Here is a 141,190-nt window from a genome sequence, read left to right as displayed (position 1 = left end):
TTTTGACAATTGTAGTATAGATGTAAGTAGGGTATCGTTCTAGGCCGGGGATTAGGAGGGATTGCTAATCTATTCTAAATTAACTTAAAAATATTAAACAAGACTCAAGGACTCAAAACTAGGCTAAAAACTCTAATAACTCGAAACACACTTAAAATGACTCAAAATAATGAAAACAATCACATTAGACACTAGGAATTGAAATGGACGGAAATTGAATTAAAAGACTAAAAACAATGAAAATTAACTAAATAATATAATTTAATAATGGGGGGGTTTGGTTTTGATGAAAAGTAAATTAAACTTAATTAAATTACAGAATTGACAAAAACATAAAATTAAGGTAAAATGATAAATGACGGACTAGCTAGAGGGTTCTTCTCCACACATGACACATATGCAACCTAAATTGATTTTCAGTTGTTCTTTCAATAAATTGTGAATCTCAATACTCCAGATTAACCGTGAACAGCACTTTTTTAATCTTCAAGTTTTCCTTAAGTTATTGAATTGGACGGAAAAACGCATACAACAATTCAAAACATTCTTCAAAAGTCCCCTACGTGAAAAGCACAATAGAGATACAATCAAAGATCATTAAACTTTGTGAAAACTATAAGCATTGACGAGGCATTCGTAACTATGAAAAGCATGATACTCTTGCCAAGAATTTACTTAACGTGATTGTGACTAGCAACCTTTACTACTTGTGAAAATAAGTTCATAACGATTAGGTGAAATTCACTTATATTCTAGCATCAAATTCATGCATGTAAATTAAGCGTGCACTCTCAACCAACATACACAAATCAGTTTTTATACGAACGGATAAGTAAATTGAAATCACAACTTATGAAATCACAACCGAAGGTAATCAATTCATATTACAAATATATTCATGGTTTCGAATTAACCTCTAGCCAAAATAAAATTAATTACACATTATTAAAACAAAAATAAAATAGGAGTTTGGAAAGATTAAACCGAAAGAAAGGATCTGCTGCTTGGACTCTGAACTGCATGGACTCTGAACTGCATTTTCATGCTGACCTCCTGTCCTCCTCGCCACTGACTTCCCTTCCTCAAGCTGCCCAATGGCAGCACTCTCCTCTCGGTCCTCTTCCTGCGTCTCTGCGAGCTGCCCAAAGGGCAGCTCCATTCTCTCGCTCCCCAGACCGCCTTATCTTTCCGTCTCCCCCCTTAACCTCCCGAGGCTCCCTTTCTCTTTATTCCTAGCGCCCTCATGCGCCCTGCGTCAGCCCCTTCTATTCTATTATTTCTTTCTGTTTCTGCGCCAGCCTGCACCACCTTCTTTCTTTCTTTATTCTTAGTGTCTCTCCCACTCGGTTTCTCCTGCTTTTGTGCTTCTTCCAATCAGTTTTATTTTATTTTCTTTTCTTTCACACTTCTGCTCGTTTCTGCCTTCTCTCTATCCCTTTTCACACGCTGCCCACATGCAGCTCCCTTCGTTTGTCTAGCTGTCTCTCTCCCATGCTGCTTTCAAGCTGCCCAAAGGCAGCCCTATCTCCTTTTGCCAATCCCGTATATCCTATTTTTCCTCCTGTCCTTGGATTCAGCCTTTTTCGCTGCTAACCTCTCACGTCCTGCCCTTTCTCTTCATGCTTTGCCAGCTGCCAAAGCAGCTGCTCTCTTATTTTATTATATCTCTTCCATGCTTCACACTCCCCGCATCTTCTCCTCCTTTGGCTGTGGATTCTTTTGTTGTCTAATTGAAAAGCCATGCTTGGTAAACAGATATTGGAAAAATCAATACCGTGATGCATATATACATTCTGCATAGATTTAAGGACAGAGATTTAGTTCAATTATAATCGCAATGAATAAACTAAATTAATTGATCTAAAAAAAATCATAATGTTCGAAGTAACTATTCTGTTTATTATTTAAAACTCATTTTTGCCATTTTTATTTTCTTTGCATAACAAATCCTATAAACACAAAAATAACGTAAATAGCTCAAAATATAAAGAACTAACTAAGAAAAGACGAGTGAATTTGAAGTAAAAATATATATAAATATGATCCGATCAGCGACTCGCCGGAGAAGATGACGGCATATTCCGTCAGTTTGGACGGAATATGCTGACGCCGTTAGTCAGTTTTAACAGAATCTGTTAGATTTTAACGGAATATTCCTTAACGGCAGTTAGGGAATCCGTCAGTGCGCTTGCGCGTGGGCCGTGCATGAGGCCTTGCCTTCCCCGGCGCTTGAGGGCGCGTGAGCCATAGAAAAATTATTTTAAAAATATCACAATGTTCGTGAGGTTGTGTAGGTCACGTTGGTATATTCAAATACCAAAATTGAACAATGTATGAGAAGTTATTAGCTAGTTTTACCTATGTACTTTAAAATAACATTTTTATAGTTAATTCGCATATAGGTGAGACTTATCCCGAGGGCGAGCGTATCCACGGGCGACTCGGGGGTTACAACCCATCAACATACCAGTGAGTGGGCTTTTGTTTTCAGTGTATATTTATATACTTGATATATTTCTCAGAAATGCATTTTTAAGGAAAGTATGCTTTGAAATGATATGCCAAATACTTTTATATTCTGAATATGCATTTCATGGTTGCATATATATATATATAAATGTGGTGCTATGGACGCACAGGTAAGTTCAGGTAAGTTATGTTCGGTTATGTGAATCATCGATGATGTGATATGTGATTGAATAATGTTGAGCTCATAAAACTGCACTTAGGGTGATTGTGATTTAGCCAGAGATATGAAGTACATGCATGTTTATTTATGTCACCTCCCGCACTATATGCTTATATTAGATCAAACTTAAGTGCACAGTCTTGTCGTACATACCTTATTTATGGTTCCGACTTGTAGGTGACTAGCAATTTATCGCCCGGCTATTATGAGAGAGTAAAATTGAGCATAACTATATTACGCCCAATCTTGTCATACAAACCTTTTTAGTGGTTCCGACTTATGTGCAGTATATTGTCGTACAGGTCATTGTAGTGACTCCAGCTAGATTGACTTTGAGCTATGAATTCAGCTGTACAGACTACCACAGGGGTTCCGGCTAACATATCATATTTCTATGAATTTATTCTTACCTGAATTGTTTACTCTATTATATATTGGCATGGCATATATTTGAATATGATTATGTGAAGCATGAGTTGAATTGATATGATTTCATATATATCTATATTATGTATATGCTTATTTTTTTATTTTGGGAAAATTATACATGTTTTACAGCGAAGGGTTAGATATGTTGATAAAGAAAATGATTTGTAAAACATTTGTTTTTGCCCACTCACGTTTTTTGTTTTGCGCCCATCCAGGTTTTAAGTAAGCTTGATGTTGGTGGCTTGAGGACGTCGGCGGTTTTGACCTATCTAAATAATAGTAGGACATTCCTGGTACTGTATAATTAGTACTTGTCATACTGGACTGCACCTAGACTTAATATGCATTGATTAAGAGTGTTTACTGTTGTAACTAACTCCTATCACTTCCTGTTTAGTAGTGCACTCTAGTATTTCGGTTTTTAATTATTCGTATAATTCTTATCTTTATTGCTTCTGCACTGTGTACATGGCTACGTCATTCTCACGTGACGGCCAGCATGTCTCGACTCCGGTCGGGGTGTCAATTTCTATATTTTTATGAACCATTCTAAATTCTTATACCAAATGTAGTTTAAACCTTTTTAACTGTCAAAAAAACATTTTCAACTCTTCCAAAAACAATCCAAACATGCCCCCATCATAGTGCTCAGTTTCTGTACTAATGTAATTGTATACAATAAGAACATGAAAGTTCAATAAGGTATTATCATATACAAATTTTTAGGGTAAATTACATTTTACCTCTTAGGTTTGGGGTCGATTTCAATTTCTTATAACATCTTTAAAACATTTCAATTTTATACATTTACTTATCATTTTATTTCAATTTCATACAACAGTTAAAAAATCTATTAAGTTAATCGTTAAGTGATGACGTGGCAAATATGGGGTTCCCATTTGTGCAGACGTGGCTCCACATTTGTGCCACATGGCTAAACACTTAATAAAAAAATTTAAAAATTTAAAATAATTAATTAAAGAAAAGTATATTAAAAAAAAGAGTTAATCTCAGTTTACTACCCTGAAGTTTTGTGGTTTTCAACATTTGGTACATGAAGTTTTTTCATCCCAGAGTCATAGCTTAAGTCTTAATTTTGGAACAGTTTCGTACATCCGTTAAGTTGGTTGTTAAGTCAACAGTTAATTGATGATGTGGTGCCCATATGGACAATGATTGGGCGCCACGGGTCAATATGGGCCCATGTAAATATTAAAAAATTAAAAAAATTAAAAAAAAAAAACTTTTCTTAGCATCATGGCCCACCCTTTCCGACCCCCTTTCTCATTCTCCTTCCCTTATTCTCTTCCCTGCACCCATCTCCTCGCTGAAGCCCCAACCAAGTAGCACCTCCGGGTCCCACTCCGCTCACTACTCTTTCTAAAAACCGACCTCGACTCACGACGCCGCCGCTTCTTCGCGTTAGAAAATTAAAAAAATTAACTTTTCTGGCATGTCCCCTACCTCAACCCCCAACCCCTTCCTTCATTTCTCTCTTCTGCACACCCTATCCGCACATCCACCCTCAATTCCCTCTCCCAAACCCTCCAAGTAAGCTGAAGAACCCGATCCTCCATCTCCTACATAAAGCTTAAACCCTAAAAACTGAAATCCTCATTCCAATGTCACACAAATCCTTGGATTCACATCACTATGTCGATTCCTACGCATTCCAACTTCATGGTTGGAGACCTAGCATACCTCTACGCATACCTCCAAAACCCTAGACTCCTTTGATCCCAAATCCAATGGCCTTCTCGTCCATACAAAGCACCCATGCCTCTCCAACAAGATGACTTCTTTTTCTATCGATGCCATCGACATGTCCCGGTTGACCTTAGTCGACGACGACAGGACGATCTCTGGTGGACACCATACTAGGAATGAGAGCTTTCAGTTCATCGCAAAGAAGCGGCGGCGTCGTGGGTTGAGGTCGGTTTCCAGCAAAAGTAGTGAGCGGGGTGGGACCCAGAGGTGTTGCTCGATTGGGACTTCGGCGGGGAGGTGGGTGCAGAGAAGAGAAGGGAGAGAGAATGAGAAAGGGGGTCGGAAAGGGTGGGGTGCCCAGAAATGTTAATTTTTTAATTTTTTTTAAACTTTAAGTTTTAATTTTAAATTGTTTTTTAATATCTATGTCGGCCCATATTGACATGTGGCGTCCAGTCATTGTCCACATGGACGCCACATCATTAATTAACGGCTGACTTAACAGCCAACTTAACGGATGTACGAAACTGTCCCAAAATTAAAACTTGAGGTATGACTTTGGGATGAAAAAAACTTCATGTACCAAATGTTGAAAACCACGAAACTTCAGGGTAGTAAACTAAGATTAACCCTAAAAAAAAAAAAAAAAAAAACACCCAGAACCCTCTTCATCTTCCCCACCAACATGTCTCCATCTCCTCCACCCCCTTTGTCTTATCCACCCAAGCACCCCCTTTTGACACACCCCGACCGAGATCAAGGCATGCTGGCCGTTACGTGAGAGTGACGTAGCCATGTGCACAGTGTGGAAGCAATAAAGATAAGAATGATACGAATAATTAAAAACCGGATTACTAGAGTGCACTACAAAACAAGAAGTTATAGGAGTTAGTTACAACAGTAAACACTCATAATCAGAGCATAATAAGTCTAGGTGTAGTCCAGTAGGACAAGTACTAGTTATATAGTACCAGGAATGCCCTACTATTATTTAGATAGATCAGAACCGCCGACGTCCTCAAGCCACCAACAACAAGCTTACTTAAAACCTGAGAGGGCGCAAAACAGAAAACGTGAGTGGGCAAAAACAAATGTTTTACAAAACCATTTCATTTATCAACATATCTAACCCCTCGCTGTAAAACGTGTATAATTTTTCCCAGAATCAGAATATAAGCATATACATAATATATATATGAAATCATATCAATTCAATTCATGCTTCACATAATCATATTCAAATATATGCCATGCCAATATATAACAGAGTAAGCAATTCAGGTAAGAATAAATTCATAGAAATATGATATGTTAGCCAGAACCCCTATGGTAGTCTGTACGGTTGAATTCATAGCTCTAAGTCAATCTAGCCAGAGTCACTACAATGACCTGTACGGAAATATACTACACATAAGTTAGAACCACTAATAGCCGGACGATAAATCGCTAGTCACATACGAGTCGGAACCATAATTAAGGTATGTACAACAAGACTGTGCACATAAGTTGGATCCAATACGAGCATATAGTGCGGGAGGTGACATAAATAAACAGGCTTGTACTTCATATCTCTGGCTAAATCACAATCACCGTAGGTGCATTTTTATGAGCTCAACATCAATCCATCACATACCACATCATCGATGATTCACATAGCCAAACATAACTTACCTGTGCCTCCACAACACCACATATATATATATATATATATATATATATATATATGTAACCATGAAATGCGTATTCAGAATATAAAAGCATTTGGCATATTATTTCAAAGCATACTTTCCTTAAAAAAATGCATTTCTGGGAAATATATCAAGTATATAAATATATACTGAAAACAAAAGCCCACTCACTGGTATGTCAACGGATCATAACCCCCGAGTCGTCCGTGTATACGCTCGTCCTTAGGATAAGTCTCACCTATATGCGAATTAACTATAAAAACGTTATTTTAAAGCACATAGACAAAACTAGCTAATAACTTCTCATACATTGCTCAAAATTGGTATATGAATACACCATAGTGACCTACACAACCTCAGGATCATCCCCAAATTTTTAGATAAATTTTTCGAGCTCCCACGCGCCGGCAAGGGCACAGTAAAACGCGCCCCCCACGCGCGGCCATATGCCAGACACATGTAATGGAAATGGAACGGAGTTAGGAATATTCCGTTAAAACCCAACAGTAACCGTCCAAACTAACTGACGGTGTTAGCATATTCCGTGAAAATTGACGGGAGATTCCCTTGTCTTCTCCGGCGAGTCGTCGGTCGCCGATGACTTCGTCGGTTTCTGGAAAAATATTAAAATCGTCCTAACTTCTTCATTTTTGCACCATTTTTCATGAAATTTGAACCAATGGAAAGCTAACAACATGTAGAATCATGTTATACTATTTTTAAGCCTTGAAATCCACTAGAATTTACTTGAGAAAGCTCGATAATCCGGTCAACTTCGAAACTAGCTATCATGACGTCTAAATTTATCCAACGAACCACCCCGAGCCTCCTTAGGACCTCCTAAAGCTCTCTATGAGCTTGAAATTCCTTGAAACCAACATATTTACGTCCACATGAATAGTGACCAAAATCGGGGCTAGGGTTTCCACGTGAAATCGAAGGTTTCCTTACCTAAAATTGATACCTTTGAACTCGTAAGGTCCTCACGAACACAAGGAGAGAGAGAGTGAAACCGAGAGAGAGAGTACGAGAGAGAAAAGAGAGAGGGTAGGGATGTATGTGTGGTCCCAAAATGTACACCAATCATAACTAAGAGAACACTTAGTTCTAATTAGATCCAATAAAAGAGGAATATAATTAATTGGTCCAAAATCTTAAGTTTAAACCACCACATCCCATAATAATTCACAACATCCAAGGATATTTAGGTAATTTCACACCGTCGATAACATAATTAATGTACATCTCCGGGACGGGCTGTGACACCTTCTTTCATCCTCTATAACCCACCATTTACCCACCCGAGCCACCCTTTATTTGATCCACTCCTCCCTCTTCAATTCCCAATAACACTAGATTGTTCCTCTTTTAGAACACCTCAATCTGCAACCCAATGGCCTCCTGGTACCGCGAGAAAGCTGATGATGCCGTAGAGAACGGCTTATCAAACACCTTCTTAGCCTTGAAATTCGACGGCTTGAAAGAGAAAACCCTTATGTCCAGGCCCATAGCCAGCCCGAAGTAATTTCCAACCCCGCCTCCGGGGATTGGTTTCGGGTGATAGGGAAATTGGGGAGAATGCCCATTGTTGGAGTCGTAACTCCTCCTTATGGAGACATAGATGAGGGTTTTGAGATTTGGCTGCGGTGAAATCTTAGCAGGCCTTGGAAGATCAGAGACGAGGGTTTTGACATTTGAATTTTGTGGGTTTGTGTGATTTGGGGTTCGATTAGGGATTCGAAATCAGCTTAAACAAACGCACAGACTTCACTCGGATTTCAATTTGCGAAATTTAACAGCTTTTTTCACCTGCCCACATTTCCCACCATTAAAAATTGGTAATTTCAGGGGATGGAGGGGTGGAGCCATGGAGGGGATGCAGGGGTGTCGGGTAGGGAAAACGAAGAAGGTTCTGGGTTTTTTTTTAAAATTTTTTAATATACTTTTCTTTAATTAATTATTTTAATTATTTTAAATTTTTATTAAGTATTTAGCCATGTGGCAGCTGCGTCAGCACCAAATGGGGATCCTATATTGCCACATCATCACTTAACGGTTAACTTAACATATTTTTTAACAGTTGTATGAAATTGAAATAAAATGATAAGTAAATGTATGAAATTGAAATGTTTTAAAGATGTTGTAAGAAATTGAAATCGACTCTAGACCTGAGGGGGTAAAATGTAATTTACCCAAAATTTTATCACAAAAATCATGTTCTCTTGTTTGAGTTTAACGTCAATCAATCAAAGAATCCACAATGATGTATATATTACTACTGGCGGAGTTAGGATTTGTGGGGTCATGCTTTTGACCAAAAAAAAACTTCATTGGACCATTTCGTCGAACACTTTAGGAACATGTCGATTCTTGCCAAAATCTGCCGAAGGCTTATGTTAATATACGTCAACAACTACTATAATATATAGAGACTTGTCAAGTGTGGCTATAGGAAACTATAGAGTAATGTTGAATACTGCCAAGACTTTTTAATTATTAAAGCATTTCGTCGAGCATTTAGTGTGCACAACAGAGTCACACAAGAAAAAAAGAAAAGGAAGACATAGATGATAAAAAAGTTAGAAAAAGAAGTAGGAGGAATAAATTGTAATTTAGTTTGCCCTGGTTGTTTACAGGGTCAAATACAATATACATATAAATATATATAGGGTTTTTTAAGTTGTTGGGATTTACAGACAAATAATGACCCCATGTTAACTCCGTCATTGAGTTTAACGTCGATGATCCAAGAATCCACAGTGATGAATATATATGCCTTAAACCTAGCATTTTTCCCAGCTAGCTAGCCTGCATATATTTTGTAACGATAAGGGCAAAGTCTAGTGATTAACAGTGATCCAGCCATCCACAGATTTAACCTATTAAGGGTATATAAATTGGACTTATATCTAATTTCCTCTACTTAGAATAATATAAAGATAAATCTATTAAGGATGCAGAGGACCTGGATATGGAGAAGTCTCAGGTTTTATACTTGTGACCCGTGGAAGAGATCTCATGCTATCATAGATTAACAATTTAACTAGATAACAACATTTTACAACCAAAGTTCATGCACACAGCTTACTTATATTGGCTTTCTTGATATGGCTAGTAGCTACCATATACATATATTGACCTAATTATTTAAAAATTTGAAACGAATGTCGGTATAAAGAGTTGAAAGTGAAAATGAAAATGTGAGGTAGCATTAGCCAGGCTTCATCACATCAAATCAAATTGCATCGCATATGGAAAAATGTTTGTGTGGATTCAGAACATCGTTACATGGTATTATAATTACACTTGTTAAATTTTATTAAATGAAATAGTAATATCACGTGACAATATTCTAGGTAAAAAAAAAAAAAAAAAAAAAAAAAAAAACTCATCGTGTATGACCACGAATGCCAAAAAACTAGAGTTACTCTTTATCTGAAGCAACTTTAAACCTATTGGCATAAGAAAATGGCGGATAATAAAGTTCTAGGTTTTGGTGCAGAGAGATTAGAGAGTGAAAGTGTGAGAAAGTAGGTTGGGGATGAGAGAACATCGGGGCGACTTGCGAGCCTTAAATTACGGGTCAAACAAGATTGTAAGATGGTGCCATTTTCTTACAATCTAAGCAATGCAGATATATAAATTTCACATTTCACAATTCACAATTCACAATAAATTAAAATATTAATCCCCTGCAATTCTTTATTAATTCCCTTCTCTTCGAAATTATTCTTTCTTTTTCGTTCCCTCCCTTTCACCACCCACCTTGACATAACACTCCTCACTCCTCAAATTCACAACTAAGAATTTGCCCCATCTACTACGGACCACATATATATTAATACTATTCCTCATTCCCCTTGTCTTAGTAATTAGGTCATTGGAAATTTGGCTTAAGTATTTGTCTAATCTTCTCATTTGTTGTTTAATCCAACGATTTTAATTAGATTGCACTACTGTTGTAGTTACATGCAGCTTTCATATATATATATATATATATATATATATATATATAGAGAGAGAGAGAGAGAGAGAGAGAGAGAGAGAGAGAGAGAGAGAGAGAGAGAGCTAGTCAATCGAGAAACTATTTCAACATTTTTGCAAGATTTCATAGAGGGGTTTAAACGGTTCAATATTAATGGATCAAGCACCAATATTATTTTTAGCTTAACCACATGCTAGTAGGTATGCAATTTTATTACAAAAAACTTCGATACAATTAAAAATAATACCACTGAATACAAGTTATATATATTTTTTTGTCAAGTTTATGACGTGAGATTTTTTTACATTCTTCTTCAATGCAATTCTCCAAGCATGAGTGTGCCCATGTTATAATGGCACGCAACTCGAAATTAAGGCATTGGATTTCTTCTTAAGCTAACTATTAATCGAATGAAAGAAAGAAAAAAACTCTGATGGCCGCCGGCTTAGCCAGACGAGTCATTGAACAAAGTATACAATCATTGAAGCTGTTGACAGCACTAGTTAAAATATGGACAACGCAGCATTTGGATAGCTGAAATAGACAACTAGGTTAGATTAATCACAATGCATTCCTTAGATGAAAATGTAGGTAAACTCCGATAGATACGTCGCAATATATAACTTATCTTGAAGGGTGCCTAGTCTTTTTCTGTGGACATCACTGATGTGTTGAGTAATCTTATAGAGTTAGAGAGCTCCTTGAAGTAGGAGTTTGGGATATGACTGACAAGGGGAAGGAAAAAATAACTTTCGAGATGAATTAGTTCTTCGTCCCAACAATCAAACCCCATTTGTCCTATATTCATTTATATATGACTTCTAATGTATATACTTTTGATTTATCCCAATTTTATTGTTGTATATGTGATTCTTTTGCTTGTAAATATGACTCACTAAATTAGACAAGGAATGTATATAACTCACTTCGATTAATTAATCCATCTAGCTGGATATGCCTGAAGGGGAAAGAAAAAGGGAGTGCTTGAACTAATTTGCTGTTGATCCATATGTATTAGCTAGTTGTAAAGAATGGGAAAATCAATGTTTGACAGATTATAGTTCTGACTAAATCATATGGGTCTAAAGTTGGTCTTAGCCATCTTCAAGTACAAATTGCGGTTTTCACACGGTGATGCCGATATAAAATTTCGTTTTCGAAACAAGATCCCAGATACAGGCTTTTTAATCAAAGGTGCGTTCTTGATTTTGACAAGGAGCTAACATGCCTATTACAACTTAATAATGAGATATATCTCCTCAATTATAAAACGTGAAAGAGAAAAAAAAGTTTGGTACCGAAACATACTGATATAGTTCCTGATACATTAACATTGTTGTTATACATATATTAAAGAATAATAAAATAGAGAGGAGATATTTTATTTCTCAAAATAACTTTTAAGAGGAAATTAAGTTTCCTTACCCTTATGTATTTAGGCCTGCTTGTTCAATTAGGATTGATTTATTTCTTGTTTGAAATTAGTTTTCTATCTTGTTTCTTATAAATACTTTATGGAGAAGAATAACGAATTATGAGTGTGTGTTTTTTTTTTGGTCAAAGTGAGTGTGTTTAGCTATACATTATATTATAAATATATGTACTGTAGATTGATATTCGGTATCAACAAATAACAGTTGTACTCTCTAATTCTAAACACTCATGTGGAGCTAGCTAATTTACATTTTCAATAATAGTTTGTCTTAGGTTATTAATTAAAAACATGTGTGTTATAAGATAATTTGTGTTCAACTCTCAAAGAAAAAAGAGGGGGGAAAAAACTAGTTAGGTCTTTCCTGAGAATGAAGCAAGAACCACATGCAGGCATGAAATCAAATGGTTGATTCAAAAAGTCAAAACACATTTAAGGAACCACACGTGAGCGCGAGAGGGCTAGCGGTCACAGAGTTGGCTTTTATGCTTTTCTTCCCTCCCCCTCTCACTATTCTCTCTCCATTGATGCTTTTATCTCAGACTGAGAGTGCTCTATTGCATTCTGGAGAACTATAATTTCTGGAATCCTCGTACATCAACCAAAGAAATACTTATCAGCACCAACAAACAAAAGTTCCTCAGCTTTCTGCTCCCCTTCTTATAATCTGAGTCAGTAGTTTAAACTCTATTAACACTCCAACCCCTTTTGTCTCTTAATTTGTTTTATAAAACCATATTAACAGTAGACCACTTTTTATATAGTGTACCTTGCCTTTGAAGTTCACTCATTAATTTGTACCCCCCTATATTATACTTCCTTCTTCAACCCTTCCTCTCTTTCTCCTTTAGCAACTCCACCACCCTGAGAGAGCATGCCTGAATGTCCAGAGAAAGGTAATAATTATTTTTTCCTATAATTGCAACGTTTTCTATGGGAACTGACTTCCACGCAAATTTTTCTCTCCTTACACACCTGTTTTTTCCTAGCCTTCGAAATGAAGAAATCAAAAGAATATATAGGAACGGAAATAAATAGGAATGCGCAAAAGGAGAAAAGAGTTTGCGGAATCAATTCTCTTTCTATATTTGTATTATATGTGTCATCACAATTTTGTTTATGCGTTAATTTTCTGCTTCTAGGGAGAGAGTTGATGAGTTAGGCAAGAAGTTTAAGAGAGAAACTGATGCTTCTTCCCATTATCAAATGGGAAGAAGACACATGTTGGGCCCTCCTGGAACCCTAAACACCATCACTCCTTGTGCTGCCTGTAAACTCCTCAGACGAAGGTGTGCACAGGAATGCCCCTTCTCTCCTTACTTCTCTCCCCACGAACCCCAGAAGTTTGCTTCGGTTCATAAGGTCTTTGGTGCCAGCAACGTCTCGAAGATGCTCATGGTAATTAAACTATAAGTCCTAATTCTTATTAAGTCATCATTATGCATTCATCATGTACTTTCAATTTCGGAGAAAAGTGTTTGATACTGGTGCCAAGCTTCATCTTTCCATATTTTGTTAATATTTGGTTTTTATGAAATAAATCCTAATCCTTCAATTCCCTCACTATTTTCGTTAAAAAGAATAATTGGTTTTTATCGATAATATATATCTTTTAGATTTCTCATCCTGGATTTTTATTTCTTGGTTCTTAATTACCTTATGTGTCGTGCACATAATTATTTAATCAGGAGGTGCCGGAGACTCAAAGAGCAGATGCAGCAAATAGTCTTGTTTATGAAGCAAATGTGAGGCTACGAGATCCGGTGTATGGATGCATGGGTGCAATTTCGGCTTTGCAACAACAAGTTCAATCTTTACAAGCCGAGCTCAACGCAGTAAGGGATGAGATACTTAAATACAAATACAGGGAAGCCAATCTCCTTCCATCTAATTCTCATCATATGGCTTTGTTCTCTACTTCCGGGGCTGTTTCTGCTGCTTCCTTGCCCCAGACCCCACAGCCACCCCCACCGCCGCCACTGCCACCTCCTATGCCTCCTACTTCATCTTCTTCTTCTATGTACACTAATCAACAAACCAGTGCCGCGGATTATAGCTCCCTTTCAAGTGAAAATGTTTCCTTCTTTGGTTAAACTTTAATTTTTAGACTGAAATTAAGACATCGATCCCATTTAATTTTCTTATTATGATGATTCTTCAAGTGGAATAAAATGATGATAAAATATAGCATGCTACTTATTAACTTTAATTTCTACCAATTTTTATAGTTGATATACGATTTCCTGGGAGGTTTTTAGTTTCTTAGTTAATGTCAATCCATTTTAGGTCCTTATTTTGTCGCCAGATATTGTTGGTTGTTATGTTCCTTTCCGCATGCTACTTATTAACTTTAATTTCTACCAATTTTTGTTCTTCTCCGTAGATATTGGACGAAATATAGCAAGTATCCAATTTAAAACTCGTCCTCTAGCCACTAAAGTCAAACGTGTTAGTTTGTTCTGTTGTTGCACATTATTCATGGTATTATATGTTGAACATGCAGAAGTACCTCTCTGCCATGTACCATGTTTTTGAATTTACTATTTGATCCTTGTATATCTTAGTAAGAACGCGATTTTAATGAAATCCTACTACATGATATATAAAATATGCTTTATTACATGTTGTATACCTCTCTGCCAACCAAGGATCATGAATTATTGTTAATTTGAAGAAATTAATATTGAAGTTGGGGGAGGAGACAATTAAATTAAGGCTTATGAATTGAAATCCTCAACATGTCACATTAGAAACTCTAATGCGAATCTTGTATATGTATCCAATTTCTACCAATGGTGCCGTTATTTAATATTTACTACCCTTCTATTATAATGGGTATGAGGGTTAGTCTTGGCGAAACGGAAATGTTGCTCCTTAATTTGTCACTGAAAGGTCACGGATTTGAGTTGTGGAAACGGTTTCTTTGCAAATAGCAAGGGTAAGGCTACATACGATAGATGTTCCCCTGACCCTCACAAAGCAGAAAGCCTTGTTGGCTTGGGGTCGCCCTTTTATATGGGTACTGGAATACTTGGAATAGTAGTAGTGGAAGCTTCATTGTTCTTCCTTATTCTTGGATAATTTGTGCATTATGCTAGTTGATCACTAATTTGTTAAAAACATAATAAAGAGTTTGCATAGTAATTGGGGTACAGATCATATTTCATCCGACAATTCTGGATAAATTATGGTTTCTATTTTCTGAGTAAGATTTTAAGGGCCAAGGTGGTAACCCTGACCCAGCATGATGAGAAACTGAATAATTAAGTATTAGATAACTCATTAATTTTGGGTAGAATCACCACCAACCGATGGCATGGCATGAATGGTAGCATTTGGGACACCGCTAAAATGGAACTTTTGTACTGGAAACGCTGTGAAACAATTTCATAGCTCTCACAAATTAGTTTAATTTTGATTTTATTAACAGTCATCTGGTTGATGGAGTAGTGGTATATAAAAAAATAGGGTTCCTGCTCAAAAACTAAAGATTCTTTGATTTATTGCACAATGATAAAATTGAAGGTTGTGGGATTTGCTACAATAATGAATCCTACAAATATTTGAAGCCTCATTGCTCCGTGAAATTATCATAAAATCGAAATTAAATTAATTCCTGAAATTATATTGTTATAAGGAGATCAAATTTTCTGCACCCAAAATGAGTGTGGTCTCTCTTTGACTTCGATCATTGACTGACACGTGTTTATAAACTTAACTTTGTTGTAAAAATTTAATATGCGTCAGCCAATAATTGGGATCATAGAGATGCCACACTCATTTTAGGTGTAGAAGATTTGATCTCCATTATAAGACGCTACTTCAAACAGTCAAGGTTATTTTGATCAAAATTAAAAGAATTGAAAATGGGGTTGTCATTTTATTTTTTTTCAATAGGAATAAGGTGCTTTATTGAATCACCATTAGATATTACATGAACAGTGCAATAGATAACCATAGAATATTCAAAGCCAAACACTAAACCCCAAGGACATGTTTACTTAACAGAAATGAAAAAAAAAAAAAGAAGGAATCAAAGATCTTAGAAGTAGGAGAAGTAAAGAAAGGGAATCATATCAACTATTCCCTATTATCGAAAGGGAAGTTTTGTAAAATGAAATGATCAGTACTATAATCACACAACGCGTACACATATATTGCTATTTAGTAAAGTTACAGCATTTTGTCAAGTAGATGTATGTATTTGTTGGATGGTCAATGGTCTTGCCAGCTATATTAATTTCTCAAAGCAGTTTTGTTTCCTTGGCGTGTGGATTTCAACCCAAGTGGAAAGTAGGCGAGGAACCTGAATCACATAAGCAAGATTTTCATTAACAATTTTTATTAAAGACAAATATATACACTTGTACTGAATTAGCTAGGTATCCCTCCTTCAAGATTATAGAACCAATTAGATGTGATGGAATTTGGTCTTATGTCATGGTTGCTTACAATAATGGCATCTTACTTTGTCTTCATACAACTCCCTTTGATTCTCTCCATTGAAAACTGTCGAAATAACTGTCATGATCATCTCTTCTTCCCTTCGTTCCCCAAATGTCATCCATGCCCTCCTTTAATTATATAGCATGGATGATGTCAACGGGCATTATCAATTGTTTTATGTACTAATTGATTAGAAGTTCACTATTGAGTAAAGGTGTATTATTACATTATGTTTGGATGAAAAAATTTAAGATTACTAAGGAATTTTAAAATGACGGAAATTTAAATGATGGAATTTTATTCTATAGAATTTGTGAATTTTCTTGTTTGGGTAACCTAAAAGAACAATGGAATTGAATACGGAATTTGTTGTTTTTAAACCCTCAATCTTAGAAATTGGAAAATAAGACCTATTTACATGGAATTTAAACTTGAGAATTGGAGGTCCCAAATTCCAAGTTTTGTTTCAATGCGGAAATTCTAAATTTCTATATTTATGAATCCAAACACGGGAATTGATGCATGTCAATTTATAAATTTTGTCTTTAATCCAAATTTCAAGTTTATTTCTCTCATTCAAACATAGTGTTAGGGTTTGTTTGTATTTCCCTAATATACATATATATACACGAGGCTCATAAGAGAAGGGATCTCCATTTTTTTTTAAATGGGGATTAGTTGTGGGGCTCACACCATATCGAATTTCAAATATCCGAACTGTTTATTTTTTATGTTATACCTCTTAGACCATCCTTGCAAAATAGTAGCCAAATCGAAAATATTTGTGACATGTAATTGAGTATAAAGAAATTAACGAACACTTTGTTCTATAAGAAAAATAAAATTTCTTTGTGATAATTAAAGAGGCAAATGGTTTTGGATTGAATTAAATTCCTACAAGGATGATCTATGAATTGAGACTTATAAAATAGACAAATTTTCTACTCATTTTCTTTAATATTTATTTTTTATTGTTTTTGTTTCATTAGAATTTTATTCCACTTGATTGTAATTGATTCTTATTCAATCGGCAGGAACAAAATTAGGGACGAATAAGCATAATAAGGTGTATAAACAGAACTTCTGTTTATACACCTTATTTTGCTTATTCAGACGGACCAACTAGACTAATTACGACATCACATTGATAGCCTCTACTCATGTCCTAGCTCGTCTGAGAGCTAAATTTGCTTCAATTGTTTGTCTCTTGCCTTCAGCTTTCCTCAAATTAGCTTCCGCTGTTTCAAGAGTTTGTTAAGCTTCTTGTGGATGGATCGTTGAAGTTCGATGTAGAGTGAGTCCCGCTTAATCTTATTTTTATAAAAAAAAATGAGGATCTCTTCCCTTAAAGGCCTCCTACACACACACACACAATACAAGCCCTTTAAGGAAAGGGATTCCCATTTTTTGAGAAATTTGGGATTAGTTGTGGGGCCTCACCACATCGAGCTTTAACGATCTGAACCGTCTATTTTTCAAGTTGTATCTCATAGATCATTCTTGCAAAATATTAGCCAAATCAGAAATATTTGAGACATCTAATTAAATTCAAAAAAATTGACGAACACTTTATTATAAAAAAAAACATTAAAATTTCCCGTAATAATTAAATAAGTTTCTCGAATCTGTCAATATGATGTGATGTGAGTACAGGATTCCCAAGGTCTAAGATCTATAAATTTGCTTCATAATCTATACATAATCTCTCATGAAGTCACTAATTGGGTCTTTAAAGTCACAGTTATTTGACCATATATGTTGGAAGAAGTAAAGGATGATTATGGCTTATGGTCATTGGTAACAAAGTTTCGATCAAAATTTAATTGGTTCCTAAATCAAATATTTGACCAATGTTTCCTCTCTCTCACAGAGTAGCACATGTTGGCTCTCAAATCTCGAGGGTAAACCTAAAGCAAATACTATCCGGCTGTAGCCATGCATTAAGGAATAATCCGTACAAATGTTTAATTATTGAGCTAAAAGAAATTAAGATAACAAAATTATGAAACTCCACTTGTAAAAATTGAAAACTAATTAGAATACACAGTTTTGACAGCTTGTATTTTAATTTTTAACATGTTGGAGTACCTCCTATGCTGAATTTTAAACAAGTGCACACATGACTTTGGGAAGTTAAAGAATATGATTATATTTTTTTGGACTCCCATGGCATTTATGTGGGTTGACAATGGGACTAAATTAAGCAAAATTGTTTAATGCGATGCTTACTAAACAGCACCATACAATTCCACAATTACAAACTTATTCTTCAGCCCCTAAGGACTGTAAGTCTTAATCCCAACACTCTAGTCACGATGACTAAATTAACTTTGCAAATTGAAGAACTAAGGGGACCATGAGGAAAAGATTGCCCCACCCTCCGATGATTTTATAATTGTCAATAAAGAAGCTTTGCTATGAGTCACCTCTAACAAACGTGGAGCATCCTCCTTATAATTCTTTGCCAACCTCTCAAATCACAAAAACATCATCTCAGATCTAAACAACATATGCTAAAGTCATGACCACAACTACAAACATGAAAACTCTCTCCTCGACAAATCGAGAGAACAGCCACAACCACAAAAACTTTCATTGACAAAGCTAGAGTGACCACAACTGGAAGCAAAGAAAGAAAGAGATAGAAGAGATAGAAAATGATTCCCGAACCAAAGACAAGGCGGCTAGAGATTTTGTTCGCGAATCGGATTTTTCTTTTAGTTTTGAATTGTTTAACCGAAGTTGTTTGATACTTTTAACCCTACAAAAAATAAAAACTGCCACATTAATGCTTATAAAATGAACGTGATGGTGCATAAAACTTTCGTTTGGAAAATTGTAAAACGTTGTTAATGACAAATTTCCAGATGATATTAGATCATTCAATTAAAAATGTGACATGCATATGCATGTTTGTGCAATCTTAGCAGACTCGTATGTTGGCTACAAATTGCTAAGTAAAATTTGGTGCAGTCGCGTGCTAAGAAAAGTTGGATAAAGTCAACTATACAAGAATGTTATCTCTGAAACCAGTACTTAATTAGGATGATTATTAGTTATTAACAAACTATCATTGATGGACTTTATTGTTAGCAAAAAATCTATTGTATTTGGATAGATTGGTAGTATCATTAGTCATCTTTTGGTTACAGGCTAACATCATTATTCATTGCTAATTAAATTGCTTCTGAATTTATTAAACATGTATAACTAGTATTAGTATCTCAATATGTGAAGGGCCAAAAATGAAAACCCAACCCAATTGTGGATCCAACCAGATGACCGTAGCTCTAATATTAAAGCCCACAAGTGAGAGCCCATTTTGTTTGACGCTCTTTTTCCTATCCCGAAGTTGTTACACATGGTTTCTCCCTTCTTTAAAAAAGGGGACTAGCTAGTAGTGTTGCCATGGTAGTCCATCTTTTCGAGGGTCAGAAAGACCTACAGAAGCATTTCAACCTTTCCTGGTTACCATCATCCGATTCATCAGTGGCAGGAATCGAACCAGAACATGCCTTGTGAAATACGGGTCTGGAATTCATCCTTTTTTCAGAAAGCTTGTTTTTTTTTCTTTTTTTTTTTCTAGGTCAGCATGTTTGTTATGTTAATTTTTTTTATTTATTCCCCACGACAAATCTTATTTCGAATAAAGATGCAACTTTTGTTTCATGATTTTCACTCTTGAATTTCGAACCGTCTCATGCTTGTCCTGTGTATTCCTTAGAATGGAAATCCATCTTACTCCTAAGACATAATTCAATTTGGGTGAATCACGTTATAGCTTACGCATTGTCTGCGCATAATAGCGTGGTTTTACTGATTTTGCTCAATTTTTTGCATCTAAATTTTCCTATGTTAACTTCATAATCTAATCAACCAATATTACTGATGTCAAACAAAAGCGAAATTCTAACTACTATTTTTCTAAGGTAAGAAGATCTCCTGAAAACATAATTAATCGATTGTAAAGCCATGCGTGCAACCATTCTAATCAAACGATGGGGTTAATCCTCCTGCAATTCAATCTAATCTCGCCAGCCGGTCCAATGAGGGGGTTGATGGTTCCCATCTTGATCATTGCTGACACAAAGTCGTTAAAGAAGGATTCCTGGTGTTCACTATACTCACGTACGATGGAGTCAGTTTTGCCTCCACTGAACAACTGCTGATCGGAATGGAGGAGTCCTTTTTTCTGGACAAGGTTTTTGTAGTGGCTGTTGTCGAACACTATCGGGGTTTGAGCATCAATCGGAGCCAAATGATGATCCCCTGAGCCTTTGGCTTTAGGGCATTTTGATCTTCTTTGTTGTGCTAGATCTGTGTCTATGTTGGTTTCATTGTATATCCGCTTTCTGAAGTTGTGGCATTGTGCTTGCCCAAGTGTATGAGCTCCTGCATTTTACGTAAAGTAATTAGTTTTCATCACATTCAGGTCGAACCGGCTATATGGTTTTGAAAAATATGCGAATGTGTCGATCTAATGAAGCAACTACCAGATAGAGCAACCAAGTCCCTCTTGTTGAGTGCAATACCACTGAATCTAAGGATGAGCTCCTTTAGGTTAGCCCTTGCGGTGGGTATGCTGACATTAGTAACAACTGGGTTTGTAGCCCTAGCGTCTTTTCTTCCCAGTTGAATGCCCCAACTTGGCCCGCCAAGCTGCAATGTACGCATAGTATGCTCATACAACTAGATACATGAATGGAAATTATGACCATGACGCTTTGAAAACAGAAGTAATATTAGATCAAGAACTATTTGGTATGTAACTTACCATGACAACAGAGTCTCTAGCAACAGTGGCCACTATGTCAGCACATGATACGGTGCCGGGGCACACTTTCTCTACTGCAGACTTGACTTCATCAATGACTTCAAATCCCCTTGAAGAATTCTTATTAGGAGGTACATTTTTCTCTCCAATAAAGTTAGGCGCATCATCCAGGAGCACCGACCCATCACATCCCTGCACACCAATAATATTTATTTCTAAGACAAACCAAATTAAGAAAACAAGGAATAATTACCACGTTAGTAATAATAATGCTATAATCTGTGACCAGTTTGTAAATTGCTCAATGCATGATACCGTTCAAAGTTTATGCACAAGGATGACGGAGAAGATTTACATTAACAAAACAGTCATGGAAGAAGAGGCGGAGGAGAGAGGCTCCCATTCGAGCCTCTTTTCTTATTGCGGATTCGACTATGGATTTCACAGTAGGGAAGAACTTTGGGCAAGATGATGCATAATAAGTTGTTGAGAGTCCATCACTTTTCACTACGTCAACGTGCACGATTAGGAAAGACAAGGTCACAATGGCCATGAAGGAGTAAGAGGAAGCCATTGATCTCATATATATCTGTTCTTAATTTGGTTAATCACGGAAGGGTTTGGAATTGGCCCAAGCACTCTCTTGTGCTTAGCTATGTCGGATAGGTGAATCTTCAACTGGGGCAGTTGATTAAATCAAATAAAAAAGTAAAAGAAAATAAGAGTAGTTTTTGCTTCTAGTGAAATCAGCTTCCAGAAGACAAGTGTATATATATGATTGATAAATTCAGCAGATATGCATGGATTTTACTTTCGTAATATCTGCTTAATTAGTTACTTATAGACTCAGTGTAAGTGTACCAACTCAAAGTCATCCTACAAAAGAGCAATTTACTAAACAGTCTTACTATGCATCTGGTAGTCCACTTATTACTTACAAAATAGAGTACTTCTGCACACATATTGGCTTCAACAGGGGACACGTGGTTTTTTAACATAACAACCTTCCGACTGAAAAGTTTGACCAATTTATGTTTAAAATCTCTTCGTTGGTGATTTGTGAAATTTTTCTAGTCTTTTTTCTTTTAACTGATAGAGAGTTGGGTTCTGTCTTGAGTTTCTTTTCCACCCATTCCAATCTTGAATTCCGAGGTAGGTACATCATGAAAGTTTTTCTTTTGCACACAATAAATCTGTAGAAATATAAGTTCAGAGAAAGAACACAGTAAACATAAAACTATAATATTGATGGAAGTCACTATTTCTTCATTGCTCATAATCGAGTATAAATATACAAGTCTGCTAGGTTAACAGAGAGTCCTAAAGGGACTGTATAACTCCTAATACCTAATACAAGTCCTAACGTGATTACAAAGCTCCAAGATAAGGTGATAATACACAGGAGATAATTATGCAAATTATGACAAGGTTGTAGACGTAGAGGACTCTTCAATAAAAAAATCCACTACACTTACATTTTCTCTTGCCGGTTTAAAATGTTCTCTATGAAGAGTTATAAACTTTTCTCTCTTCTGAAATTTAATTATTTCATGTTTTTCCAGAAGCTAGATGTGTTAATCGTTGTAGTCTGTCAACTTTGTATGGGGATAAATACGGTTCAAATTCTGTTACCTATTTGGGTTAGATTAGGCTTACTTCTCCTAGTTGTATTTCTATCTTGCATGCCAAGTAAACTAGCTAGCTTGCACTCAAAGTCACTGACTTGGACATGTATTTGTACCTTGAGGGATCATCATTCAGTTCTCTAAATTCTACGTAGTATATTAGAGCTAAAGGCGTACCTTTTATACATAGCCTTATTGTTTTCAGTAATTTCTTATGAATAAGTACAAATATTATTGCGTAAGTTAGTATGTAGAAAGGGAATGTAAATATGTGTCCTTTATTGTTTTCCTTATGTAACAAAGATTGTATGTATTTATATTGAGAATTATGGAATACATGAGAATTAAACCGTAAAATTCTATTAATATATGATTGAAAGCAACTTATCTTGGAAGGCTAGACACTTGACATGAATATTTGCTTATCAACAGTGAAGAATATTTATAGTGGACCTTAACAAGATGATAAGGTCATTAGTTATACTTTTTAAGTAAAATCTCCCCAAAACAATTTTATTCTTAAGACATATGCCTGTAGGCTGAAGTCAGGCTTAAGTACCCACGTACTAAGCTTAATTAGGTTTCCTATAATTCTTCCTAATCTCCCCATGAGATCCAGTGAGGGGTTTGATATCTCCCATCTTGATCATGGCTCTCGCAATCAGAACTGAAGGTATCGTAGCTTTTGCTGTAGGCGCGCACTGTGGCATTGGTGGAACCACCATCGAAGAGCTGCTCATCAGACTGGAGGAGACCTTTGTTCTTGATTAGGGTTTTGTAGTAGTGGTTGTCAAAAAACTGTAGGGCTTTGAAGATCAAGTGGAGCCAAATTATTGTTTCCTGAGCCATAGGTTTCCAGAAATCCAGGTATGATGAGTGACTGTTTATCAATTGGCTGTCAACCCGTCAGATTTGTTGTGAGCTTTGAAACTCTATTTTCTCTTGCTCAGATCAGCATGCTTTCTTCATTGAAGTTGTTCCTCAGCTTGTGAACTACAACATATCCAAATTTGAGATCCCTCGGAGCAGTATAACTCCAGAAATCCAGGTATGAGGAATGACTGGTTATTATTTTTCTGTCAACCCGTCAGATTTGTTGTGAGCTTCGAAACTCCATTTTCTCTTGTTCATATCGGTATGCTTTCTTCATTGAAGTTGTTCCTCAGCTCGTGAACTACAACATATCCAAATTTGAGATCCCTCGGAGCAGTATAACTCCAGAAATCCAGGTATGATGAATGATTGGTTATTATTTTTCTGTCAACCCGTCAGATTTGTTGTGAGCTTCGAAACTCCATTTTCTCTTGTTCAGATCGGTATGCTTTCTTCATTGAAGTTGTTCCTCATCGACTCTTTCATAACATATCAAAAATTCAGGATGAACTAACGGTTAAATATTTCCAGATCTTCGAAACATCACAACAGCTTCGAAATCTGCAAGAAGCCGACTATCATGTTTGGAGCTTCAACACTTTAATTTCCGTCGTTCAAACAGAAATGGTTCCTTCTTGAAAGTTGTTCATATGCTCAAGAACTATAGGGTGTCCAAAATTCAGCTCCATTGGAGAAGAGCAGAGGTTGCAGAAATTTGATAGATGAAAGGAGGCGGAAGAGGGAGAGAGAGAAAAAGTCTCTTGGGTTGGATTTCTATTTTGGGGCAGATTCCAATTTTTGTAGCACCTTCATTATTGATGAATTGCTTGTACTTTTGTCCATTATGAAACTTGGGACTTTGGCTTGTTGTTGGATCTATTATAATATGTTTGGGAACATATATAAGTGAATAAATAAGAAGGAAAATTTTGGGCCCTTGTGGGTGTAAAACAAAAAATGTTTATGTTTACCCAAGTGTTTTTGTACAAGTTCAAGGGCATCTTGGGTTTTGTGAACAAAATTTGTTTATTTGGAGCAAGGTTTTGTGTTGAAGCTTTGTAGGTGAAGCTTTGGTGTTGAAGCTTTCTAGGTGAAGCTTTGATGGTGAAGCTTTGTAGATGAAGCTTTGTAGATGAAGCTTTCTAGGTGAAGCTTTGATGGTGAAGCTTTGTAGATGAAGCTTTCTAGGTGAAGCTTTGATGGTGAAGCTTTGATGGTGAAAGTATGTAGAGGGAGCTTTCTAGGTGAAGATTTTTTAGGTGAAGCTTTGTAGGTGAAGCTTTTTTAAGTGAAGCTTTTCAGGTGAAGTTTTTTTTTTTTTGGGTGAAGCTTTGTGGGTGAAGCTTTTTAGGTGAAGCTTTGTGGGTGAAGCTTTGGAGGTGAAGCTTTTCGGGTGAAGCTTGTTGGGTGAAGCTTTTTAGGTGAAGCTTTGTGGGTGAAGCTTTTTAGGTGAAGCTTTGTGGGTGAAGCTTTGGAGGTGAAGCTTTTCGGGTGAAGCTTTTTGGGTGAAGCTTTTTAGGTGAAGCTTTTTGGATGAAGCTGTTTTTTTTTTTTTTTTTTTTTTTTTGGCGCTTGACACGGTCTTCATTTGCTTGTTTTGTAGTGACTGTGGAAGACGGATTGCTTTCTGATTGAGAAGGGTTCTGGCATCGCTTGCTATGAATGTAAAAGAGTGAGGGCTGAGTTGGCTAAATTACCTCTTTATTGAATTCATTGCCAAATGGCCTTCATTACATAGGATGCCGAACGGCTATAGCTCAACACTTGTACATCGTGAGTCTATTTGTAGTAGTACTTCAAGTGATCAGCGTTCCATGGATGGCCAAGGGTCTTGCCATCAGAGCTTCTAAGTGTGTAAGAGCCAGGGCGACTGATGCCAATGACTTCATACGGTCCATCCCAGTTTGGACTAAGTGTGCCTTCACTCGGGACTCTGTCGCAGAGTAATCTTTTCTTTAAGACCCAGTCTCCTATTTTGAAAGAACGAGGCTTGACCCTAGAGTCATAATAGTTGGAGATGCGCTGCTTGTAGGCGACATTCCTCAAGTGAGCTTGGTTTCTGTGTTCCTCGACTAAATCCAAGTTGAGGGTGAGTTGTTTGTCATTTTCACTTTGAATGTAGTTCTGGACTCGGAATGTTGCTTGCTCGAGCTCAACAGGGACAACCGCCTCTGTGCCAAAGGCAAGTGAGAATGGAGTTTCTCCTGTTGAAGTCCGATATGAAGTGCGATATGACCAAAGAACTTGGGGTACAAATTCTGGCCAACAGCCTTTAGCTTTGTCCAAGCTGGTTTTCAAAGTGCGCTTGATTATTTTGTTGATGGCCTCAACTTGTCCATTAGACTGGGGATGAGCTGGAGAGGCAAAGCATAAGTTGATGTTGAACTTAGAGCAGAACAACTTGAACTTCTTGTTGTCAAACTGTCGCCCATTGTCAGTGACTATCGCATTGGGAATGTCGAATCTACAAAGGATGTTCTTCCACACGAAGTCTTCTATCTTTGCCTCAGTAATGGTTGCCAAGGGTTCTACTTCGGCCCACTTTGTGAAGTAGTCCACTGCAACGACTGCGTAACAGACTTTGCCCTTCCCTGCCGGCATTGGGCCGATCAAATCAAGTCCCCACTGGGCGAAGGGCCAAGGGCTGATCATAGGAGTAAGAGGCTCTGGAGGGGAATGAGGAATAGTTGCATATCGTTGACATTTGTCACATGAGTGGGATACTTTGATGGCATCCTGGTGGAGTGTTGGCCAGTAATATCCTTGGCGAAAAGTCTTGTGTGCTAGGGACCGAGATCCAGCATGATCTCCACAGACTCCCTCATGTATTTCCCGAAGGACGATTTCCGCCTCGGCAGGCGTAAGACACCTTAAGTATGGCAGGCTAAAACCTCGCTATTGTGGCGATACCCTTGACGCGGGTTTGACCCACTGCATTGACTGCCTGGGGGCGAGCGCTATTGTGGCGATACCCTTGGTTATCGGGATAGTGTCCCTTACTCTTTTTACTGAAAGGAGAGTGGTGAGGATGGAAATCCTTCCTCTTGCCTTGAAATTGATATGTCTGTTGATTCGGTGAAGCATTATGCAAGGCATGGGGAGGTGCCACTGCTGTTTGGAAAGTCGAGGTCTTATCATTTAGGTGAGTCTGGCTTCCACCTCCCACTTGTTGATAAATGATGGTTGTAGGGGGTTTCTCCTGATATGTCTTTGCCTCGGCGGAGGCATGGTTATAAGCCTGCGCCATCACCTCAGAGTAAGTCTTCCAAGTATTGGCATTGATCATGTATTTAAAGAAACAATCACGTAGGCCTGCCGTGAAGGCTTTGAGGGCAGTCTTGTCGTCTGCCTCGGCACACCGGGAGTATTCATGGCTGAAGCGGCCAACATACATACGTAATGACTCGTCTGGCTTCTGGCGGATAGTGTACAAGTCATCTGCAGAGTGCAAGCGATCGGTTTGGAAAATGTGTTGGGAAACAAATAGTTTCCTCAATTCCTCAAATGAGTCTACCGTCTCAGGTGTAAGACGACAATACCAATTTAGAGCTCCACTAGAGAGGGTGGAGGGGAAGAGAAGACATCGCTCTTCGTCGGTGTGCATCCGGTATGCCATGGTGGACTCAAAGAGGTTAAGGTGCTCAATCGGGTCCTCTTTTCCAGTATAAAGTTGCAAGCCAAGCTTTTGCTTTGTCTTTGCTTGAAGGGGGGTGTTGAGGATCCTCCTTGTAAGAGGGCCAGGCCTGGGTTGGTTCCAGTCAGGTATTTCAGCCTGACGTTCAGCCTTCAACTTGTTTACTTCCTCAAGAAGTTGTAGGACAAGGGGGTCCTGAGCGGAGTTATGTGCCACTGGAGCTTTCCTTCGTAAATCTCCATCTCCTCTTGGAATTAGGAAGGTTTGATCAAGGGCATGTGATTTTTCCCTGGACTCGCTGTACTGGCTTCCAGGGTATGTCTGTCGGAACACCTCTGAGTCCCCTGTACCCTCATGTCTCTCTAGGACTTGTTGCCCCTTCCCCAAATTGGTGGCCGGCTCGGGCCGTGGCAGGGGACCGAGTCTCTCAGAAATCCTTGGGTCATTGATCTTTGAGCTTATATGGATGGAATTCTCTCGACGTTGCTTCAGGAAATCCCGACAATCGCGAAAGACGGCTTTCGATCCTTCTGCCCCTTCAGCAAAGAGGTGTCTCCCTCCACTTCTCATGGTTCGGGTCGAAGCAACTGGGTTAAGAGAAGCCTCATGTTGATTATCAAGTCGAGGGGTAATCTGTTCCCTATCAGGGATATCTATGTCGAATGCATGTGACCCTCCATGTTGGAGGGCACCCAGTTGATGGTTGACTTCCACGGGGGCAACAAGCTCGCGTGTCTGAGCTTGCCTAGCTTCGTGGAGTGTCTCGAAGAGCTTCTCATATTGCTCCTGGAAGACCTCATTCCTCATTGCTATCTTGTTGTTCTGAGCTTCCAACTCATCGACTTTAGCTTGAAGAAGAACTCGTTTTCCTTCCTTATTTCGTTGTTTCGCACTATGTGCAAGGGGGGTGTCATTCTGTGTGCTGTGGCTTCCTTCGCTTCCCATGCTGGAGAGGGATGCCTGATCAAAAGAAAGTGTACGAATGATAGAAACCAGCTTGACACAGCTGAAGAGAGTAGGAATAAGTGTCGTTTCCCACAGACGGCGCCAAATGTTGATGCACAAAATCAGCGAAGACTTTGGTACAACAGAAAGTGTCAGGTTTTGTGACCTTCGCTTGGTTGCTTCGGTCACTAGTGAGGATAAGTACGTAAATGAATAGAGACAGAGAAGCAAACACAGGATGTACGTGGTTCACCCAGATTGGCTACGTCCACGGAGTAGAGGAGTTCTTATTAGTAGTGAAGGGCTTACACAAGTACAAAGGATCAAGCTCTCAATTTAGTGAGTTCTTGTGAATGATTTAACACAAAATGGCATTAGGCAATATTGTGGGGGAATGACCCCTATTTATAGAAAAACTTGTAGCTTTGTCACATTGACATGTGTCATGTTATGATTGGTTCTTGATGTCGACACGTGCTGCGCTCTGATTGGCTTCTAATCTTGACACGTGTCGAGTAGTGATTGGTCTCCTGGTCGGAGGGGAACTCTTCTGGGTCCTTGACAGTATAGCGTTGGCCGGTGCTCGGTAGTTTCGGGATTGGTCAAGTATGGTACAAACAAATAAGTACAAATATTATTGCGTAAGTTAGTATGTAGAAAGGGAATGTAAATATGTGTCCTTTATTGTTTTCCTTATGTAACAAAGATTGTATGTATTTATATTGAGAATTATGGAATACATGAGAATTAAACCGTAAAATTCTATTAATATATGATTGAAAGCAACTTATCTTGGAAGGCTAGACACTTGACATGAATATTTGCTTATCAACAGTGAAGAATATTTATAGTGGACCTTAACAAGATGATAAGGTCATTAGTTATACTTTTTAAGTAAAATCTCCCCAAAACAATTTTATTCTTAAGACATATGCCTGTAGGCTGAAGTCAGGCTTAAGTACCCACGTACTAAGCTTAATTAGGTTTCCTATAATTCTTCCTAATCTCCCCATGAGATCCAGTGAGGGGTTTGATATCTCCCATCTTGATCATGGCTCTCGCAATCAGAACTGAAGGTATCGTAGCTTTTGCTGTAGGCGCGCACTGTGGCATTGGTGGAACCACCATCGAAGAGCTGCTCATCAGACTGGAGGAGACCTTTGTTCTTGATTAGGGTTTTGTAGTAGTGGTTGTCAAAAAACTGTAGGGCTTTGAAGATCAAGTGGAGCCAAATTATTGTTTCCTGAGCCATAGGTTTTTGGGCAGTTGGATTCTTTTGGCAAAGGATCTGTCCACGTTGGTCTCGTTGTATATCCCGGGCCTGAATATGGTGCACCTTGCTTGCCCTGTTGTATGGGATCCTGTTCAATTTTATGCGTCGTCCATATAATGGTGAGGACTGAACATTTGGGTGATTTATGTGGACACCAAATGTTTATTTTGTGAAGAAGTTGAGGTTCTATCGTAAAACTAATTAGCTATACGGAGAGTAGTTTAAGTTTTTTTAGGCGTCTAGGAACAATTCTTGGGGTGTCCATCCAATCTTATACCCTAAACACTACTAGGAAAATTAACAATAGTGAGTGAAATTAGTTTAGAATCGGGTGGGGGTGAAAGGCTTATCATGAGTAGCTACCGAGGTGAGTAAAAGGTATATCGGTGCTTAATGGGGTTATTAGCCATTGATAGGCCTTTTACACACCATTTTTAATTTTGTACAATTAATATCAGTAACTATTGTACCATATATTAGGCCTCAATATTTGGGTATCAGTACTTAGCCTATGATGTAGAGGAAAACCCTTATTCTATAAAAGGGACTATTCACCCTCACTTTAGGACGATGACAAATCCTAGCTTCTCTAGCAACAACAATGTAACTCTCATTTTATATAGTGAAACCGGATTGACAGTAGTGTGGACGTAGCCCTAACTCGGGATGAACCACGATATAATTTGTGTTCACGGGTGGGCTTAATTTTACAATAGGTTAGTAATAATGTGGTTCAAATTCGCTTTTGTCAAGAAACAAACATAAGACATCTCACTCACAGATGAAGAGAAATATCACTAGACCATAATACTAAGTGGCAAGTAGGTTATACAATTAAGTTAATAAACTTACCATGGCAACAGAATCTCTGGCAGCAATGGCCAATATATCAGCACATGACACCACGCGGAGGCATACATTTTCCAGTGCGGACTTTATATCATCAACCACACGAAATCACCGTAGAGAATTCCGATTGGATTCGGCATTTTTCTCTCCAGTAAAGCTTGATGTGTCGTCAAGGAGCAACGACCCACCACATCCCTCGAAATTGGCAGCAAGGGCAATTGAGACTTTACCCAATGAAGAAATTAATTAGTAACGTCAAAATGCAAGTCTTTTGATGTAGTGGGTATATTGAAGGGAAATCCAACGATAACCTTAAATTAGAATCTACTGGCAAATCCTAGAGTCCAGTTGGACGAATTGAGAAGGGAGTCTCTGTCGCCGTCTCCGATCATCGTCAAATTTTGTGAAAAAATTGAAATTATTGTAAATAGTATTATTATAAGAGTGATTTGTAAATTTAAAAGCAGTATCCAATAAGATTTTGAAGATCTTATCCTATCATGATTGTATTACTTGAAAAGCAAGTAAAATCATACTTATGGCTATGATCGATAGGGTGTGTGTGTGTGTATATATATATATATATATAATATTTGCGGAATTTAGTATATCTCAACAAAGATAAAAGCGACATATTTCAAATTTCAAACAAAATTCTCAAATTCTTCCAAGGCCATTAGTTGTGCCTTCTACACGAAAACCCAAATACATACTAAAAACAAAATCTCCCCAATATTTTTTTTAATTCTAAAGCCATATAGGCTATATTCAAATATAGGGCCTGCAAGCTTAGTTGGGCTTCCTACAATTCTTCCTAATCTCCCCATTGGATCCAGTAAGAGGTTTGATGTCCCCCATCTTGATCATGGCCTTCGCAAAGTCAGAACTGAAGGTGTTGTAGCTGTTGCTGTAGGCTCGCACTATTGAATCGGTGGAACCACCATTGAAGAGCTGCTGGTCAGAATGGAGGAGACCTTTGTTCTGGATTAGGTTTTTGAAGTAGCTGTTGTCAAAAGAAGTAGGGCTTTTCAGATCAAGTGGAGCCAAATTGTTGTCTCCTGAGCCAGAGGTTCTTGGACAGTTGGATTGCCTTGTTTGAGCCAAGGAACTGTCCAGATTGGTCTCGTTGTATATGCGAGGCCTGAATGTTGTGCACCTTGCTTGCCCAATTGTATGGGATCCTGCTCAAATTTTACAAACCCAAATTAGTTAAGAAAGGAATACTTGACAGCCAGTGGTTTTCACACGCATTGTAACTTCTTACAGTGCGTAAAGAATTATAAAATACTCAGTTTTGAGTGCAGATGGCTAAAATAGGAATGTCAATTGCTACCATGCTTGATTACAACAATAATTATTGAGTGATTGTTGTGGACTCCAAAGGATTATATCTGGACACTTAATTCTAGTGACAATTTGTGGGTGTCTAGAAAAGCAAAAGTTTTGAGTGTCTGCATGCAGAAATTAGAATCACCGGAGAGAATGTTCATCAGGAAATAGATACCGGATAAAGCAACCAAGTCTCTGGTGGAAAGGCCAAGAGCATTGAATGTAGAGACGAGCTGGTTTAGGTTTCGGGTTGGAGGGGGGATGCTGTTGTTAGCAGCAGCTTGGCTTGCAGTCCTTGTGTCTCTTCTTCCCAACTTAACGTCCCAACTTGGCCCTCCAAGCTGCATTATGCATCAAACAAGAACGTAATTGGTTAAATTGGTTAACTTGCTGAAACATGAAAATTTAGAATGATTAGCTAAGTATAATAAGTTGACTTACAATGGTAACTGAGTCTCTGGCAGCAATGGCCAATATATCAGCACATGACACCACGCCAGGGCACGCGTTTTCTACTGCGGACTTTATTTTGTCAACCACGTTAAATCCCCGCGCAGAATTCTTATTAGGAACTGCATTTTTCTCTCCAGTAAAGCTCGATGTGTCGTCAAGGAGCAACGATCCGTCACATCCCTGTCAATTGGCATCAATGAAAAAGAACTAGTTAAGGAAGGTCATTTTAGAGTACACATTTAATAACCAATGTGTTTGAATACAAGTTCAAAGACATGATATATAATACTTTAAGACATACAATTTTGTTGACCTTTTGGCTCACAAATCATTGTGTCACTTTTTAATGTATAACTTTGAAAGCTACTACATAACTAAGTTTTTATTTTATTTTATTTATAATTATTTCATGTAATAAATTTGAAAATAACATTGACTTGAATGCGCATACATTAACAAAACAGTCGTGAAAGTGGAGGCGAAGAAGAGAGGCACCCATTCGAGTCTCTTTTTGTATAGCGGAATGCACGGTGGATTTCACAGTGGAGAAGAGCTTTGGGCAGGAGCTAGAGTAAAATTTTGTTGAAAGTTGAGCGTTAGTAGTTCTCATAAGCATAAGGAAAGCCAAGGTCAAAATGGCCATGAAAGAAGAGGAAGCCATTGACGCTCAATGCAGTGTATATTCTTAGTGAAATGGAGAATGTAAAGCTAGCTTGCTTTGAAAACAAGGACAAACATGGTGCTATTTATATAGAGGTCTTCTCAGGCTAGTGACTTGGGTCGGCAGGTGACCTAACACGTAGAATTTTTTGTGCATGGCTTTTGATTTTTCTAAGTTTTCAAAAGTAGTAAACAGAACAGTAAATTACAGAAAAGTGATTTTGACAAAGTAAAAGCCAATTAGAACTCGTTTTTCCTTTTTGGGGTTCAATTAATCAAATTAGGATGTTGAAATTAATAGCTTTAACTATGTATGTACCAACTTTCGTTTGCAATGCGGCGGCGATCTGCGAGTCAGTGAGTTTAGATACTTCACCACTTTAGATTATGAAAGTTTGTTTAATGACTTACATGCACCCCTCTAAAGTTAAGGATCCATTTGATAATCATTTCAGTTTTTAATTTTTAATTTTAGCTTTCATCTTTCATAATGTAAAAAGTGAAAACTAAAATGGTTTTTACCAGATATAATATTACCAAATTACTCGACGATTGAGTTTAGGCAATTTTGCTAGAAGTTAGAGCAGTGTACAATCAATGTTTAATATCCACAAAATTGTCGATATTTTCATCCAAATATCCGAAAAAAATCAAGGATAGATATGGAAAGTGGGGGTGAAATGCAAACTTCACATATATCGGCGAGATACAGGAAAATCAATGATATTTACCATTTATTACAGAAGTTTTGCAAAAATCCATTGCAGATTTTGAACTTAAGAATTTTTTTTTTCAAATTTCTACTAAATATGAATGAGTTGGTATACACACCCCATTGTGAATTTTCATAATTTCCGCCGAATACAACTGATATTGATATCAATGTATCCATCGATAATTTATAAATGTGCATATTGATATTCCTACCTATATCAATATTTTAAACACATGTGTGCAATCAAATAAACTATTCGAATAAACAAAATATTTATTTGTGGAAAAAAATATTTATTTTTTACGTTTTGCAATAAAAAAACTATTCGATATTTTCGTACAAGAAATGCAAGCTTCACAATTTTCTAAACTTTCTTCATATGGCTGGCTAGGAAGAAGCTTTACTTCAATAATTCGATTGGTGTCAAAGCGCATGCACTGATTTGTCAAATTCCTTTTCATTTCGCTTTTAGTCTCTCCCCCAATATGAATAACTCGTTATGATAGAATACTTTTGTCTAGTATTTTTAATTGAAATTCAATGTCTGGCTCCGAAAAGAGTCAAAATCATCTTAAATATATAGACCCCAAAGCATCTTTTGGCAGGTAAGCTACTACTGAAAATTTGAGTATGAATATTTATCCTTTTCATTGGATAGTGTTTCTACTTTGTACGCGACAGGAACGTGTGTGTGTGTGTGTGTGTATATATTAGCTTAGAGATTGCGATCAAGATGGTATTGAACTAAATTATTAATTTGACTGCTAATTGCACATATTGCATCAGAGCATTTTTGCTCACCAGCATAACCATGGAAATCATACATTAAAATTTAGGGTGGTGGGCAAAAATATTTCCCATATTGCACGATTATGATTCCTTAAATTGAGTACTCAACCGTATGTGTGTAGGCAGCATTACTCTTTTTAATAAGTTGTTGGTATGTCTATTATACTTCATTTTCATCAATAATCTGACATCTAAATCTAATTAGTCGATCATTAATTAGTGTTTGATATTGTTCGTTGCAGGAATCTCCTGGCGGACGAGCACACAGCTCCCCTGGGAGAATGGCGTCGGTTGAGGGTATCTGTCGTACTTCTGCTTTCTTCTCGGGCTCGCTCGGGCAAGCCTTTGTCGGACAGATCTTGGTCGGGCAAGACACACTTCGGGCAAGGCTCGTCGGGCAGTTCTTAAAGAGAAGGACAGAGTTAATTTGAAAGGGTGCCTTTGTGGGGCCTTAGATGTAGGCCTTAAGGCTCACAATCAAGATTAACTTTGTCGTGCTCAGGCGTGCCACTGCCATCTTCAGTATGGCAGATGTTGAATGGGTGTTAAGCTTTGATTGAATATGTATACGCCCGAGAAACCAAGTTAGATATAACAGGTGCCTTTGTGAGGCCTTAGGTATAGGCCTTGAGGCTTCCTGTCAAACTAAACCAGCGCTTGGATGTATCATATTTGGTCTTTTATGGTTGCCAGAGTCTTATCACTATTATACTTTTGATTATCTGAATCCAAGAGGTAGGACGAACCCAAATGAGTGCCTTTGTAGGGCCTTAGGTATAGGCCTTGAGGCTTCCCATCAGAGTTAATCCTTATACTCGGACCAACTAGACCACAACATGAAATGAAGCTAAATAGATGCCTTCGTGGGGCCTTAGGTGTAGGCCTTGAGGCTTTCTATCAGAATTCACTCCATGCTTAAGCCTTTTCTATGAATCAAGATATAATAGCAACAAAACGGAGAAATAGATTGATTACTTGCGCCCCAAGTAACTTCGGACTTCTCGCTTATCAAGGATTGTCGTGGATGGGTTGAGTCCACATAGAGTTCTTTTTTATGCCTTGAGGCCAAGGACTTTTAAACTGATCTTTAAATTACATGCCCGCCGGGCTTAAGACTTAGATCTGATTTGAACTCTGACGTGATTCAGATCGGATCCAAGTGCTGAAGACTCATTTTCATTATGACTTTGCTAGAAATAACTTGTATATAACTGGGAATATATAACATGTTATTGTGCTTTTAAAAGAAAGAAAAGACAAAGACAGAGCAAAGATAGTCGGGTAAGTTTGAACCTTATCGGCCAAGGCTGAACTTCTTACAAAATCTATCTTTGTGGCTCTGTCAGAGGTCTGAAAGCTTTTAGAGGGGTTGACGGGGGAGAAGAGGATACAAAATGAATCGATACCACCATGAACAAGGTAGCAGAGCTATTACAGGGGTTTGGGAAGGTTTATCCCGAATGGGATGAAGGCTTGTGCTGACTACAGCTTCGTTGAAGGCAAATCTGGCTTGAGCAGAGTTTTGGCTTTTGTTTGTTTGTTTGAGTGTCTTTGTTTCTGTCTTCTCTTCCTCCTTTTATAGACGACTTCAGCTTGGGTTCCTGTAGCAATAGCGGTGCCCGAATGCGGTTTGGTGATGACTCACTAGCTTTTTTACATGAATGCCACCAATAAAGTACTTTATTGGGCTGTGTAGTGACTGAATAACCTACCCCCTGTGGTCTTTGAGCAGGTAAGCAGGTGGCCTTTGTAACTTGTGCCCAGCCGAAAGCCTCTTTCCTGCCTCCTAAGTTTTCCTCTGGGCCTTGGGTTTGGGCCGACTTTCTCTCTGGCCCAAAGTTCAGATTTTATCCCAAACAGATATGTGTCTCTTTTTCAATATATAATGCATGTGGCAAATACAGTTACCTATGCATACTGCCATACAGCTATATTGGCAAGATGGGTTATGTTAGTGTCCACACAATATGTTTTTAATTACGTATTAATGTCGATTATAGATTATTTAATAATGAAAAGTTAATTTATCAACCTAGAATCCATGACATATGCCAGCAACCATGGATTGCAAAGTTTGAAATGAACACATATATGGCATCTTTTTTAATTACCAAGTAAAATCATTTATCTTAGAAGCTAATTAAGCTCTACGTGGAGGACTTGGTGTTGGTGGCGTTCAATATAGTGGTTACTAACCACTTCTCTGTATACACCTACTACTACTAGTATACTACATGTGAATCGGACTTTTGATGCAAGAATAAACGATTTTCTTTCTTGATCACACACACTAACCCAATCGCGCCTCATCAAGTTCATAACTAATTAGTTAATTATTCTTATGATCCTTGACTTTTCTGCTTTGTACTTTCTGGTCGTTGAAATTAGTACTGCAATCATATTAATTTGACTGGGATTGGTAAGTAGTGGTTTAAGTAATGCCTTGAAGTGCTATTATGGGGCGTTTGTTTGCCCTCTTTAAAGTTCACTAGACTGTACAAAATTAAGGGTTAGTCCAATCCCATGTTTGTTCTTAGCAAGGATTAGCTTTAATGAGACTAGCTCTCACTCGCCTCAACTAAAGGCAGGACTATCCGGTCTTAGCGAGTACCCCCGAGAACCATGGGACTAGCTAAGACCATCATCTCTCTCATAGGGGTGGGCACGGTTTGGTTCGGTGCGGTTTTGAGTGAAACCAAAAGCGAAAACGAAATTTTTTGCAGTTCGGTTCGGTGCAGTTTTGAAGCCAAAACCGAAATGAAACCAAACCGTTTGGTTCAGTTTAGTGCGGTTTCAAATGGTTTCGGTTTGGTTTTTAAGAAAAAATGTACAATTTGCAATTTAACATATTAATAAGCATTTCCCAGTAGCAATAGGAAAAAGACATTTGTTTTTGTTATGTAAACAATTAGCATGTTGCATGCAATTGTGATGTTAAAATATGTTTGTGCAACAAAAGGGTGTCCCATACAAGGTATAACATAAAACAAGTTGAATAACTTTGAATTCATTAAACGTGAGTGAAACTTTCATACTAGAATATGTGATATCATGCTTCAAATGAGTGGACTTCATTAGATCATTGTTTGACTCTTGATAACAAGATTAATCCACCCTTGTACATATGTGTGTGTGTGTGTATGTGATGGTATAAAATAATAAAGGTCCTTCAAGTTAATGAACGAAAGAAAGTGATGAATGATGATATTCTAGTGTGGTTGAGTCCATACTAAATGTATGGATTCTAACAAACAACCAATTAAAACATGAAATCTAATATAGACATTTAATTAAATGTTTATTAATATTTGCAGTTTGGTTTGGTTTCGGTGCCGTTTTCAAAAGCCAAAACCGAAACCAAACCGTTTTCTATGTTGTGTTTCGGTTTCAAAACCAAAACCGTTTCAAAACCGCAAAACCAAACCGTTCGATATGGTTCGATTTGGTTTGTGTTTCAGTTTCAGTTTTCGGTTCTAAGTGCCCACCCCTACTCTCTCATCCTTGGCCTGCTCGACGACTACTCAATGCCACTTCTTGTGACCTCCGACCACACAATGCCGTTAACTTTCCAATTCGACTATCTCTTTCAAATACGTTTCACAACCAATTTTCATATAAAAAATATACCAAACTAAAGCTGGGAGTGAAGGGATTCCGTTTCTACCTGAATCGAGGCCAAAATGTGGTCGGAGGTGGCCGGAAATTGGCCCGAAAATCTCGGCATGTTTGGGTTTCTTCGAATCCATGACAGATTCGAGCATGCAAAGCTTCGATCTGTGTCCAGGGATGGAGAGCAATTTGTTGGTGGTGCTAACCTCGTCCAATTCGACGAGGTTTGACAGGAAAACACAATGGAAAACCTACAACTCGCCGGAAAAAATGTAGATGTGAGGTTTCGTCGAATTACACAAAGCTAGAGTGAGGGAGAGATGAGAGGGAGAAAGTGGAATAGAGAGGGAGTTGGACAAAAACAAGAGAGATAGAGACTGGAATTGAGATTTCTAATCTGAAAGAAGAAAGGGTGGGACGGAGAAGGGAGAAAAAGAGAGAGAGAATGACAGTGAAAGAAGGAAAAGAGGGAGAAAAATATAGGCTAATAATAAAATATTAATATTTATTAATTAAATAATATAATATTATTTATCCTGCTTTTTAGTCCGACAGTGCACCAAACGCTTTACTAAGTTAGTCCAGCTTTAGTTTATTCTAAGCCAGTCCAACTTAATCCCTCAAGTTAGTCCAATCCGAGATAATCCGGTGCAACAAACGCACCCTTAGTTCTTTGTGATACCATTGAGATCATTGAATCTTACTTCTATTAGGGCTTGATGAATTATTGTATGTGGTCCAATATTTTCGTGGATGGGGTGTTAGGTTTATATCTATACGTTTTGGGTTTGAAAACTTTCCCCATCCCCTAAGTTATTGTAATAGTTTCAAACTTTTCCCCTTAATAATAATAATAATAAAAGGCCCGAGGAATTATTGACACACCCCAACCAAGAATGTCCACTTGGATTCTGAATCGAGTTGTGCTGGCCGACATCCTGAGGGTGACGAAGCCATAAAGTGTAGTGATATGGAAAATGCGAATAAGTTTAAACCTAAAAGTGCCTAAATATAAAAGTGCGCATGTTAGCAGGAATGAACTCATTTCACACGTGATGTCAGAGCATAAATAAAGTACAGTAATGTAGGATGAGAATTATACCATATAAGGTAATCTCCAATACCAAGATTTGTCAAGAGTCATTGTCGATACGTAAACTTAGCTATTAAAACCTGGAGGGGCAAAAAATAAGGGTGAGTGGGCCTAAAAAATAAAGTTTTATAAAAACCTTTTTGAAATCATTATAATCCCTCGCTGTAAAACAAGTATAGTTTCCAAAATATACATAATACGTATAGTATGAAAATACTTACTAGAGCCAGCAGTATCTCAAGAATGACATACGTCACAAACTTTCGTAAATTAATCCATAACATCCGTAATCACATATTCTCACATAAATAAACATATCATATCGAGTGCTTATCGACACATGCTAACACACGAATACATGCAGAGATATCCACTTACACCTTCTATTTTTCACCCCTCCAGGACTTAGTTAGCTGAATTCTCTGTGGCGTACGAGGGATCTCTGGCGGTTTTGACATTTTCCTAAATAAATGTAGGAGCTTATTTCCGGTTGTGTAATAAGTACCTTAACTAGATTTGATTGCTCTACTTATGTCGTATTGTCATCTATGCTCTGACTACTTATGTTTTATGGGTTTTTCCCACTACTGTGCACTCTCTTTATTAGCTTAAATAAATGTTAGCTTTGGTTTAAATTTATCCATATTTTATGCATCACTTTCCTTTTGGTTAAGTCACCTTCGGTTGTCGGCCAGTATGCCTTGACTCAGGTCGGGGTGTGTCAATTATTGACCAAACAAAAGAGAAAGTTGTTTGCCCCCACTAGCTTATTGTAGTTTGATCATTTCAGAATTTTTATTATGAGTATATATACCATGTCACATATTATAACAACGATATGTTTATATATATGTCTAATTAAAAAAATAAATTTACGTGTAATAGTTTGAAGAGAATAATAACATTACGTGATTATTATTTAATTTGTCGTGTTTGATTCTTCTTATAGCTAAAAGTGAAAAAGAAAAAGAGAAGCATAATCCACATGATGTAATATAAACTAAAGATCGAAAGTAAAAAAGTTTACATATTGGCAAATAAAAGTGGACTAATCATAATCCATATTACAACGTACGGTAGTCAGTATACATGCACCAAACATTCTAACTTTCTTTAGACTTGTAGTCCAAGTGGAGGAGTGGGAATTGCTGTAACCTCCACCATCTTAAGTACACAACCCTCCTCCACTTCCACAGACTCCCTTTTGTAGATGTATTTGCAAGATGCCCACAAAAATGCCCCTAAGTTGAGAATAGATATGACCATAAGAAATCCGTAGTAATAATCCAAGTGACAGTCATTCAAGTTATTCGCAATCCAACTTTTACCCCCATTCCTCCTGGTAATTTTATCCACCATAGTTACCAGAAAGCTATTCAAGAAGTTACCAACCCCAATCCCACTTGTGAAAAAAGTTGTCCCAAGACTCTGCATGTCCTCCGGAGACTGATCATAGAAAAACTCTAATAACCCAATTGCATTGAATACATCAGCTATCCCTAGGAGCACATACTGGGGCAGCAACCAAAAAATGCTCATGGGTACTATTTCTTTAGGCCCGTTAACATGGTGCACTCTAATCACATACATTCTCCTAACTTCCACAGCATAAGCAACTGCGATGGCTATAACTTGTATCATGAATCCAATGCCAAGCCTTTGGAGAAGTGTGATTCCCCTAGGGTTTTTAGTTCTAGCACGTACAAGTGGCACAAAGTAACGGTCGTACAGAGGCACCAAAAGAAGCATCGAGAGGGTCACAAAGCTCCCCAAGGAGGCTGCAGGGATTCGGAAGTGTCCGCCTAAGCTTCGGTCGAGGGTGGTACCTTGTTTGACAAAAAGAGTGTTGATTTGTGCCCAAATGGTGCTAGGAATTAGTGTGACAAGCCATATCATGGCCATTCCTACAACAAGCTTTGTTCCTTCAACCTGAGTCACAGTGCATGGTGCCCTTATTGAGACCTCTGTGTTGTCGTCATCTTTTACCGCAGCCTTGTCCAAAAACCTATTCAAACAAGAATTAATTCGTCCGATTAATAACTTAATATATCAAACTATCTTACATAATTTTTTTTCTAGATATTTCTTGTCCCAAGTGCTAATGAGAGGAGTTGTGAGGTTTTGTTTGGGTTTAAGTCTCTGAGACAATTAGTGGTGGATACTATGATGCCATTCCATACATGAGACAACTTGACTGGAGAGATTGTGACCATTCGAAGAAAGATACCACAAAAGTAGTGTTATGAACAGTGCACATGGGAAAATTTATTAGAAGGAATGGCTAGAAAAATGTCACAGAAAGCCACCATTGCATTTGCACAGTAAATTTCCTAGTTATATATGCACATAAAATTAGTGGGCGGCCGGTCCCCCCTTCACATTTGTTCATTCCACCAATGCAGAGCTTTAAACTTGGAGGAAAGGCTACAGAATCGATATCGGGTCTGAATCTAATTGATATATATGTCCTTAGAATATTCCATTCCAGATAGAAAAAGGGTAACTTTTTCCCCAAGCTACAATTACTTCACAATTTGCAATTAAAGCAGTAAATTAGTGGACCCGTTCTAGAACTATTTTAGTCTTTAGATTTTAGTTTTATTTATTAAAAAAGATAAAAATAAATAAAAATAAAAAAAGGGGAAACTTAAAGCTAATTTTGTGATTTTTCAAAATTTAGCTTGATTTTGAAATCAACTTTAGTTTTTTTCACAAACTAAAATTGATTATCAAACAAGTTTTCAGTTTCTAACTTTTTTTCAAAAAAAAAAAAAAAAAAAGTGAAAAAAAAAATCAAAACGAAATTGTATCCCGCGTCCCATAAGTAATTATGAACTGATAATAACAGTATTGATTAGATAGCTTACCTAAAAATTGGAGTGTGGTACATCTGGCGTTTTCCACTATTAACGTAATGTTGTGGTTCAAGCTCATGAAGCTCAGATTGGTTGCTAGGGAGCTGAAGATTCCTATTTTTATAGGCAGCAATGGGAACTTGAATGAAATCTCTTGCAGGGCTTTTGGTCTTACTAACTTTGTGCCTATACATTGGGGTTCCAAAATAAAAGATGAACAAGGATAACACGAGACCGACTGTGGGGATGCCATACCCTAAACCCCACCCCAAGTTTTCCTGAATATAAACAAGGCCAAGAGTTGCAACTAGGGCACCCAAGAAAGAGCTGAACATCCACCAGTTGAAAAATGAGGCCTTGAGCTGTTTCTCATAGGGGTCAAAATCGTCAAATTGGTCCGCCCCAAAGGTGGATATGTTGGGTTTTGTCCCTCCAGAACCTATCGCTATGGTGTAGAGAGAAATGTAGAAGAATGCAATCTGTGAAGTAGAGGCCTTGTTGCAAACGCCATTGGTGCAACCTGGTTTGAAGCTTTTGAGTGAAACAGCCATTGTCAGAAGCATCATTCCCTGTGTTCAAATAATTCTACAAATTAATATTGTTTTACATGTTGGTTGTCGTCTTTAAGCCATCGAGGTACCAAGTTTGGTGTTTTTACTGATGAATACAAATAATTTCATAGCCTCTTTCTGTCAGTTAGTAGTTCAGTTTCCATCAACGTTGGAAGCATTAATAAAACAGAATATTATCTCCACATATATTATCTGTATTTTTATAGTTTATCATATATATATGATATATATATATATATATGAGGTTAATGCAAATCATTAGCATGTTGAGAAATGAGATTAGTAATCAGATGAGCCATGCATCGGCCCCACAAGGGAAAAGAAGAAATCTTATTACCCTTAATAAAATATGATCCAGAAAGATGGTGTAGTCTCCTTAACGTAACTCTAGAGTTTGTGGAACAGTCGTCACCTTAACCATAGTCAAGAAACAAATTTATTGAAGCAGAATATAAAACGTTGAAATTTCTTAGATCAAAATAATTTTTATTTATTTTGTTACAAGTGATAATTTTAATCAAAATAAGGATGGGAGGTCGAATTCGGTACCGTAACTACTGGATTAAAACGATCACATGCAGAATAAACTTTCTTAAAGTAGATAAGTATTAATATGAATTTACCATGACGTATATGAGGGAGGAGAAAGTGAAAGTCCAGAAACGACCCAAGTAAGAGTCGGCTATGTAAGCCCCAAGAACCGGTGTCAACCATATTGCTCCAGACCAATTATTGACATTCCTGACTGAAGAAACTGTGTCTTCATGAAGTTGGGTGGTCAAGTAATTCACCAAATTGGAAGCTATTCCATAGAAGGCCATCCTCTCAAATGCTTCGTATCCTGAAAGATTGCATTTAAGATTTGGTAGTAACAAATTAATTAATGAAATTTTTGTATAAATTAAGCATGAAATTGTTATGATAAATTACCAACAAGGAAAGAACAAGCTTTCCATTTTCCAGTCTTGGAGGCATGAACAGGGCGTCCCTGGAGATCGACCGTGCCGTCTCGGGTGTAACCAGCAGCTTTGGCTTCCATCAGAGAGTTTGATGAGAGTAATAACTGAAGGAAGAACTATATGGCATAAGAACTTAGCTTAGCTAGCCAAAATATAGCTGAAACAATATATTATACAAGAAGGGGAAGTGGTAAATCTTATTTTATAGCCCTAAAAGGTGTATTGTAATTGTAATGCCACGTCATCAAAACCAAGTGGGAGTTAGAGAGTCTTGAAGTGAGAGCGTTTATGCTGTGAGATGATATTGTTGATATATGTATTGCTTTGATGGTAACAGGATGATACACAAGGATCCAAGGCGCTGCTTAATTAGGTACAACTACTAATACAAAATACCCAGCTAATTTTATAAACACCCAACTAATTCATTCGCTAGCCAAATTAATTCTAGTAGCTCGTGCTTGAAGTAGTCTATAAATTCCCTATTGAGTAAAGTATGTAGTTAAGGAACATCGAAATTGTTGAGAATGAAGTCCACATAAATAAGAGGAGAGATTTTGCATGTGCTTATATGTAATTGCACTACTTCCCATATTACCAATTGGTTTTTTTGTGGAACCTCAACTTTCTTCATGGTATCAAAGCAAGTTATGTGTGACACCTAGCGGCCACACGTGCTCTACTTCACCCAATCTGTATTGTACACGTGTTAGGCTTGAAAATTCGTCACACGTGAGGGAGCATGTTGAGAATGAATCTCACATTGATGGGAGAAATGACCTTACATGTACTTATAAGTAATTGAGTTACTCATCATATTGTCAATTGATTTTATAAAGGAACTCCAACTTTTTTTAGAAACTATTGTAGTCTTTTTTTTTTTTTAGAAAAAGACTTGTAACTCATGTGTGACTAAGAGCATTTACATTTGCACTCAAGATTAAGCTTGGCTCTCCCTGCCCCCACTATAGCTTCTATATGAAAAAAATATGTGGTCCTTTTTCCCAACATGGGAAACACGTTTGTACTCACCAAGAGAATTAACAAATCGCCTTATCCTTTAAGTCTAAATTTTAATTGAATGGATGTGCTACCTACACACTCATTTTTATTTTTCTCATAGCCTTTTAATTTTTAGCTGCCGAATCGAATGAATTAAAGAAAATCAAAAGATAAAATTTACAAGAGATGTGTAAGAAGTAAAAAAAGATGTATGGATAGCATATCCCTAATTGACTTGTGCCCCCATCTCTTTGATATTTTTGGGATGTGGTCCTAATAATTCTTAATCCTTATTCAGGAATTGTGCATATTATTCACTAATGCAAAATGAAAATTTTAATTAATCAAGATCTTAATAAGGAGTTTTTCCCTCTCAAACCCTTTGAAATCTTCATGAATGGCTTTCAAGACCAGGAATTGGAGTTTTGCAGCGCCTAAATTTGAAGTGATACCATCACGAACTTATGAAATCCGAACTTTAAACCTTAATTTCTTAAATTAATATGCCTAATGGCGCTAATTAGTCTACACAACTATCTCAAGAGTATGTTCAGACCCACTAGGCCGGTTCAAAGAGATATTAGAAGAATTTCACACATCACACTGATAGCACACTCTTTTTTATTTCTCGCATACCTCTTGTTAATTTTTATTTTTTTATTTTCTTCAATTTATCCGATCTGATGGCCGAAAATTAGAATGATATGTGAGAAGTAAAAAGAGGTGTGTGATAGCACACCTCATCGCACTATATGTCCACTTATATGTAAATTTTCCATTGCTAGTTTATGGCCTTCGGAGTGGAGAAGGAAAGGAAGACAAAGAACGCAGAGGGTGGAAAAGGATAGAACTGATTGCCTCATTTTCGTCTTTACATTTGGTTGCCAAATTTTCCAGAGAGGGTATAAGGTAATGATTCCATACAGTATTCCCCACTTCATTTCGAGTTACACTCGTGTACGGACTTTGTAGGGGAGAATAATTGTTAGTGCTCCAAATTATATTAATTATATTTTTTGCACTTCTTTAAAATGTCAATAGCAGCTCTCCTAAAAAAATTTATATATATCGTTTCTTTTAATTTTCTAAAGGTTTACGACTTTTTATTGTTTGTTAAAGGAATTATAAAAAAGAAAGAATGAAAAGAAAAACAAGGTAAGATTTGAGAAAGGGATAGAACAAAAGTTCACAAAACTATGAGCTCGTTTAGAGAAAATATTTTTGAGTTTCAAACCGCTTAAAGTACTTTTTACAAGAATCGTCAGTTAGTTGCTTCTCTTGAAAAAGACTTCAAGTGATTTTCTTAGATTAGTTTACATTTTTGTCACTTAATACTACAATCTAGTAGTATTCTCTCTTCACTTATAAGTGAGAGGTTTTAGGTTCGATTCTCGTCAAAAGTGAATTTGAACCACATTATTGCTAGTCCATTATGAGACTTAGTCTACCTCCTTCCTTTGTGTAGATAAAATCGTTTGCTCAAAAGAAAAAAAAACATATTAGTTTACATTTTTTTTTAAATAGAAATAGACTTCATTAAAGAGAAAAACCCCTAAGACAACCAATTCAGGTACAATAAAAAGAAAGGCCTGACAGACCTCCAAAAGAAGAGTTCTATCCCAACATTAGTTTACACTTTTAGGTTGAACCAAAAACATTTTCCGTTTGTATTCTTTAAAATGTACCCCTTCTCTTTTATTTTTCTTTTTCTTAAAGAAAACCAAAAAAAGTCCATTTGTTTATATATATCATCTCAACCATCCATTTTATAAGGTCATGGTTGCATCTTGCATGTGAACCCCACATATAAACTTTTTGTTTTTTTTAACCAATAATATTATCTACACTAAAGAGGTGTAAGAGTGGAATAAGCCTCACATTAGGCTAGCCATAATAATGTGGTTCAAATCGACTTTAGTGAGAATCGAACGTAAGATCACTTATTTACAAGCGAAGAGGAATACCACTATACCGTAGTACTAAGTGACAACCCCACATATAAAATTTAAACAATATTACTTTGTAAAATTCACATAATCAATCGTAAGAAACATATTGTTAAATTTTAGCTTAACCACAGAAACGGAGAAGCCATGGACGTTACGTATATATGGATGCATACATGATAACTTGTACATTATAATTGATTCGACTACCAAGTTTCCATGTGCATCAAAGTATACAATGCATCATTTGACTCATATAATCACATTGAATTCTTGTAATGGGACAAATATTATTGCTTTTGACGAATGGTTGAGATCATGACTTCAATTCCTAGAACCCTCGACAGGCAGAAAACATATATAGCCTTTTTTTTTTTTTTTTCTGGTGGTGCAAGCAGTGGCGAAGCTACAGAGGGACTGGGAGGGGCGGCCGCCCCTCTCCTTGCCGGAAATTAAGCCCATGAACGTGGTTCCGCCCCTCTGGTCTCGTCGGAATGAATGGCTGCACTGTAATCTGCGGATTGGTTTCTGGGTTTCTGCTGCTGCACAGCAGCAACTTATGTAATTTTTTTTTAAATCCCTCATGCCGTTTCATTTAGTATTTAAAAAAAAAAAAATAATCCTTAAACAAACGACGCCGTTTCGTTAATTGCTTAAAAAACAGAAAATTTTAAAGGGGACCACTGTCCCCGTGCCTTCCATTTTTCAAAGTAGACCTTCACTTTTTGAAAACCACCCCACTGTTTGAAAACCTTCAGCACAGCAGCCAACCTGATGGGTTGGTTTTCCACTTCTCTCTCAATTTTAGATAAAATTTTTAACTTTCTAATTTATATTATCTCTAACCCTAATTGATTAATTAATACAAAATTTTAGTTAATTAATATAGAATCATAGAGTAATACACTAATATAGTTATTGATTATTGATTTTTGCATATAAATATGAATCCTATGAATGATTATTGATGAATGAAATTATTGTCTAGAGTAAAAATTGAAGTCTTGATTATTGATATTAATCTATTAATTGAATTTTTGTGTATTAATTGGTATTGATTAATTGAATTGTTGGTTTAATTAGTTAGTACTCATATTGACTATAGTATAGCTTACTCTAGAATTAAGAGTCTAAGACTTTTTTCTTTTCTTTTTCATATACAGTTAAACAATGGAACGATACTATAAGAAACAGCTTAAATCCTCCTTCAAATATTCCGGCTAGTCCTTCTTCGAATATTCCGAGTAGTCCTCCTTCGAATATTCCAAATATTTCTTCTTCGAGTTTTCCGGGTAGTTCCCAACAAAGTGAGGTCACTGAGTTGGATGAAATACTGTCTAATCTTCATGTAAACCCTGGACATAGACATTGAATGCTTGATTATTCACCTAATTATCGTGAAGCAATTCGCCGACATTATCTCCAAAACAATCCTTGTCAACCTAAAGATCACATCATGCCCAGAAAAGTTAGCAATAATCGATGTTTTGTCACCCGTTGGTTTGATAATTTTAAGTGGTTGGAGTATAGTATAGTAAAAGATACCGCATTTTGCCGTTATTGCTATCTATTCAAGTGTGATTTTGATGAAGAGGGAAATGCCGGAAGTGATGTCTTCACTGAGATTGGGTTTACAAATTGCCGGAAGTTCGCCCCTCCCTCCGATAAATTCTGGCTTCGCCACTGGGTGCAAGCCTTTGATGATGTGAATGCTTGACAATATATGTGTATGATGATTTTATCTTGCATGTTATGTCATGTATTTGTGCGATGGTTTATGTTGAACTATTGGTAAGTATATATAGCTAGCCATGAATTAGGTAGCACCCATGTTTTATTTATTTATTTTATTTGAGCGACATTCTTATTAATTTAAATTATAATTAAAAAAAATATGAACTTGAGTGCTGAATTGAAAAACATTATTCTAGTCAACTTAATTATACTTAAGGGCCCTAATTTTGACCGACTAATATTTCTAAGTTAGAATTTAGACGTCGGTGCCGATCTTTTCGGAATCGTGATGACAAGAAATGAGAGATAATATTCTTTCATCGCATTGAGATCAATGCAAAATGATAATGCAACACTATGTACTATATATGCATGATTTTATTAATTTGTTTATTTTTTATTTTTTAAAAAATGAAAATAAAAACAATAATTTTTTAGTTTTCAAAATTTAACTTGATTTTGAATTTCAATTTTAATTTTGAAAACAAGTATCAAACAAATTTTCAATTAAAAGAAAAATAACTATAAAAATTTAAAACTGAAAACTAAAATGATTATCAAACACGCCAAGACAGATCGCAAATTGGTATTGGCAATTTACCTGTCCAAATAGCACTGGAAATTGAGGTTTTAACTGAATCGTCCAACCCAAATCTAAAATTGTTTTGTTTTGCATGTCCTACACATTATTGCATATTTGCATATGCTTCATCATTAAAAGCATCACCATGTATGTCGTGGTCCATCATATTCATAGTACTTTGGTTGAATAGTGTATTACCCTTGTCTGAGGTTATATATGTGATCGTAATGTTAGCTATATTCATTCAATGTACCTCACTTTTGTAATATTTCCCATAATTATTCCTCACAATATTAACGATCTTCAACTACACAAATTATGGTCTGATTTGGTATTGAGGTGATTCTGAAAAAAGCTGGTATAAAAAAAAGCTAGGAGTTTTTTTTGTGTTTGGTAAACATTCAACTTCAGTTTTTTTTCACAGTTTTGGATGAAAAAAAAGCTAAAAACAAGAAGCTGCAAAAAAACCCAGCTTTGAAAAACCGGTTTTTTTCACATATATTTTACATAAAAGTTTACCAAACACTATAATACTACTTTTTTTTTCAAAAGCATTTTTACAAAAAAATTTACCAAATACTCTACAGTTTTATTTCACAGCCGCTTATTCTCACAGCACAGCAGAAACAGTTTTTTTTCAAAGCACAACAATACCAAATCAGCTCTAAATGCCATTACCCATTTCTTACATTTTAGTTTATACGAACGATATTCTGTGTGAAATTTATCTAAACTACATATTCAAATTTGAGTAGAGAAAGAAAACTACACTGCTCTAACTTGATTAAGTCCACGTCTTCTTATAAAAGGAAATTGCTGCCTAAATATGTGAAACTGACATTCAAAAAATAGAAGTTTATTAAATATCCCTTCAAAAGGCGACAGACCATCGCTTTAATCTCTTTTTTCCTCCTTTCAACTCCAGATGATCATCATATACGTATTACTCTTTCGTTAACTTTATCTTAACAACGCCATCCGGACCATTCATTCAGCATGATTTATGAGCAGGGAACTTTTGACAAGAACAGCATTTTAGTTTGCAAGGTGAAATGGGGTTTTGTGAAAATTGACTGTTGCATGACATCGAGGGTAAACAGCAACAGCAACAGCGACAACCCAACCAGATACAATCAAACCTAGCCACACCCTAGATTCTATTAGCTCTCAAGAGCCCCTACCTAAGCAAATGGAAGTCTTTTCTTGTTTAATTTGTGGCCAGAACCTGTCTTTGCAATTGGATGTCTATTGACTATAACCTTAATGCGGGACAAGGCTATTGGCGTCCTCAAAGGCTAAAACCCCACCATTTAAGGCGGTGAATTGATGTTGAGCCTTCATCAACTCATAGGATGCGTTTGTTGCACCGGACTGTCTTGGATTGGACTAACTTCAGGACTAAGCTGGACTGGCTTAGACTAGACTAAGCTGGACTAATTTAGTGAAGCGTTTGGTGCAGTGTCGGATTAAAAAGCAGGATTATAATATTATATTATTTAATCTATATTTATTAATATTTTATTTTTAATTTAATATATCAATTAATATTTTGTATTACTTTATCTTATTTTTCTAGAGCCATCTTGCTCTCCAATCACTTCGTCATCTTTTTCTCTGCGTCTCCCTCCCCATTCCCCTTTTCTCCCATTTTTGTCCCTCCTTTTCTTTGTACCAGTCTCCTTCCCCTCAAATTTTTTTTTTCCGATTTTACTTCTGTACCCTCTCTCCCCTCCCTCCCTTTGTATTTATTTTCTATTTTCTTCAGATTTGGTACATGTATTTTCTGGACAAATCATAGTTTAGCAAGAGCCTGAAACACGCAATCCAGGATTTCTTTGATTGATTTGGCTTTGGCGGAGAATTTGGAGAAGGGTTCAACGGCGACGATCTGATCGAGGCTGTTGTTGTCTAGCCACCATGGCTGATGTCGGTGGTGGAAGAATCTGGGTCATCACCTCTGATCAACGATGCCAAGCAGCCCAGCCACCATGAACGTCTGAAGCTTCAAGCAGAGAGAGGAAATACAGAAAGAAAGAGAGACGCGGGGACTGGGTAGGGGCGAAGTGAAGAGGAGAGGGTCTTAGCAGTCCGCTCCTTCTCGAGGGGTCTCGCTAAGACCACCTAGCGAGTGTTTTAGTCGGAGCGAATCGCACCTAGTCCCATTAAACTTAGTCCCTCTTGCAAACAAACACTGGACTACACTAGCTTTTAGTCTAGTCCAGTCCAGTGATGTTTAGTGAAGCTAAACAAACATGCCCATACAGTACAAATGTTAGATCATATAGCCGACTGGGTCTTTTAACTTTTTGGAACATACTTACATTAACATTTAACACGCTATTCACTAAAATATTAGACTACATACACTTTAGTGTACTTAAATTGTACAAAATTTCATAATCGAAACTATTTATTTTCTTAAGTGTCATTATTAAAATATCATATGTGCAACAGATCAATCAAATTGGAAATATTGAGATATATGTGTGTCATAAATGCTGTCAGTTCATGAGGATGCTAATTGTTACTAATTAAAACAATCAATTTGCTCAATATATACTAGTATATGCCCACACAAAAAATGTGTGAAATTTTTTTACTTTGGTTGTTAAAATTAAAGGAGAGAGGAAGAGAGAGGAAGAGGGTTCATGAATGTAGTTTTAGTTTTTTTTTTTTTTTTTTTTTTTTTTTTTTTGTGGGTTTGAGAAACCCTATTTATTGTTAAATGGACGATCTAATTATAAAATGTGTACAAGAAGAATACGTTAATCACAAAGAAGCGGTTGAAAGATGACTTCATTATCTTAGCCTTCCATTTATACTTCTAACAGTTTGAAAGATGACTTCATAATACAGTGGCTAAGATATTATATAAGTTATATAAGACAGTACAGTATTCCAGTTTCTCTAAATTTATAGAGGTATTCATCAATTTCCCCCCTGAACTTGTGACTATTGGCCAATTTCCCCCCTCAACTTTAATTTTGGCCAATTTCCCCCCTCAACTCTCATAATTAGTCATTTTCCCCCCTCAACTTTAATTTGGCCAATTTCCCCCCTCAACTCTCATAATTAGTCAATTTACACCCTATTGTTAATTTTTTTTTAATTTTCCATCTATTTTTCTATTTCTTTCAATCTTTCTAATAACTTTCAACAAAGTACTAAAATTAACATAAACTCACCTACATAATATAGGGTAAAATGTACAAAAACATAATATAATTAGTATGTGATATGGGTTGATTATAAGAAAAAGTTATGAATCGGGTTTAAAGCATGTAGAAGAAGAAATAATAATCCTAAACTCATGGATTAGACCTATTTCAATAAAATGAGTTATTCTTAATAAGGAGTCCAAAATTATGAATTGACTAGCTATTTTTGCAATAAAGCTTGATTCTCCGTAATTTACTTGAACTTAGCTTTCACTTTTATAAAGAAAATTGTATTCACATACAAAAATGTACACATCAATCCTTTTCGTTATCAATTTTGTATAGTAAAAAATCAAATAAAATTACTCCATACTGATTTATTATGACTAATAATATTATCTATGATAAATTGTAAAATTCTAAATTTTAATCTATTTGTAATAGGATAAAGACATACGAAAATGATTAACATACATCTTATTTAGTTTCTTACACACACTTGTTTAATTATGATCAAATTAAAAAATTAACAGTATGGTGCAAATTGACTAATTATGAAAGTTGAGGGGGGAAATTGGCCAAATTAAAGTTGAGGGAGGAAATTGACTAATTATGAGAGTTAAGGGGGGAAATTGGCCAAAATTAAAGTTGAGGGGGGAAATTGACCAATAGTCACAAGTTCAGGGGGGAAATTGATGAATACCTCAAATTTATATGAAGTATATATCAAAGTTTTGTGGGTGACAGTGATGTATCTGCTGCCAGTTGGGCGCTGCATGCAGCATTTGCAAATTGCAAAGAGTAGTCTCAATAATAGGGCAACCTATTGAAATTGGTCCAACATCGCTGTTCGACCCCACAACAACAACAACAACAAGATCAATGAACTTCTTTGGCTTCCTACATCAACAGCCGCACGTCCAGCCATTTTTGTATCCATCATTCATTATATTCATGTAGTTACAAAAACGTACGGACATACCGAAAACAGCAGAAGTTTATGTGAAACAAGAACTCATAAGCATTCAATTTAGTTCGAGAGTTGTCGAAACGAAATGATAGAGTTAGGGTTAGGGTTTACATATATATTGACGCGTGCATGCATGCAATCAGAGAAAGACAATTTGGCTTGAATTTGGAATCTTTATCACGTATTCAATCGCTGACGAAAATGCCAAAATGATGTCTAGACATACCGGCTAGCTTAGCTACGTAGACTCTAGTCTCTAGGACCAGAAACTTAAGTGGACATGATGTATATGTGAGCAGAAACATTTTATCGTGCAGCACTATCATAAAAGAAAAACCCAACGAGAAAAGAAAGGGGGAAAAAAAGCTCCTTCTGCCTTTCAATTCTGGCAAACAAAGAAAAACAGAAGAATATGCCTCAAATAGGACAATGAACAGAGCCATTGGATTCATCTGCTACTCTTCCACTTGGCATATGGACTTCTGTTAAAATCCAGTAATTATGGGCCTGTTTTAGTAAGGAAAGAACTTCGGGTTTAGGGGAATGCCATGACCCATTAAGCTAGAACTCCTGAAAGAGGTACTTCTTAAGTTGGGTTGGGTTATTGAAGTGTTTGACAAGTTTTAGTTCCCTTGGGTCAAGGCGAGAATATTCTGTTTTAATATATATTAAAATGTGAACATTCAACCTAACATTATTTACGATTAAAGATACAGTCTGATTATTTTGATGTGTGATTCACACTCTCAAGTCTCAATACTTACAAGGCAGTTTTGGAAGGTGAAGTGTAACTTTGGACGGTGACATAATTGACATGAAACTGCACATTTTTTAAGACTAGTTGGTGAAGAATTGATTTAAGACAACTGTTTTTCTAGCACGCGGTGCTGAACTTTGGCTCAACGCTCCCAAAAAAACCTTTGAAGCGTGCGTGATGAAACCTCTACAAGACTACGCAAGACCAAAGGTCTCTCAAAAGATGGACATTTCAACCTGCAGGGGCCCTTCCTTGAGCTAAAAGACATAAATTAGACTAAAGTGGAACGTGTGTACAGTCACAAAGCCAAAAGGTAGAATAATAATTTGGAAAAACGAACCTTGTATATAATTGTGTGTAGAAAAAGTAGCGAAAGCAAATATCTATCCGTCTAGCTTTACCTTTAGTCCCTTTAAACCCAATTATGGATTGTTATTTTACACCAAATATTCCCTCCTTATCAAAGCTTGTTAATTTGCTTGAGTTGTGACTTTGTGTGGTTACTAGGCATGAAAAAATGTCGGTTATATATGTGTGTGTCTCTCTTATACTAACCTAGCTGCTACTGCTACTGCTAGAGAAAACTGTAACATGGCTTGTTAATTTGCTTGAGTGGTGACTTTGTGTGGTTACTAAGCATGAAAAAATGTCGGTTATATATATATGTGTGTCTCTTGTACTAACCTAGCTGCTGCTGCTACTGCTAGAGAAAACTGTAACATGGCTTCCAGTTACAACTTAGTCCTGCTTATCTTGGTCTTTGCTGGTGCATTTCTCGAATCCAATTGCAAGCTCACTAAAAATTTCTACAAATCCAAATGTCCAAAAGCATTGTCCATTGTGCAAGAAGAAGTTATAGCAGCCATAAAAAATGAAACCCGTGTCGGGGCTTCCTTGCTCCGTCTGCATTTCCACGATTGCTTCGTAAATGTAAGTATATACCATCATTTAATGTGCTCATTGAGCCATTCTTTAACTGAAGGGGGATGGCATAATTTCTTTGTTAAATCTCAGGGTTGCGATGCGTCGGTGCTGTTAGACGATACTTCAAACTTTGTTGGTGAGAAAACAGCAGTTCCTAACAACAACTCCATTAGAGGATTTGAAGTTGTTGATGGAATTAAAGCTAAGCTTGAGAAAGCATGCCCTGGAGTGGTCTCCTGTGCTGATCTTCTAGCTCTGGCTGCCCGTGACTCTGTAGTTTATGTAAGTAACCTATCTTAATTTCTTTCAAAAAAATGCACAAGCATAATTGGTTACAAACTTTTAGCCAAAAATATAATGCAGCAGACTCTAAACAGACAAGAAACCTTTCAGTGTCTCTCAAGTTTATAACCAGTTCATTTGTGCATATTTCCCTAATTTCGTCCACCAAGTTCTCAAATTTGAAGTAACACTTTAATTAATCTTCTTCATTGGCATCTATTTTTACATGGAAATACTTGGATTTGCAGTTAGGGGGTCCTTCATGGAAAGTTCGTTTGGGAAGAAGAGATTCAACCACTGCTAGCAGAAGTGCTGCTAACACCTCCATTCCTCCACCAACTTCCAACATAAGCGCTCTCATTTCAAGCTTCTCAGCACAAGGCCTCTCGTTAAGGGACTTGGTCGCTCTTTCAGGTTCTCATACTATTGGCCTTGCAAGGTGCACATCATTCCGCTCACGTATCTACAATGAATCCACCATCAATGCTGCCTTTGCCAAGTCTTTGCAGGGAAGTTGCCCGAGGAGCGGAAGTGACAACAACCTTGCAAGCCTTGACCTCCAGACCCCAACACATTTTGATAACTTGTACTACAAGAATCTGTTGAAAGAAAAGGGACTTCTTCATTCAGACCAGGAGCTCTACAATGGAACTTCTACGGATAAACTGGTTAAGAAATTTGCAAATAACACCTTTGTATTCTTCAAGCACTTTGCCAAGGCTATGGTCAAAATGGGAAACATCGATCCTCTTACAGGAAGTCAAGGCGAAATCAGAACCAATTGCAGAAAAGTGAATTAAAATTTTACAACATGGAATCATACAAGTGTGTAACTAGTCTTTTTTTCTACGACAACAGCAAGGTTGATGTGTAGCTCTGGGTCGTCGAACAACAACAGCTGCCAACTCTACTCTCGCATAAAGTGAAAAGAAGGAACCTGGCCACTGCTTTCTTATACCTAAGTTGTCTCTGAAATTCTCTTTTGTTCTGAGACAAGTTGTCACTCAAACTCTCTTTTGGCAAAATGCTTTTTGTTCATTTTGGCATTCGTTTTGTTTGGTTAGTACAGAGTTTCGGTCACGTGTGTGTCATTTCAAACAAACAGAGGAGGAAATACCACTAAACCAATAGTCGACTGGTTAAAATAAGACCGAAGGGAAATAAAATCCAATTTGATTCGACAAGCGGAGTAAGGGAAAGAAGTTATAAGTCACAAAGAAGTTCCGGATGGAAGCCCTTCGTTGTTAATGGTGTCTCTATTGCATGGCATTTCCCACAACATTTTCACAAAACAAAGGGGGAAAACAACCATGAGAAGATACAATTTAATTGGAGAGTGCAACCCGTAATTAATTTAATTGAAGAATTGGTCAAAATGTAATAATTTATCATATGGCTTGCACTTCAAGCAGGCTTAACCTTTACATGGAGGTGGATTACCACACAAGGTAGGGTTTCAACTATTATATAAAACCAAACTCCAAAATCGTTGTACATAAAACCAACCAAAGAGGAGGAAACACTACTAAACCAAAAGTTGGTTAAATTAGACGAAAGGGGATTAAAATCCAGTTCGATTCTACAAGCGAAGTAAGGGAAAGAGTCACAAACCCTTTCGTTGTTAATGGTATCCGTATTGCATAACATTTCCCCAACATATTCACAAAACAAAGGGGAAACAAAATATGAAATCAAAAGGAAATAGACAAATAGTGAGGCTTAAGTAGGCAGAAATCCTAAATGTAATTCCAAGAGTGGACAACCATTGATGCAGACTAGCCTAACTGACTTGAGATCTCACCGCAGACTTCCAGATTTGCTACAGTCCAATTGATATCTCGAGATTCCGAATCTTTTCCAAGACAAACCATGTAGTCTGCAAAATCAGGCAGCATGATAACATAATCATTACTAATAAATAGATGTGTGCTTGTGCTTGTGCTTGTGTTTGTGTTTGAGAGAGAGAGAGAGAGTGTACCATGATAGGAAGTGCAACACGGCTAAAACATGTGGGGAATCCAGTAAAGAAGCCAAGAGGACCTCTTGATTTTAGAATTGCAAGGGCACAATCCAGAGAGCTAGCATATCCAGTTTCTTGTCTGACTATGCGAATGTGTTTTGAGGGTAAACTGCATGCTGCAGCAAAGAATGCTGACAAAGCACTTGCACCTGAACAAAAGAACACAATCAAAATTACATAACACGTAAATACAAGAGAGAAAGGGAAAAGATGGAACTGAGATAAAATTGGCAAGGGGGAGCTTTTACCCAATTGTGCTTTTGCTTCACTAAAACCACAAGACTCCCTGAGATAATCAAGGCTTGGATTATATGATGCGAGCATGCCCATGTCCAACCACATCTTCCTCTTCAGAAAAGGACCTACATAATTCCACATTTCTCGAAACAAAGCTCTCTGGGTTGCCATAGTACGGACAAATGAAAATACGTATCTGTAAATAGGAAATCGTTCGGTTGATTGATGACAATTATACCCAAGATACCCAGAGTATAATGGAAAATTGATCAATGCTCCAGTTGCTCCAACAGCCAACCCACAAGCAGCCTCTTGACAAAGAGTGGGTGGCATTCCCTTGTTGGTAGCAATTGCTTTATTTCTCAAAATCCTAGCAAAAAAGGCCAAACAATCAAAAGTTTGCAAAGTTGTCCACTTCTGAATCTAAAACCAAATAGTTGATGCAACATTAATCCATCATATTACAGAACAAAACATGCATATGCTACCATCATGCCTCTTCCTACTTAAAATCAATTGCTCAAGAGCTGGACGAAAATTTATAAAGAGAAATCCCAGATGGCATCAGTCAGTCCTCAAATCAACGGGAAAAAAAAGGATTACATGAGCTCAAGAGAAACTCGACAGATATCTACACTTCAATCTCCATAAAACAACAAAGCTTGTAAATTCTTGAATTAAATAACAAACTACAACAACAGTAAAGAATTTACTTTGAGAGGAAAAAATTAATTTACTTTGAGGGTTCTAGAAAACTTACTCATACAATCCCAATTGCTGGCTCACCGTCAACACATGAATGTAAATCGCCCCGGGAAGAATCTGCAAACAACAACGAAATCTAACAACATTCATAAAAATGCATGTTAACAAAAATGATTTAAATGCTCACAAATCATAAATCTCTGCTAACCCATTTCAATTTCAACATCACAATAGAAATCCCAACTCGGGAAATTTAATTTTTTTTGCCAAATAAAGATAAATTGCAGAAGAAAACGCAAAAAAAGCTTCCAACTTTCTGAGGAAGCGAACAAAAGGAAAAAGTTGGAACCTTGGTATAACCGTGGAGCATCGGAATCTGGCGACACTGAGCATACATACAGCTCTTGGAGTAGTAAAGGGAAGCCCAGGAGCCCGCAAGAACGCCGATAGCTCCGCCGTTGAGGAAGGGTTTGATAGAGGGCCAATGCTGCCGCCACCGTGAACAGATGAAAAGGGGGTTCGAGGGATCAGCAATGTCGGCTTTGTCCTTCCTCTTCTGGCGGTGTTCTTCCATGATCAGACCCAGCTCTTTGTTCACGAGCACGTCTTTTGGGATTCCAATGGCTGATCTCAGCTTCTCTTCCATGATCTTTTGTGGTGTTCGCACAGATGCTCTCTCTGTGCTTCTCTCCCGCCTTAAATCCCTTCTAAGGCCATTTTCAACCGATCTGTCAAAATGTTATAGGGGCTAAAAATAGATTGAGATGACACAAAAATTATCTCCAACTGAAGGCTAGGTCAAAGGGCTTGTTAATCTTATTGGGCCAAAACCCCTAAATCAGGCCAGCAGACTAGCCATTTCCAGCCAACCAGCTAACCCTCCAACACCAGAATGTCAAGCTTGACATTTTGTCAGCCCTCTAGTGCCAGAATGTCAAGCTTGACATTTTATCAACCCTCCAACTTAGCCCATTTGAATGTCAACGGCTACTTGGCATCAGCATGATGCCAGCTAGCAACAGCTAGCTGACATCATACTGCCGTCAGGTTATCGTTGGAATTAAAATAAAAATTCTAATTTTTTTTTTCATATAAATACTTAAGTTATTCGTATACAATTTCTCACATACTTTTCACTTTAGCGACACGTGTCACTCAAAATCTTATCCGAAAAATTATTGAAATTACATAAAGATAAAAAAAGAGTAAATTGTAGCTATGGTCCCTTAACTTTAACTCAATTGGAGCAATGGTCCTTCAACTAAAAATCCATTACCATTGGTCCTTCAACTCATCAAAACGTGCAGCTATAGTCCCTCAACTAAAAATACATTACCTTTGGTCCCTCAACTTTAATTCAACTGGAGAAATGGTCCCTTAACTTTAACTCAATTGTAGCAATGGTCCTTCCAACATAACTCGTTTTGATAAATTTTTTTACGTAGTTGACGAAAAAGACCATAATTACACACTTTAATGAGTTGAGGGACCCTAATTATATAAATGGTTATTCCAACATAACATATTTTGACAAAATTTTGAAGAAATTGATGAAAATGACTATAGCTACACATTTTGATAAGTTGAGGGACCAATGGTAATGGATTTTTAGTTGAGGGACCATTGCTCCAATTTGATTAAAGTTCAGGGACCATTGCTACAATTTACTCATAAAAAATATAGAGAATTACTCATGTTAGCGATACGTGTTACTTGAAATCCTATCCAAAAAATTATTGAGGTTATATAAAGATAAAAAAATCCAGAGGCTTATTCATTTGGCGATAAGTGACACTTAAAATATGTCCGAAAATCTTATTTTAATATGGTAATTTAATTTAATTAACCATATATTAATTCAATTAAAATAATAACTCTTTGACCCCCTCAGGTGGAGATGATTTTTTGTCAATGGGCTATGTTTAGCATATGACCCTTTGGCCTCCTATGTTGAAGATAGTATAAAATATAACTGACATTGTTCATTAAAATATAATTTATTGCAAGGCTATAAGGCTAAAGGGAACCCTTTGACCATCTTTCGGTTGGAGATGGCCTAAGTTCTATATTATTACTATATTCGACTCCGGATGACCTCGCCCTTGTATTTATTTAGGAAATGACTATTCATTCAGTCATTTTTACTTTTATACACTTTATTAATTTTTTTACCATTAATCTTCTTCCACTCATCAATTCGATGATCGGAAATTAGAAAAAGAGTGTGAGAATTAAAAATAAGTATATGGATAGCACTACATTTATTTAATATTTAACCCTCATTTAATTGTTTTACTATTGACAAATTATTAGTGATGATACTCGCCATGACCGTTACATGCATGATACTAATTATGCGGTTAAATTTATTCCCGATTTTAGTCTAAATCGAACTTTTCATTTAAAGTTTTAACATATGATTTCTAAGTCCAAAAACTACTTGCGCTACAAATCTACCATGCCTCAAATATTATAAATGTTTAGGGCATGCACTGATAAAAGAAAAAATTCGTAACCTTATTTTGCGGTTAAATTTATTTCGATCTTAGTCTAAATCAAACTCATTTAAATTTTCAACATCTGACTTATGAGTCCAAAAACTACTTGAGCTACAAATCTACTGTGCCTCAAATATTATAAATTTTTGGGTATGCACTGAAAAATTAAAAAAAAAAATTAAATTGGGAAGTTGGAAAGATACACCACCATTCAAGTCTGTGCATTATATAATGTCAGTATGTCACCAACATCCAAGGCCAACTCAAACCAACAAGGCTCTCTGCCTTATGAGGGTTGGAGATGGCATGTCTATCGTATGCAACCTTACCCTTACTTTGCAAAGAGATGGTTTCCACAACTCGAACCCGTGACCCTTCCAAAACCAGAATATAAAAATCATCATGTAACAAAGTATTAACTACATTGGAAGAGGCATGAAACTATCCAAATTACAGAGAAGAAGAAGATGAAGGTTTAGAAGGAAATCAAATCTTGTATTAATAGTTGAACAGATTACAGAAAATGAGAGAAAATTCACAATTTACACTAGCCTACAAAGTAACTAACTCTAACCTTCTAACAAACTCTTCCTAATCCAACTACAACCATTCAATCATAAACCAATCTCCACCATACATCTGTTACAGCAAAGATGCAAAGCCATGCATGTAAAACTACACATTTAACAGTTATGCTTCCACTTACATAATCAAATCAAATCAAATCGGATGCAAAACTTAGTAGGTTAAAGAGACGCTACAAAAAAGGGTCGACAGGGACCTCGAGTGATGGTTCCAATTGTCACTTTCGTGGAACCTTTACACTTTCTCATACTTTCTTTCATTTACTTGCTTAACCTTCCTCTCTTCTTCATCTCGAGTTGACTGTACACAGAGATAAAAGAATTCTAACTATCAAGAACTTACAGCGATGTAAATTGGCGAGTGGTGGTAGTTACATCAGAATTAGTTGGTTGCACACTCTTGTGACTATATAGAGAACACCATGGGTTTTGGCTCCCTCGCTTTCTATACGATGCACTATATAGCTCTTCCATTTACTCTAATCAACTGAATCGACTTCCTCTTCTGACAGTTCAAATGCATCAATCTCTGCGAAATATTTTCTCTTTTGTTCAATCTCATCAAAAAAAGCTCTCTGCTTCTCGCAATCCTCTTTCCCAGCTGGTACTGCACGCTGCTTCTGTACACACAAATTTAAAGTGAATAACTATAAACCCAGAGCTTATGGTAAAATGGAACTTAACTTATTTGACCACAGGCTGTCTAGATAGGAAAGTAACAAGAACTAGCTGTTTCAACAAACATAAAACCTCCTAGAACAAACTAAAGGTCCCTTGTAAGTTTGAGGATCGTTTAAACAAGTGAAACGATAAACAGACCATATAACATTAAGTGGAATATTTCCCCTCCCTTTTTGTTTTTTACTAGCATAGAAATAAAAACTAATAGATGATAAAAAAAAAAAAGTTAACTCCAAAAGTCTGCTGCCGGAATCAAAACACTGAAAGAGAATTTCTCTCTCAAAATGTAGCCCAAACAACTCAACCACACAGTAAAAAACCAATAAATCTTGCCATAGACATACTCTTTGGGTGTCAATACAAAAACATGTTGTTTGATAGGCTTGGGTATATATATAAATTCTAATTCTGATAGCACAATGTTGTTTTGGATTGATATGAAAGCACAACAGAACTGATCAATTTATTGTAGGAACCAGACCCCAAGTCAGATAAAAAGTAGCAGTTTCTACCCGAGACTACAAAAAAGTTACCATGTTAATGTAACAAACCTTTTGGTGAGGAGCCATGGATTCCTTGGACACACTGTTGCATCCGCTTGCCTTTGTTTTTTTCCTGTTTCAAATGGGAAGAAGACATACAGCAGCATTAGCAAAACATCACACGACATGGGAATGACATGTCTCAAATGAGTTCAAGATAGAATTTCTCATATGCATCAATCTATAACGATACCAATACACATGGAATATCAAATTGAAGCATGACAAAGGGAAAATCAGAATGGTAGAGTATATGGTCACACTAAGAAGCAATAGATCGTGTATTTAAAGCTTACTCATTTACGAAACGCAGGGTGTTGCAACTTATGAGTTCCTCAGCAGACCACTAGAGTGATATGTTATTACATTACTCTTAAAATCAATATCGTATTATATTCATGTACTGACAGTCTACAATTTTTTGATGAACAACTTCTTATAGCAAGGCAGCTAAACTTTTCACAACTCCAAGCAATGACATAGTTTCCACCCTTTATTTCCGCAATCCATAGCACTACAAGGAATTAGACACTTACCCAGCATTCCGGGTCTTTGGTGCAGTAGGACAACTCCAAGATCCGTTGTTTTCCTTCCCTTTACCCTCCCCTTTTACTGCAGTATGTCTTCGAGTATACACTGAACAAGGCTCAAGAGCCTCACGATCGCTGGTACCTAAACTCGAAAATCCAAATATACCCGTAAGGTCTCATCCACACAGATCTTTCAAAGAAAATGCATAGATGAAGTATATTCACAGGAGTTAATTAACTTCCTATTGAAGCATAGCATCAAGTTCAATTCAAGTATTCAAACAAAGCATTCAAAATACGCACTCAAATGCAAACACAGAGCAACACATTTCAACTAATATCAATAGATTCAAGGTACGATTAAGGATCGAAACGGACAAATTCCAAGCGACCTCTTGTTCTTCTAGAAAAATCCAGAAACCCTAGATTCCCAAATTGAAATTAAAGCCAGAACAAAACAGAAATCGCCATAGAAAGCGGAGAAGAGAAATTACCAGAAGCGGAGGACGAGACGGGATGAGGGCGAGGAGGAGTGGAGGGAATCGGAGGCGGAACTACGGAGGGCTTAGGGTCTAAAGCGGAGAGGAGGTTCCCGGTGACGGAGGCGAGCTTGGGATTCTGGCGTTTGAGCTTGACGGTGGAGGCGGACGAGGACTGCGAAGAGGTGGCAGTGGCTAGGGTGGTGGAGGAAATGGTGTTGGTGCAATCGGAGAGAGGGTTTGGGGCTCTCAGTCTTCTTCTGGATGGCTCAGCTTCCATTTCTTTTTTCTGCTACTTCATAATTTGCTTCTTCTTTCTTCTTCTTTATATATGAATGACTCAGTGAGTGAGTTGCGAGCACGGAAGAGTGTGGCGGAAGCTACTTTTGGAGTGGCCGGAAAATTCTGTTTCGTCGTCCTTTCTTTACCGAGTTACGAGTTAACTCGCAACTCGTAAGTCGGTGTTCCGGGTTATGGGCATAATCAAGGTTGGGTTGGGATTGCGGCCCATTAAAAAACTGGGCTGAGTTCCTTTTTTTTTTTTTTTTTTGTTTTTTTTGTAGAAAAATCTTTGGGCTGAGTTGAGTTGGTGTCTTTTGAGTCATTTGAACCGAAAATCGAGTAGAGCCAATACCAAACCGAACCAAACGTTTGGAAATATTTAGGGCCTGTTTGATATCCTACTTAAAAAAAATTATAATTCTTAAAAACACCTTGGATGAACTTCTCTCAAAAACAGTTTTTTTTACAACCCAAAAACTTGTTTGGTATCTAACCTGGAAACTATTTTAAATCTTCAAGGATTTAGGCTATATAACCCAAAAACTTGTCTGTACAAAGCCATTAGGTGGCAGTGGCTGAGGGAGGATATTAAGGTCTGTCGAGATCCGAGAAGCGACCCAAAAAATAATCACCAAGACCCAATATCTTAACGACTTGATTTGGAATTCTCAATTTCACAATTCATACTATGAAGTCATGTTGTCTTCAGATGGGTTTTGTTCACATATATGATGGCGGGTTGCTAATTTCAAATATTGCCATTGAAATTGAGCAAATTGAGTTTGAAATAAAGCTTTGGTAATGGTGGGGAGGTGAGTTTGGGGCTTGCGGGTGATTAGAGTGAGAGGACGATGGGTCAGGGATGGTGGGAAGAAAATATCTCAATCATTGGAAAGATTCATGTCACGGTCATCGGAACATCTCTCTTAACGCCGGAAACATGTCTCTCATCACCGCCAGTTACTCTTAGTTGATGTTTGGTGTCATTGGCCTCAACGCCAAGGTCCTGCAGATGTTGCAAAGAATGAAGAAAAAAAAAAACAATAAAAACGTACTTTTGTTGTTCTCATATTTGAGGCTAGTTTTTGAGTTATTTTTTAGTTCAAGTTTTGCAAAATAGACTTACCAATCAAATTTTTGAGTTGTGAATTGAGAAATAGTTTTTGAGTTAAAAACTTTGAACTCAAATAGAGTACCAAACAAGCTCTTATGTTTTTTGGGATTTTTATTTCAATGGTCTTTGAAATTGTTTTGACTCCTCACTTTAGTACTTTGAATTCAAAATTGATCAATGTCGTTTTTAAATATAAATATGTCACATCGATGTGGTCTTTTTTTTTTTTATCTCAATTCTATCAAATAACTTGTTAATGTGATGACGCGACACATATGTGTAGCTCATGTGGCTTTGGTTAAATGATTGAGATTCATATAAAAAAAAGTGAACGAAAATCATAGTTGATTAATTAAAATCTTAGGGTTAGGGTAATTTTATAAATTTTAGAGGGTTGGTGAAAACATGAGATATCTCCAAGGGTGTTAATTAGTCTCTGAAAATATTTCGCCAAAATAAACAATTCGGACGTGTCCCAAAGATTTGCACTTTCTCCATGAAATCCATTGGCCTTGATGGTTTCGTCGGCAAATTCACATTTTCTTTGGTTTAAATAATCACACATGTGCTTATTATCAGCAGATTCCATACTTTTGTCTCTAACATGGGCAGTTAGAGCAAACTCAAAACAAACAAAACCGGAAATTATGATTTTCCCAAATTCTAAGATAGTTTTCTAGGTGAGTATCTTATATTCGGATTATCAATCTATTTCTGATATAATACGTATAATGTACATAGAAATATCACCACATCCTTTCATTGAAAATTCAAATTCCATTCAGACAAATACATTGAGATTATGAATTTATTTTTTGTTATAATCAAGGTTCTAAAAGACGTTAGGAGCTAGTCGGGTGACAGTTGGGGCCGCCTATTTTTTGTTATAATCAAGGTTCTAAAAGACGCTAGGTACTAGTTAGACGGCAGGTTGGGGCTTAGCCACTTAGGCGGCTAGGCGAGGGCCTAAGAGAATTTAAATAAATTTATTATATATTGTATAAATAAGTGTCTATTTATACTTAAAGAATCACATAATATATTGGGATACATAAATTACAAAATAAAATGACATATGGATTATAAAGTATTAGAACATATTGAAAACACGGAGAACAAACATATAATGAGTGTTTATCCAAGTATTCAACAAGTTCTTTACATTGTATTGGCAAAATAAAATGCAAAATGAAAATTACCAATTTTATATCTATGTGAGAGTTGCGACCTAGGCGAGTTTAGGCAAGTTAGGCGGGCACCTAGGCAGGCTAGATGGACACCTAAGTGGATCTAAGTGAATTTTCTTAATCAACAAACGCCTAAGGACTAATTGGAGTAGTATCCAACTGCCTAGCGCCTAGTTAAAGGCTTAGGCGGTGCTAAACGGAAATTTTTAGAACAGTTGTTATAATACATGTAATGTGCATAAATTCACGAAATATCAGCACATTGTTTAATCGAAAATCCAAATCCACTTCAGACGGACGTTCATATTATAAATAAATATACTAGAACATTTCGTGAAACTGTAACCGCCACGCTGAAAAAGTTATATGCTTTAGTGATCCGACACTTTTGACTCTTAAGCATCTAGATTTTTACCGCAGAAGTCCAAATGGCAACAGTAGTACAGTACACAAAGTGGATAAAAAAGGGCAGACATGCACCACACCACCGAAGATTTAAAAAAACCGGGGTAAGTGTGGCATTTGGTTTACATCTTCCAGTGTTCCAAGCAAAGAGAAAACCACGTAAACCAGGGGCCACACCAAATCTGAAAGTCAAAAGCTCTGCTTATCGTCTTCATCTGTACAAATAGCAACCCTCCTTTGCTTTCCACTTCATTCCATTCCACCTTATAAACTCACTCATAGGTTTCACTTTATCAGTTTTCACAGACGAAGAAGCAACAGCAATCGAAATTCAAATGGAGGCAATTCAGTCTTGGGTTTCAGAACACAAGCTTACAAGCATTGGTGAGGACACCCAGCACTCTAATCTCCCTCTCTTTTAATATTAATGCTCGATTAAAAATGTTTTTCTAAAATGTACTTTGTTCATAAATGCTTTTAGTAAAAGCACTTGTAATAGAACCTACATTAATGTTTTTAACAAAATTGTAAGTCCTTTCTAAAAAGAAAAGAAAAAAAAAACTTAAAATGTTTCATGCATGTACTTCATGCAGAAAACACTTCAAACGATATTTTAACTCATAAGCACTTTGAACATTTTTCTGCCAAACAATATCGTCATAAGCGCTTTTGGTGATTGCGTTTATTTTAAAAGTACTTTCAAACAAACTCTAATATGTTTTAATAGTTAAGTTTGTTAAAACAGTGTGCTTCTCTTTGCAATACTGCAGCCAAGTTCGAAACCCCCTTCTCTAGTTTAAATTAGATTAGAAGGGAATAATAACAATGTTAATCTCTTTGGTTTGTGTTATCATTATTACAGGAGGAATATGGGCATCGGCAGTTGGAGCATCTCTAGCCTATTCACGAGCAAGAACACCCCTCAAGCCAAGCCTTAGGCTTATACATGCTAGGATGCACGCACAGGCCTTGACCCTGGCTGTCCTATCTGGTGCAGCAGTCTACCATTACTATGTGGACCATGAAGCAGCTGCCCACCACGATGGAGAAAACTAATGCTTCTCCAATAACCACCTGCCTAAGTCAGAGCTCCATTGCATAATTCGACATTATCTTTTTAGTTTCATTATTTTCTCTGTTTTAATTCCTTTCCCTTTTACTAGTTGTTGTATTGTACATCATATATATAAGGAGATCTTGGTTTATTGACGTATTTCTCATGTAAGTTTGAATCTCTTTTCCTTATTATGATAAAAAATAATGATTTTCATTAGGAAGATGATTACGAGTTTTGGGTACAAAAAAGTGGTCTTGTTTAAAAACCTTCCTTAAAAACTGCTGTAATCTTTAATCCCTTCAAAGAATCTAACAACGTCAGATGATCATGAATCACAATGGCAGAGCTAGAAAATTTTCACCGAGTGGGCTAGGTTAAAGATTTAAATTTATAAACAAAGAAACTTTATACTATATTTTTTACAGTATCAGCTAGCTCAAGAAGAGGTCGCACTTGGTGCGATGGCAAGTGCCTTCGCCCATGAGCGGTAGGTCTCGGGTTCGAGACTTGGGAGCAGCCTCTCCATAAATGGGGGTAAGGCTAGCCGACATTCACCTCTCCCAGACCCTGCGTAAAGTGGGAGCCTTGTGCACTGGGTACGACCTTTATCAGCTAGCTCAAGAAAATTTTCACAAAATGAGCCAAAGAACTTTCGTTATTCAAACAAATTCAAACTTGTACATGTACAAGAAGCGATGAGAAAAAAGATGTGAGAAAAAAGATGTGAGAAAAAGAGATGGTTTGTAAACTGTATTATATAATTAAACCAAGAGAATTCAAATAAGTGACTAAATATAAGGTAGGTTATATTCGAAAATTCATAAAAATTACATGTAAAATTTTATTTTCTACCAAAATCCCCCTGGGCTACTGCCCAGGATAGCCCTTAATGTGGCTCCGCTGGTGTTGAATCATGATTGATCCGATCATTTTGGAGCGTGGTGTACAGACCAGCCAGGCTAGCTTAATTTTTTTAGAGCAACGAAATGTAGACTAATTGTACAAGTATATTAGTTTTAATTAAAGTAGTTAATGGTACATGTTTTGCCTTGCACATATTTGCTGTTGTAAGGTTGTAAGGCTGGAAAGTCCTTTTCTTCTTCCAAACATTCTGATTCCTTCAGTTGCCATTTGCCATGGCATTATTCTTTATACATCTTAAATTTAAATGCACTAATTGACAACAAATTAAAAATAAATTAAAACGCACTCAAAAGAAGTAGCCTACCAACTTCACAATTTTCCCTAATTAACCATAAGACCCTCCAACAGAGAAGCTAAGTTAGCGGCTTACGACGATATGTATAAACGACTAGATACCAAAGAAGGAGAGTTGGATATCTATAAACTATCTAGAGCAAGGGAAAAGAAGACAAGGGACCTAAACCAAGTGAGGTGCATCAAGGATGAGGATGGAAATGTTCTTGCTACAGAGAACGCGGTTAAAGACAGATGGAGAGGTTATTTTCATAATCTTTTCAATGAAGGACATGAAATGAGTGCTTCTTTAGGGGAGTTGAGTAACTCAGAAGAGTGTAGAAACTACTCTTTTTATCGTCGAATCCGGAAGGAAGAAGTGGTTGTAGCTTTGAAGAAGATGAAGCATAAAAAAGCAATAGGCCCAGACGATATACCAATCGAAGTGTGGAAACTTTTGGGAGAGACAGGTATAACATGGCTCACTGACCTTTTCAATAGGATTTTGAAAACGAAGAAGATGCCAAATGAGTGGCGAATGAGCACTTTGGTGCCTATCTACAAGAATAAGGGCGACGTACAAAATTGCATGAACTATAGGGGTATTAAGCTAATGAGTCATACAATGAAGCTCTGGGAGAGAGTCATTGAGCATAGATTGAGGCAAGAGACACGGGTTTCGGACAACCAATTCGAGTTCATGCCAGGGCGCTCAACCATGGAGGCAATCTATCTCTTACGAAGATTGATGGAAAGATATAGAGATGGGAAAAATGATTTACACATGGTCTTTATAAATTTGGAAAAAGCGTATGATAGGGTCCCAAGAGACATTCTTTGGAGGATTTTAGAGAAGAAAGGAGTACGAGTAGCATATATCCAAGCTATAAAGGATATGTATGAAGGAGCAAAGACTGCCGTAAGAACTCATGAAGGACAAACCGAAAGCTTTCCCATAACTGTAGGATTACATCAAGGCTCATCCTTAAGTCCTTACCTTTTTGCGTTGGTAATGGATGAGTTAACACGACATATTCAAGATGATATTCCTTGGTGTATGCTTTTCGCAGACGATATAGTGTTGATAGATGAAACTCAGGAAGGGGTAAATGCAAAGCTTAACCTTTGGAGAGAAGTGTTGGAATCTAAAGGTCTTCGCCTAAGCCGATCAAAGACAGAATATATGGAGTGCAAGTTCAGTGCAAATGGAGGCCAAAACGAGTTAGGGGTGAGGATCGGAGATCAAGAAATACCAAAGAGCGACCGTTTTCGTTACCTAGGATCTATCTTGCAAAAGAACGGAGAATTAGATGGAGATCTCAACCATAGAATACAAGCTGGATGGATGAAGTGGAAGAGTGCATCCGGCGTGTTGTGTGACCGCCGTATGCCACTGAAGCTCAAGGGAAAATTTTATAGGACAGCAATAAGGCCGGCGATGCTGTATGGCACAGAATGTTGGGCGGTGAAACATCAACACGTACACAAAATGGGTGTAGCGGAGATGAGGATGTTTCGTTGGATGTGTGGGCACACGAGAAAGGATAAGATTAGGAATGAGGATATCCGGGGTAAAGTAGGAGTAGCCGAAATTGAAGGAAAGATGAGAGAAAATCGGTTACGATGGTTTGGACATGTGCAAAGAAGGCCTACTGACGTTCCGATTAGAAGATGCGACTATGGGACAGAGGTTCAGGGCCGAAGGGGTAGAGGAAGACCTAGGAAAACTTTGGAAGAGACTCTAAGAAAAGACTTAGAGTACTTGGATCTAACGAAGGACATGACACAGGATCGAGCACAATGGCTCATATAGCCGATCCCACTCAGTGACTTGGATTTTCCAAGTCTCCAACCGAGAAGTTTTCCTCACTCGGGAAATTAAGGGAACACTACCCCAACCTACATGCTCCACTCAGAAAGCTCCAACATACAAGCTTTAACAAAAGAAAATTCAAAGAACTTAGCGAAGAAGGCTTTGGTGTATTTAACACAATACGTTGAAATGAAGGAAAACTTATTTATTGATATCCCCGATAAGCTACAAATATGTACATATACATGAGTCAAAATAAGCACACAAGAGGGAGCCTTCACAAAGGTTGCTTAGGAGAAGTCTCAGCAGTCGGTAGAGCCCCAGAAAGAGAAGGCACCGGAGGGGGATCATTTGGAGCCTCAGTACTGGACAAAACCCTAGAAGGAGGAGGCATCAGAGGTTGATCATTTGGAGCTTCATTACGCGGTACAGCCCCAGAAGACGAAGGCAATAAATGCCTTTGGAACAAACCCACAAATCTCTGATGATCAAGTAAAACCTGACCATCAGTTTCCTTCATCTGGTCAAGCTTCCTCTTCATGTTTGTAGCATAGTCATGTGCGAGCCGGTGCAACTGTTTATTCTCATGCTTGAGCCCTCTAATCTCCTGTTTGAGACTCATCACTTCAGCCGCCAATGATTCAACTTGGCGGGTTCGAGCAAATAGGCGTTGGGCCATATTAGACACAGAACCTGCACACTGAACACTGAGAGCCAGCGAATCCTTAACAGCTAACTCATCAGACCGTTTGGAAAGTAGTCTGTTATCTTTGGGAGTGAGAAGGTTCCTGGCCACCACCGCAGCGGTCATATCATTCTTCATCACGGAATCCCCAACGATAAGAGGACCAGTAGGGGAGACGAAGGATGGGCGCCATATGTTGTCTGGAGAAGGCGGGGCTGCCTCTTCAACAAGGTTCAAGTCAAAACGACGGTCGGAGGGGCCAGACATTTTCAAAGGTGTTGAAGAGAGAAGAGGTCGGACAAATCAAGATCTTAGAAGTGCAAGAATGAAGCTTCTACTGGTGGAGATTCAAGTGTGCTTTGGAACTTAATGCCAGCCCCTATAAAAATCTGCACTCGACGAAGCTTCAGAAATCGAAGAGGCGCCTGCTCAGAAATCGAAGAGGCGTTTGCTTTCTCAAAAGCTGGGCTGCTTAGAGATCACGAGGGTTGATCTCAGAAATCGAAGCGGCGTTTGCTTTCTCAAAAGTTGGGCTGCTCAAAGACCACGAAGGCCGATCTCAAAAATCGAAGAGGCGCTCGCTTTCTCAAAAGCTGGGCTCCCCAGAGACCACGAGGGCCGATCTCAGAAATCGAAGAGGCACCTACTTTTCCAGCCTTTTCCAGCCTTGTCAGCACCTGTCACACGCACACTCAGTTTTGCGGAAATTATGGGCATTTTGTCAAAGACTTCTGGGGAAGTAGAAAACACATGAATCTTACTGTTCAATCACCCACTTCCCACACGCAACAATAGCTCATGGGTACCACAGATAACTTTGCCAAAGTTCTCTGCCAAAGTTGAGCACGTGAAGCTTGCAGCTCCCACTACATCGCTCTGACCAAGAAGGGTAAAAGAATAGCAAAGAAACAGCACTAACAAAGTTTAGACCCATAAATTTTGAAGGTCTAGCTACCATATTATTACCCACAAGGGTAAAGGAACAGTACCACTGCTGGATAATTGGAAAGTCCCTGTGTGTCAACCTCTGTGCTTCGTGGCAAGGTAGACTAGCAAACATGCCCAACCTTTACTCACATTCGAGAAAACACTCCCAATAAGATTGCTTGCTCCAAAATCGAAGAGGCACCGTCCTCCGAATCTCGAGAGCCAGACTCCCAACATGACTACTTTCTTAAAAATCGAAGAGAGGGTAAAGGAACAGTACCATTGCTGGATAATTGGAAAGTCCCTGTGTGTCAACCTCTGTGCTTCGTGGCAAGGTAGACTAGCAAACATGCCCAACCTTTACTCACATTCGAGAAAACACTCCCAACAAGATTGCTTGCTCCAAAATCGAAGAGGCACCGCCCTCCGAATCTCGAGAGCCAGACTCCCAACATGATTACTTTCTCAAAAATCGAAGAGACACTGCTCCCCGAATCTCGAGAGCCAGACCCCCAGCATGATTGCTTTCTCAAAAATCGATGAGGCATCGTTCTCCGAATCAATCGAAGAGGCGCTCGCTTTCTCAAAAGCTGGGCTGCTCAGAGACCACGAGGGCCGATCTCAGAAATCGAAGAGGCACCTACTTTTCTAGCCTTGTCAGCACCTGTCACACGCACACTCAGCTTTGCAGAAATTATGGGCATTCTGTCGAAGACTTCTGGTGAAGTAGAAAGCACATGAATCTTACTGTTCAATCACCCACTTCCCACACGCAACAATAGCTCATGGGTACCACAAATAACTTTGCCAAAGTTCTCTGCCAAAGTTGAGCACGTGAAGCTTGCAGCTCCCACTACATCGCTCTGACCAAGAAAGGTAAAAGAATAGCAAAGAAACAGCACTAACAAAAGTTTAGACACATAAATTTTGAAGGTCTAGCTACCATATTATTACCCACAACTGTAAAGGAACAGTACCACTGCTGGATAATTGGAAAGTCCCTGTGTGTCAACCTCTGTGCTTCGTGGCAAGGTAGACTAGCAAACATGCCCAACCTTTACTCACATTCGAGAAAACACTCCTAATAAGATTGCTTGCTCCAAAATCGAAGAGGCACCGTCCTCCGAATCTCGAGAGCCAGACTCCCAACATGACTACTTTCTCAAAATCGAAGAGAGGGTAAAGGAACAGTACCATTGCTGGATAATTGGAAAGTCCCTGTGTGTCAACCTTTGTGCTTCGTGGCAAGGTAGACTAGCAAACATGCCCAACCTTTACTCACATTCGAGACAACACTCCCAACAAGATTGCTTGCTCCAAAATCGAAGAGGCACCGCCCTCCGAATCTCGAGAGCCAGACTCCCAACATGATTACTTCCTCAAAAATCGAAGAGACACTGCTCTCCGAATCTCGAGAGTCATACCCCCAGCATGATTGCTTTCTCAAAAATCGAAGAGGCATCGTTCTCCGAATCTCGAGAGCCAGATACCACATACCACTTTTTCAAAGTGCTCTGACAGAGTTAAAACATGTGAAACTGGCAGCTCCCACTACCGTGCTATGACCAAGCAGGGTAAAGGAATAGCATTACTACTTGTTGTTAGGGAGACTCCTATATATGTCGACCTCCATCCCCAACGGACAGGCAGACCTGCAAAAATGCTCAACCCTTCATCATATCTGAGAGGGCACTCCCAACGAAGCCTTTCGAAATATTCAGCTTTCTTTCCCCCCGATAATACCTCTGCAAACAAGCTATACTAGAGCAAGAATATCTCATATCATCAGGGTTAAAAGCAAGAGTATCCCATATCATGCTTTTTCCCTGTCTTTTCTTTTGGCCTTGTTTTTACCTGCAAGACAAGGAGAAAGAGAGCAATCAGTCAGCACTTGGAATCAAGCTTCCAGCCAGGAACTGACTGCCTGGAACCCCTTACCTGATTACTTACCTGGCATTGCTCTCGAGTACTCATCTTCAACATCTTATGTTTCCAGGGAAGATTCCGCATCTGCATGAGGAACAGATAGGGCAAGTGCGAAAGATACAAGGAAGCATGTGGAGACAAGCGTAACAGCACACGTGCCGATACATTCATTACTCTGTCAAAAGCACTGTCAAAAGCGAAAGTATCCCATATCAGCAGGGTGGAACGTACTCTAGATTTGATGGACTTGTTTTGACCCTCAAATTCTTCAGTCGGCCTTATACTCTGGAGGAAACCAGAAAACCCTCCAGCTCAGTTCAAGAATAAGCTTGTGGAAAGTTACTTCTTCAAAAGCAAAAGTATCTCATATCATCTCTTCTCATTTTTCTTCTCTTTATCCTTCATGCTGTTGCAAGATGGGGAGAAGGTGAACAATCAGTCGGAGCTCTGATTGCTTACCTTGTCTGTCACCTCTTTCAGCAGACCCCCTAGCTCGGCGACTTGGGGGACTCCTACTACATGGTTTGTATCGCGCTTGACCAAGCCTGAAACTACAAGTAAGCTTTAAGTGAAATTGATACATTACCTTGTGCATCTCCACCAGTTAAAGATACCACCCCTGGATGGAGGAAGAGTACTTCCAGAGAAGATGCCACATCTACCTATGAGACAGATAAGGCAAGTCAAGACGACACCACACTCCGATACTTAGAAGTTTCGTGATTACGAGATCATTCTCCCACAATATTTCCTAATGTCATTTGTACTAAATCATTCACTTGTACTCACTAAATGAGAGCTTGAACCTATGTACTTGTGTAAACCCTTCACAATTAATGAGAACTCTTCTATTCCGTAGACGTAGCCAATCTGGGTGAACCACGTACATCTTGTGTTTGCTTTCCTATCTCTATCCATTTATATACTTATCCACACTAATGACCGGAGCAATCTAGCGAAGATCACAAAAAGCGATCGTTTTCGCTACCTAGGATCTATCTTGCAAGAGAACGGAGAATTAGATGGAGATCTCAACCATAGAATACGAGCTGGATGGAAAGAGTGCATCCGGCGTGTTGTGTGACCGTCGTAGGCCACTGAAACTCAAGGGAAAATTTTATAGGACGGCAATAAGGCTAGCGATGTTGTATGGCACAGAATGTTGGGTGGTGAAGCATCAACACGTACACAAAATGGGTGTAGTGGAGATGAGGATGCTTCGTGGGATGTGTGGGCACACGAGAAAGGATAAGATTGGGAATGAGGATATCCGAGGTAAAGTAGGAGTAGCCGAAATTGTAGGAAATATGAGAGAAAATCGGCTCCGGTGATTTTGAACATGTGCAAAGAAGGCCGACTGACGCTCCGGTTCGAAGATGTGACTACGGGACAGAGGTTCAGGGCCGAAGGGGTAGAGGAAGACCTAGGACAACTTTGGAAGAGACTCTAAGAAAAGACTTAGAGTACTTGGATCTAACGGAGGACATGACACAAAACCGAGCGCAATGGCGTTCTAGGATTCATATAGCCGACCCCACTTAGTGGGAAAAGGCTTTGTTGTTGTTGTTGTTGTAACCATAAGACCCTCCAACTTATCATTTTTAAGTGAGCTTCCTTTGAACTTTCAAGGTTAGTTTTGGTCAATTCACTCAAAATACGAATAGTGCAATATTCTACTTGAGGCGATCATGGTCGGATGGTTGTTCATATTAATCTACAGCAAGGGAACCGGAAAGCCTTTGCCTTGAAGTTTTGTACGTTTAAAAGAATAAGAAGCAGCAGCTTCTCCTTATTCTTCTTCCCCTACTTATTTTCCTGCGTTTTCTCAAGGTTTTTGTGATACACAAAGGATGATATGGACTGCTCCATCTGCACTTCTATGCCAGTTATGTTAAGGCCTCCGAGGAATACAATATGTTTGACATGCTATGAGGGAGCTAGGAGCGTTATCTCCTTCATAAACAAGCTTCACATTGCTCATGGATCACCTGATCAAAAACCTAATCTGTGTAAGGCAAGCTATCTGGTTCCCAACTTTTCTCTTTCTATGTCCTTTATACTAGCCACACTTTGAATTCTAACTTTTCATTCTCTTCATTGGCATAATTACAATGAGTTACACACACATGTGCGTATTGGCTCGTTTGGAAATGTGTTTAAATTAAAATATTATTTAGCTTTCTATTTTTGAGAAATTGTTGTGGTTCATAAAATATATAATTAGTTTATGTGTTATAATATGAGTTTATATTTATTTATACAACATCCTCGTGTTCTAATACTACACAATAATTTTCTGGTACTTAAATATGCATTGTTATTTTTTCGAATACAAGATGTCCAGCGTTGTTTGTTTGCAATTAGAATAAAAAATGAAAAAAAATTGGGCTTTATTTATCCTCATCTAACATGGGACTTTATTTCTCAATTCCGGCCCACTAATTAGGATGAAAGTATTAAGAAATATCATAGTAATATATTTGGTAATATATTTACCTAATATGGTTTAAGTCAAATCCCATTTAATGTGGGAGACGATCTTTTAGCCATTGTTGTAGGGTTAATTAGTTGACCTAGGCTTGTATATATTGCACTTTATAGTTTGTCAATGGATACAGACGAAACGCATTCAATCTATCACTTGTCATAGCCTTCCAATCTAACCATTTGAATATTCAACCATTTTAACATGGTATCCAGAGCATAAGGTCCTGGTGCCCGACTGCTTACGTTTTCAACTTCGATTGTATTCTCAAACATCATGTTAGTCACAAGACTTGAAACACCAACCATTTATCAAATCTAGAAGTCCATCGCATCTCTCACACAACAACAAATGTCATATGGATTGACCGAATTTTTTTCAATCACTGCTGCTGTTCAAAGTCGACCAAACCATTGCTCCTACAATTCCAAGAATCTCCATTGTGAATTTTGTGATAAAGACGGACATACAGTTGACATCTGTAGAACTCGGAAATATCACTGCAAATTCTGTAACAAAAGGGGCCACACTGAAGACAGATGCAAATTTAAAAATGGAACAATGGTTCCTAATAATGGGGGGAAGCAAGGCAGCAACCATGACAACAAATCACACCAGCACGTGTCCCAGCCTCCACCGAACCCATTACAAAGGCTCTCAACAGAGCAGCTTCATCAATTGGCCCACTTTTTGTCCATAATGAATTTAAATAATACATTTGGTAATAACAATGTTTATGCAAATTCAGCAGGTCTGTCTTCCTGTATTGTTGCCTCCGTTAATTCTGTATTTACTCAACCTTGGATTTTGGATAGTGGGGCTACCAATCACGTCACTTCAGATTCTTCACTTTTCACTAAAACCAAATCTTCACTAATTGCCACCGTTAAATTACCCATAGGCTCTTTGACCACAATTACTTCCACTAGCATCATACCATTCAATTTAGATATTGCATTAGACAACGTTCTATGTGTTCCCTCCTTTCACTTAAATCTCATGTCTACTAGTCAAGTCACTAACTCTCTAAATTGTTGTGCCATTTTGTTTCCCACTTTCTGTATCTTGTAGGACTTGGCTACGGGGAAGATAATTGGATCGGGTAAACAACATGATGGTCTTTATTACATGTCGCTATTGCAACGGACACCTCTCTCCTGTCACATTTCTCATCCCTCAAATTTATGGCATATGCAACTTGGACATCCTTCATCAACTCGTCTCAAATTAGCACTTCCCTCGTTGCCTTCAAATAATATTTCTTTTGATAATAATTGTACTATTTGTCCCATGGCCAAACAAACCAGACTTCAATTTCCTTTAAGTTCTATATCCACTCATGCACCATTTGATTTGTTGCACTATGATATTTGGGGTCCTTATAAAGTTCCTACGCATTTAGGGTCTCATTTTTTTCTCACCATTGTCGATGATTTTACTAGGTGCACATGGATTTTTTTGATGCAACATAAATCTCAAACTCAATACCTTTTAAAATCGTTTATTACTTTTGTTGGAACACAATTTCATGCAAAAATCAAAGCAATAAGGGTTGATAATGGGTCTGAATTTTTATCCATAAATGATTTTTTTTTTCAAACTAAAGGCATTGAATATCAACGCACATGTGTCTACACTCCACAACAAAATAGCGTTGTTGAATGTACGCATTGTCACAATATCATTGTTGCACGTAGCTTACGTTTCCAATCTTAGGTACCCCTTTCATTTTAGGGCGATTGTGTCTTCACTGATGTCTACCTTATTAACCTATTACAATTTCTTTTGTTATCCAACAAATCCCCTTTAAGTTATTATATAACCGTCCGCCATTTTTTGGTCACTTGAAAGTTTTTGGTTGTTTGTGTTGTGCCACTGTTGTTCGCCCTACACAAAAATTTGATTCTCGTGCTAAACGTTGTGTCTTTGTTGGATACCCTACTGGTCAAAAGGGTTACAAATTATACGATCTAGAAACTCAAATATTTTTTGTCAGTCGTGATGTTCAATTTACTGAGACCATTTTTCCTTTTCACTCTATGACATCCTCACCTATGATCCCAACTTCCCCCCATTTTGACTGACCATGCCGAGCCTCTCCCATTGCCAACAACCCCATCTCCAAGACTTGTTGACACCCACTTTGTCAACCCACTCGCACCCATATATTCCTCTAACCAGCTTCCATCACCTAATCTTACCCATCACAACCTTATAGACTACAGTCCCCTCCACCTAATCTTACCCCTTTACACCTATCTCGCCTAGGGCCCTCACCACCTACTCCTCATTCTCCTGACATGCTCCCATCAAACATCACTTCCCCTTCCCCACAAGAAACTCCATCACACATTCCCATGTTGAACTGCCCTCGTCCACCTGACGCATCTACATCTCCATCAGACCTCTCTCATCCACCTGATGCGTCTACCTCAGCCCAGTTACTATCCCCACCACTCCTACGCCAATCTCTCTATCCTAAGCAACCTCTATTATGGCATAAATACTATCACGTTACCAACCAGGTCAGTCACTCTTCCTCAGAGCCTCGTCATTCCTCAGGTACTCAATATCCTATTTCTCAGTTTATTTCTTATTCGCGGCTTTCTTCTGCCCATTGTGCTTTTCTAGCTAACATTACAGGCCTCACTGAACCCACTTCTTATGCTCAGGCTATCCTTGATCCCATTGCCATGAATGCAGAATTAACAGCTTTGTAGCAAAACAATACATGGTGATCCCTTGCCTGTAGGTCACAAACCCATTGTTTGCAAATGAGTTTATAAAATTAAATACAACTCTGATGGCACAATTGAGCGGTACAAGGCTCGACTTGTTGCTAAAGGATACACTCAAATTGAGGGCATCGATTATCAGGAAACCTTTTCTCCTACTGCCAAACTCATCATTCTGCATTGCCTCCTTGCTGTTGCTAGTGCCCATCACTGGTTCATTCATCAATTGGACGTTCAGAACACTTTTCTCCATGGTGATTTGCATGAGGTAGTTTTCATGGAACCTCCTCCTGGTATTCGCCGACATGGGGATAACATTGTATGTCGACTTAAAAAATCTCTATATGGACTCAAATAGGCCTCTAAAAACTGGTTTTCCACTTTTTCAATCACCATTCAGAAAGCTGGTTATCAACAATCAAAAGCTGATTATTCTCTTTTTACCAAGGCTCAAGGTACTTCATTCAATGCAGTTCTTATCTATATAGACGACATACTTCTTACAAGAAATGATCTTTAAGAGATGGAACAACTCAAAACATTTCTTCTCACACGCTTATGTATCAAAGATCTTGGTGATTTGAAATATTTTTTAGGCACTGAATTCTCTCGCTCCAAGAAATGCATTTTCATGTCTCAAAGAAAATATGCATTAGATATTTTGCAAGATTCTGGACTTACAGGTGCATGCCTAGATAAGTTTCTGATGGAACATAATTTGAAACTCACTCCCACTGACGGGGCATTGTTAGATGATCCAACCAAGTACAGAACACTAGTCGGACGACTAATTTATCTTACTGTCACTAGGCCTGACATAGTCTTTCTGGTTCGCACATTGAGTCAATTCATGCATGAGCCTCGCAAACCTCATTGGGATGCAGCTTTACAAATTCTCAAGTACATCAAAGGTACACCTGGTCAAGGTTTGTTATTCCCTGTATCCGACAATCTTGAGTTAAAGGCCTTTTTGTGATACTGATTGGGGAGGTTTTCGTGCCATAAGAATTTCAGTTAGAGGATATTGTATTTTTCTTGGAAATTCTTTTATCTTATGGAAATCCAAGAAACAAAACAATGTTTCTCAGTCATCTACAAAGGCCGAGTATCGAGCTATAGCCAATACATGTTTAGAGTTGACTTGGTTACGCTATATATTGCAAGATTTAAAGGTTCCGCAAAAAGTTTCCACACCATTATTTTGTGACAATCAAGCTGCCCTATATATTGTAGCTAATCTTGTTTTTCATGAGCAGACAAACCATATTGAAATTGATTGTCACATTGTTCGAGAAAAATTGCAAGCTGGCTGGAATGATTAATCCTTCACATGTACCTACACTGTAATACCCTAACAAATTTAAATATATGAATTTGATATTCATAATTATGAATGTGTGGAGAAAATCGAAGATAAATTGATTTATGGTCATGAAAATGTAATAGAGAAATTTTGAAATTTTGTTTGCGGAATTTATGCTGTAAAATTTTATCGATAAGTGGAAGTCACAATTAATATTTCCAAATAAATCTTAAAACCACGAACGCATAAGCGAAAGCCGTTTGCAAGTCCGGATTATAACGGTATAGTTACGGACGTTTGAAATCGTTTTACTAAACTATAGATTATATTTAAATTAAATGAACTCCCACTTTGTGGGAAAGAATCCCAATCACGGTGTGTTGTTGAATGAAGGAACCAATGGTTTCGGCACAATGAGATTTAAGGAAGAAATCAGGGACCAATCAGGAAAATGAGGAGAGAGGAGGGAACCAATGAAGAGAGGATAGAGAAACATTCCTCCACTCTCGTCGACCCGCTCAACCACGGCCAACCTGGTTTAATTTCGGCCAATCTCCGTCATTTTTTAGGCGATTTTCACCCATTCACCACCTGCAATCTCTTCGACAACTCCCCATCTACCATATTCGCCCAAATTTAAGGGTTTTTAAGTCTAAAACCGTGTAAAACATGTGTGTGACCGGTGGAGTTTTGACAGCGATCCCACCGTTCCGTCGAGTCTTACCACCCACCACCACCCATAATCAACTCCCCTTGGACCAAAGACAAGACCTAACTAGTTGTAGGGGCGTTGGAACACCAAGGAGAATCGAAGCTCACCTATTATAGGGTTTTTAACAGGTGCAAGCCAATTTGGGGCCTTTCCCGGCCAAATTGAACTTGGCCACATGTATAAAACTTGCTCTACTCATTAAGATCTACATGCCTGTAAAATTTGAGAATTTTTAGAGTTGGTCGGAATTTAGGGATTCCATCCGCCGGAAACAGCCGTGTGCGGCGACGCGTGGATAGAGGGTCAACGCTATCTTTTTATGCAAATTTTTCGATTGTGAATTCGTACTTGGTATCCAAATTTCTGTGGTTCAATTGCTTGTTATAATACTGAGTAATGCCACCACTTGAATAATTTCAGAAAATGGGTAAGAGATTGATTTGTGCACTGCAAAAGGCTTGATCTCGTTCAAGGGTACGTAGGCAGTCTAACGGGAGAGTTAGATGCAGCCTTAAAATAACCGAGAGTAATTCTTTTGGGCAAACTTTCTAGGTATAGAAAATTGATTGTTAATTTTTAGTAAATTAACCTTATGTTTTTAGTATATAAATTTGGTTATAGATCTTGTGAACATGGGTAGTTAAATAAACATGAGTCATTTTGGCCATCATCGTAATTACTCTAAAATAAATGATCCGGAATCAATGTTTCGGAACGGGGTGTTACAAATGGTATCAGAGCAAATGATCATACCTTACAATGTGAGATATTATGGATGGTTGTGGATGTGAATTGTATTGACATTGCAATATTTCACAAGTTCTATGATTAATGAGGAAATTATGGGGAATGCATGTATTATGAATCACCATGAATGAATTGAATGAATCGAATTGAATAGGAGTAGAAAATTTTTAAATTATCATATTTCATGTTATAGCTTCAAAGATGAGTGTTTGATTGAAGTCTTGGATTAATCTTTAATTGAGTTGATATTAGGTTATGCATTTTGAAAAATTTTGAATGTTAAGGGAATTGTGAAATTGTGACAAGTAGATGGAAAAGTCGTATTATACCTGTGCAATTGAGAAATATTGAATTGGGCGAAAATGACATGTGGATGATGAATTGGGTGAAAAGGCCCGTGGATGTTGAATTGGGCGAAAACAGCCTGTGGATGATGAATTGGGGCGAAACAGGCCGTGGATGTGGAATTTAGGCGAAATGACCCATGGAATGTGGAGAAATGGTTGAATGGGCACAAAGGCCCAATGTTTTCGGGGAGAAGCTCCATGTGTGGGCTGCAAGAATGAGTTATTGAAGTGATAAATATGTGTAATGTGTATTGGCCAGGTATATTACAATCTTTTCCAGTCTACTAGTTATTTATTGGGATAAAAGAAAATTGTGAGTAATTGTGATTTGAAATTCCAATGATTTTGGCTAAAATTTATGATATTTGTTTTGCTAATGATGAATATAAAGAAGAAAAAAAATTCTAATGTTTGATATCATCAGTGAGTGTGGCGAGAAATTTTGATGAAGAATCATGGTAACGGCTGTGTATAGCCAATGAGGGTAAGTGGCTTGCCAATGATTGTGGTTATTATGCTAGTATATATCTAGCCAATGGTAGATGTGGATTGATAATCTGGTATTTATTAGCCAATGAAGATTGCAGCTTGGTGTTTGATATTTATTTTTGCCAATGTGTATGGCTATAATTTATGATATTTATTCTGCCAATAAATGTTGCTGGAAATCTGAGTATATGGGTGAGAATCACGATGATTTATTAGTTGATTTCTCTATTTTGAGCTTGGATAAACTCGGAGACTGAGGTTATGATTTTATTCGCTATAAATGGAATGGTGGGAGTAGTTCTAATCCATTTTCGTTAATCAATGGTGGAGATCATTATTTTGCCAATGATGATTATGGCTAGAAATTTTAAAATCTTATGACCAATGATAATTATGGTTGAAAATTTTAATATTGATGAAGTCATGATGATTTCACGAACGAGGATGAAATCACAAACCGATGCTATGATTGGTTTAATATATAGTGGTGAAAGAAGGAAAGGAATAACTGTGACCTAGCTTTTGCCCAGTTGTGTGACACGTATGATGTTTTTCTTGATCTTGGACCCCATTTTTTTACGTTTGAGGAAAAATAGTTGACGGGGAAAGCTTGTAATTACAAATTTGGTTGGTTTGGTTGCCAAAGTCAAGAGTTGTCTTTGTTTGGATTCGATATTGTGGCCATAACTGATGACGCATGCATATTTTATGGCTATATGATTAATATGGTTAGTTTGGTTCACGTGAGGATATGAATGAAATCATAGAATAAGATTTTGATTTCGTTCAATATTAACGGTATTGTGGATTGGTTTCAAATACCTTATCCTTAGTCAGTGATTGAAATCTCGGGGACAAGATTTATTTTAATGGGGGTCGAATGTAATACCCTAAAAAAAATTTAAATATATGAATTTGATATTATAATTATGAATGTGTGGAGAAAATAGAAGAAAAATTGATTTATGGTCATGAAAATTTAATAGAGAAATTTTGAAATTTTGTTTGCGGAATTTATGTTGTAAAATTTTATCAATAGGTTGAAGTCACAATTAATGTTTTCGAATAAATCTTAAAACCACGAATGCATAAGGGAAAATCGTTTGCAAGTCCGGAATATAACGGTATAGTTACGGACGTTTGAAATCGTTTTACTAAACTATAGATTATAATTAAATTAAATGAACTCCCACTTTGTGGGAAAGAATCCCAATCAGGTTGTTGAATAAATGAACCAATGGTTTCGGCCCAATGAGATTTAAGGAAGAAATTAGGGACCAATCAGGAAAAGGGGGAGAGATGAGGGAACCAATAAAGAGAGGGGAGAGAAATATTCCTCCATTGCCGTCGACCCACTCAACCACGGCCAACTCGATTTTAACCCCGTTTAATTCCAGCCAATCTCTGCCATTTTTCAGGCAATTTTCACCCATCCACCACCTGCAATCTCTTCCACAACCCCCCATCTACCATATTCACCCAAATTCAAGGGTTTTTAAGTCCAAAACCATGTAAAACCGGGTGTGTGACCGGTGAAGTTTTTACGGCGTTCCCACCGTTCCGGTTAGTCTTACCACCCACCACCCTTAATCAACTCCCCTTGGACCAGGGATAAGACCCAACCAGTTGTGGGGGCGTTGGAACACCGAGGAAAGAGAATTGAAGCTCACCCATTCTAGGGTTTTTCGACGGGTGCTAGCCAATTTGGGGCCTTTCCCGGCCAAATTGGACTTATCCACAGGTATAAAACTTGCTCTACTAGATCTACATGCCTGTAAAATTTGAGAATTTTTAGAGGTGGTCAGAATTTAAGGATTCCATCCGCTGGAAACCGCCGCGTACTGCGGCGCGTGGCCAAATGGCTGATGCTGTCTTTTTATGTAGATTTCAATATTTGTTCCATACTTTGGGCCTCCGTATTTAGATCTCGTACAAATAATACTCGGGGGACTTAAATGTAATTATGTAATAAAGGAAGGGGTAAATATGTAATAAGTGATGAGCCCTTATTCTATAAAAAGACTCTTCACCTTCACAATTAAAAGAGGTCAATTCTTAGGCCTGAAGCCCCCCTCACCCTCTCACATCCCATCTTACATTACAGAGGTTCTCTCCCTCTTTAACATCTCAGAGAAATACAAATATCAGTGTGGACGTAGCCCAAACCTTGGGGTGAACCACGATACATCTTGTGTTATTTACATTTCTTGCAGATTCACGGTCGGATTTACATTGTTCCAAGACCTCCGGTTTTGTGCATCAACATTTGGCGCTGTTTGTGGGAAACGACACAAAAAATTACGTCGGTTTCTCTTTCAATTTTTCACCTCCACTGTGAATCTACAAAATCATAAAAACCCAGAAACAGAAAAGATCTAAATCTCAAACCTTCTCAGAGCCCCCTATCTCTCTCTCAACTTTCATCATGTTTTTCTGATAAGCCTTTTGATTACTCCCTGCCTCCAATTCTAGAATTTGATGAAACTTCTCAATTCAGAGGAACGTGAGGCGTGGCCGGTTGGCAGCCTCCAGGCCCTGCTTAAAAGAAGGCCTTCTCCGCCCACTATATTACAATAATACCATTTTACACTTTGTCCCGAGGTTTCTAAGTCCAAAATATATCCAATCCGTACCATGCAAGTGTAAGCGAATCAACTAGAAACGCGCTGCAGTACAACTTCAGTCAGGAACCAAATCTCCAGATCTCCTCCTAGCGGCGCCATTATCGAAGTTAACACCCTTAAGCAAGCCAAGCTCGCCGAAGACGTTAGCGTTTGCTCTGTCATCGTCTCCGACCCGCTCCACAACCCGAGGTCCGTCCACAACGAGATGATCGAGCGCTAGTTAGGGAAGGAAAGGATCAGGGAGGAGATTATTGCCGGGTACTTGCCGAATGAGCTTGGGCTGATCACGGATCTCGCATTACTCCACATCAAATCCAACAGGTTCTATGGAACTGTTCCTCACAAGTTCAACCGCTTCAAGCTGCTGTTCGAGCTCGATTTGAGCAACAATCGGTTCGTTGGAAAGTTCCCTCGGGTCTTTCAACAGTTGCTGGAACTGAAATTTTTGGATCTGAGTTTCAATGAGTTCGAATGGACGGTGCCAAAGGAGTTGTTCGACAAGGACTTGGACGCCATTTTCATCAACCACTTCCCCAAAACATGCTTTTCAAAAAAAAAAAAAAGTAAACATGCAAATCTGCAAAGATAAGTTTACATACTCTTCTGGGTCCATGATATACTTGATGACTTACTTTTGTCGACCACATGGAAAAAGTCATACTTATACTGCCAAGGTGCAGGCTTATGGTGCTGCAATCAGGATGGGTTATCTTCAACAACCCACTTGGACAAAGGGAATAACTTTTCGCATGTGCTAGCATGCTTTGTCGCACTTATCCAACAAAAAGAAAAGAAAGGCCATCAGACAGCTCAACCACTCCCACAAAAGTGAAAAGCATCAATAAAAGCAGAAAGTGAAAGAAAAAAAAGAAGCAGACATAATTGAGGTAGTGATGGCATGCAGAAAAGAGAATTATGGGTGTGACCCATTAAGCAGATGGTCGGATTTATTTTTTAATGATGTAATTTATTTTCCTTATTTTTTGGAAACATTTGTATAAACCTCATCAGAGGGTAAAAAAAAAAGACAAAAAAAAGGGCAAAGCTCAAAATAAATGGGCTGGAATGTTGTATTGAGGGTAAAGGCCCATAAGCCCAAAATAGCACCAACCACGTGACCAAAAGTAGTCCACTACTACAAAAATTATTCGGCACCCTGCCACTATTATCACCAACTAGGTGACCAAAAGTACGCTCAGTACTACAAAAAATTATTCGGCACCCCGCCGCTATTATCGCCAACCAGGTGATCAAAAGTACGCCCAGTACTCCAAATTATTCGGCAGCCCGCCGCTATTATTGCTAACCAGTTGATCAAAAGTACGCCCAGTACTCCAAAATTATTCAGCAGCCTGCCGCTATTATCACCAACCAAGTGATCAAAAGTACGCCCAGTACTTCAAATTATACATGAGCATTACTCATGTCAATCATACATAAACATTCATGAGCATCACTCATATCAATCATGCATAAACATTCATAAACATCACTCATGTCAACATCCATGAGCATCACTCATGTCAATCAACATAAACATTCATGAGCATCACTCATGTCAATCAGCTTCAAAAGCTTCATTTACAGAGCTCTAGCTTTGAAAGCTTCATTTACAGAGCTCTAGCTTCAAAAGCTTCATTTACAAAAGCTCTAGCTTCAAAAGCTTCACTTACAGAGCTCTAGCTTCAAAAGTTTTATTTACAAAAGCTCTAGCTTCAAAATCTTCATTTACAAAAGCTTTAGCTTCAAAAGCTTCATTTACAAAAGCTCCAGCTTCAAAGCTTCACTTGCAAAGCTTCACCTACAAAGCTTCAGTGCAGGGTATATAAATACCATCTCCGAACAACCGCCACTTTGGCCCATACATGGATTCAATTTGAAGTCTCCAGCCAACAGACTCTATTGATCGAAGACTTGGGGGACTACATTATATACCATATATTGGGCCTCAACTGGACCTCATAAAAAAATACTTAGGGGACTCTAGCCCATCACTTATGTATTGAGGAGCGAGCCCTTATTCTATAAAAGAGACTCACTCACTTTCATCAGAGAGCACCTATTATTCATGTATTGAGGAGCGAGCCCTTATTTTATAAAAGGGACTCCCTCACCTTCATTTTAGAGCAACGCCGCCAGCTGAGCAATCGCATTGTCGCGAAAATCACTCCTAACCCATTACTTATGTATTGAGGAGAGAGCCCTTATTCTATAAAAATGACTCATCACCATCATTAGAGAGCATCACCGCCTACTGAGCAACCGCCTCGCAACGAGCATCAACTCTAACCCATCACTTATGTATTGAGGAGCGAGCCCTTATTCTATAAAAAGGACTCCCTCACCTTCAACGCCACAAGCCAATACAACCAAGGCAACATAAGCCACAAACAGAACATCCTCGCAACATGTGCTACTTCTAGTTGAGTATCGTTTCAGATTGGGCATCGCCTCATATCGAGTATCAGTTTTAGACGACATCTAGTTACTTCGGCCCACACATGGACTGAATTTCAAGTCTCCAGCCAAAAGACTCTCTTAACTGAAGACTTGGGGGACTACTGTTTGTATCATACTTAGGGCCTCCGTATTTAGATCTCGTACAAATACTCGAGGGACTTAAATATAATTATGTAATAAAGGAAGGGGCAAATATGTAATAAGTGAGGAGCCCTTATTCTATAAAAGGAGTCCTTACCCTCACAATTAGGAGAGGCCAATTCTTAGGCTTGAAGCCTCCCTCACCCTCTCACATCCCTTCTCACATTACAAAGGTTCTCTCTCTCTTCAACATCTAAGAGAAATACAAATATCAGTGTGGACGTAGCCCAAACTTTGGGGTGAACCACGATACATCTTGTGTTATTTACATTTCTTGCATATTCACGGTCGGATTTACGTTGTTCCAAGACCTCCGGTTTTGTGCATCAACATTGTGAATTCATACTTGGTATCCAAATTTCTATGATTCAATTGCTTGTTATAATACTGAGTAATGCCACCACTTGAATAATTTTGGAAACGGGTAAGAGATTGATTTGTGAACTACGAAATGCTTGATCTCATTCAAGGGTTTGTAGATAGTCTAACGGGAGAGTTAGATGCAGCCTTAAAATAACCGAGATTAATTCTTTTTGGGCAAACTTTCTAGGTATAGAAAATTGGTTAATTTTTAGTAAATGATCCGGAATCAATGTTTCGGGACAGGGTGTTACATACACGTTTTTAGTTAGCAGATATATTTACAAAGGCCTTGGGAAAATATCAATTGGTGACACTGTGCAACAAGTTAAGACTTCATAATATTCATTCTCCAACTTGAGGGGGAGTATTAAGAAATATCATAGTAATATATTTTGTAATATATTTACCGAATATGGTTTAAGTCAAATCCCACTAAATGTGGGATACGATCTTCTAGCCATTGTTGTAGAGTTAATTAGTTGACCTAGGGTTGTATATATTGCACTTTATAGTTTATCAATGGATACAGACGAAAAGCATTCAATCTATCACTTTTCATAGGATTTGGATCCTCTCCTGAGCCCAAGGAGAGGATCCTCCTGACCAAGCAGTGTGGACTGTTGGATTTTCATTCAACGGCTATAATTAATATAACTTTAAAGGAATCCCCTTGTTTGTAGCCGTTGGATGAAAATCCAACAACCCACACTGCTTGGTTAGGAGGATCCTACCCAAGGCAAGCAACCTCAACTAGAAAAATCACAAATAGTCGAAGAACAAACCAAGTTATACTTTGGAAAGAAAAAAAACCGTGTTCCAAGTTCTTTAAGCTCAAAACTTAATTATGTTAAGAACATGTTATGCAATCTGAATAGTGTCATTTTGTGATGTGCTGCTAATTTCTTTTCTCCCACAGACTCCCGAAAATGTATCAAAATGGGTACATAATATGAACGAAGTGTCCGAAGAACTCAATGAGAAGATTAGACTCCTAAGTGGGTTTTCTGTTGCACTTAGAGATAAAATCCACACCGACATATTGTTGCAACCTGGTGATGATGGTCCTCCAGTCCCTGCCCATAGAGCCTTATTGGTGACTGATCTCCTTCTCTCTTTGTTTATCAATTAATTAACCAGTTAATAACATATGTGATAGGATTTTTACCATCTATGCAAATAAGGGCAAAATCACATGAAATACTTGCAATAATACAAGGATGTGGTAGTATAGATGCTCATGCAAGTTCGTTCTCCTCAAGGACTATTTGAACAATTTATGTAAAAAACAATTCCTAATCAACTACTTAGAATTAAAACTTGAGAAAAGAGATTTTGAGATTGGGTAATATTAAAAACGAATTTTAAACAAAAACTAATATAATCGAAGAAAAGAGTTTTAAATACCAATTTATAAAGGCACTAGGGTTCCACCATCACCTAGCAATCCTATGAATTTCTACCAATTACTTATGATCTCCACATGCCACTTTGAAGGTTAGGTTTTCCTAATATATATTCTCCTCGTGATATTCAAGCAAGAACGTATATCTACCATGCAATCTGTCTATGATATTCAGATCAAATATAAACATGTAAGACTCATTAAATTCTATGAAAACCTTTTGAAAAATCATGCAACCCCTAAGAGCGTGATATTCGCCTTAGATGAAATTACAATTATCAATCACAAGAAGCAATACTCAATCCTCCAGTGATATTTCGACCGAATTGCATCCAATTACTTGTCTAAACATCCTAATGGTGGCCAGTCATCAAGATAGTTAGATAGTTTAAAACAGTGATCAATAAGTCAAAATGTGCATGCAATCAATCATAAGCAATTAAATAAAAATTACATATTCATGCTAACGCTCAAGGCTTCGCCCTAGCAAAAGGAATTAGTTACACATATGCATAATTGCAATCATAGAAAATATTATTAAGAATAAACGGAATGAAAGCACCTTAAAGTAGAAAATCTCCAAGAACCCTAGCAAAGTTCTTTGTCTCTGAAGTTGAATAATAATAAGCGTAGAGAAAAACTGTAGACGGCAGAGCAATATATTTGCTAAGCCATCGCACAAACCCTAAGACATAGGTCTCTTATTCCAACTAGGAAACTAAATAATAATAAAATAGCTTAGAAAATAAAATTCTAATTAAACTAGGAGAATCTGCCAGGTAACTGTACAGCCACGTTTTAGTCTCAGATATCCTCCAAATCCCCCCATGATAGCTTGTTTTGAAGATCAAGACATTCTGAACACATCTCCAGAAGGCTACAAACCCATCCGAGGTCATATTGGGCTCCAAAAATGCAATTCAAGCCCAAAACGTCACTATTCCAGCACTGCACATCGCTCATTTATTTTATTGCCAGAAAATAACCGCTTGATGGGAAAATCTAATATTTTGATACAATCAAGCCAAGTGACTCACGAATGTCCTCCAACTAGAATTACTCCAAAATTCATCAATTTGACCACGTTTTGCTTCAGAGGAAATCAAAAGTCCTATATTAGAAATATAATTCAAAGTATCAAAATTCTTCCAAAATATGAACCAAAATATACTAAGAATAGGGTTAAATATATAATATAAAATTCACTTATCAATATGGACATGTAAAGTTGTTTTACGAGGCGGTTAACCTTATTTTTCAAATGAGGACACGTGGTCAATATTGATGACATTGTTGATACTGTAAACTTACAGTTGTAAAGATGTGATCGATATAGTTATCAACATGTCATCGATATATCGTCCGCGGTGCAGTTAACCACATATGAATGTATTGAGAAACCAATTCTAACTTTTACATTTTGGTTGTTAATGTCATGTATGTAGGCAATAAGATTAGAAATTTTTAACAACATTCTAGACTTAGATGGATGCAAGGCTCCACCAAACGACACCATAAAACTGCCCGAACTGAACCATGAAGAGCTCGAGTCTCTCTTGGAATTTCTGTACCATGGGGACTTGTCAGAAGAGAAGATGAACAAACACATCTACTCCTTGTCCCTTGCAGCTGATAAGTATGGAATCTCGTACTTGCAGAAGCTATGTGAGCGTCATATGCATAAGTCTTTGAGCTCAGCCAATGCTCTTGATGTTTTAGAGGTCGCAGACGTTTGTTCCAGCCTAACACTGAGGGAGAATGCCTTGGAATACATTGTTAAAAATATGCATGACATAATTTTCTCTGCTAAATATGATACGTTTGCACTTAAGAATCCACATCTATGTGTACAGATTTCTAGAGCATCATTGATGGATGACAAAAGAAATTCAGTTGTAAGGGAATGTTATTGATTGATCATGTTCTTATGTTATTGATTGATCATGTTCTTACTATTGTGCAAGTATTTACATCTAAATTGACCCAAGACTTCTCGGAAAAGTATTTACGTGTGTACTGTTTACAATTTTTCACATCTTCAAATATTGCTACAATATAGTTTTTAACATTTTTCGTTTTTGGAAAGACATTTTAGGATAAATCACCAAACGTATTCTCAAATTGTTTTATTTCATATGCCATTTGTCACTTGCGGAAAGAAGGAGGATTCAAACTCAAATGCCTAGGAGAAGCACATCCGCAAACCAATGTGATTATACCAAAATAATCTAAAATTCTATTTGTTTGTTTTCCTTTTAGAAAACAATTTTTTAAACCCTTTTTTTGAAACATTTTACATATAGTTGAGGTAGTGGATTAAGCCTCACAATAAGCTAGCCATAATAATTTAGTCCGAATTCACTTTAATTTGGTGGGAATCAAATCTAAGTCGTCTCACTTATAACTGAATAATACCATTAGATCGTAGTACCTACAAACATTTTTTGAAACTTTAAACCTAAAACATACATCGACCCTAATATAACTCAAACAATAAACAGAAGCCCACAGATTAGCCTACAAGAAAAACGGAAAGATGGAAACCTTAACTAATACAAACCCTAACCCGTTAATTACCAAAAAAAATAGGCAAGATAAAAACCCTAACCCTAGTCTACTCAAAAGTCAAAACGAGGGTGTCGAATAGACATAGACGATCAGCCCGAAGACATCTGGAGGGGTCCACTATCGTTTTCCAGAATGATGATCTGATCTGTGAGAATGAGGGCTACTAATGTAGAAGAGGTCGTTAAGTCTTATGGCCTTACATGCACATTGAACTGGAATGAGTGTATGATGACAGTGGCTCCAACAAAAGCTAGTCGCGACAGCACTATCTTTGATCGGGGTTATAGCGCTCTCATGGCTGTTGCACTTAATGCCCACAAAAATGGTTGAACCAATAATGTAAGGCACAGCTGCTTTCGGAGTTGCTTTTGTATATCCACAAAAGGGGATGGAGATGAGTATGGATGATTTTGAACGCAAGTACAATGATTTGATGGATAAACTCGATGACGAATGTGAACTTGCTAGAGAATTTTTCTGCGTGGCCTTTTATTCGTCAGAACATATTATTACTATTGCTCATACCAGTGCAGCAAGCAACAGATGAAGTCGCGGATTTGGCATTACATTTATCTAGGGGTTCCTTTATGACGCTATGACTCTCGTGCGAGATGAATATAAAGCAAGACCAGCCTTCATGGAGAAGTGCGAAATAGACAAATGATCAGGGTTTAGTGAGAGAATTTATCATATATGGCCAAAATTTACACTCTAATTTCATAAATGTCAGTTTTTATTAAACTATCACATATATCCAAAATTTTACTGGAATAGACCTCAATACCCTCAAAGTTAATAATAAACCTAACCCAAAATCCAAACACTATTAGATGAATGAACATGTTTATTCAATTCCACCTGTTTATGAATGAACCTGAATTCATTTCCAAGAAAACTTGCTGTTTGACAATTCCATCCACAGCTCACGGTCTCATCTCCACCTCCCCATCAATCAGATATTTTGTTTATGATTTTGGTTTTGCAATAAAAATTGAAATTTGTTTGTCTACATGCAATTCTGATGGGCTTTTGACAAAAGATAGAGCTCCTAATGATCAGTGAACAGATGGCAACATGCCATCCTTGCTCCCAACATGCCATCCTTGTTAGGTTTTCAAGGCATACCGAAAGTATAAGAACAAAAACTAATTATTATTTTAGTTTTTTTAATTAAACATTTCAAAACAATATAAAGGAGAAGGATAAGCACAGGCAGAGGGGTGGAGGGTTGCGGCGGTGGGGGAGACTTTGGCAACAAGTAAGCAATCTTGTTGTGAGTTTGAATGAACATGAATTCGAATGATTTTAGGTGTAGAGTAATTTGATAATAATTTTTAGGGCAGTTTGGTCTATTTAAGCATGTTTTTTGCTATAATTGATAGTTCTTATAAAAACTGATATTTATGAAAGAGTGGTACTAAGCCCACTCCATTGTCTTATCTTCCCACCCACATTATATTCCCACCCACTATAAAAGGGTAAATAATAACATCACTCTTTTCCTACCCACCATTATTCCAATTATAACCCTTTAAATATCTTTGTGTTCTTTAATTTTTATTTTCTGTAATATGTATATATAAATATATATATATATATATATATATGTATATATACATGTAAAATATATTTATCTCAAGAAAAAAAAAAAACAATTATGGTACATATTCAACAGTAATTCAAACAACAAACAAGAATCCATCAAGGTAGACATGGAAGGTCCACAGTCACCTCTTTTCTGGGTCAAGCTCGAAGAAGGATGGAGATGGCAAAAGAGGTAATGGTACATATATATCACCATAAAAAACCAAGTCATAGTGCCAATTAATGATTGAATATCAGACTATGGACAAGAAATATGAGTATGTCAATGCATTGTTGCACTTTGTACATGTGCAGTGAGAATTACTTTGCTCGCTCCCTTATTCTTTTTGTTGGATTGAGGGTTGTGTTCTGAAGATATTTGAGAGAGAAAAAGGAACCGAAATGAGGCAGATTGACCTTCAAAGACGGAACTCTCGCCACTCGCTGCAAAAAAAAAAAAAAAAAAAAAAAATCAGACCTCCAAAACCCCAACAACACCACGACCCCTAAAATTTTAGGCACGCCTACACCTATGCCCTACCCTATGCCACCCTTCACAGCACGGTCATAGCCTCATAACCTGTCACATCCTAGACTTGACTCCGCCATAGTACGATTTTGTTCGTTTTGGGCCCTGGCCACGTCCTCATGGTTTTGTTTCTAGGAACTCACACAAGAACTTTCCAGTAGGTCATCCATCCTGGGAATGCTCTCGCTCGAACTCGCTTAACTTCGGAGTTCCAATGGAATCCGAAGCCAGTGAGTCCTCAAAAAGCCTCGTGCTATATAGAGGTGGGCATGTACATATAAGGCACATCACCCCCTCTCCGTTGGTCGATGTGGGATGTTACAATCCACCCCCTAGGGGACCCGATGTCCTCGTCGACACACTCGCACCGAACGGCTGAGTGGCTCTGATACCATTCTGTCACATCCTAGACTCGACTCCGTCATAGCACGATATTATCCGCTTTAAGCCCCGGCCACACCCTCACGGTTTTGTTTCTGGGAACTCACACGAGAACTTTCCAGCGGATCACCCATCTTGGGAATGCTCTCGCTCAAACTCGCTTAACTTCAAAGTTCCAATGGAATCCGAAGCCAGTGAGTCCCCAAAAGGCCTCGTGCTATATGGAGGTGGGCATGTACATATAAGGCACATCATCCCCTCTCCGTTGGTCGATGTGGGATGTTACACAACCACTCACCTGCATAGCTCCACCTATATATTCCACTTCATTGTTCACAATCTCCATTCCGCCGGAATTAGATTAAGGCTGTCATCCATCATAAGAGAAAGGGAATTTAAAAAGGGAGGAGGAGCTAGCATCGACGCCACCATTAGGGAGGCGTGCGGGTGTGGACTGGTTGGGCTTGTACAGTAGGGTGGGTTTTTTAATTTTTTTTGTTTCTTGTGGTTCTACTATTTCAACTAATGATGATGTGGCAAAATGTTAGTAGTTATTGTTTAAGTCCTTAAATGTCATTTTATAAGATGAGATATTTGTCATTGATATTTATATTTTAAAGAAGGTGAAATGATAAGACAATGGGCTAGACTTAACGCCACTCTTACGAAATTAGAGGGTAAATATTGGTTATATACGAGAAATTCCCGTTTAGTGATGTGTCGTGCCGCTCCACATGCATATCTTGTTGGAATCCATTGTCCCACATTGGACAGAAGGAGAGAAGAAAATAAGTTTAAATATAATTACCCCACTCTAACTAACACCGAGGTCTTTTGTATTAAAACCTCACACTCAACGAATTGAGCAGGTGCCCAAGTGAGGATAGTATCGGTATTGTTGGAGTGGGCCCGTGGCCCATCTACCTGAAATTTAATATGGTATCAGAGTCAGGGGACGGGCCCGTATTGCCATGTGAATGGGTGGGTCCCCTTTGGCCCTGCGCAAATGGATGAGCCCCGACTTGGCTCCACGTAGGCCAAGAGATGCCATGTGAATAGGTGGGTCCCCATTGGCCCCGCGCTAATGGGTGAGCCCTAACTTGGCTCCACGTGGTTGCCGATGTGTGGAACTCCACGTGTGACCCATAAAATGGGGTCTCACATGCGGGGGAGTGTTGGAGTCCATTGTCCCACATCAGACAGAGGGAGAGAAGAAAATAAGCTTAAATAGAATTACCTCACTCTAACTAATACCGAGGCCTTTTGTATTAAAACCCCACACCTGACGAATTGAGCAGGTGGCCAAGTGGGGACAATATCGGTGTTGTTGGAGTAGGCCCATAGACCCGTCTACCTGAAATTTAACATATGTACCCTTAAAAAATCCTTTGAACCACGTTTTCCATTTGAGGTTATTGGCTGCTTTCTTTGTATCCTAGTAAGCAAGTATGCAGTTCTAATTAGTTTGACTTGATTTAACAATTGGAATATTTGCACTCTCTGTCTTTGGCATTCACTGTTTCATAAGCATCTTCTTTGAAAGGAAAATCTATTTATGTAGGTTATTTAATGAAACAGTTTTACTGTGTCAATACTTCAATCTTTTAAAAACCCATATTGCATCTGCAATTAGGGTTAGGGAATGATTAATTTTGTTAATTATCCTTTGTTTTAATGGCATCCAGACACTCAAAGACGTGTCCGGGTGGGTGTTAGAATCAATTGAAGAAGTTAAAGCACAGAAGGAGAAGATGAAATTCCTTTGGGCCTGCATATGGACAGATGTTCTTGCTTGCAGTGACTTACTTGTCCATCCTGGTGATAAAATCTCAATCCGAGCACATAAAATCATATTGGTAGCCCGGCACTCTCTATGCTAGATCTGTTAATATAATACCCTACTGCATACAAATATATTCCCTAATTAATTAAATCAAACAGATCATTATCAATTGCATATTCTTGAAAAATTAGCTGAATTGATCAATTTACAAACTGTCAAAATTTGATAGTATTTGATTTTGATCAGTTTAACAATCAAAATTTATAAAATGATTATATATAGGGATAGTTTATTAATCAATATATAATTGTAGCATGTAGATTTTCATTTAGACGTTGTTTAGTATCAGAAACTATTGATCTAGTAAATTATAACGTTTATATACAGATTTCTTATATCAGAACCACCAGGGTGGTTGTGGGATTGTTATTGCCTATTAGTACTCTTTTGATTTTTCAGTACCACTGCAAATCTACTACTTAAAAAGGTCTTTTAAACTTTTTCGAGGTCTTAATTTAACTACACCCCCTAAATAAATTTTTAAAGTGGAACTGAAGTGACGTATGACTAAATTTCAGTAGATCGTGGTTGCTCTGCCATTTACAAGCACTCTAATATTATTAATCAACCTAAGAATCAAAACTATTGATATTGATATGACCCGAAGTTGATTAATTATTCTTTTTATTTAATCAGGAGCTAATTCATCCCATTCGTATGGATCTAGCTGATCAAGCATTTGTAACTAAGTTGTTTAAAGCTTGATTAATTCCTTGATAATCAACATATCATTCATGCCATCCTAGCCAACTAGCTACTACAACAAAACCGATCTAATACTTAAGTTGTTTGAAGCTTGATTAATTCCTTGATAAGCTACATCATTATCCAAGAAAGCGAAAACTGATGTGATCATCATCAAACATACCTAGGTAGCTATATATAGCAACCGAATCTTGATTACTCATTTTCGGTATTTTCGCTCCAGTTTTTTATAGCCACTGCCACTGCTTGCTTTACTGCATGAGCGTCAATGCTTTCACCTTCCTCTTCATTCTATACAATATTAAAGCGAATTTACCTTATAGCTGCTGTCATGAACAAGTTTATATATAATCCTCAGTAATTATTTATATATATAGAGAGGAATTGAATTGTCTTACTTCTCCTCCAACTGCCTGTAACCTGAAACTGTCTGCACAGGAAACCCTAGCTTCAAGCACATCGAGACCCAAGTCTTCGAAAGCTTCCAGAACAGACACAAGCAAACCTGGGCAACTCTTCTCAGAAAACACATTTATCAGAAATCCTTTTTCTAGGGTTTCCACTGTAACCTGCTGAAAAAATAAGGACATTTACAAATTATAACAAATTAAAAATCCCATTATATATTACTACCCATACAGCTAAAAAGGACATTAATACAATATTAATCATAGCACCCGATATGGAAAAGGGTCAATTCAGTTTGTATAAGTACCACAGGCAATGAAGTTTGGTCACTTGATGATGAAGTAGTTTGTGCATTTGCAATATCTTGATTCAGTCTTTCCACCTTTTGTTTTAGCTCTTCAATGTACTTGGAGGCATCTACTATGATTGAGGTTTTGTTTAGCTGTGACACATGCGCAAACCAAAAACTGTACTGTTAGAGATGTATACTTTTGATATCGGTCAATAATCAAAATGTATATGTACACACACACATATATCCGTATATAACCAATATATATGTATACCTATATATACACACACAAACACACTCTCGTAGATTTAGATAAGTGTCATATAATTACATCAATGCCATAACTGACGGCTTGGTACTTATAATGAAGTTCCAAATGAATTGATCTCTCTCTTTAGATATATAGACGTAGTAAATTACACAAATAGATAATTGAATTTTTATCAATATAATTCTAATGTTCGATCCTCAGTTTTAAAATCAAGATAACATACATAGAATATTGAGATGTTCAGAAAACGAATATATATATCGGAGGGGCAGTCATGAGAGACACACACATATACACAAACTGTAAGAACTTTTAGCTTTTGACAACTCACAGCATACTACTTATAATATTGTTTCAGTTTTCTCTTGATAAGCTTAACAAACCACGGAAATAAATTGGTTCCGAATATAATCTTAACAGAAATGTTCTCATGGCCATCAGGCAACAAGGAAATATATATATATATAGTCACTCACTCGTGGATTTGATATCAAAGGTGAAAAATTTTAATCTCAACCTTTGAAATCAAATTCAAAGGTGGTGACCAAGAGAATGAGATTCATAATAATAATTCCCCATTAGTTTAAAAATCAAGAGAGTGGTGCAGAAATGAGATATTTAACAGGGGGACCCATTTCGCCCAAGTTGGTGCGAAACCGGAAAGAAGAAGCGGTTTTTCTGGCAGCCAACATAAAACGAAACCAGTTGCATGTACTTTGTGTTAGTGAAAAGAAACAATTGTAGTTTAGTGTATATAAAACTTCGAGAATTTAGGCCAATAGAATAAAGGGAAAGCCTGAGAAATGAATGCAGCAGGGGGAATTACAGCATGAGAGTTAGTAATAGAACGAAGAAGTTGCAGCTTCTCATAGAGTGCTGCCCTCTTGTGCTCCCTAGAAACCATGGAAACTGGAAAAAGTAGGATATCGGATTCGATATATATTTCAGATTTCCCAGCTTTCACTTTCGCCTCTCTTCTTTCTTTTCCTTATACAAGTCTCTGAAAAGCTCTGAAAGCTTTTTATAAGAGGGAGATGAGCTCTCAAATCTATATGATCCTGTTTGCTTCCCTGCACATGACTGCCTCAGTTTTTTTTTCTTTTCCCACAACAAATTAATAATGTACTATAGATAATATATTCTGGCTGCAATTACTGACATGCCCTCGCTTTAAGGAAATAACATTTCTCGTTAATCCTTGGGATGATTAATTGCACATAATTAATCATTTGTCTTCTTATTTATTTAGTACTAATGGGCTTCTTAAACCTAAAGTTTACTTAATTTGTTGGGTATAACAGTGCATTTGACCAAATTGTTCCAGGAAAAATCGAATTCAACGTGACTTATTCACTAAACAAATTAATTTAACATGAAACAACACATATTCTTCATATCATGTATATACATGATAAAGTGGAATTCAGCAATATTGCTGAAAACATTTCAGATAAAATAACTTAACTACTTATAAATAAGATCACATTAATGTCTTTGATTAAAGAAATGCATACCAAGCCACGTACTACCTAAACTGATAATTTATATGAACTTTCCAACATTATCAAGCTGTTCAGCATAAAATCATAGATCATATCTGCAAAGTTGCTAATGATTAAGATTATACAGTATATATTCTTCTAGTTTCTAATCAAATTATATAGCCAAGTTCTTTATATATACATGTCTTCGACAAAAAAAATATATATATACATGTATTACTTATCTTTGCATATATATTCTGTATATAATTCATCTGGCGATAAAAACAGTAATAGTGATATTGAGAGCGATCAGTTTCACATGCATGCATGTTTTTGGAGTACTCTGCAAGTTGATATACAGAAAGCTAAGGCCACTTGATATTAAGCTAGAAAACATTTAGGATCGAATATAAGCTTGAAAACAAAAGAGATTTTATGTCTTTCATTCATTCTGAATATTCATTTCACATATATATGTGTTTGTGTATGTATGCACCAAAATTATGAATTGTTAGTGAATAAAGATGCGAAAATGATACAGAGAAAGGGGTAGAAAGGGAAAAAAAGAAGTGAAGCGCGGGAAGAAATGGGGGAATCATGAGCACGTGATGGAGATATATAGAGGGATCGAGGTGGGAGTGGCAACTGTGGATTTGTGGAATAGGCCAACCATCGAGCCATCGAAACAAGTGCATGAGAAGAGAAGCAACAAAATATGATCGATACATGTTTAGTTAGTGAGTTTTGGAATGCCTCCAAACACGCCTCACGGGGTTTATTTTAGCTTAGCCTCCTCCCAAACACACAATCCCCCTCCCCATCTCCGTTTTCCCTTTTGTCCTCTCCCTTTCTCTCTCTTCGTCTCTCTACACGTGCCATGTCTACCTTCTCATCATCTCTAGCTAGCAAATAACCTTCTAGTTCATATTCATTATACCTTTTTCTTGACAAACGATGAGATAATCAACATTAAATAGGATGATTCAAATTTGAGTGTAAGGAGATATGCATATATACACTCTGCCCAAATTCATTAAGCTCGTATCTGCTCATCATACCCCCTTTTAATTTAATTAATTTTTTTGAAACTCATATAAATATGTACCATGTATATGCAATCATAGATTCATACCATTAAGTATTTATGCATGGGATAGTTGATTTCATCATGTTCTAACTAGCTACTTGTTCTTTGTACTAATCAATCATGAACCAAAATCTATTTATAATTTTATATCCATTCCAGGACCATATGATCATTTTGAGTGCAACTTGCAGGTCAGATTAAGTTATATATAATTGAATTAGCACTTCTTTAACTTTTGACAATGCATTTGCATATAAACTTATAAAAATTAGTCAAATATTTCCAAAAATATATTTCCTTCCATGGACAGGTAGATGAGGAAAAAGAACCTAAGCTTACACCAAATACCAATAAGCATGCAAGTAAAATTCCAATTTCCATCTGCAGTCAATATATGTACTTTTTATGTATCACAAGACCTTTATATTTATGAATCAAACATATATTGTCACTACGTGTATATATGTATAATTGTAAATGTACATGTATAGGAGACTTAAGAGCAAGAGTTTTCCCTAGCTAGTCCTTGTTCGTTCGAGCATTGTCTCCATTCGCCACAGAGACAAATCACGTACTAACTCTATTCACATGTGTGCCCATTAATCATTACAACCAAACAATACTCTACATACACATACCCTGCTCCCAACCTTTGTCCCTTGCCCTCCATAAATTAGGGTTTCCTTAGCTTATTTTTAATTTTTTTTTAATTTCCAAGAATTAGGGTTTCCCTCAATTATTTTCCCAGATTAGTTTTGGTTGATCATGGCGCATGTGCTTTGATTTTGTATATGTAAACAGATCCATCATAATTTTGATTTGATTTCTCATGCATCTTACTGATCAGGTAGTACTGGGTTAATTGGTTTTATCTCCATGAAATGCACTACTTGTAATACGCTGGAAGGCATGAATCAAAATACTGAGCGTGACCTGATGCTTATCGATATGATAATATACTGAAGAAAAAAGTAGGAAAAAACAAATTAAAACAGATAAGCAATAATTTGTCCTCATACCTTTGAAACCTATTAGCTAGCATTTCTTCATCAAATTGAAGTGACTGATTTCGTTTTATTAATTTGTTCAGTGCTGTCCAATTCTTGTCAGGTTTTCCGTAGCCCTTTTTTTCCCTTAATAATCCCTAAGCATTTTACATTTTTATTTGATTTGGAAAACCTGTTATGAGGATATATGCATGCAATTTCTACTTGGTTGATGATAATGAATTGATTCATTCCGATTTATTTTACAAATAAATAGAGGGTTACGCAATGTTAGTTTATCGGAGTAGAACGATATGTAGGACACAGAGGTTCACCCTCAAACCCGAAGGCAAAGGATCTTAAGCTCTATCTTACCATCCCTCAAACCCGAAATGCAAAGGATTTTAAGCTCTATCTATTTTATCATCAATTTCGAGGGTTATAAATTAACCTATGATACGTACTCATCTTAGGGCTTGTTAGTTGCCAAAAAGTTGGAGGTTGCTGCAGAAGAATCTTTAAGGATTTGATTGTTCTCATTCACATGTTTCATAATGAAGGGAATGCTTTGGGGTATAAACCCGACTAAGACAAATATGCTTATATTTTATCTTATGTGGTTCAATATCCTAGTGAATATGTTGTTATGTTTCTACTTATGTGACTCAGGTTCGAAACTCTCTCATTTATTAAATTATTGTAATAGTTTTGGCCCCCTCCCCTTAATATTAATACATTTTTAAAAAGCTTTTATTTTATTTATTTTTAATTAATTAATTGATCAACATAGGACATATGTACGCGTTAAACTCTATTGTATTTGTGAGATCACAGCAATAATGAAATTCTTAATTGTTTATAATAATCTCAATTAGAAAGTGATATGTAGTTATAATTATGGTGCGCTACTCATGACCTGTACGCGTTTTGGTGTCTATTAGGTATCCAAAACATGCGACAAAGCAAATCAAAATAACAACAAAGAATTGGAACCAATTTAATTAGGGCATGCACAATCATGCAATGAAAGTATTACTTTATTCAGAAATGCTTCTCGTGACATTCCATATTATTTGAAAATGGAATAAAAATCTCATATAATGACAAGCCTTGCCACAATCACCACATAAAGCCATCGTTTTGCAATGCTTGACAACAAATCTGTGCTCCTTCATAAGGTTCCAAAATTTTGTGATTCACTTAAAACAATAACCCAATAAATCGTTACTGTCATAAACAAATACATAAACATTGTGTCCAAGAAATATTCTTTAGTGTAGTAATATGTATATAGGATTCTTGTGACTCTTGCTAGCAAAAAACTCACGTGAGTTGCACTTTGGGAACGTACATTCACATGCAAATGTCAGTGGAAACAAAATTTATTTGATGTATAAAGTTGAGTGATAAGGGCCTCTGTTGTTCATAGAGAGAGAGAGAGAGAGAGAGTTCTTGTAGGCAATTGAAGAATCTACATGCAAGGATATATATATATATATATATATATATATATATATATATATATATATATATATATATATATATATATATATAAGTAACAATATCCAAAAGTTTGGTTAGATATATCAAATACATACACATTTACATATACATTCATTCTAAGTTGCAGTTAACTAAATTTGCAAGCACAATATATATTGGGAATTGTTATTGGCACTCTAAAATTCTCATTCTACACTGCAAACTTTCTATATTTAGAAAGAAAAATACACTAGTGAAGAGTGTAGAATGAGATTTTTGGAGTGCCTATAACAGTTCCCTATATATTAACGGTACCAATAATAACGACAACATATAAATAATATATCAAGTGCATGTTCACATTTAGGGAACAATAATGACTCACAGAGACATTTCAACCTGCTACCTCTAACCACCATCATGTAATTCACCAACGCTACAGTTAATTGCAACCTAAAATATCTCTTTACATATGTACTTACATAAATGATTCATTCATTAAATAGATTGAAGAAAATGTCATTTTCATCCTGTATGTATCCCCGACACTCGAGAATAAAAAAGGTCGTTGTCCAACGTCGTCATTTTAGAATTTTTAGCTTACAGTTACATAATCCCTACAAATTGCTTTGCTGCAATAATCTTGTTATGTGCAGAGAGAGCACCCATGACCCTTGTTATGTGCAGAGAGAGCACCCATGACCCATGCAAACAAATCGGCCTAAGACTTCATACAGCTGTATTGCTTTGTATTTTTTTCAAGCCAAAAAATTCTTCTGCCAAATATTTTAAAATGATATCGGCATGCATTGGTTTCTTCTTAAATTGATAACCTTTATTCTTTCGTTTGTGTAATACATGTTCTTAAGAAATTAAGTTCTTATATAAAGAAACAGTATGTTGGTTGGTCACTGGTTAATCGATCTATTGACTTATATGCATGGTAAGCCAAAGCAAAAAATTAACGACAGATTAAGATGTATTGAAAGTCATTTTCAATCGGATGGTGCTACATACGTACATTTTTACCTTCTACACACTTTTGTTAATTTGTGTTCACTGATCTTCTTCAATTCTTTCAATCCGAAAGCAAAAAAACGAGAGAGGTGTGTAAGAAGTAAAAATGGGTAGATAGAACCACCCTTACAATTTCTAAATAAGAATCTAAATTTGGCGTACACTTTGATATAATACTCAAATGCTTCTTTTGGTGTGCGAGATTAGATTGGAATTTTATTCTTTACATTAGAGTGATTTTATTAACAGGGACCAACAAATACAAAAGCGTGCCCGTTCCCCTGTAATAGGCTCGAAAAATACGGTTGTTTGTGTCTTCTAAACACGAGCAACCGATCCAATGCCTTTCACACATTTTTAATGACCAATTTCTTGATCTGGAGAGAAACTAGTGCAACCAAAAAATAAGTTAAATTCCTACACAGCTACCGCAAGAACTAAAGAGCATACGGTACCAATCTGCCACAAAGAAGATTATGTGACGCTCGGCATTAGATGCGTGTACAATTAGGCCTTTACTAAACTAGTGAGGCCACATCAAACCATCACTACAATAACGAGGCCACATCAACTCGCGACACCAAGACATCACAAACGTGAGAAGTGGGGAATATCACAAAAATTTAAAACCTAACTAATCTGAAAAGGAAACCACCAATCAACTCATCTCCATAATAAGGGCAATACCGCTTCTGAAAATATCCATAGCATTCATTGAAAGAGCCCCCAGACTGATACTATATGAGGCATGCAATCCATATTGCTTACTTTTTTTTCTTTTCTTTTTTTTTTTTATCGAAAACTGAATTTTTATTTCTGTAAAAATAACAATGTACAAGAGATTTGGAGAAGCAATGGAAGCCTCATTAAAAACCTCCAGAGAAGAGGGAAAAAATAGTACTTCACCAAATTGCTCCCCACTTACATTCAATTATCATTCTCCAAATCTACTTCCAAGAAAGGAGCAAGCCAAATTGGCTCCTCCTCCATCCATGTATGAAATCCTTCATTATAAAGTCCAAATTTTGCTAACTCATGAACCACCTTATTTCCTTCACGTCGTTGCCACTGACATGAAAAGTAAGTGAACCTCTTCTTCAGGGTATCAATCTATATTGCTTACTAAAGAATACTCTTTGTCATCGAAATACCAATATAAATACTACTATACCCTTACATGAATACTTGAAAGAAAATATTCAAAAAGAAAAAAAATATGAACATTAAAATAATTCCACACATAAATTTTTTTATCCACCTACATATGATCAAAATATATCTCTAATTAAAAATATAAAAAAAATAAAAATACCCACGTGGGTTTCTCTCTCTCCCTCTCTCTTTTACATTTCTCTCCTTTCTATATATAAATAATCATTTATATTTACACATACTGTACATATATTTAAGGTTCAGTTTCAATTTGCATCCCTTGTGGTTTACGGCATGCAATATATTTTGCCTCTAATTTTTTGAAATAGAGGTGAATATAGTGAACATAGTGATAAACATATAGAGCTTAAACTATGTCTATCAAGTGCCATATATAAAAAATATAAAAAATACAGTGAAGTTGCAGAGGTCTTACGTCTCCGGATCATATGTGGTTTAAGTGATAGGATTAGTCAATCAGACGTGGGTCTGAGTGATAAGATTAGTTAACCTAATTATGTGCCCACGTTTGGTTTTATATCTTACGTCCAGAGACACGAGATCTTAGTGATAGGATTAGTTAACCCGACTTTCTCTAAAGATTAATTATCTTGAAGGTGACATGAAAATAATTATGGCGGTGGCCTCGTGTGATTTTCAAGGACTTGAAATACGTACCCATCATCTTGGAGTTATCATCTTGAAGGTGTCACATTATTACTGATATTGTCCCCAACTTGTTAATTATCAAGTTTTATCACAAAAAACTTCGGTATAGTTAGACTGAGGTTAGGTCTAGGGTTAGGATATTTAAACTCTTCTTTTCTCATAGGTATGGTCGAGCTATTTCAACATGCCTCCTTACCTGGGATCGAATTAGTGGGTCATATATGGGAGATCCACACATCGGCAACCAAGGGGGCTCACCCTCTACACGCGGGGCCAAAGGACCCAACATCATCGCGCGGGGCCAAGGAGACCCACCCATCACGTGGTGCTATGGGCCCGCTCTTTGACTCTGATACCATGTCAAATTATCATAAAGACAGGCCAAAGGCCTGCTTCCAACAACACCGATATTATCCTCAACTTCTTAATTACCACCTACACAATATGTGGGGTTTTATCACAAAAAAACCTCAATATTAGTTAAAATGTAGTTAGAATATTTAAACTCTTCTTTTTTCAAAGATATGATCGATGTGAAATATTTCAACGGAGGTGACCTACGTATCAATCATGACAAACAATGGTCTATGTATAGCATCATTATGCATGGCCTTAAGTCACAGAGGGCACCTAATTGTTCTCTTTCGAGTTGCAATCAACCCCACCGAGTCATTGATCTTGACCCAGATAACAAAATAAAAAATTTATAAAAAACCAAAAAAAAAAAAAAAAAAAGAGGTCACGGGGTCGGTTGTAGCCATCGAAGATGACATAATTGCAATTACAATGATGAGAAAATAAAATAATTTGCAAAAGTTGTATGGAGCATAGCAAAGTAGAGAAACCTGGATCATATATCATATGTGTGTGTCCCTAGCTATGTGTGTTATGTGTCCCTAGCTATGTGTGTCTTGTTCATCACATGTAAATTGGAACCTGCAAAGATCCTCCCAGCGATGGCAGAACCAGATGGATCTGTGTGTGTATATAATGCATATATGTATAAATTCTGATTCTAAGGCAACAAGGCTCCCAGCTTTGAGAGAGTTGAAGGAAGGGGAGAGATGTCTATCGTACACAACTTTACTCTTGCTCTGCAAAGAGGCTGTTTCCACGATTCAAATCCGTGACCTTTCGGTCATAAAGGAGCAACTTTTCTGTTGCGCAAAGGCTTGTCCTCATATAATGAATATGTATATAGGTATATATTTGTACAAGCAAAGCAAGAGACATCTCAGAAGGAAGGGTGTTTTCAACTGTTAGGTTGCTGTCTTTTTGTTGATTTTTGGATACTGTTTCAAAGGCACAGATTGTTGGCTCTCTTACTGCTTCATGTCCTCTTTTGGCTTGCAAATTTTCTTATGCCCCACAAGCTTAAGTAAAAGCCCCACAAAGATAGGAGACACTACTGAGATTTTGGGTTGGAGATTGGAGAAGCAAAAAGTAATAAGTTTTTAGCCACCTTGTAGAGAAAAGGAAAATTCTACAATGACACTACACATAGCATCAACCAGGTGAATGAATGACTAAACGTGTGATTAGTAATTCAATGGATGAAGATCAAACAATCAATGATCTCAATGTATGCTATGCTTTGGTCCATACTAGAAAATTCCCAAGAGAAATGGTTTGTGCAACGGCCAAACTGTCATGTGACAATTGGTGTATTGATCTATGAGTTATAGTATGAGCGGATGACACAATTGATATGCATGGATCTAGGATTATAACATGAAAATTAGTAACACCACATGATGTGGTACGTGGATATGCCGATCAAACTCCAAAACAATAAGATTTATTGAGTGAAAGGAAGTGTACACTTTCCTTGCTTTTATTCAGTTAAAAAGCCTTATATCCTCTAGATATACTGGACAAGGCACAGAATTTTGAACATGGATTATGAATGATTGAACCCGCAATGATATGTGATGTGAATTCCTTCAGTAAATGTATAGTGTAGACAAAATATGTCCCATCCCCATTTAACACACTTTAGGAAAAGTAGCCAACATCCTTTCATCAGCTCATTACATAAAACAAAGCTGATTAGTGACCTCACTATATCAATCAGAATGTGTGGAAACCCAAAACACGATGAGTTGAATAGCCTGACTTCAGAATAGGATTTCCACTTGGTTTTCCTCAAAGTCGGGAGAAAGACTTGCATGTAACGGTTTCATACCCTCTTCCCCTGCACCTCTTAACACGGAGTATGAAATCCGGTGCCGCCATACAGTTCAATACCTTTGTATCGGTGGGTGTTGTTGAGTAGTTGTGAGCCCCAGGGTCCTTAATAATGAACTCAAGTCAATTCTGCCACTTGACCCTAAACACAGCCTCTTGAGAACACCGCATGTGCCCGAAAAAACTCTGTGATCAAAGAAGCCAAAAATCCACCATAGTCGATCGCACAATGATATTTTGTTGTCAGTCAATGAGATCAACATTCTTTCACAAGTTCATTGAACCAATGTGGCAACATGAACTTTGTGGGTTTTTCATCTGTAGCCTGTATGTACCTTGATGCTATCGAATGTACATGGCAGTTCCGCCCTTGGAGTTTTATCATCCAAAGATTCATTTACTCTTAGATGCTGCCACTTCTCTTTATGTTGATCATATACACCAGACCTGAACATTTTGTCCCCCTACTTGACATGGTTATACAAGAAATATTGAACAAATTGTTGACATTAATCTTTTCTATTCAGCAAGCTCATCCATGCATCCCCCTTTTTTCTACCAAATTCACATCTTGCAATACATTACGCAAATCTGGAATGTAACCCATGGATTTAAGCTTCGCTCTCAGCTCTTCTAAATTTGCATAAATATCATGCTTTTCTGGATGTCGTTGATCCCCTGCATAAAATTTGTGGATTCTACCATTCACAGAAATCCAACTACAACCTGGTTCCTTCTTCACGCCTCGGTCTTTCATCACATCTCTCAGACTAAGTCCATCTTCATAACTCCCTGTCCTGATATAGGTGTTGTACAGAAGAACATAGGTAGCTGAGGATTCTGGTGTAACCGAAAGAATCTTCTCAGCTGCAATCTCCCCCAACTCAACATTTTCATGTACCCTACATGCTCCCAACAAAGTCTGCCAAACCATTTCGTCGGGCTCAATTGGCATTCTTTCTATGAACTCCATTGCATCATTAAGACGGCCTACACGACCTAAGAGATCAACAATACAAGCATAATGTTCCATCTTTGGCACCACCCCATATGATTTTTCCATTTGATGAAAATGATAGTGGCCTTCATCTACCATACCACAGTGGCTGCATGCAAACAGAACACACAATAGCGTCACATCATTGGCCTTCACACCCATCTGCTCCATTATCTTAAAGAGTTCAAGAGCATCCTCCACAAGCCCATGTTGAGCATAGCCTGATATAATAGCAGTCCACGACACTGTATCTGGTTCAGAAATCCTCTCAAAGACCTCTTGAGCCTCGTCTATATTACCGCACTTGGCATACATATCAATTAGAGCACTTTCTATACACTTTTCCGAGTCCAAGCCAGCCTTGCAAAGGAGGCCATGGACTTGCTGACCATACTCCAGGAAACAAAGGCTGGCACATGCAACAAGCACACTAGAAATGGTAAACTCGTTCGGTGTAAAGCCTTCTTCTCTCAACTTTGAGAAGACTATCAGTGCATCCTCCCATTCAAAACATTGTGAACAAGCAGTCACCAGTGTTGTCCAAGACACTAAATCTCTCTCTTCTATCCTGTCAAAGACCTTCTGTACATCTTTGAGCAACCCACATTTGGCATATGCATTGGCAATTGCATTGGAGATGCTTGTAACCTTCATTTCCACCCCAGACTTCAAAACCATCCCATGAATTTCCTTTCCCAAACGCATACATTTCAAAGCAGCCATTGCATTGAAGACACTGCAGTAAGTGTATTTGTCTGGTTGTATATTGTTTACGCACATTCTCACAAAGAGCTCCAATGCTTCTTGGCTGTGACCTGACTGTGAATAACCAGATATCATTGCATTCCATGGTGGATTGGTTTTACAACTGGTGAAATTCAAGTCAAAAACAGATCTTGCATCAGACACAGACTTGCATTTGGAGTACATATCGATAAGAGCAGTTCCCACAAGAACACTAGACTCCATGCCCAATCCAGATGCATAACTGTGAACAATTTTGCTCTTGTCAACATTACCTAACTTCCCGACTGCTTTCGAGACACTGATGAGTGTATACAAATTTGGTTTAATTCCTTCTTTCTGCATTCTTACAAATTGATCAAATGCTTCAGAATGAAGGCCATTTGATGTTAACCCAGAAATCATTGCATTCCAGGAGACTTTATTATGTTCAGTCATGGTATTAAACATCCTACACGAATTCTCAACCATTCCGAACTTTGCATACATGTTAAGAAGAGTTGTACTTACAAAAGTATCAGACGCAAAGCCTCTTACAACAACCTGGGCATGCACCATTTCGCCCAATTCGATACAATCTAACCCAATGCATGTCTGCACAACCGCTGAATACGCAAACTTGTCTGGTAAAATTCCACTATCCACCATATCACAAAAGAACTTAAACCCATCAAGAAACAACCCACTCTCTGTCGACCCAACAATCATGACTGTCCAAGAGAATATGTTCCTCAGCGGCATTTCATCAAACACTCGACGAGCTGTGTCAAAATCCAAGCATTTCGAATAAGCATTGGCAACATGGTTCAACACCACCAGCAAGTCCCTGTCCGAAAGCTCGGATTTTAATACCAACCCATGAACAGATTTAACTTTTCCTACAGAACCCATGTCCTCACAACCATAAAGGATATCAATTAAGGGTTGAATTTGAAACCTTTTCCGAGTTTCATCAACAGAAACTAAGCTCGGAAATTTGCTTCCATTGGGTTTCTGGGTTGTTGGAGATGATTGAATTAATGTTGAATTTTTACTCTGCAATCGATTAAGTTTGATATTATTATTACTTTGTGATTGAACGAACATGAAGTTAACGAAGAAAGAGAGACCAAAACAGCAACAAAAGAGGCAGAACAGAGAGAGAGATGGAGTTGCTTACTTTGTCTTTGGAAGTTGAGGCGGGAAGAACCAGAGGATAAGCAGGTTGAGGAAAGCCCAATTTAACAGCGAGACCCATGGACCTCCGTCGCAGTTAGCCGATCGTCGTCTTCCAGTGACCACTGTGAGAGGTGGTGAAGTTGCTGATGCTTATCGGAAATTATCTTTTCCGATCCCCACCACAATATTCTATTGTGTAAATAAGAGTAACTGTAGCAATGATGTCTCAATTTTAATTAAATTTGAGCAATAGTCGCTCAACTAAAAATCTATTATCATTGGTTCCTCAACTCAGAAAAATATGTAGCTATAGTCATTTTCGTCAACTTCGTCAGAATTTTGTCAAAATAAATTATGTTGGAAGGATCATTGCTACAATTGAGGTTCCTCAACTCATCAAAACATGTAGTTATGGTCATTTTTGTCAACTTCGTCAGAATTTTGTCAAAATGAGTTATGTTGAAATAATTATTGCTATTGTTTGTACCATACTTGACCAATCCCGAAACTACTAGGCACCGGTCAACGTTATACCGTCAAGGATCCAGAAGAGTTTCCCTCCAACCAGGAAGCTAATCATAGCGTGACACGTGTCGACATCAGAAGCCAATCATAGTGCGACACGTGTCAACATCAGAAGCGAATCACAACACGACACGTGTCAATGTGAGAATGAAACTAGAAACTCTCTTCTATAAATAGAGATAATTCTCTCACAATATTTCCTAATGTCATTTGTACTAAATCATTCACTAATACTTATTAAAGGAGAGCTTGAACCTATGTACTTGTATAAACCCTTCACAATTAATGAGAACTTCTCTACTCCGTGGACGTAGCCAATCTAGGTGAATCACGTACATCTTGTGTTTGCTTCCCTGTCTCTATCCATTTACATACTTATTTACACTAGTGACCGGAGCAATCTAGTGAAGGTCACAAACTTAACACTTTCTGTTGTACCAAAGTCCTCACTGATTTTGTGCATCAACAACTATAATTGGGTTAAAATTGAGGTCCCTCAACTTATTAAAATGTGTAGCTATGATCTTTTTTGTCAAAATGAGTTATGTTGAACTTACCAATGCTACAATTGGGTTAAAATTGAGAAACTATTGCTCCAATTAGGTTAAAGTTGAATGACCATTTCTCTAGTTGGATTAAAATTAAGAGACCAATGGTAATAAATCTTTAATTGAGGGACCATAGTTGCACGTTTTGATGAATTAAGGGACTATAGTTGCACATTTTGATGAGTTGAGGAACCAATGATAATGAGTATTTAGTTGAGAGATCATTGTTTCAATTAAATTCAAATTAAGAGACAATTGCTACAATTTACTTAATAAATAAACAATAAAAAAAATTTGCCATAAAAAATAAATAAAACTAGTTAGCGAACGACGCCCTTTACTTGCCATTCAGAATTAGGGTTTATAAACGAACCGCCTAAACCCTCAGAGAAAGCAGCGCACTTGAGAACTCAGAACTCCGAAATAGAAGGAAAAAAGCGATGGGGAAGAAGGCCAAGACCTCCAGGAAGGGGAAGAAGGCATGGAGGGCCAACATCAGCACCGATGACATCCACGATTTCTTCGAGCAGTCCACCAAGGACGCCCTCTCCGGCGGCTCTCTCGCCTCCGCCCCCGCCGAGTCCCTCTTCTTCGAAGACAAGTCCAAAGGTACCTCCTTTCTCCGAAGCAATGTTTGTACCTTCATACCCTTTTGCTTTTTCCAAATTCCCCTATGTATCCCCCTTCCCTGTAGTTGCGAGCTGGTTGACATTAAATTAATTGGTTTCTAAGTAGGAAATTAGAAAAAAATTTGAGCTGGATTTTTGTGTTGAACTTATTGAGATGTGACACGAACGAATAAATGGAAGAGTTTGATTGGAATTTCAGATTATTGTATGTCGAAATTTTGATTGGTTTGTTGCATTTTCTGTTAAATGAGCTTACTTTAGCTTCATGTGGTCAAACAAACTCTGATCATGTACGAAGAACTGTATTTCCGAGAAAATGAGGGCCATTTTGCTTGGAGTGAAAGAGAATGGGAATCCATTTTTAGAGTGGTAGATTTTCTAGAGTCTGCTTAATTTGGATAGAATTCAGCTTGAATTTTGATTGTTTAGAGTCGTTTTATGTCTCGGAAGGAATCTTGTTGTATCCAATCTGGGTTTTGAAAACTGTATAGAAATCTGGAGTGAGTCAAATGGTCACTTATTGATATATATACTTTAATAAGTATGGAGTTTGGTTCAGTTCAGTTCTTTTCTTGTGTTTTATGCTCTCGCATTTTCTTAATCGTTTTCCTTTTTTACATGGAACTGAACTTGTATGCTTTGGCCTGACCAGATCTTTCGGTGAAGAGGAAGATTGAAAAGCACAGACAGAAAGTACTCCATGTTGAGAGCATGCTACAGAAAAACCCATTTGTACAACCAGTGCCTTCTTCAACTCTGAAGAAATCTAAGAAAGCACATAAAAAGGTTCCAGAACTAATAGATGAATCTGAATGGAGTCCTGAGGTCAGTTGTTATATTATAAAATGTAAACCTGCAGACATTATCTAGTTCTAGCGATTTGGTATTAATTTTAGTTTGAATCTGGCAGCGTTCTGTCTCATCTTCTGGCATGGCTGACTTATGGGGCTATACAGGTTTCCTCAACCCTAACATCTATTGCATTCTTTCCACTATTTTACTGCTGTTATTTCTTTTCATACATGGTTCTGTGCACTGCATTGACTGTTTTTTAACTCTTGTGCAGGTGATGACAACAAAAAAACCAAGAAGGTAAGGCTCATTGTTTAAGTTCAAGAATGTGATCATGTTATTGTTCATATTGGTTTTTTTTTCCTTTTTTTCTGTTTCTGTAACTCAAATTCCAATTCTGGTAATGCGTGAAGAGCACACTAAAATGCAACTTCTGACCACCAAGTCATAATTATAGATAATAAGATGCGTCATGGATCACATCTTATGTGGGAGTCATATAGACTCCGAAGCAGCACTAGGATGCTGTGTTATTGTTTGAATAGACACTGATTTTGCTAACATTGCATAGCTGTTAGTTGATATATGTTTATTGAATTTTTTTAAGACGAGGAAGCCATCAATTATTCCTGCTGTAGAAGTTGAGCCTCCAGGATCCTCATTCAATCCCACATTTGAAAGTCATCAGGTAATTTTTTAATATCACTCATCTAGTACTTTTTTTGTTTGTAGACCTTTTGGCTTGTATGGCATAAAATTTTCTCATCTTTGCCTCTTTCGTCAATCCAGGAAACATTGGCTCATGCTGTTGCAGAAGAAATGGGGAAAGTCTATAAAAAAGAGCTTGGACCTCAACCAGTTCCTCTAACTGTTCCTGGAGAGGCTGTTGACGAAGAAGAAGTGAGTATCTTTTGTTCCTTTCATGTATTAGTCATCACTGGTCTTAGTGTAGAGCTTTACATACACGTCATAAAAAAAAATAGTTGTCTTGGATAATGAAATTGTTTTTGGTATAAAGAATATAACTAGGAATCTTAACAATTGTTTTGATAAGAAACAAGAACTTTGGGAAAGAGAGAAAAAGAGAAGTACAAAACACGATGGACAAGGAGTCATAACGACAAGTATTTTCTATTTTATATATTACTCTAATTTTTATATTCATAAATGAGAATCTTAGACTGCCAATCTACTTTTGTAGATGTATTTTCTTGAGGCAGATGAAGGCAGTGATGACAATATGAATCCAGAAAATTTGGATGAGAATGGGGATGCTGCATCCGAGAAAATGTGAGCCCAATTTTTGTTTGATAATTGGTAATATTCTGTTGTATGCATTATAAGGTCATCAAAACTAAATGCCATTAGCTCACATTGCTTGAAAAAAACATGGTGCAGGCCTTTAAAAACAAAGAGGGTGACAACAGTTGTATTAAATAAGAGAGCTAGGCGTAAAGAACAGCTTAAAAAGGAAGCAGAAACGAGACAGGCGAAGCAGCTTTCCAAAGAAATTGATGGGTAATATACTTACACAACTTTTGTCTATACAGTACTCTGGTGAAGATTACATTCTAATATTTGCTTTGCCCTTTGGTCACAGCTTACCAGATATCATTCAAGAAATAGCGAAAGAGGACGAGGAGAGGCATAAAAGACATCTTCGACGAGTTGTAGCTAAACAAGAAAAACTCAAGTCATGTCCCCCACGATTGGGGAAGCATAAGTATGTCTTAAACAATACTCTCCCTCTCACACGCACACATTTAGTATAGTTTGTTTACCTTCCTATGTATAATCCTTCTATTACAGGTTCGAGCCTGCCCCAGTTCAAGTCCTCTTGACTGAAGAGATATCAGGATCCATCCGGAAGCTTAAGGTACGCTGCACTTCTCTTTGTTGCCAAAATTTTCCCACTTTCTTATTCTTTGTGTTCAGATAAGACTAAATGAAAGTCTTATTGCTTTTCTTTTTTTCCCCCAAAGGGTTGTTGCACCCTTGTCAATGATAGGTTCAAGAGCCTCGAAAAAAGAGGACTAATCCCGCCAAAAGCGAACAAAAGGTTTGTCAATCTTCTCTTCGTGTCTTAAACCAAGTTTCTTTGAGGGTTCACTGGATTTCGTCCGAACTTTAATAAAAAACTCGTTCTTTGTTTCCTCGCAAACAACTTTAAAGATTTCTCTACTTCTTTGACAGGAAATAGAGCCTTTCTCTTGATTTGATTTACCAAGATGAAGCATGGATTCAAAGTCATTAGTTCGGGTTCGAGAAGATCAGCAGATTTTGTCAGCTCGACCGTCGAGCTCGGAAGTTTTATACTTATCTTATTTCTCTCACTCTTTCTGTCATCAATTTTTGTATTTCGCATGGATATTCTCAGTTCTAAAACAGCTCCAGTTGTAATCGACACAGAGATGTATTATGCCAGTGCCTTTTTGGTTTTTCAGTTACAAAAAAACTCAATTTATGATTTAAATTAACCTCGTCTCTTGAGAGCTTCTTAGCTATCTTTAGTTGTGTCTCTTGTGCATCTGTAGTCACATGAACAGAGCGACAGGCACACGAGGACACACCCGGTTATGAGGTAGATTCTCTTACGTGTAAAATTTGCAAAGAAAGAAATTAGAAAAAAATAATTATAAATTGGTGGAGGAATGTGAGAATAATAATAAAATAGTCAAATTTTCTTGATTAAATTGACACAAGAGGATATGCACCTGGGTAAGCTAAAATGATTCTTGAGATTTACATAACTCTTTATTTTATTTGAAATCAATAGAAGTGGTATCTGAGATTGTCCATCATCAATCATTTTAGTTATTTAATGAAAAATCTCCATTAAATAAGAATAAATGACACAAATACCCTCAATTTTTTGTCAAATCATTTTGGCCTATTGTTTGTTAAATTGAGAGTATTTTTGTTATTTTGATTCTTATTTAACATAATTTTTAGCAGAATGACCAAAATGATTAATGGTAGACAATCTCAAGAACCACTACTATTGAATTCAAATCTCAGTAATCAAAATGATGAGTTATGTAGGAATTATTTTGGCTAAAAAGTCTTTTATTTTTTAAGGAGGATATACACCCTGATATAGTCAAATTTTATTGATTAAATTAATTTTCTTTATCAAATTGTTAAGTTTTTTTTTTTTCCAAATTCAAGCTTAGTTATGTTGGTTAGAAAATTGTGCTCTTTTTTTTGCACTCAAGTTTGAATAACTCTGTGCATTTAAGTTCAAATCTTCTTCGTAGTTTAGAAATTCCTTAAAATATTTAAGAATTAATAGAGAAAATAAAATTTTATTTTATTTCGACCGTTATTAAAATTTAGACCCAAAAATAACAGAAAACCACCTGACCCAGACCCGTCGGGCTTTACTCTTTCCCGGGCGTCCAAGGACGGATCTGCTCTTCATTTCCGCCGCACCGAGCTTCGGGGGACTCACCTCTTCGCACCATGCGCACGTTAGCATTCAAGCTCGTCACTGTAAGCTCCCTTTTCGAATTGGTTTCCGTCCAACATTCCGATTCTCTTTTTCTTCGTCCGAATTTCTCCGATTCCGATTGTGATGTGAAAATTTCGTGCTTAGTATTCAAAGTATTACCGTACAAGAAACCCGGTGCGCAATGCGCCTTCCCGAAATTTCTCAACTTACAATGGAAGAGGTAATTCGAATGTTTACCCATCTCAAGGTTTTGTCTTTGTTTCCGTAATTTGTTGTTTGGTTGCTGAGAAAATGAAGGAAAAATTGAATTCTGGTATTGAATTGTAGATGAGCTCTCTCTTGAAGTGGAAGCTGAAAGAAAACTTGGGTGGATGTTGAAACTGATATTTGCTGGGACTGCGACTTGCGTAGCTTACAACATAATGCCTTATATGGGTTTCTAATCTTTAGCTAATTCATCTTAATTAATTTATGAAATAATGAGAATTGCCCGTTATGCGGTTTCGATTTTCGGGTTTCACCTGACATTGCTCTTGAATTTTACTACATTTCCAGGTGATACTTTGTTGCAACAGTCCGTGTCGTTGTTGACAGTCAAGGATCCGTTGTTTAAGAGAATGGGGGCTTCTCGATTAGCTCAGTTTGCGGTTGATGGTAACTCTCGTAGCTCTATTTTCCGTTGTGTCAGCATTTCATTTCGAGGAAATTCATTCATTCGTTCAATATATCCGTTGCCTGGTTGGATGTAGTCGTTTTATGAAACTGCATTGTCTTTGAGCTGCATCATGTTATAGGTGATCATTTCTTTGATCTCCAAATCGAGTTGTAAATTTTTATGTTTACTTTTGTATCGAGGTTTTTGAATAGGTAGCGGGTGAAACTGAGGGTTCGTTTGTTTTGATTTACAGATGAAAGGAGGATGAAAATAGTGGAGATGGGTGGTGCTCGAGAGCTGGTGAATATGTTGGGCGGTGCTAAAGATGACCGCACAAGAAAGGAGGCTTTGAAAGCTCTTTCTGCTCTGTCACCTTCAGGTTAGAATTTTACATTGCAGTTAGTACCGCGTGCACCTATGTCTATCCCTACTTTGTTCCACTTTTAGAAAAGGCGCGTATCAACTGAAAGTTAGGGGATGTTAAAGATAACCGCCATCATACATCGCTAGTACTGAATGGAAGGATAGGATTCCAGCATATCGTAGCCGAAAACCTCTAGATTTATGAAGCATATCTTATCTGTACCCTACATTCATATTGTGAAACAATATAGCTGTTGAGTAACACACCGGCAAGCGTATGCACATTTGATAATTGCGGTGGTAAAAGATCTGACAGTTATGTTTAGACAGTTGTTGGGAGAGTATGCGATAGAAGTGTTTAGAAAGCAAAAATGCTAAGCATTTTAGATGTCCCTGAAATCATGCTAGAGTCGTTCTGTCGTAGTACTAGTTTGGTGCTGAGGTTCTTTTATAAAAAGTGGGTATAGAAAAAAGCTGAGCTCAAAATGGTGTTTGGTAAACACTTAAAAACTGCTTATTTTCACAGTTTTGGGTGGAAAAATAGCTGAAAACGTCAAGCAGCAAAAATGAGCTTATTCTCACAGCACAGCAGAAGCAGTTTTTTTTTCAAAGCACAACAATACCAAACCAGCCCGTAATCAGTTCTTTCTTATCTCTTTTGGTTGTCTAATCTATCTTCTGTAACAGCAGATAAAGCTCTTGGAGCTTTACATCAGGCTGGGGCAATCTCGGTTATCAGATCTAGCCCGGATTCCCTGGAGAATGCTGAAATTGAGAAATACAAGTCAAGCTTACTCAGAAGATTCCAAGATCTGAGGTACGATTTTCCAACCGCAGATGTTTCAAGGTCTTTAAACTCTTAATCTCCAATTACAGGCTGCATCACAACCTCTAAAACGCCATGTTTCGATTTGTAAAAATAGATGTGTATACTCTGTATCCTTCTTTTTTCCCTTTAAATGTAATAAATAGAGTTTTTGAATTCAGAAAGTTGGCTTTAACTCATATGAATGATCGCCGGATGTTTCACCGGTGCACAACCCTGTTTCGAGATTAGAAAACGTTGCATACTCAAACAATAGTCGATGAAAGTAACTCTGTAAAATGCCGGGATTTGGCGGATTCTTCAAAAGTTGGTAAGTAATTTTACCAGAATAATTGTATCTGTTTTTGGTACAAACATAGAGAATGTCTTTGAACTCTATAGAAGCAACACTACGAATAATACACAAAAATACAAGCCAGCTCAACTACATCACTGCAACAACAAAGCCTTATCCCACTAAGTGGGTAGGCTGTATGAATTTTATAACGCCACTGCGTTTGGTTTTGTGGCAAGTCTTTCCGTTAATTCCAAGTATAACAACAATGGGGAAAATAGGAAAAAGGAAAATCAACTAGGACTTGTTCCCAAAAAAGTTATATAAATTGGTGGAAATGGCAACTGCACTTGTTACAACTGCCAGGACTACCATCACAGTTGCCATGATCCTGTCCTTTCCTGTAGATATGCCATGTACATCCCTGCAATTTGCACAAATAGAAAAGAATGTCAAGTTCAACATTCTTTTGAACATGAAGATAGAACATATCACTAGTTGGTCTGACGGCGCCTAATCTGAACTTGTTGGGGACTGAGGGCCGATTATACTACTACAAAAATCACTTATGCTCATAAGCACTTTTGTCATACACAAGTTGAAAAATTTTATTAAAATTTCATGTGCTTCCTGTAGAAGTAGTTGATTCTTGTTCAATGACCCATCAACACTTTTCAAGTTTTTCAATCAATCATAGCCAAAAAAGATTTGGTAAGTGCTTTTAGTTCTTCTAGGAGTCCTACACAAGGCCTGAGTTTAAATTTCATAAACGACAATTGTTTAATAAAATGAAAAGCATAGAGAGAGTACCGTAGAACAATCGCACCAGGGAAAATGAAGGCAAGGCAGACAGCAGAAGTTGATCCCAAAAACTGAAAAATGTACCAAATGTTTGGGAAGGCAATCGCAGCCAGGTAAGAGAAAACCAGCAGGCCAAGAGTGAGGAGCACAAATCTCCTACTATCTGCGGCCAAAAGCGGCTTTTGAGGGAAAAGCAGTTCATCCAAATTTACCCTCAGAGAAAAGTTCAAGAGAGGAAAAACCAACATCAGATGGAGGGCATAGCTTAATCTGACCGCATCATTCAGCACTGCCCCCATTGCTGAATCTGAGCTTCTGTCAAAATTCACAAGTATGTCAGCCACGATTGCATCCCCAAACAAAAGGTACCCAAACAGTCCAATGGAGAAGTAGATGGCTGCACAGAGCACCAGTGAAATCCTGACCGCTGATATCATATCAGACGGCTTACCAAGCTCGAAGCCAATTGGGTGAACTGCATGAAGTCAATCAGAGTAGGCAATGGTTACAAAGTTTGAGATGACAATAGTAAATTGATGTAGAACAAATGGCGGAATGGATTGAAGAGCAGCTCGACATGCGTAAGCTTATACGAGGGTGAAGCCACCCTTAAACTCGGGTGCAAATGTGTTTACAAAAAGGTTATTAGTGATAGTTCTTAGGAAGTTAACCCTATTTAGCGGAAACTAGCATACCCTAAATCCGATATAAAATTAGTCCATTTCACCACAAGGTTGCTCCTTTGCGAGGGTCATGGGGGAACTTCTATTGTACGGAGCCTTACCCTTACTTTACAAAGAGACTATTTCCACAACTCGAATCTGCGACCTTTCAGTCACAAAGGAGCAACCTTTCCGTTGCACCACACAACAGTTCTTTAAACGGAAAAAAGAAAAATTATAGCCTACTTATGTGAAAATTCCTGGCTTCGTATCCCGATTCAAGCTGACATTGTTTGGACTCTAAACTCTCTTTGATCCATTACGCCATATGTTCTACATCGTAAACTGTTCGATTCCTAAAAATGTGCATTTCTTACCGTTGAAGTGAAAAGTGAAGGCTGTAACAATGACTGGAACAGCAGTGAAAAGGTCAAAGAAGGAGGTTTGTTTGCCCAAGCTTGGTAACAATCTTGGGGTGTTGACTTTCCCTTCAAAGATTGCATAGATCGCCATGGCAGAACTTATGCCAACAAAAACCACAGCAAGAAGAACTGATATGGCTGAACTGAACCTCAGAGACTCTGCAAAACACCAATTAAATATTAAAAAATTAGCCAAAAAAACCCTAAAAAGTATAGAGATTTATCATTTCACGCAGTTAAAGTTTTAAATTTAGCACAAAAGGGTTGGTTTACTTTTGTGAATTTACTAACCTACTCGCCTTAACAAAACCAGTGGCAGGAAGATGAAAATAAGCGTGAATAGGAGGGCAATTTCACGTGAGTTCCACCAATGGACTCCAAACCACTCTTGCAGAACACCGGAATGCCCTACTCCGGCAGCCCCATTTCCAGATAGAACATCCCCTGAAAAACAAAAGAAAATAATCATCCTTCTAATTTTGTACCAAGCTCGACGACGTATGTGAGTAATATGATTTTTTAATTGGAGCTTACCAATTATAATCTGGTACATAATTAAGCACCCAAGATTAGTAATCATGACACATATCTGTGTGGCAACCGATCCCGCCTGCCCAAAGGACTCCCTCATGACGCCGGAATACGTCGTGGACTCGCCGGAATGCGTGAACCTCATCAGGAACTCCACCGAGACGTCAGCCAGCAAAGCAATTATCACAATAAGCACAAAAGCCGGTATCACACCAAGCACCTTGAGAGTGGCCGGTATGGACATGATTCCGGCACCAATTATGCTCGTGGACACGTTGAACACCGCCCCTGAAACAGACCCCCGCCTCACCGGCTTTCTGTCCTGCAGCAGTGGCACGTGGGCTTCGGCTGCCGGCGACATTCCGATGGCTGCTCGGTTTTCTTGCTAGAGAGAGAGTGTGTTCTGCGGTATGTTGTCTTTTTGTACATGAAAAGCTTTTGATGTGTGATGACTGCATGTGGGGTAGGGTGGTGGATGAATATGTGATGGCCGCATGTGGGGTAGGGGCGGTTTAATTTGGCAGGAGTTTTTCTTTCGAGAAAGTCTTCTTAATATTTTTCAAACGTCGTTAACGTCCATGGAGTGTGATTATTTGTGGAATAGTATTATTCAGATATTTATTTTTACATTTCACATATTTTTTGTTATTTTTTTACCATTAATTTTTTTCAATCCATTAGATATGTGAATAACATTACCTTATTCTGCGGAAGTTTAACGAAGGGTTGAAATGTAATTTAAGTTAGTTTGGTGACAGCTTAATTTTTGGGGATTTTTTATAGTGAAAATATTTGGGGGATTTTTAAATCAACGGATTAGTGGAGGAGTCCCATCTGGCAAATTTTTTAACCAATTTAAATTTTCTTTTACTTAATTTGCCAAATAAGAAATATAATGGTCATTTTGCTTTTTGCTCATATTTTTGGCCTTACTAGGGGAAATTTTGATTTAAAATTCAATAAGTGTGATGCTTTGATCTTTTATAATTGAAGTATGATTCTCCGCCCTCTTAATCTCTCTCCTCTTTTATCCTCATATTTAAACGATTACGATTACGTCACGTTTATATTTTGTTTTGAATTTTTTATATAAAAAATAAAACAAAAGAAAGAATATAAGAAGATGAGATGAAAGGGGATGGTAACTAGAATAAAGAGAATCATACTCCTTTATAATTTGCTTGTTAATCATGTCAAAAACTTAGATGTGACAGAACAATTATACCAGGTCAAATCAATTTTTTCTGTTTTTTTTTTGCCTAGGAAGAAATGCCTGTTGATGAAACTTTATCAATTTGAACACGCGTTTTTTCGCGTTTTTTCGTTGTTAAAAATTTGGACCAAACATTTGATTATCGCCCCTTCTTCTAAATTCTAGAAAAGAAACAACGGAAGTAGAAAATAGTTAAGTTGTATAATTAATTAATGTCTTAATTTTAGCTACGTCTCCTAAAACTCTATTTTGATTTTATTTTGCTACCAATTCAAACTTTATTTCATTTTAACTTATAGACTCTTTCTTTTTTCTAAAATTTATAGGTCGCATCTTCAAACATATATAGGACCTAATACTCAATAAGACAATGTCATGTGTGCAATAAATTTGATTATAAAGCTCCATTATGCGTTAACATTCAACAATTAGAAAATATTTAAATTAAAAGAATTGAAGAGATGAGAAAAATAAAAAATAAATTGATTAGCCTGACGCACCCAAATCAAACTCACATAAGAAATTAACAGATCTAAGACAATATAAAGCAAATTTTGAGTTTTATAGAAAGATTCTCATGTTCCAGGGCGCAAAATGAGATCAAAATTGAGTTCCAAATATAAATTAGAGCGAACTTTGAGTTTTAGAGAGCAAAGTTGCAGCTTTTAAGTTACAGAGAGCAAAGTGAGATTAAAATCAAGTTCCATAGAGCATAGCTAAGAATAATCCATAATTAATTTGCTTTGTATTATATATATGTGAAGAAAGTTGACATTCCTCCATAAAACCAATTGGTAATATGAGAAGTAACCCAACTTCTTATAAGCACAAGTTGGGTGACGAGGAGTATGAGTAGTTGTTGGGCTTCACACGTGGAACAACTAGCTTTGATACCATAAAGAAAGTTGAGGTTCTACTATACAACTAATTGGCAATATATGAAGCAACCCACCTATTTAGAAGCACATGTAAGGTCCATTTTCTCATAAATGTGAGATTTATGTTCAATAATATAGAATGAGTTCGCACTTGATATATAATATCTGATAATCAATTCACATGTTATTATAAAAATAAATTACTTTTACTGTCTGGCTGTGTTACCACATTGACATAATAACTCTTTATTATCCGAATATTGTAGAAAACAATCGGTTGCCAAAAAACAAAAAGTCTTGCAAATCGGATAGCATACGAGATGCCACGAACAAAAGGAAAGAGAGGTGTAGCTGCACCAAACGGGGACACTTCACTTTCTATAATTTTCTGAAATATGTGGATGCCATTTGAACATAGATTGTTCATGATTAATTGGCATCATTCCAGGTCTACTTTTATGCGACATCTCGATCTTAAAGTGGTGATCGAGATGTAACGCAACATGCACTGCTTTAGAGTCGGATCTCAAAATTAACGTATTGTTAAACTAGTTAATCTTACATTTACTCTCTCTTTTTTTTCTTTGGTAACAATGACTTGTTTGGATTATATAAGTAGAGTTTCTACATAGGCAGGAGTCTTGAAACTTGTCAAATGCCAACCACCACGGGGTGATTTAGTGGTTGTCGACGAATTTCAGGCTCGTATTTTACATGGTACGTCCTAAGTTCATTTCCTGATTTTGGTGAATCACACGATGGTGAGCATGGAATGCTAAAATGCCTTTGTGAATTTATTCAATCCTCGAAAAAATGAACTGCAATATCGAAACCATTGGTTGATCTCTTTTTTTAATTATTGACAAATTAAATTAATATCCAACTCACTAGCTATAAATATATATAGCCATCGTATCTTCGTGAGTCGAATTTAAAATTTATCCGACCAAGTGGATGGAAGCGCCGACGTCACCAAAAGTGGGCTATCAATAATGCCTAACAAGCATGTGCGTTTTGGGCATATGAGTGTGGATGCTTCAAGAGCATGCTTTTCTCGATGTATTTGCTTTCTTTCTGTTTTCTTTCGGATAAATGTATAGGTGGATGAGATGTCATATTCAAAGGGAAAAATAGATAAAGCTCGCAAATGTGGAAAACACAAAAATAGGACAATTAATTTTGTAAGATAATATACAAAAATGTATCCCTCGACTCTCTTTACGAAAGACTTTTTAGTGTGTTTGGAGCACGGATCAGTACATCAAGTGTCATAATACAAGTAGCTGAATTATTTTTTTGAGCATTTAATCACTTATATTATGACACTGAATGTACTAAACCATATTCCCAAAACACTAAAAACTTTCTCCCGCTTATCAGCATGTTCTTTTATATAGTCTCAAACAAATCCCAAAAGGAGTCGTAAACTCTGAAAATTCTTACATGTAATGTATATCGCTCATTATGTGAGGTGGAGAGAAAGCGGGATATTTCATCATAACAAAGTTTTTCTTCATGAATTGAGTTGGTTAAATATGTACATGAGGAACAATAAGAACTATGAGTATGAACATTCTTTGCACATTGATGTATCAAATTGTAGATTTTCATGACCAAAGATAAAGGACGATCCTAAGCCAACAAAGTTCTTCGTTTTGCGAGAGTTGGAGAAAATGGCTATTGCACACACCCTTACCTTTTATTTGCAAAATGTTGTTTTCACAACTCAAACCTATGAAATGCCGCCCACGATGAATGAGGCCAAAAATCCCTAATGCCAAAGTTAAAATTCTAAAAAGAATATATTTGAGAGTTTGTGAGTCATGAATTTTGGAGATAAAGAGAAGAGGGACAAGGGCCAGCCCTCTAGGGTTTATGAGTGGCCAGCTTTAGGGTGGCATTTTAGTGGGAATATTTCAAAATATTTGTATAAATAAATATTTTGGAGTAATTAGGTAAATAGTCTAAATTAATGGAATTAGGATTACTTGAAGAAATTTTCTCTGATTATGAATGTATTTATGATAGAATAGAAATAAGGAATTATTCTATCATAAATACTTTTTATTTTTGCTACGGGCAAGGGTGCCTTCAGCAATCATGATTCTCTGCCTGCTCTATCTCAGCTACGTGTGGTGAATGAGAATGCTCTCTGCTCATTTAATAAGGGGCAATCTTGTCTTTTTTTTAAAATAATCCATGTGTCAGCTCCATAATTTTTAGGATTATTTTTTGCTATACAATTTTAATCCAGAATTAATGGGAATTATGAGCGTAATCTCATTTCTTAGTTCTTGCAGAAAGAAGATGAGCATAATTCTGGGGTGTTGTATTACTATATTTATGGATCTCTAAGTAGTTGACGAGCCCAAATAATCTACCCAGTAAGAAAACTATTTGAGTTTGGGCCTCCATTATTCATATTCGGGCCATGGTTAATAATATTTTTAAATATTTTATTTTTCACTTTTTAGGAATTTTTTGTAATAAGAATATGCTAAAGTATATTAGAATATTATGTGTTTTAATCAACATGATTCAAATTTATTTTATTTTTTAAGCAATTGAGCTAAATTTTTCCATGTCATATGGCTAATTACATAACAAAAATATTTGATTGACTAAGTTATTTCAAACACAAAAATGTTTGTAGGACTGGTTTAGAAAGTTCATTTAAAATAATTGAAAGTTTTTAACGAAAATGATTTTTGATTTTAAAAGCACAAATATTTCATGTAAAAAGTACATAAATTATCCTTAAACATTTTAAATATTTTTTCAGGTTCACTTGTATTTTACCAAAACTTGGTTATAAAACATTTTTATTATAACGTTTTTAATTATTTTAAAAACAGAGTAGTACTATGCTTACAATCGAATTATATCATTATCTATACCGTCTTTCTAGTAACGCTTGTCAATACATATACTTCTTCGTTAAGAAATGATTGGACAAATAGATAATAGCATTTTATGACCAAACTCTCGCCTTCCGTCCCTGAAAGAAACCTTGGGGAACTATTTTGACAAAGATTATTTCCCACCGCGACTTCTGTTTTACCTTTTCCCCTAAGCCTCCATCTCCAGAGCTCAGAAAAACTCAGGAAAAAAACTTGAAAAACAATGGGCGATCAGATTGCTAAGGCGGAGGATTTCGAGAGGAAAGCAGAGAAGAAATTGAGCAGCTGGGGATTTTTCGGTTCCAAACATGAAGACGCCGCCGAACTCTACGACAAATCTGCCAATGCCTACAAGCTCGCCAAATCCTGTGAGTTTTCCTCTTTCTGCGTCTTTGATTGCCTTCCGATCGTATGATTTCTTTGTCATTGGCTTTATTGGTGTGTTTGTTTCCCGAGAAAATTTGATTGGAGGGAAAATTGCAGAAGAAAATAAGAATTGGGGGATCTCTTATTGAGGGTTTTGATGTCTTTGGTATTATGGTCGATTGCATTGATTCAATCCTGGGTTTTGCTCACAATCAATGGCCCTGATCGATGAATGTGGATTTTTTTTTACAATTTTCGAATTCTTCGACCTGGTGAAAAAATCTGTTAAATATTGAATTTTGGGGTTTGCTTGATCTCCTTTTGTTGGAAAGGATTGAAATTTGTTTGAATTGGAGGTCTTGGATTGAATGATATGAACAATGAATGGAATGGCGCTCAGATGAATAGGCTTATTGATGTAAGCCGTGATGGATTTTGTTTTGGAAATAATGTTTAAATATTTTGAATTTTGGTAGCTGCAACCAAATTCCAAACTTTTCCTAAGTAAGAGAAGATAGATATAAATCTGCATATGGTGTTCAATTTACAACTAATTCTAACTTAGTATCAGATTTTTTTCTGCAATTTTATGAAAAGGATGAAATGGGGTATGGATCCTTCCAATTGATGGGCATGGAAAACCGTACGGTTCGCATGTATTTGGTGTAATATCAATAGAATGGAACTGATGCCTCGTTCTCTCGCACCGACAAATCCCATATCGTTTTGTTCCTGTGGTGGTTATTTGAGATCCAAATTTTACAGTATTTAATATTTATGACTTGCTTGAAACTAGGTCTTGTCAATGATCACTTCAATTGCTTCTAATCTTTAGAAAATGGCGTTTCAGGGGACAAAGCTGGAGCAACATATGTCAAGTTGGCAAACTGTCATTTGAAGGTTAGTGGTTTTGATGTTTCGCCTAGGCAATTTCTTTCATTTTTAATGTTTTTAACAAAACCTGATAGCAATGCTTTTCCATTATAGAGTGAAAGCAAACATGAAGCCGCCACAGCTTATGTTGATGCTGCACATTGCTACAAGAAAACAAATGTTAATGGTATGTATATGTATTTTGTTGCATCTTACGTTTATGCTTCCTCACTGCCCACAAAGTCCTGGAAGGCGAAATAATCATCTGGGAAATGAAGCGAATGAGCCAAACTGTTTGCTTCGTCTTTCAGTTCTGCAGAAGAGATGGATCACATACACAAAGCTTCAGTCTGGAATCTTTCTTGATACATCACATAAAATCAAGTTTTTACGTTAGCAATACAGAATTTGTTATAGTAGTGTACCATAAGTAGCAGATCTTTTGGTAGAAATATCTTTGTTAGGCAAAAAGAACCTCAGTGTTCTTAGCTGGTTCATGGCCTTCGAATCAGTTTAGATCAAACTAGGCAACCTGGGTACAACGGGTGGTAGTGTTAGTACTTTTACCTTGGTTTATCTTATTGTAATATGGTAGTAGTACTTGGGAGCAGCCTCTCCATAAATGGGGGTAAGGCTAGCCGACATTCACCTCTCCCAGACCCTGCGTAAAGCGGGGAGCCTTGTGCACTGGGTACGACCTCTTTTTTTTTTTTTTGGTCTTGGTATGGTCTAAAACCATTCTACTTGCATTTGATCCCCAGTTATATCCTTCTTGTTCTATTGTGTTCGTTTCGGATTAGAATAATCTTAATTGTAATTTTTAACTTAATTCTGGTCTTCTGCAGAGGCCATTTCTTGCTTAGAGCAGGCGGTAAATATGCTATGTGATATTGGAAGGCTTAATATGGCTGCAAGATACTATAAGGTATTGTTTTCCATAGCTATATAAGAATCAATCTTTTGTTTCAAGATGATATTTTAAATCTCTTCTTGCAATTGTGTGCTATAATTTGGTGTCCCATTTATAAGTTCTTAATATGCAGTTCCCTTTGCCGTTCTACAATTGTTTGTAATAATATGCAGATAAGAGAAACAGTATAGACATGTACATTGTTCATTGTATATTTGTAAGTTCTCCCCTGACCAAAGAGGATTAGTTAAAATAGAAGTTAGAAGATCAAAGAAGCTGTCAAAGACTAACATGGGATCAGTTACAAACAGATCATTAATCTGATAGGAGATAGAATATGTAATAGTAAATAATGGAAGATGAGAATTCATGTCTAACCCCATATACAGGGAGAAGGGAAGGGGTGATGACAATAATTCATTCCAGTGTTCATCTTTTGTACTCTTGGCATTGATGCTTTTCTTGCTGAATGCGTGGGTAGTATATGATGCTATAGAAACCATAGGAGTCATTGTTTGACATGGTATACATATTTTCCATGAAGGAAATTGCCGAACTATATGAATCTGAACAAAATATTGAGAAGGCTATTGAGTTCTTTGAAAGGGCAGCTGATTTCTTCCAAAACGAAGAAGTAACAACATCGGCCAACCAGTGCAAGCAGAAAGTTGCTCAGTTTGCTGCTCAGATTGAACGGTAAGTCTTTCCCCACCATTTAATAGCAAAAACATTTTGTGTATTCTTGCCATTTTCCAGCATTAGTTGGGATTTTTTATTTTATTAAAACCTTGTCTAGTTTAATATGGATACTCATACTTTTGATAACATCTTGTGTATATTCTTTGCTTTTATGACTTTACTTTTTATTTTATTTTTTATTAGAACCTTCTAGTTTATAATGAGTAATCACTCTTTTGTTCAATCTCGGTTCTCATACTCATACAAAGCAATAACCTACTCGAAATCATGGAGAAGGTAATAGAAGAAAGCTTGAACCGTTTTTTTTTTGCTTATCTAGAAGACCTTTTTATAGCTTCTCATTGATGCAAATGCTGGTAAATAACCAACAAATTTGTTATATTCTGCAGGTACCCCAAGTCTATTGAAATTTATGAAGAAATTGCACGGCACTCACTCAACAACAACTTGCTTAAGTATGGAGTTAAGGGGCATCTTCTTAATGCTGGAATATGCCAACTTTGCAAAGGAGATGTCGTTGCAATCACCAATGCATTAGAGCGATATCAGGTCCGAGTTTGGCTCTTGTTTAGGATTTTGGTATTGTATACCTTATCAGTTGGAAAATTACATATTTTTTGTACTTTTGCAGGATTTAGATCCTACTTTTTCAGGAACAAGGGAGTACAGGTTCTTAGCGGTGCGTTACTATTATTTTGGAAGTATTTTCAGTTTAATGATGTTTAGTTGTTTCATGTCTAATTGATTAAAAAAAATGAAAACAGCACTTAACAAGGTAGGAATTTTGAGAAAGTCGTGATTGTGTTTTATGCAGGATATTGCTGCTGCAGTTGATGAGGAAGACATTGCGAAGTTCACTGACGTGGTCAAGGAATTTGATAGTATGACCCCACTGGTACGTCTCTTTCATTTGATGTTATGCATCCAAGTTCAATAAATACCTATTTCATTTGTGGTTTCTTTCCCATCTGTATATCTCTTCAAATTCGATATTTTGATGTTCGGTGTTGAATTTGCCGTGTAGGATGCATGGAAGACAACCTTACTGCTGAGAGTGAAGGAAAAGCTGAAGTCCAAGGAACTTGAGGAGGACGATCTTACCTAAGGTGAAAAATAATGAAATGAAGTTTGTATCGTTTGTCCATTTGTTTGTGAAGATTGTGTTTCATTTATTGTGCGTACGTCTTCCTCTTACACTTCATTGAGAATTTGTTGGAACTGAATTGTAGTTGATTTGGGATTTAATCCGTGCGTTTTCGACTTTAATCGATCTTTGTGAGTCCGTGGGACTGTATGTATATTCAAACCACTGTATGAATTGGCTTTGCTTCTAAAATGTATGGGGTTCTATTCTGCCCTTATCTTTAACTTCAGCCCTTGTGTCAACCTGTCCAGTTCATGAGCGTTGGTTGGTTTAACTTCATTAGATTATTACTAATTTCTTGCATGCTCATAGTTCGATCACAAAATGTGTGATTGCAGAAGAACCCAAAACCTGGAGAGATACTCTTGTCAATAGTGCGTTTTTTGAATATGCGACAAGTAATTATTGGAGGGTTGACTACCCTCATACTATTTTGGTTGCAGGAGAGAATCTTTTTACAATCTTGTGGTGTGAATCGCATATCAATGTCATTCATGTGCTGCAAAGTTTTATGAGAATTGATAGTTATACCCCAATCTCTTTACACACATCATTCTCTACTTTTGATCGTTGGATTGAATGAAGTCAAACGAAAACAACAAACATGATTAAACAGGGTGCAGAAAGAGAAATTGGTGTGTGACTATCATTTCCTATTTATCATTAGCATTGTGGTTAGTGTTAACAATGGCAGTGAAAATCTGAGTTATGATTTCTGACCAAGTTTCGTCCGATTTATTCTCATGTACACATCACAAACGGTAAATTCAACATGTTTGTAGTCGTTGGATCAAATTTCAATGATTCAGATCGCCAAACTTGATGGATTAAGAGAAAGGAATCCGACCCTTTCCATTCATACTTAATTTAGAGGGTCCAAGACTCCGATGGGAGGGATAATTCTCTATACTGTTGGCATGCTACTGTTGTGTTTTAGATTGTATCATTAGTCTAGATGTCACGATCACGTTTTAATGGTCCATATGAGTCTTTCTCGTCTATTGGGCATACATTGCTTGCGGCAGCTAATTATCTATTTGACCTTGCACGTGAGCTTTTCCTCGCATATGATTTGACTACAAAATTTTATTCTTATTTTTTCCTAACAGAAAGTGAAATTCTAAACCATTTTAATATGGATAAGAATTGTCTGCCCTCCACTTCCGGTGCCCTTTCCGTACCCTCCTATTTGTGTGGTCACTATTTGTGTGGTCACGGTTAAGTCACGTCAACATTTTATATTACTATTCATTTTTGTCTTATTATATCTATAAAAAAATAATATAAAATGTTAACATGGCTTAACCGTGACCACACAAAATAAGAGGGTACGGGAATGGCATCGGAAGTAGAGGGCAGACAATCCTTGTCCTTTTAATATATGAATTAGTCTAAACAATTGAACTAATTCACGTCATTTTCAGCGATGGATGATTTCCACCCTTCCACCCATAAGTTTCGGAAACGGATCATCGACCACATCTGTCCTTTACCAAAAAATAATATTCGGTTTCTTAGTCAAAATAGTTTTTAAGATTGTCATAACTTCTTAATTTTGGCCTTGAGACAAAAAATCTATTATTTTGATCATTTCATAAAAAAAAAACTCCGTTAAATTGAGGAAATCAATCGTTCATGTGGAAGGAGGTTGATTTGGCAAAAATACCTTCAATTTAATTGAGATTTTTCACGGAATTATTAAAATTATTGACGGAAGACAAATTCAGAAACAACTTCTATTGCTTTTAAATCTCAAAGAAGTGAGGAGTTGTACCCATATTAGAAAACATTTTGACAAAAAACCAACAATATTCCTAATTGATAGGTCAACAATATTGTGATATGTCGGCATCCGAAGGTGGGGGCGAATACACAAAGCAAATACAACATTGTTTTTAATTAATTAATTAATTAATTTAATTGCACTACTTGCCTCCGCAGTAATGCTTTTCAAGGCTCTCAGCTTTAGCGTAACCTCTCAAATTTCATCAAACCACGCAGATTTTGGCTACCCAGTCACGCACCTGACGTCGCTTTGGCAGATTATCTCCCCGAGTCGGCCTCCGCCATCCGCTTTCCCCATTTCGACCCTATTGTAACTTGTCAAATCTTTGGCAGTTTGTAGTTTTTGGAAACTTGAGCAAACCCAATTTCAATTTCAATGGAGGGTCTTTGATTCTTCACAAAAGGAGCAGTCTTCAGGGAAAATAAAAAAAAACCCTTTAAAAAGTTACAGTCATGGCTTCTTCTGGTTTCTCCGCCATATTTTTAGGTATGTCTTGAGCTCTGGCTTTTAACTGTACATTTTCTGCTCTTATTTCTTAATGCGTAAAGTTGGTTTGATTGGTTTTCTGGGCGTCACTAATTCTTTTTAATGAAAATGTGTTGAATTGTTCATGTGATCACTGTTTTGATGAAAAATTTGGGGTTTTTTTAATCAGTTTCTGGATTTTTTTAAGTATGATGATTCATTTTTCCTTGCAAAATCATGGGTATTGATTAATATATTGATGCTTAGCTAATAGCTAATGAGGGTTTACTGTGGCAGCCTCTTGTTATTTGAATGTCATGAGGTTTTGATCATATTTTGTGTTTTTATGAATTGGGTTTAATTCTGTATGTGGAATTTCAGTCTTGGTTAGTGGTTTTGGTTCTTTTAAGTTGCTTCCTGGGATTGAAAGTCTTCTGTTTCAATGTGTGATTTTTTACTTGTAGATTCCTAGATTCGCTTCTTTCCGAGAACGCCTTTTAGTTGTGTATACTAGAAATCACATGCAATGAATTGCTTGGTGTTCAACTTTTAATCTCAGTGGAAATGTTGAAGAAAGAGTGCACATTGCAACATTGATGTCACAACTCTGACATCGATTGGAAGAAAATTGTTCTTTGATTTGAGAATGGTTTCGACTCAAAATGGAAACCACAAGGAGGAAATTGAAGAATCGAATGGTAATGAAGTGAAGGGTCAAATCCCCTTTGACGTTTCAGCATCCCCAAAGACATTTTTAGTCAATGAGAAGTCTCTGAAAAGGTTCCCTCCTGATGCTCCTAATCTAGTTAGGTTCCTCAAATTTGGTTCTGCATCTGCCAGGTTCAAGCGGTTGGCTGAGGAGAGAGATGAAATGTCACGATCTGTGGCTTCAAGCGGTCATGGCTTCAAAGAACGAATCAATGGGGTTTTTTCTAAGAAAATTGATTGGGTTTCACTCCTGAAAATGGGCAGAGTATGGATTAGAAATCCAATGAACATGGCTCTTTTTGCATGGATTGTCTGTGTTGCTATTTCGGGTGCAATTTTATTTCTTGTCATGACTGGAATGTTGAACAAGGCAATACCCAAGAAGTCCCAGAGAGATACATGGTTCGAAGTCAATAATCAAATTCTCAATGCACTTTTTACGCTTATGTGTTTGTACAACCATCCGAAACGGTTCCACCACCTTGTACTTCTGTGTAGATGGAAACCAGAAGACATTTCCAGACTTCGAAAGATTTACTGTAAAAATGGGACTTATAAGCCACACGAATGGGCCCACATGATGGTTGTTGTTGCCCTGCTTCATCTGAATTGCTTTGCTCAGTATGCACTTTGTGGTTTAAACCTGGGTTACAGAAGAGCTGAACGGCCACCCATAGGAGTTGCAGTATGTGTATCTTTTGCTATTGGTGCACCTGCATTTGCTGGTATATACAACATTGTCAGCCCCCTTGGGAAGGATTATGATTCAGATGTGGATGAGGAAGCACAGGTTCAGATCGGAACTGGTGAAGGAGCAGAAAGATTAAGGTTAAAATCATTCGAGAGAAGATATTCTTTTGCATTTAGGACTGAACAACGAGTCGTTGAGAGTAGACCACAATGGAGCGGAGGAGTACTTGACATTTGGGATGATATTTCTATAGCGTATGTTTCACTCTTTTGTAGTTTTTGTGTATTCGGGTGGAATATGGAGAGGCTTGGATTCGGCAACGTATATGTTCATATTATGACATTTATTCTGTTTTGCATGGCTCCGTTCTGGATTTTTAACTTGGCTGCTGTTAATATTGACAATGAAACTGTTCGGGAGGCTCTTGGAGTTACTGGCCTTGTTCTATGTCTATTTGGCTTGCTCTATGGTGGCTTTTGGAGGATCCAAATGAGAAAGAGATTCAATTTGCCTTCTTATAACTTCTGTTTTGGTGAACCAGCACTCTCTGATTGCACGTTGTGGCTTTGCTGTTGTTGGTGCTCTCTTGCTCAGGAAGTGAGGACCGGGAATTCCTATGACATTGTGGAAGAAAAGTTCTATAGAAAACAACCGGAAAGTGGAAGCCCTTTACCAATTTCACCTTTGCCTCGTGAAGATGGATCGGTTGGGTTCAGATGTGGCCCGAATTCTCCTCTGGGGAACTACTCAAGCCCAACCAAGAATGGTGTCGGTGGTTCTCCAAGTCCAAGCAGACTTTCAATGGGATTTCATAGTCCAGTGAAAGAAGAGTCCCATGTAAGAGGTAAGGATGAAACTATGACCCCACCTGCACCTTCAATGATACAAAGGGAAGAAACACAGCCCCAAAAATGAGGATAACGTTATGATTTGTATATGAATTTCTGTAGTATAATTTTGAAACAAGTTTCTTTTCTATGTGTTCAAATGCATCCTTGTTTTCGTTCTTCAGTTTCTTTTTCACCGTTAGCTATCTTGTGATCATTGATAGTTTAATAGCACTTAGGAATTCAGCAAAAAGAAATTATCTACTCTATTATTTCGACTGAGCAATATTTCTTTGCTGAGTAATATAGTTGCCCGTTTCCCTGTTTCTATTATTTTATCTGACTAAGAACTCATAAGTTGCCTATGTTTGAATGAGTAATTCTCTTTTGATTCTATGGAGACATAAACATCTGATTCAAACTCCTGTCAAGTTAGCTGTGTTTGTCGTCGAGTTTCTGAAAATGGTTGGGTTGCTTTGATGTTTTGATGACTTTTACATGGTTTTGTACAAGCCTTATCGACTTGAGAGCTCATCTTCCTTTTCCATTTCCATAACCGATGCTTGCATTTTAGCTCTTGAAGTATTGACTTCAGTGGTTCCACCTTTAGGGGCTTGGGTTAGCAACGAAATAGATGAATTAGTAACTACAAGAAGTAATCTTAGTTAAGACTGGTTAACATTTATATGTGAACAAGTAATAGCTTCTGCTCTAATGATCCATCGTGCAATTTAATAGATCAAATTGAGTAAGTTTGGCAGTGAAGGCAAATATAGGTGCTGAGGGAAGATGGTACTGATTCATCAGTACATGCTAAGCTCACCGCAAACAGGAGTGAGAGGAATACTCGTAGCTGTTGGACTTACTGTGAGTTGTTTTCCTTTAGGTTTGAAAAGAGATATATAGTCGAGTGGTAAATTTCTTTAACAAAAGAAAATTCAAAGAACTTAGCGAAGAAGGCTTTGGTGTATTTAACACAATACGTTGAAATGAAGGAAAACTTATTTATTGATATCCCCGATAAGCTACAAATATGTACATATACATGAGTCAAAATAAGCACACAAGAGGGAGCCTTCACAAAGGTTGCTTAGGAGAAGTCTCAGCAGTCGGTAGAGCCCCAGAAAGAGAAGGCACCGGAGGGGGATCATTTGGAGCCTCAGTACTGGACAGAACCCTAGAAGGAGGAGGCATCAGAGGTTGATCATTTGGAGCTTCATTATGCGGTACAGCCCCAGAAAACGAAGGCAATAAATGCCTTTGGAACAAACCCACAAATCTCTGATGATCAAGTAAAACCTGACCATCAGTTTCCTTCATCTGGTCAAGCTTCCTCTTCATGTTTGTAGCATAGTCATGTGCGAGCCGGTGCAACTGTTTATTCTCATGCTTGAGCCCTCTAATCTCCTGTTTGAGACTCATCACTTCAGCCGCCAATGATTCAACTTGGCGGGTTCGAGCAAATAGGCGTTGGGCCATATTAGACACAGAACCTGCACACTGAACACTGAGAGCCAGCGAATCCTTAACAGCTAACTCATCAGACCGTTTGGAAAGTAGTCTGTTATCTTTGGGAGTGAGAAGGTTCCTGGCCACCACCGCAGCGGTCATATCATTCTTCATCACGGAATCCCCAACGGTAAGAGGACCAGTAGGGGAGACGAAGGATGGGCGCCATATGTTGTCTGGAGAAGGCGGGGCTGCCTCTTCAACAAGGTTCAAGTCAAAACGACGGTCGGAGGGGCCAGACATTTTCAAAGGTGTTGAAGAGAGAAGAGGTCGGACAAATCAAGATCTTAGAAGTGCAAGAATGAAGCTTCTACTGGTGGAGATTCAAGTGTGCTTTGGAACTTAATGCCAGCCCCTATAAAAATCTGCACTCGACGAAGCTTCAGAAATCGAAGAGGCACCTGCTCAGAAATCGAAGAGGCGTTTGCTTTCTCAAAAGCTGGGCTGCTTAGAGATCACGAGGGTTGATCTCAGAAATCGAAGAGGCGTTTGCTTTCTCAAAAGTTGGGCTGCTCAAAGACCACGAAGGCCGATCTCAAAAATCGAAGAGGCGCTCGTTTTCTCAAAAGTTGGGCTCCCCAGAGACCACGAGGGCCGATCTCAGAAATCGAAGAGGCACCTACTTTTCCAGCCTTTTCCAGCCTTGTCAGCACCTGTCACACGCACACTCAGTTTTGCGGAAATTATGGGCATTCTGTCAAAAACTTCTGGGGAAGTAGAAAACACATGAATCTTACTGTTCAATCACCCACTTCTCACACGCAACAATAGCTCATGGGTACCACAGATAACTTTGCCAAAGTTCTCTGCCAAAGTTGAGCACGTGAAGCTTGCAGCTCCCACTACATCGCTCTGACCAAGAAGGGTAAAAGAATAGCAAAGAAACAGCACTAACAAAGTTTAGACCCATAAATTTTGAAGGTCTAGCTACCATATTATTACCCACAACTGTAAAGGAACAGTACCACTGCTGGATAATTGGAAAGTCCCTGTGTGTCAACCTCTGTGCTTCGTGGCAAGGTAGACTAGCAAACATGCCCAACCTTTACTCACATTCGAGAAAACACTCCCAATAAGATTGCTTGCTCCAAAATCGAAGAGGCACCGTCCTCCGAATCTCGAGAGCCAGACTCCCAACATGACTACTTTCTTAAAAATCGAAGAGAGGGTAAAGGAACAGTACCATTGCTGGATAATTGGAAAGTCCCTGTGTGTCAACCTCTGTGCTTCGTGGCAAGGTAGACTAGCAAACATGCCCAACCTTTACTCACATTCGAGAAAACACTCCCAACAAGATTGCTTGCTCCAAAATCGAAGAGGCACCACCCTCCGAATCTCGAGAGCCAGACTCCCAACATGATTACTTTCTCAAAAATCGAAGAGACACTGCTCCCCGAATCTCGAGAGCCAGACCCCCAGCATGATTGCTTTCTCAAAAATCGATGAGGCATCGTTCTCCGAATCAATCGAAGAGGCGCTCGCTTTCTCAAAAGCTGGGCTGCTCAGAGACCACGAGGGCCGATCTCAGAAATCGAAGAGGCACCTACTTTTCTAGCCTTGTCAGCACCTGTCACACGCACACTCAGCTTTGCAGAAATTATGGGCATTTTGTCGAAGACTTCTGGTGAAGTAGAAAGCACATGAATCTTACTGTTCAATCACCCACTTCCCACACGCAACAATAGCTCATGGGTACCACAAATAACTTTGCCAAAGTTCTCTGCCAAATTTCAGCACGTGAAGCTTGCAGCTCCCACTACATCGCTCTGACCAAGAAAGGTAAAAGAATAGCAAAGAAACAGCACTAACAAAAGTTTAGACACATAAATTTTGAAGGTCTAGCTACCATATTATTACCCACAACTGTAAAGGAACAGTACCACTGCTGGATAATTGGAAAGTCCCTGTGTGTCAACCTCTGTGCTTCGTGGCAAGGTAGACTAGCAAACATGCCCAACCTTTACTCACATTCGAGAAAACACTCCCAATAAGATTGCTTGCTCCAAAATCGAAGAGGCACCGTCCTCCGAATCTCGAGAGCCAGACTCCCAACATGACTACTTTCTCAAAATCGAAGAGAGGGTAAAGGAACAGTACCATTGCTGGATAATTGGAAAGTCCCTGTGTGTCAACCTTTGTGCTTCGTGGCAAGGTAGACTAGCAAACATGCCCAACCTTTACTCACATTCGAGACAACACTCCCAACAAGATTGCTTGCTCCAAAATCGAAGAGGCACCGCCCTCCGAATCTCGAGAGCCAGACTCCCAACATGATTACTTCCTCAAAAATCGAAGAGACACTGCTCTCCGAATCTCGAGAGTCATACCCCCAGCATGATTGCTTTCTCAAAAATCGAAGAGGCATCGTTCTCCGAATCTCGAGAGCCAGATACCACAGACCACTTTTTCAAAGTGCTCTGACAGAGTTAAAACATGTGAAACTGGCAGCTCCCACTACCGTGCTATGACCAAGCAGGGTAAAGGAATAGCATTACTACTTGTTGTTAGGGAGACTCCTATATATGTCGACCTCCATCCCCAACGGACAGGCAGACCTGCAAAAATGCTCAACCCTTCATCATATCTGAGAGGGCACTCCCAACGAAGCCTTTCGAAATATTCAGCTTTCTTTCCCCCCGATAATACCTCTGCAAACAAGCTATACTAGAGCAAGAATATCTCATATCATCAGGGTTAAAAGCAAGAGTATCCCATATCATGCTTTTTCCCTGTCTTTTCTTTTGGCCTTGTTTTTACCTGCAAGACAAGGAGAAAGAGAGCAATCAGTCAACACTTGGAATCAAGCTTCCAGCCAGGAACTGACTGCCTGGAACCCCTTACCTGATTACTTACCTGGCATTGCTCTCGAGTACTCATCTTCAACATCTTATGTTTCCAGGGAAGACTCCGCATCTGCTTGAAGAACAGATAGGGCAAGTGCGAAGGATACAAGGAAGCATGTGGAGACAAGCGTAACAGCACACGTGCCGATACATTCATTACTCTGTCAAAAGCAAAAGTATCCCATATCAGCAGGGTGGAACGTACTCTAGATTTGATGGACTTGTTTTGACCCTCAAATTCTTCAGTCGGCCTTATACTCTGGAGGAAACCAGAAAACCCTCAAGCTCAGTTCAAGAATAAGCCTGTGGAAAGTTACTTCTTCAAAAGCAAAAGTATCTCATATCATCTCTTCTCATTTTTCTTCTCTTTATCCTTCATGCTGCTGCAAGATGGGGAGAAGGTGAACAATCAGTCGGAGCTCTGATTGCTTACCTTGTCTGTCACCTCTTTCAGCAGACCCCCTAGCTCGGCGACTTGAGGGACTCCTACTACATGGTTTGTATCGCGCTTGACCAAGCCTGAAACTACAAGTAAGCTTCAAGTGAAATTGATACATTACCTTGTGCATCTCCACCAGTTAAAGATACCACCCCTGGATGGAGGAAGAGTACTTCCAGAGAAGATGCCACATCTACCTATGAGACAGATAAGGCAAGTCAAGACGACACCACACTCCGATACTTAGAAGTTTCGTGATTACGAGATCATTCTCCCACAATATTTCCTAATGTCATTTGTACTAAATCATTCACTTGTACTCACTAAATGAGAGCTTGAACTTATGTACTTGTGTAAACCCTTCACAATTAATGAGAACTCTTCTATTCCGTGGACGTAGCCAATCTGGGTGAACCACGTACATCTTGTGTTTGCTTTCCTATCTGTATCCATTTATATACTTATCCACACTAATGACCGGAGCAATCTAGCGAAGATCACAAAAAGCGATCGTTTTCGCTACCTAGGATCTATCTTGCAAGAGAACGGAGAATTAGATGGAGATCTCAACCATAGAATACGAGCTGGATGGAAAGAGTGCATCCGGCGTGTTGTGTGACCGTCGTAGGCCACTGAAGCTCAAGGGAAAATTTTATAGGATGGCAATAAGGCTAGCGATGTTGTATGGCACAAAATGTTGGGTGGTGAAGCATCAACACGTACACAAAATGGGTGTAGCGGAGATGAGGATGCTTCGTGGGATGTGTGGGCACACGAGAAAGGATAAGATTGGGAATGAGGATATCCGAGGTAAAGTAGGAGTAGCCGAAATTGTAGGAAATATGAGAGAAAATCGGCTCCGGTGATTTTGAACATGTGCAAAGAAGGCCGACTGACGCTCCGGTTCGAAGATGTGACTACGGGACAGAGGTTCAGGGCCGAAGGGGTAGAGGAAGACCTAGGACAACTTTGGAAGAGACTCTAAGAAAAGACTTAGAGTACTTGGATCTAACGGAGGACATGACACAAAACCGAGCGCAATGGCGTTCTAGGATTCATATAGCCGACCCCACTTAGTGGGAAAAGGCTTTGTTGTTGTTGTTGTTGTTGTTGGAAGAAAGAAAAAAAAAAATTGAAAAGAGATAATAGTAAGGAAAGGCGGGTGTAGAAAGGGTAAAACGGTAAAGATTGAAGACTTTGAGTGAGAGGTATAGTTATGGTCTAAAATATCCATAATATCCCGATATTTCCATCGAAATTTCCGTGTTTTTAGACTACTGATATTTCCGATATTTTACATCTTGCTAAGTCACTCATGTATCTTATCATGCAATGTATAAAGTGTAAAATATTGTACTAATTCATTATATATAAATTATTATGGTGTGTTTAAACTTCTTTCATTAATTACTACATATTTTCTACACTCACAACGTTTGCCAGCTCGCTATATAATCAACTTAAATCAGTTATATCTATCATGCAATGCATTTCCTTCCA

At 37.6% G+C, this 141,190-nt stretch overlaps 15 protein-coding genes and 2 long non-coding RNA genes across 25 annotated transcripts; 8 read left to right on the top strand and 9 right to left on the bottom strand.

The window, feature by feature from the left end:
• Positions 1-12,335: 12,335 nt before the first annotated feature.
• On the top strand, positions 12,336-14,139 carry LOC126627931 (LOB domain-containing protein 15-like). Its single transcript, XM_050297498.1, has 3 exons — positions 12,336-12,826; positions 13,073-13,328; positions 13,619-14,139. The coding sequence occupies exons 1-3, from the start codon at positions 12,813-12,815 to the stop codon at positions 14,021-14,023; spliced, it is 675 nt and encodes a 224-aa protein (XP_050153455.1). The 5' UTR covers positions 12,336-12,812; the 3' UTR covers positions 14,024-14,139.
• Positions 14,140-20,354: 6,215 nt separating this feature from the next.
• Positions 20,355-21,724, bottom strand: LOC126630373 (peroxidase P7-like). Its single transcript, XM_050300490.1, has 4 exons — positions 21,506-21,724; positions 21,151-21,342; positions 20,870-21,035; positions 20,355-20,768 (listed from the first exon to the last, which is right to left on the bottom strand). Exons 1-4 carry the CDS (start codon positions 21,722-21,724, stop codon positions 20,368-20,370), a joined length of 978 nt encoding a protein of 325 aa, XP_050156447.1. The 3' UTR covers positions 20,355-20,367.
• Positions 21,725-23,681: 1,957 nt separating this feature from the next.
• On the top strand, positions 23,682-24,630 carry LOC126628205 (uncharacterized). Its single transcript, XR_007625316.1, has 2 exons — positions 23,682-23,823; positions 24,180-24,630. It is a non-coding gene; the product is annotated as an uncharacterized LOC126628205 (long non-coding RNA).
• Positions 24,631-30,967: 6,337 nt separating this feature from the next.
• Positions 30,968-32,850, bottom strand: LOC126627899 (peroxidase P7-like). The gene is made up of 4 exons (XM_050297467.1): positions 32,583-32,850; positions 32,120-32,311; positions 31,854-32,019; positions 30,968-31,530 (listed from the first exon to the last, which is right to left on the bottom strand). The coding sequence occupies exons 1-4, from the start codon at positions 32,790-32,792 to the stop codon at positions 31,139-31,141; spliced, it is 960 nt and encodes a 319-aa protein (XP_050153424.1). The 5' UTR covers positions 32,793-32,850; the 3' UTR covers positions 30,968-31,138.
• Positions 32,851-39,968: 7,118 nt separating this feature from the next.
• Positions 39,969-43,661, bottom strand: LOC126629264 (protein NRT1/ PTR FAMILY 5.1-like). The gene is made up of 4 exons (XM_050299232.1): positions 43,355-43,661; positions 43,048-43,265; positions 41,865-42,421; positions 39,969-41,002 (listed from the first exon to the last, which is right to left on the bottom strand). Exons 1-4 carry the CDS (start codon positions 43,461-43,463, stop codon positions 40,111-40,113), a joined length of 1,776 nt encoding a protein of 591 aa, XP_050155189.1. The 5' UTR covers positions 43,464-43,661; the 3' UTR covers positions 39,969-40,110.
• A 10,261-nt stretch (positions 43,662-53,922) lies between these two features.
• On the top strand, positions 53,923-55,777 carry LOC126630434 (peroxidase 4-like). The gene is made up of 3 exons (XM_050300568.1): positions 53,923-54,463; positions 54,548-54,739; positions 54,988-55,777. Exons 1-3 carry the CDS (start codon positions 54,197-54,199, stop codon positions 55,537-55,539), a joined length of 1,011 nt encoding a protein of 336 aa, XP_050156525.1. The 5' UTR covers positions 53,923-54,196; the 3' UTR covers positions 55,540-55,777.
• A 488-nt stretch (positions 55,778-56,265) lies between these two features.
• On the bottom strand, positions 56,266-58,445 carry LOC126630435 (mitochondrial dicarboxylate/tricarboxylate transporter DTC-like). The gene is made up of 5 exons (XM_050300569.1): positions 58,051-58,445; positions 57,757-57,818; positions 57,008-57,366; positions 56,718-56,908; positions 56,266-56,615 (listed from the first exon to the last, which is right to left on the bottom strand). The coding sequence occupies exons 1-5, from the start codon at positions 58,345-58,347 to the stop codon at positions 56,559-56,561; spliced, it is 966 nt and encodes a 321-aa protein (XP_050156526.1). The 5' UTR covers positions 58,348-58,445; the 3' UTR covers positions 56,266-56,558.
• A 2,228-nt stretch (positions 58,446-60,673) lies between these two features.
• On the bottom strand, positions 60,674-63,455 carry LOC126627718 (uncharacterized). The gene is made up of 4 exons (XM_050297233.1): positions 63,031-63,455; positions 62,543-62,678; positions 62,016-62,079; positions 60,674-61,403 (listed from the first exon to the last, which is right to left on the bottom strand). The coding sequence occupies exons 1-4, from the start codon at positions 63,293-63,295 to the stop codon at positions 61,263-61,265; spliced, it is 606 nt and encodes a 201-aa protein (XP_050153190.1). The 5' UTR covers positions 63,296-63,455; the 3' UTR covers positions 60,674-61,262.
• Positions 63,456-66,231: 2,776 nt separating this feature from the next.
• Positions 66,232-67,216, top strand: LOC126629861 (uncharacterized). The gene is made up of 2 exons (XM_050300002.1): positions 66,232-66,387; positions 66,866-67,216. The coding sequence occupies exons 1-2, from the start codon at positions 66,339-66,341 to the stop codon at positions 67,057-67,059; spliced, it is 243 nt and encodes an 80-aa protein (XP_050155959.1). The 5' UTR covers positions 66,232-66,338; the 3' UTR covers positions 67,060-67,216.
• Positions 67,217-67,528: 312 nt separating this feature from the next.
• Positions 67,529-128,380, bottom strand: LOC126630827 (uncharacterized). The gene is made up of 2 exons (XR_007626123.1): positions 128,319-128,380; positions 67,529-67,615 (listed from the first exon to the last, which is right to left on the bottom strand). It is a non-coding gene; the product is annotated as an uncharacterized LOC126630827 (long non-coding RNA).
• LOC126630826 (transcription factor SCREAM2-like) lies at positions 93,751-99,063 on the bottom strand. 7 transcript variants are annotated; one of them, XM_050301033.1, is made up of 5 exons: positions 98,824-99,058; positions 97,742-97,876; positions 97,425-97,598; positions 97,190-97,317; positions 93,751-94,012 (listed from the first exon to the last, which is right to left on the bottom strand). In XM_050301033.1, exons 1-4 carry the CDS (start codon positions 98,899-98,901, stop codon positions 97,222-97,224), a joined length of 483 nt encoding a protein of 160 aa, XP_050156990.1. In that variant the 5' UTR covers positions 98,902-99,058; the 3' UTR covers positions 93,751-94,012; positions 97,190-97,221. The 7 variants fall into 7 exon arrangements, 6 of the variants coding, with proteins under 6 accessions (XP_050156990.1, XP_050156987.1, XP_050156989.1 ...); XR_007626122.1 differs by lacking the exon at positions 93,751-94,012 and adding an exon at positions 96,081-96,400 and having other exon boundaries at positions 97,132-97,317; positions 98,824-99,057; XM_050301030.1 differs by lacking the exon at positions 93,751-94,012 and adding an exon at positions 96,081-96,379.
• Positions 107,654-111,169, bottom strand: LOC126630819 (putative pentatricopeptide repeat-containing protein At1g56570). The gene is made up of 2 exons (XM_050301021.1): positions 110,962-111,169; positions 107,654-110,837 (listed from the first exon to the last, which is right to left on the bottom strand). The coding sequence occupies exons 1-2, from the start codon at positions 111,037-111,039 to the stop codon at positions 108,594-108,596; spliced, it is 2,322 nt and encodes a 773-aa protein (XP_050156978.1). The 5' UTR covers positions 111,040-111,169; the 3' UTR covers positions 107,654-108,593.
• On the top strand, positions 112,411-115,927 carry LOC126630822 (ribosome biogenesis protein NOP53-like). The gene is made up of 12 exons (XM_050301025.1): positions 112,411-112,642; positions 113,315-113,487; positions 113,573-113,618; positions 113,729-113,754; positions 114,062-114,142; positions 114,244-114,354; positions 114,656-114,744; positions 114,853-114,972; positions 115,055-115,177; positions 115,264-115,330; positions 115,437-115,513; positions 115,648-115,927. Exons 1-12 carry the CDS (start codon positions 112,474-112,476, stop codon positions 115,652-115,654), a joined length of 1,089 nt encoding a protein of 362 aa, XP_050156982.1. The 5' UTR covers positions 112,411-112,473; the 3' UTR covers positions 115,655-115,927.
• Positions 116,794-118,928, top strand: LOC126630824 (uncharacterized). Of its 2 annotated transcripts, none has more exons than XM_050301028.1 (6): positions 116,794-116,946; positions 117,050-117,125; positions 117,233-117,340; positions 117,461-117,559; positions 117,814-117,939; positions 118,614-118,928. In XM_050301028.1, exons 1-6 carry the CDS (start codon positions 116,917-116,919, stop codon positions 118,784-118,786), a joined length of 612 nt encoding a protein of 203 aa, XP_050156985.1. In that variant the 5' UTR covers positions 116,794-116,916; the 3' UTR covers positions 118,787-118,928. The 2 variants fall into 2 exon arrangements, with proteins under 2 accessions (XP_050156985.1, XP_050156984.1); XM_050301027.1 differs by having other exon boundaries at positions 118,611-118,928.
• On the bottom strand, positions 119,016-121,878 carry LOC126630821 (amino acid transporter AVT6C-like). Its single transcript, XM_050301024.1, has 5 exons — positions 121,443-121,878; positions 121,200-121,352; positions 120,864-121,067; positions 119,834-120,299; positions 119,016-119,447 (listed from the first exon to the last, which is right to left on the bottom strand). Exons 1-5 carry the CDS (start codon positions 121,798-121,800, stop codon positions 119,321-119,323), a joined length of 1,308 nt encoding a protein of 435 aa, XP_050156981.1. The 5' UTR covers positions 121,801-121,878; the 3' UTR covers positions 119,016-119,320.
• LOC126630823 (alpha-soluble NSF attachment protein 2-like) lies at positions 126,475-130,651 on the top strand. Its single transcript, XM_050301026.1, has 9 exons — positions 126,475-126,798; positions 127,647-127,696; positions 127,784-127,856; positions 128,515-128,594; positions 129,124-129,275; positions 129,668-129,827; positions 129,910-129,957; positions 130,093-130,173; positions 130,303-130,651. Exons 1-9 carry the CDS (start codon positions 126,654-126,656, stop codon positions 130,381-130,383), a joined length of 870 nt encoding a protein of 289 aa, XP_050156983.1. The 5' UTR covers positions 126,475-126,653; the 3' UTR covers positions 130,384-130,651.
• Positions 130,652-132,342: 1,691 nt separating this feature from the next.
• On the top strand, positions 132,343-135,232 carry LOC126630820 (uncharacterized). 2 transcript variants are annotated; one of them, XM_050301023.1, is made up of 2 exons: positions 132,343-132,694; positions 133,233-135,232. In XM_050301023.1, the coding sequence occupies exon 2, from the start codon at positions 133,320-133,322 to the stop codon at positions 134,985-134,987; it is 1,668 nt and encodes a 555-aa protein (XP_050156980.1). In that variant the 5' UTR covers positions 132,343-132,694; positions 133,233-133,319; the 3' UTR covers positions 134,988-135,232. The 2 variants fall into 2 exon arrangements, with proteins under 2 accessions (XP_050156980.1, XP_050156979.1); XM_050301022.1 differs by having other exon boundaries at positions 133,138-135,232.
• Positions 135,233-141,190: the final 5,958 nt, after the last annotated feature.

Source organism: Malus sylvestris, chromosome 7 (assembly GCF_916048215.2).
Source record: "Malus sylvestris chromosome 7, drMalSylv7.2, whole genome shotgun sequence".
Taxonomy (NCBI): domain Eukaryota; kingdom Viridiplantae; phylum Streptophyta; class Magnoliopsida; order Rosales; family Rosaceae; genus Malus; species Malus sylvestris.
The sequence above is the reverse complement of the archived record's forward strand: the minus strand, read 5'-3'. Positions and strand labels throughout refer to the sequence as shown.

Coding starts and splice junctions, on each gene's coding strand:
- LOC126630819 (XM_050301021.1), bottom strand. CDS start 111,039: ATGGGTCTCGCTGTTAAATTGGGCTTTCCTCAACCTGCTTATCCTCTG. Junction 110,838..110,961: donor CCTCAACTTCCAAAGACAAA/GTAAGCAACTCC, acceptor AATCGATTGCAG/AGTAAAAATTCAACATTAAT.
- LOC126630435 (XM_050300569.1), bottom strand. CDS start 58,347: ATGGAAGAGAAGCTGAGATCAGCCATTGGAATCCCAAAAGACGTGCTC. Junction 57,367..57,756: donor CAGCAATTGGGATTGTATGA/GTAAGTTTTCTA, acceptor CTTTTTTGCTAG/GATTTTGAGAAATAAAGCAA. Junction 56,909..57,007: donor TGAAGCAAAAGCACAATTGG/GTAAAAGCTCCC, acceptor TCTTTTGTTCAG/GTGCAAGTGCTTTGTCAGCA.
- LOC126630821 (XM_050301024.1), bottom strand. CDS start 121,800: ATGTCGCCGGCAGCCGAAGCCCACGTGCCACTGCTGCAGGACAGAAAG. Junction 121,068..121,199: donor GGTTTTGTTAAGGCGAGTAG/GTTAGTAAATTC, acceptor GGTGTTTTGCAG/AGTCTCTGAGGTTCAGTTCA. Junction 120,300..120,863: donor CTTCACTTTTCACTTCAACG/GTAAGAAATGCA, acceptor GACTTCATGCAG/TTCACCCAATTGGCTTCGAG.
- LOC126630373 (XM_050300490.1), bottom strand. CDS start 21,724: ATGGCTTCCTCTTACTCCTTCATGGCCATTGTGACCTTGTCTTTCCTA. Junction 21,343..21,505: donor TCCATGACTGTTTTGTTAAT/GTAAATCTTCTC, acceptor ATTGGTGTGCAG/GGATGTGATGGGTCGGTGCT. Junction 21,036..21,150: donor CTAGAGACTCTGTTGTCATG/GTAAGTTACATA, acceptor CGTACATTGCAG/CTTGGCGGGCCAAGTTGGGG.
- LOC126630822 (XM_050301025.1), top strand. CDS start 112,474: ATGGGGAAGAAGGCCAAGACCTCCAGGAAGGGGAAGAAGGCATGGAGG. Junction 113,755..114,061: donor ACAACAAAAAAACCAAGAAG/GTAAGGCTCATT, acceptor AATTTTTTTAAG/ACGAGGAAGCCATCAATTAT. Junction 114,745..114,852: donor GATGCTGCATCCGAGAAAAT/GTGAGCCCAATT, acceptor AACATGGTGCAG/GCCTTTAAAAACAAAGAGGG.
- LOC126627931 (XM_050297498.1), top strand. Junction 13,329..13,618: donor ACGTCTCGAAGATGCTCATG/GTAATTAAACTA, acceptor TTATTTAATCAG/GAGGTGCCGGAGACTCAAAG.
- LOC126630823 (XM_050301026.1), top strand. CDS start 126,654: ATGGGCGATCAGATTGCTAAGGCGGAGGATTTCGAGAGGAAAGCAGAG. Junction 127,697..127,783: donor TGGCAAACTGTCATTTGAAG/GTTAGTGGTTTT, acceptor TTTCCATTATAG/AGTGAAAGCAAACATGAAGC. Junction 130,174..130,302: donor TTGATAGTATGACCCCACTG/GTACGTCTCTTT, acceptor TTTGCCGTGTAG/GATGCATGGAAGACAACCTT.
- LOC126630826 (XM_050301033.1), bottom strand. CDS start 98,901: ATGGTTTCTAGGGAGCACAAGAGGGCAGCACTCTATGAGAAGCTGCAA. Junction 97,599..97,741: donor ACCAAACTTCATTGCCTGTG/GTACTTATACAA, acceptor TTATTTTTTCAG/CAGGTTACAGTGGAAACCCT. Junction 97,318..97,424: donor TACAGGCAGTTGGAGGAGAA/GTAAGACAATTC, acceptor AATATTGTATAG/AATGAAGAGGAAGGTGAAAG.
- LOC126630434 (XM_050300568.1), top strand. CDS start 54,197: ATGTGTGTCTCTTGTACTAACCTAGCTGCTGCTGCTACTGCTAGAGAA. Junction 54,464..54,547: donor TCCACGATTGCTTCGTAAAT/GTAAGTATATAC, acceptor GTTAAATCTCAG/GGTTGCGATGCGTCGGTGCT. Junction 54,740..54,987: donor CCCGTGACTCTGTAGTTTAT/GTAAGTAACCTA, acceptor TTGGATTTGCAG/TTAGGGGGTCCTTCATGGAA.
- LOC126629264 (XM_050299232.1), bottom strand. CDS start 43,463: ATGGAAGCCAAAGCTGCTGGTTACACCCGAGACGGCACGGTCGATCTC. Junction 43,266..43,354: donor AGCTTGTTCTTTCCTTGTTG/GTAATTTATCAT, acceptor GCAATCTTTCAG/GATACGAAGCATTTGAGAGG. Junction 42,422..43,047: donor CCTCCCTCATATACGTCATG/GTAAATTCATAT, acceptor ATTTGAACACAG/GGAATGATGCTTCTGACAAT.
- LOC126627718 (XM_050297233.1), bottom strand. CDS start 63,295: ATGGAAGCTGAGCCATCCAGAAGAAGACTGAGAGCCCCAAACCCTCTC. Junction 62,679..63,030: donor CGTCTCGTCCTCCGCTTCTG/GTAATTTCTCTT, acceptor TTTCGAGTTTAG/GTACCAGCGATCGTGAGGCT. Junction 61,404..62,015: donor CCATGGCTCCTCACCAAAAG/GTTTGTTACATT, acceptor TTGTGTGTACAG/AAGCAGCGTGCAGTACCAGC.
- LOC126627899 (XM_050297467.1), bottom strand. CDS start 32,792: ATGGCTTCCTCTTCTTTCATGGCCATTTTGACCTTGGCTTTCCTTATG. Junction 32,020..32,119: donor CCAGAGACTCAGTTACCATT/GTAAGTCAACTT, acceptor TGCATAATGCAG/CTTGGAGGGCCAAGTTGGGA. Junction 31,531..31,853: donor AGACTTGGTTGCTTTATCCG/GTATCTATTTCC, acceptor AAATTTGAGCAG/GATCCCATACAATTGGGCAA.
- LOC126630820 (XM_050301023.1), top strand. CDS start 133,320: ATGGTTTCGACTCAAAATGGAAACCACAAGGAGGAAATTGAAGAATCG.
- LOC126629861 (XM_050300002.1), top strand. CDS start 66,339: ATGGAGGCAATTCAGTCTTGGGTTTCAGAACACAAGCTTACAAGCATT. Junction 66,388..66,865: donor ACACAAGCTTACAAGCATTG/GTGAGGACACCC, acceptor TCATTATTACAG/GAGGAATATGGGCATCGGCA.
- LOC126630824 (XM_050301027.1), top strand. CDS start 116,917: ATGCGCACGTTAGCATTCAAGCTCGTCACT. Junction 117,126..117,232: donor CTCAACTTACAATGGAAGAG/GTAATTCGAATG, acceptor ATTGAATTGTAG/ATGAGCTCTCTCTTGAAGTG. Junction 117,560..117,813: donor AGCTCAGTTTGCGGTTGATG/GTAACTCTCGTA, acceptor TTTGATTTACAG/ATGAAAGGAGGATGAAAATA.